The sequence below is a fragment of the Rhizophagus irregularis genome, chromosome 29 (assembly GCF_026210795.1).
Source record: "Rhizophagus irregularis chromosome 29, complete sequence".
NCBI classification, from domain to species: domain Eukaryota; kingdom Fungi; phylum Glomeromycota; class Glomeromycetes; order Glomerales; family Glomeraceae; genus Rhizophagus; species Rhizophagus irregularis.
In genome coordinates, this window is record NC_089457.1 from 1,161,456 (window position 1) to 1,281,605 (window position 120,150).

The following is a 120,150-nucleotide window of genomic DNA, read 5'->3' on the forward strand; positions in this document are numbered from 1 at the left end:
GTGAGACACCCGATACAAGTTGGTGTTCAATCATTAGAAGGGGAGGGTTTTGAAGGAGGAGAAGGAGTCCAATTTTTCCATAATCGAACCAAGTTGGGCAGAAAGATTCTTTTGTGTAGTAGTAACATTAAAAATTTCTGATTGCAAACGGGAAGTGTTAGCGTCGGGGGTAATATTAGTAGGTTGGGAAACAGGTAAGGGGACATGTTGTTTTGATAGGATGGAGCTAGGATCCAAAGCTGAGAAAGAAGCATCAGGAGAAACGTCCATAAGAGAAGAGGAAGTATGGGGAGGAAGATTGAAACCAGAATTCGTGTCATGGGTTGGAGCATCATCCCATCCATTATCATAAGAATAATTTTGATTTTCATGATCATCACGAGGCGGATACAAATCAGAGTCACCAGGGTTATCATAAAACTTCATTGATTCAAGCTCAGATAGCCTATATTCATGGGACGTGATAGTATCATTCATCCAAGAGACAGTTTCCTCGAGAGTATGGAGGGTGTTAGCGATCTCTTTAATCTGCGCCTTTAGTTCATCAATAATATGTTGAGGAAGCGTAGGGGCAGGATTGTCAGATGAAGAAGTAGGTGTCATAGAAATAATAGGATGAGGTTTGTGCGGAGGTTGAGTAGGTCCGGAAGAATTTCCATTGTTCCTGGGATTATTATTACTATTGTTAGTCCAGTTACTACTTCGAGGAGTATTGGGACGAGAAGTGTTAGACTTATTATTGCTGTTGTTAGAGCGGGATGAAGAGGAATTATTATTGCGAGATCGAGAATTGGAACGCGATCTTAAACGGGAATTAGAATTGTCACGTGATTGTCGTGAATCCTGACGGATATTTGGTGATTATTTTACAAGTGTTTTGTAAGTTTAGTGGCCACTACTTTCCGCACCCTCTATTGAAGGCTATGGAGGTAGGTCGTTCGTTTGCATCGATACCGGCTAGCACTGATGTAACCATCCTGCCACCTTTTAACAGGGACAATTCAACACCACAACCAGAACGCAAGGACTTATCCCAGGGACCCGAAGGCCTTCGAATCTGCTGAACACCACCCTACTCGTCCTTTAATCCGTTGCATGATACTGTAATGGCCAGTGTTGGGAATTGTACTAGTACTGTACTAGTACTATACTAGTACAATACTAATACTGCACTGTACTTTTAAAAATTCGGACATTAGTACATAGTAAATATGACATCATATTATTTTTATTGATTTTTATTGGCTGTACTAAGTACTAGTACTTGTACTAAAATTTATTTCGTACAAACTATATAGTATATACAGATTATGTAAATTTAACAATTGAATATATTATATTATTTATATACACCTCTACTAATCTTTAAAATGGACAATGCAAATTATCTTTAAACATTGTATCTAGTCTCCATTTTGCATCTTTATTTTGTGCTGGATGTTCAATATTTTCGACATTTATATCATCTATATCAAGTTCGTCATCATCATCACCACCTATTTGGTTTATTTGATTTTGAAATTGTTCTTCTATATTAGTATCGTCATTATCATCATCATCACTTTCTTCACTTTCTGTATGATTTAATTCATCTCTATTATTAATATTAGAATCATTTTCCTTATTTTGTTCGTCCAAATTATCTAAATTTATATGTTGTTCTAAATTAATATTAGCTGTAGTTGATTTTAATAATACCGATTCTTGTTTGCGCATTTTGTAAGTAATATCAGCCCGCAATTTTGCCATATTTAATACCCGAGAAAACTATAAATAATAAATTATGATTTAATAATATAAAAAAATATAGCATATCGGCAAGGTATTATCAAGTAGATCAGGTGTAACACTATCGCATGTTAATATTATGAAAATCTAAGCCACTCTAATAAAATATAAAATCTTGTATTTGCGTATTAATATTGAACTAAAAATCAATTACAACACGTATTTAGAATAAACTAAACCTGTCATATGGAATTATTTAATTACCTTCAATCGATTTCTAGCTTTTGTATGGAGGAAACCCATACTACTCCATAATCGTTCAACTGATGCGGCATTGACACAGATTCCAAAAATACGTGCCGCAACAGTTCCAATTTCCGGATAAGCACTTCGAACCCAACACCAATATCTATGAATATCATTTTTAAATTGGCTAATAGATGCATCATCAAAAGGATATTTAGTTCCTTGCGAAAAGTCATCAAATTCTTTAAGGATAGATATAGGATCTTTTCCAGTCCAAGCTTTATAATAATAAACTAGCCATTTGCCGATATATATGTAAATAGCTGATTTGTGATCTTGATGGTAATGTAAAATAATTTGATCTATAAGCCAGATGGAGAAGCCAAGAGAGAATGAGAAGGGGCTGTTCCCATAACTCCCATCTTTTCTGTAATCGGATTAGAATTCCGTTTGCCATATTATTATCTGGATATTTTTGCCAAAACTGATAAATATAGGCAAATCCATGCAAAACTTCAAACAATCGTGCCTTATCAGTTTGTAGAATATTAAGAATGGCGCAATAAGGAAGTAGAAGTTGTACTAATTTTATTAGTGACTCCCAAAAATGTCCATTCATAATTATATTATAAATTTCACATGGAATTGTTAATGGATCTGTTGGTCGTCTTTTATTTGTAGAAGTTGAAGGTTCAAATTTCGTAGCTAAAGACTAATAATATAAAAGTAAATTAAATCAATTATAGTAGTGTAATTACAAAAATTAAATAAGAAAATAATTTTACCCGTAAAGCATTTTTGGTAGCAATTATACTTTTACAGCAATTAAAGTAACTATTCCATCTTGTATCACCGGGAACCACAGGTTGGATACATTTTCCATATATTTCTGTTTGAATATCTCGGAGTTTTCCAATAAAATATTTATTATTTGCATTTTTAAAATAAACTGCAAGTTTTAAAGCCTATTGTGATGTAGTTTTAAGTTCAGACGAAACTTTAAAAACTTCACCAACGCACAAATTAATTTGGTGTGCATAGCAAGGTAAAAAAACTGTATTTCGATATTGAACTTGAAGTCTTTTTCTATTAATAAAATATATGAATAACATGATTAATTAAATTATTAAAACAATAATTATTAAAATAAATAGTAATTTATCAATTTATTTACCTTGCTGCATTATAAGCAGGCGCACTATCTGTTACAACAGCTAAAAGAGGTATTTTGAGTTCATCTAATTGTGACATCATTTCCTCTACTTTTAATCTAACTTCAATATTTGTTACTCTCTCGCTACTTATGTCAGAAGCTTTCCATACATATGGTTGTCCATCAGATGATGTGAGTACCGTCCCCATTAATTCTTGTTCACGAACATTTGTCCAACCATCAAAAGAAAGGGTAATTCCTACTCTATCTAATACTAATTTCTCTAACATCTTAATATCAAATTCTTTAACAGCCTCATCTAAAATTTCATTTGATAGGGTTTTTCGATCTGGCAATTTAATTTGTGGATTAAGAAATTTAAATAATTCAATTACCTCTAAATTATTTATCCAAGACAGTGAAAATCCACAAGAAATAGTAACTTGTAATAGATGCATATGAAATTTTATTTTATCTGCACTTGAAAGAGATCGTGTAATAAATGACTCCATGGGGCCATAATTTGACCATTGAGAAGGTAAAGATGTCAATGAAGAGTGTGAAGAAAATGATTCTCTTCGTTAACTATTGAATCTAAAGTTGGATCAAAATCATCTACTATTGAAAAAGATGTGTTAAATGTTAATTTTATAGTAATAATGAAACATATCTTATATCTATTTATATAAGAAACTACTTACATATTCTTTTACCCAAAACTGTACTTTTTTGTTTATTAACTGAAAATACTTCATCTTTTTCCTGTTGATTATATAAAGACTGAAAGTTTTGACAGTTTTTGAAATGGTTTAAAATTCTGTCAGTCTTGTCTACTATTTTTTTTAATTCGGGATGATTTTCACCAAGCTTACTAAAACACGCTCTACAATAGCATATTTTATTAGTAGCATCACTTTTTAAGTTTGTTGAAATAATATATTTCTTTAAGCTTTGTACCATTGTAAAGAGATTGTAAAAAAAACTTTATGTTAAAAAGCTTTATTTTGTAGAAATTATAGCGGAGACTAAATGAAATTTTTTTTTACGCGTTTCGTTATACAAAAAAAAGATTGTACGAAATGTACTAATTTTGTACTAAATTTGATTCGTACAAGTGTACTACCACTTTGAAATGTACGAACATTACTTGTACTAAGTACAGTAGTACTAGTCCGAGTATTGTACCATGTACTAGAATTTTCTTAGTACATATGTACTACCACAACACTGGTAATGGCTACTATTATAAACCCCTCACCACTACTACTGTCACGGAGGACTTTCGCCAGATAACTTTCAAACATCTAGACCCCTTCCATACCACCATATTAGGTACTAGGTCTCACTCCAAGGCCACTACAGCCCGCGATTACCCACCACCGATAGTACAGTTGTAATCCCCAAGTGGTATACTTTGTAGTGACCACCTGAACAGTAAGCTTGTAGGTGTTACCCAAGATCATCCCTTATGGTGGGTATCAACCACCAGGAATCACCAACCAGGGCCCATCAGAGAAGGGAATCGAACCCAATCACCAAGCTATCTGTTTGTGCACGAACACTGTGGTTGGTCTAAGACCTAACAGAAGGTCAAACTACCACTAAGACATTGCACCCTCAGCTTTACCATCTAGGACGACCATCTAGCCATTACTGACCCAAGCGGTATCGTGGAGTGACCACCCGGATAGTAAGTCCCCCCAAGGTATAGTAGTGACCTCATTTGATTACACTGCGCATATACCAAATGGCCTAGGAACGTTGAAGGACACCACGACCCTTAGTTCAAATGTGCGGCCTAACCGTACACACTAATTCACCATGATGCAGTCCAACTACACTAATCCCTGTACCTTCACGCTATTGGTTGTAGCGTCCGCAGTAAAATTCTTTTTATTTCCGTGGTCATGGAAATCGAACCTGCGACCCTCACCATACTCAGGCTTAATGAGGGTCTCAGTGACTAACCACTAAGATAGGGTGACCAACCCATATTTGGTGATTATAAAGAGATGTGACTATATAAAAAATTTCTTATATTTATATATCATAATTCCGGCCAAAAATTAACATAATTTTAGCTAGAATTATACTTAAAATTTATTGTATCGTAACTTCGCCAATATTAATCGTAGAGAGATGATCTTACTGCCATTCGATTCGTCTTGACGAGACGGTTCTAATGGTATAAAATACGTCGAAATCCAATCACTAGATTAATTTCCGAAATTAAAAAAATATTAATGGTTTTTGTGTAATAACTCTGCCAATATTGATCCTAGAAAGACGATCTTACTACCATTCGATTCGTCTTGATGAGACGAATCTAATGGTATAAGATACATCGAAATCCAATCACTAGATCAATTTCCGAAATTAAAAAATATTAAATAGTTTTAAGTAATAACTCCGTCAATATTTATCACAGAGCAGAGAGATGAGCTTACCACCATTCGATTCGTCTCGATGAGGCGATTCCAATGAGCTATAAATCGTCTTTCTACAATCACTAGGTACCGAGAAATCTAGCAAAATGTTAAATGGCGTAGTAAACGTAAATCAAGAAATATTATAATGCCGATGTTTAACATTTTGTTGAATAACTCGTCAGCCAGTGATCAGAAAAGGATAAAACTAAGGGTTGGTCACCCTATCTCGGTGGTTAGTCACTGAGACCCTCATTAAGCCTGAGTATGGTGAGGTCGCAGGTTCGATTCCCATGATAGGCGGGAAATAAAAAGAATTTTACTGCGGACGCTACAACCAATAGCGTGAAGGTACAGGGATTAGTGTAGTTGGACTGCATCATGGTGAATTAGTGTGTACGGTTAGGCCGCACATTTCAATAGGGGTCATGGTGTCCTTCAACGTTCCTGCATGGCCATTGGCATGTGCGCAGTGCTAGTCTGAGGTTCTTACTATACGCCTTAGGGGGACTTCCTGTCGGGTGGTCACTCCACGATACCACTGGGGTCGGTAATGGCTAGATGGTCGTCCTAGATGGTAAAGCTGAGGGTGCAATGTCTTAGTGGTAGTTTGACCTTACTGTTAGGTCTTAGACCAACCAAAGTGTTCGTGCACAGAACAGGTAGCATGGCTATAGGGTTCGGTCCCTACTCTAGGGTCCTGGTTGGTGATCCTGGTGGTTGATACCCACCATAAGGGGTGATCCTGGACAGATGCCTTATGCATACTTCCTGTCTGAGTGGTCACTACAAAGTATACCACTTGGGGTAAACAACTGTACTATCGGTGCTGGGTAATCGCGGGCTGTAGTGGCTTTGAGTGAGGCTTAGTACCTAAAATGGTGGTATGGAAGGGTACTAGATGGTTGATGTTACCTGTCGAAAGTCCTCCATGAAAGTAGATGCTTTCTCTAAAGGTCGTAAAATAAATTGAGTATCAGTATCATGCAATGGGTATAGGATGAGTAGGCGGCGTGTACCTAGCTCCAGATCAGCCTAAAATGGCCCGATGGGGGATGTCTTCTATAGTGGTGCTGTTACCTGAGGAATTAAGTACTCGGTTTAATGGTTGCCCATTGAAGATGATAGGACACAGACCCGAGATTAGTCTCATAAGAGGCAATGGGTGGTCTGGCCGTAAACACTTGCAAAGAAAAGGATAAAACTAGGGTTGGTCACCCTATCTTGGTGGTTAGTCACTGAGCCCTCATTAAGCCTGAGTATGGTGAGGTCGCAGGTTCAATTCCCATGACCACGGAAATAAAAAGAATTTTACTGCGGACGCTACAACCAATAGCGTGAAGGTACAGGGATTAGTGTAGTTGGACTGCATCATGGTGAATTAGTGTGTACGGTTAGGCCGCACATTTCAATCCAAGGGTCATGGTCCTTCTAACGTTCCCTATAAGGCCATTGGCATGTGCGCAGTCCTGTCCTTGAGGTCACTACTATACCTTGGGGGGGACTTCCTGTCTGGGTGGTCACTCTATGATACCGCTTGGGGTCAGTAATGGCTAGATGGTCGTCCTAGATGGTAAAGCTGAGGGTGCAATGTCTTAGTGGTAGTTAGACCTTCTGTTAGGTCTTAGACCAACCAAGGTGTTCGTGCACAGAACAGGTAGCATGGCTATGGGGTTCGATTCCCTACTCCGCCTGGGTCCTGGTTGGTGATCCCTGGTGGTTGATACCCACCATAAGGGGTGATCCTGGACAGATGCCTGCTACTTCCTGTCTGAGTGGTCGCTATAAAGTATACCACTTGGGGTAAACAACTGTACTATCGGTACTAGGTAATCGCGGGCTGTAGTGGCCTTTGAGTGAGACTTAGTACCTAAAATGGTGGTAAGGAAGGGTACTAGATGGTTGATGTTACCTGTCGAAAGTCCTCCAGCGAAAGTAGATGCTTTCTCTAAAGGTCGTTAAATAAATTGAGTATCAGTATCATGCAATGGGTATAGGATGAGTAGGCGGCGTGTACCTAGCTTCCAGGATCACGCAAATGGCCCGATGGGGGGATGTCTTCAGTGGTGCTGTTACCTGAGGAATTAAGTACTCGGTATAATGGTTGCCCATTGAAGATGATAGGACACAGACCCGAGATTAGTCTCATAAGAGGCAATGGGTGGTCTGGCCGTAAACACTTGCAAAAGAAAAGGATAAAACTAGTTCTCCCTTCTACTTTTCGCTATGACTAACAAACGAAATAATAAAGCTTCTGGTACTTCTGCTCCAAAACGTCCTGCCCAGAGTCCTCCTTCTGGCAACGTTCAAGATCAAGGTTCTTCTGCTTCTACTCCTAGTCCTACTTCGCAACCTTCGACTGATAACTCTGCAAAACGTACTCGGGTTTCTTCTGAATCCGTTATAGACCAAGACAATATTTTAACTCCTCCTGCTCCTCAGGATAATACTTCAACTTCTTCTCCCCCTCCTGTTGACACCAACGCGTCCCCTTCGGCTCCTGACTCTGGTACCTCCCTTGATGACTCCCAACACTCTCCTTCTAACTCTGCCGATAAAGGAAAATCTGTAGGAATTTTGCCTCCTGAACCTAAACGTGCCACGTCTCCTGACGCATCTACCGCTGCTATACAATCTTCCCCCCTTCGCTACTATGCTGCAGCTGCGCCCTCAACTATCGAAGATTTTTGGACCCACTTCAAAACCAATCGCGAAGCTTGCGACATGACTGACTGAGAATTCTCCTCTTTTTCCTCTTATGGTAGTAAAGCTACCACTCAAGGATCAGGCAACACTAAAATTATCGTTGTCTATTTTCGTTCTAAACCCGATATGGAAAAGGCTATAGGTGCGCCCATCACCTCCCTGCATAATCTACAGTTCCACGAACATGACCCATCTGCTAAAAAGGTAGATGAACAGCTTCGTACTTTGGTTGTCACCGACATCCCCTTTTCATTACTGATGCGCAATTAAGAGCACTTTCTCCCGTTATGGTATTGTTACCCACTGCCGAACACGCCTTTCAAAACTTTATCGCACTGCGTATATAGTTTTTGACTCCGCCACGTCTATAGATCAATTTGAAAACACGTGGGCTGTTCTTTGTACTGGGCATTGCTTACGCGTCTGCCCTGCTTCTCATTCACCTGATCAACGCGCTGTCAGACGCGCCCATGTTGCACTTCTTGCCGGACTTCCTTGTGGTTCTGTTGCCGCTGACCTTTCCAAAATTGCCGAAGAAGTTTCCGCCAAAAGCGTCAACATTCCCTTCTCTTACAACTCCTATAATCCTAAACCCTACGCTTACGTACACTTTTCCTCTGCTGCTACTAAAGAATCGGCTATGGGGATTACTTTGCTCTTAAATCTATTGGCCTTATCTGGCATGAACCTACTGAAGTCTCTTCTCTATGCCATCGTTGTGGTCGCCCCGGTTGTAACCCAGATAAATGTGCTTCATCACGTGCTCCTCAATGTTCTTCTCACCCATGGTCTAGTAATGATAAATTGCGTGAATTATATAACAAACATTTACCTCCCTCTCATCCTGCCAAACGTCATAATCGTTTCGCACGTCCTGCTAATTTCCAACAAAGATCTTATGCTGATGCTGTTGGTAGAAGAGCTCCTTCCCGTTCACAGTCTTGCCCTAGATCTTCACGCTCATGCTCTCAACATAATAATCATCGTCATCGTTCCCATCATCCTTCTCAATCTGAATTGGACCATGACATAGCTGCAATGGATGTTCCTCCTTTAATGGATTGGCAATATATTACTGAACAAATCACTGCCATACTTGAAGAAATTACTCATCTTACCACAGAATTTGCTCTACTTCAAAATTGAGTTAAATGGCTAGAAGACCAACATTCTTCCCCTCCTGTTCCAAGATCTCAAGCTCCTCTTCCTCCTGAAACAACGACTATTGATTAAGGATGGGATAATAGTGCTGATACTCCTGATTCTAGACGTCTTAGTGACAATCTCATGGATTTTAGCTCCCCTGCTTCACCACCAAATGGTCACAATTTCATAGCTCAATCTCATATTCCCCTCCCTCCCCGTATGAGTTTAATCCCTGGTCCTTCCACATCACCACACGATCGCCTCTCTTCTCTTACTGCCACAATTACCGAACTTTCCAAAACGGTTCAACAAGGCATGGCTCAACAAAAACAATTCTTGGCTGCTCGCGATAATGCGAACTCCCAATAATTATTGATTATTATCATCCTCCTTTGCTACTTACGCTCTTTATCATAGTGTAGTAATGATGGACAACAAGAAACATAATTTTTCTCCTCACCCTTCTCCCTTATTAAATTTGGTCAAATTAATGTTAACGGTTTATGTTCTCCAGTTCGACAACAACATTTACTTAATTTTTTTCTTCACTCTTCTTTTGGTGCTTTATCTGTTAATTATACTCGTTTTTCCCCTTTAAATGCTAAATTTATTTTTAATAATGAACACTTCCAACATCACTTTAGGTCCTATTGGGCCTGTTCATCCTCTTCTCGTCCCCATAATGGTGTTGGCATTTTGTTACGTAATCCTCTTTATAAACATGTTCAAACAATTACTCCTTGGAAAGGTCGTCTGCTTAAATTAGATTTATTTTTTCACCAAACAAAAATTTCTATTATTTCTATATACTATCCTCCTTCTGGTTCTATTCATCAAACCATTTGCAATGATCTTATTGCTAAACTTCTTTCTTGGCTTGATCATGCCCGAACCCATAATTATTTTGTAATTATTCTTGGCGACTTCAATATTGATGAAGTCGCTCATTCCAATTATCCACCTAGTCACTTTAAACTTCTTCGTTTACTTTCTTCTCGATTTTTTACTGATCATCAAGCTCATTCATCTCTTGATGGTCCTGATCCCACTTTTTTCCATCGCATGTTAATGGATCTTCTAGACTGGATTATATCTGGTCTTCACCTGGTTTTCCTGCTCCTGGTCTTTTCTCGCAAGTGGTTACTTGCCCTAATCTTTTTGATCGTCCTTTTACGGATCACAAAGTTCTTACAACTGTTTTTGACTTCAGTTCTTGCTTGGCTATTTTAGCTAAATCTCGTCTCAAACAAAAAAAAGAAATGCGTACTATTTTTTCTTATACCTCCACTTCGGCTGAACAATGGATTAAATTTACCGCTGAAGTGGATGATTCTCTTGGAGTATATTTAGATAGACAATATCACCCTAGTTTTGATTTCTCCTCTCTTTTTCTTGATCGTATGTGGCATGCTTTGAAAGCTGCCATACTTAGTGCTGCAATTGAAACATTACCGTTTCAAAAAGTTTCCAACACACACCGACATTTATATTCTCCTGAATTAACTAAACTTATTGCTATTAACAAGTTTTTAGATCGATTTTTATATCGTCTTACTACTCGTCGTCCTAATCGGCCTACTCAGCTTTCACAAATGATTACCGCTTTACCTTCTTATCTTGAGAATCTTGCATCTTTGCTCCCTGATTATACAGTTCCTACTTATTCTACAACCCCTGTATCTGTATTCAAATCATTTTTACGATCACAGAAGAATTTAGTTTCTGCCTTTTTATCCACTAAATTCGCCTAACATCTTTCGGACTCTGTGGAATACTACACTGCATTACATGACGAACACTTTTCAAACTCGCTCGGCACCTTTATAGATTCTGCCTTATCAGTTGATAAACGCTCGATTGTTCTTGACCGCGTCTTGGTCATCCTGGACTCTACTCCTACTTTATTAACAGATCCTTCGGATATTAAGCAAGCTGCTATTACTCATTTTCAATCTATTGTTTCTCCCCCGTTGGTCCATTATTCTTCCATCGCTTCATTTCCTGTACGTTGGCAACTAGCTTACACCCCCCTTTCTGACGTGTCTACTTCATTATATGATCCTGTTTTGACACCTATTTCCTTGCAAGAATGGTCTGATGTAATTTCCTCCATGCCTAATAACAAAGCTTCCGGTCCTTCAAAAATTTCTTATGAGATGATAAAGCATTTATCCAGTGAAGCTTTGGACTTTTCTCTTTTACTTGCCAATACCTGTCTTTCTCGTGGTGATATTCCTGCTGACTGGCATGAAGCTGTGGTTTATCCTATTCCTAAACCCATGATTTTGATGCTCAACTCAAGAACACTCGACCTATTACTCTTCTGGAAACAGTTCAAAAATGTGTAGTTAAGGTCGTCACGAATCGTCTCTCTAACATCTTTGCTGATAATAAAGTTCTCCAAGGAGGTAACTTTGCTGGTTTACCTGGTGGTTCTACTGATGTCCCTATCAAAATGCTTGATGCGATTATCCATCAACAAAAACATAACTCCACTGATGATCAAGAACTATGGATTGTTTTTCAAGATATCTCTAAAGCCTTTGATTCTATGGACTTGAATATGCTTAAATTAGCTTTAGTTAGATTACATTTCCCTGCACTTTTAGTGCAATTTATTTTGAACCTTTTCACACGATGAAATAATCGAATTATTACTTGTCATGGTGATACTGCTGCTTATCGTGTATGTGTTGGTATCGATCAAGGCGAAATTATTTCCCCCTTATTTTGGGTTATTTACTTGGACCCTCTCCTTACTGTTTTGAATCGAGAAGCACGAAACCCCTTTATTTTAAAATCTTCAGCTCTTTTGAATTATTCTCCACTTGAATTTGAACAACATTCTTTACCAATTTCACATTTAACGTTTATGGATGATTCTACACTTATTGCTTCTTCTAAGATTGGCATTGATGATCGCCTTTCCATCACTGCTAAATTTTATACCTTAAATAATATTCAAGCCAATTCGGCTAAATATGTCCTTCTTTCATCCTCCTCTCCTTCTTCGCAGATTAATTTTGATCTTTCACCCTCTTCTCTGGTTACTACAACTTCCCTTTATCTCTCCTCATTAACTCTTAATACTTCATTTCAATTTTTAGGAGTTTGGTTCTCTTTGTCTGCTTCGCCTCAATTTGTACTTAAACAATCACGCTCCATGGTTAAAGATATGGCTGCTCTTCTGGGACCAAAAAAGTTGTTAACGCAACATATAGCTTACTTGTACAACGCTGTTCTTCTTCCAAGATTGGAATTTCGTCTTCAAACTACGTTTTTTTCCGAAAGTACTATCCATTCAATTATTGCACCCATATTCTCGGTGTTATGGAAAAAAGCCGGACTTGCTGCGACTACTCCGTTGGCTTTGTCATTCCTTAAACTTCCTTTCTCAATTCAGAATGCTTTTTATCAGTTCCTTTCTTCCCATATCGCATCTTGGCAAAAAATTTTCACTCATCCAGATTTCAAAGACTTTGCCCTTTATGCTATCTCCTATCTTCAAGGATATTTGGGTGCTGAAAGCTGCCCAACAGTTATTAACCTGGAACCATGGACACAAGTTGTTTCTTTGCAGACACATACTTTGTTTAATTCATTGTTGTTTTCTTCGCGTTTGAATATCACGTGGTTCCTCCCTTTCCGACCTCCGAGGCAGGATCTGCAACCAGCATTGTCGCTTCAATCCATTTTACCGCATTTGATTTTTCAGACTGCTTGGAAACTCTGGAAACAATTGAATATTTTTGTACTTGCCCAGTTAGCATCTCCTTGTGGACGTTATCTTATGAATTGGTCTGATCTTCGTTACTTTAGTATCATTGGTCGTAAAGGACGGATCTCTACCTGGTTTAATTTTATTAAAAATAATTTTCTTTCTTCTTCTTCTTCTTCTTTATTGTTACCTTCGTATTTTATTAATTCTTCTTTTACTTTAGCTTCACCTTGTTTATTAGATCATACTGTTAAAGATTATCACTTTTATCCTCAATGGGCTATCAATTTTGATTCTGCTACCCAAACTTTATCCATAGGCCGTGTCTGTATCACCTACAAGAAACAAAACTCTGCTATCATGTCTCATTGGCTCCCGGTATCTTCTTCTGCTGATGAACGATCTTACAATCCTTGTTCTGGTTGTTCCTTTAATATCCCAGCTTTATCCAAGAAATCTGCAATCAAATAACGCTGTAATAGTGAGAAATGCTTTTTTAATGTGATCTTATCAGAAACCGTAGGCTACCCTACCAGAAACGCCAAAGTATTTGCGGCTTACCTTCCCATAACTTTGTTTACTTCATGGAGTTATGCTACTTCTTTGGCCCTTGTTCATTTGACAAACCCGTCTTTACCTACTTCTTCCGTCCTTTCTCCTTCCCTTACGGATAAGATCGAAGATGATGTTTTACCACTTTCTGTACAATGTTTGTACACCGATGGTTCCTACCATATTGCCAAAGACTCTTTACCTTCTTTCATGACTTCTGCCTGGCTTGCTCTTGATGACGATGGATTTATCCTTGAATCTTCATCCTTACAACTTCCTTCATGTTTTCCTTCAGCCGTACGCTCTGAGATTTATGCTGTTGTGTTAGGATTAAACGCTCTTTCCCATGGCTCTTCAATCTCTATTTATACCGATTGTAGTCAGTTAATTTCTTTATGGAAACGCTTTGTTGATGTTCCCTTCTCGCCGAAGTTGCTTCGTGAATACAATCACCTTCTCTGGCTTTCTATTCGACAACTTGTCAAGGACCGTAACCTTAAAGTCGATTTGATTAAAGTCCCTGCTCATTGTGATGACTCCTATAATATACAAGTAGATTCCCTGACCAAAGATGCTCATTCGTCTTTACAACCTACTGTTTCACCGTTGGCATTTTGTTATGCTCCTTGCTTATTAACCTTTAATTCTTTGCCCATTGACATGAATATTCGGCACTTCCTCCGCTTTATAGTGGATGCTCGCGCTCTTTTATCTTTCTGTTCAATGGCACGATTCACTGCTCTTGGCTCCCCTTCACTCTTTGACTGGGCTGGTATACATTTTTGCCTTTCACAAATTAAAGGTTTTGCTTCACATAAGAATGGTCGTCCTGAATTTTGGATCTTTCATCTCAAACTTCTTTTGGACATGCTGCCTACTTTAACTACTCTTCAACAACGCAAACCTTATTTATACTCCCTGGATTGGCTTTGTCCACAATGCAACTCTGCTCCTGAAGATTTAAACCATCTTTGGATTTGTCCTTATATCCTTCCGGAACTCAATCCATGTTTAACACATCGCTCTGAAGTTGTTAAATTCAGAGATTCCTGTCTATCCTCGTTCTTATCTTTGAAACCTTTGGATTCTACTTTCCAAACTGGATTCTCTGCTTTAGATTGTTGGGACTATGAAACTCCTTCTCCATCCTGTCTTTGGCTTACTAGAGGATTGATACCCGCGCATTTGACGACGTTTCTGAAACAATATTTCTCTCTCTCTATTATCTACAAGACTATTTCTCCTCTTTTTAATGACTTCCAGGTCGAATTATATGGTGAAATTTGGCTATGTCGGAATGTTCTTTTCCATGCTTGGGAAGAGACACAGGGTATCTCGGCTGCTTCCGAATTACGTGGCCCATCTTCATTACCTCTTTCTATTAATACTTCTTCACAACCTCACAACTTTTCTCTGGCGGCAGTTTCTCAGGATTCCTGGATTTCTTGGATATCCTCTTTTATAATTCGGGGTGGATCATGGATCTCGCACTTGGATTTTCTGCGCCGCTTAACAGTTCAACCTCTTAGGATTTCTTTCTGGTAACGGACTGGATTTTTGGATGTTGGATAGTTGACTCACACTGGCCTTCGGGTAAAGTTGGGGTATGCGATTCTGTAATAGTTTAGTTTTTCTTTGCTTTAAATTATTTTAAATTTAAATTTAGATTTCTTTACTTGTATGAGTCGTGAAGCTACTCTTTTTATTTTTTATTAGTCTATTTTCTTATTTTTGTAATATTGTTCGATTATAATTTCGAAGTTAAAATATAAATAAAAGATAAAGTCATAAAACTGTTTGCACAGGAAAAGGATAAAACTACCACCAATTGATTCGTCTCAGTGAGACGATTCTAACAAGCTATGATACATCTTTGTACGATTATTAGATGCCAAGTTATTTAATATATGCTTTATATAATTGTGATTATAAACGGTTCTTTTTAATATAAGATTTTTGAGGATAGGTGTGATAGTGACTATAGATAGATTGTGACTATATAGGATAGATTTTAATAATAAAGTGTTTTGAACATTCAACTGGTGTGACTATATAGTAGAATGTGACTATAACGGGAGTGACTATAGAGGGAGTTGACTGTATAACACTCTTAAGTCTAAAGAAAATCTTAATAAATTATGTGAGAAGTTGTTATTACGTTATAATAAACTAAATGAAAAATATCTTTTACGTGGCTAGTATTCTATTCATTTCTTCTGTGATTTTTTTGCCTCTCTTATCTTCTTTCTCACAAAATGCTTCTAATTCCTCATTGCTTATATTTAAACTTTTTGAGCTTATTGAAGCTAGTGGTGTTTGAATAATAGGTAATTCAGAGATACGAACGGATTTAGACTTAGTTTTTTTTCCTCCAAACTTTTTTACCTTACTTCCAGAAATAACATTACATTCCACAGGGTCTGCTTGCTGAGGCGAACCAGGTTCTTCCGAAAATCGATTTATGTCTTTAGGATCTATTTGTGGATGGACTCCTCTCCATATTTGATATACCTGTTGTGATGATATTTTGTACTTGTTAGTCATAGCTTCTGATGCTTGCTTCATTGAATTTTTAGCTTTAATAATATCCTGAATATCTTCAGCTGATAGGGGGGTCGCATCTGAACGCAGATACCGAAGCATTTTTTACAGATAGATATAAAAAAAATCTTTCGAAAAATTATCGGTGTATTTTCGATATAATTTTGATATTTAATCGATTTTTATTCGATATTATCAATTTATTTTTAGTAGATTCGGTACATTCGATCTATCTGATATATTCAGTATATTCGGTGTATTCAGTACTATCGATATATTTTTGGTAGATTCAGTCCAGAAATTTTTAGACACATTTTTTTTTTATATTAGCAACTAAGCCGAAAAAAAAGGCTATGACTAATGTATATACCTTGAAAAATATCAATAATAAAGATAATGATTCCTTTAAGGGGATCGGACAACGACTTGGTGGTACATATTAGCAAGAGCTTAAAGAAAAATTATATTCCACTATTAAATCTAAAGCCGAAATTAATGATCTCAGCGAAAAGCTGGTAGATAAGTACAATGAGCGAGAAAAGGAGTTTGAAAATAAAGCTAGCCAGTTAAACGCGTCCACTACTAAAGTTAGATCCCAACTTATTTCTGAACGAAAGTCTCATTGTAAGAACCAACGTGAACTTGAAGCCAAATATACTGCCGAAATCAAATTGCTCAAATCAAATATTAAAACACTAAAGAGAGAGGCAACTTTGGCCTAGAAAGCTTCATTCGATGATAAGGTCCAGATTCTTTCTCTTGAAGTTAAAATACATGAATTGGAAGGTAAGTTGGAGGACTTGAAACCAGATCTGATGTTTCATGATTCTGATGTAATGGGAGGAATGATAGAAGAGCCGGCTCAAATAAACGGTTCCTCTGGGACCAACTCATCCGATCCCAAAGAGATCGATTCTCTCAGGCTTGAATTGAAATGAGCGAATGAGGACCTTAATTCGAAAAATTATACAATAGAATGTATGGAAAAAGGGATAGAAGCGTCAGATAGCATATACAAACGGAAGCTGGATATTCGGTCTTCAGAACGATTAAAATTGATGGAGGAAAATAGTTCTCTCAAGGACCAGTTAGTGTTAAAGAAAGATAATAAAGTGGATACTCCACCCCGCCTATGAATGATTCATCGCAACTTGGTCCTGAAGGGACCCCTTCCACTTTTAATCATCCGTCCCATATAATTTCTGTAGGTGGCGCAGAAGCGGTATCCTTACCAGAAACTGCTCCTATCATCACGAGCCCCTTGAGGTCACCTATGTTAATATATTCTATACTTGCCCTAGTACTTATTACGATTATATGCTTCATGGCCAGGAAATAGTAAAATTCGTGGAAAAAAGATGGCTGGTATTTCTTTCACGAAAAATACGCAGATAGGCTGGGAATGATACCTAATCATCTACCATATAAGAACTGGCACTAGTGGGACTTCTTCGAATCTTTTTTGAATGCAGTCTAATACTTTTTTTGATAAATCTTCGGGGGGAAAGGTTATTAAGACTTTTTCTGCGTCAGCCACCGTACATGCTAGTAACCATCCAATATGAATGAACTCACCTCCCTTACCATTATGCCCATGCTGTAGTAAAAATCGATAGTCATCTATTACAATATCCGTCATTTTCTCCTGATCCACTATTATTTTACGAAACACCTGCTTGTCCTCTTCTATGATCGGGAGACAAATTTCGTTAGGTTCAAAGCCTATGTACTGGGAAACTTGATCGCGTAGTTCAGCCATTATACCAATAAAGCTTATCTTTAAAATATGCAGATTTTTGGCTGATCGTAAACTTTGATATGCAAAATACTAATGATTATCTCTGGGCATATCTGAGGTCAGGCTAAGTCGCATGTGACTGGCTATATGATTGGAGGTCAGAAGTTCGAAGATAGAAATTGAAGTTAGCCGGTATTATTGCACGAGAAAAATATATAAATAATATTATAAGTTTTCTTAGCTGAAATTGCTATACCTCCGCTAGAATACTTAATATAATTTATTTAAGTGCTTTGCTTTACTGCCTCCGGCTCGGTCACATCCTCAAGATGGAAATACCATAAATTACTAATCTCATCTAGTGCCCCAATTTCTGATATGTGAGGTAAGGAAGGTAGGTCAGCAATTATCTCATTTTTTCGCATGGATGAAACTGGTCCGATTTCTTCTGGAATTGACACATGCTCTTTGTAATGCATATGATAGACCAATTTGTGAAAGAATAAATTATACTCTTCAATACACTTTGCAAGCTCGCTAGGATATCGAGCAAAATCAGAGTATATTTTTTCCTTCATTTCGTCATTTACCGAGAGGTTTTTATCTTTTAAAATTTTCCTAGCGCATTTCATAAATTTCTCCCATAATACCTCAATAGGGTTACTTACCATGAAAATCTCGTAGCTAAGCCATTCGCCATGAAATATTTCGTATAAGTACCCTATCTTTTGATACAACATTTCTTGTGCCTTTTTGACCACAGTTCTGTAAGCACGCTTATAAGCAATCCCACGAGATTCCATCATCTTGGAAGTAACACCATTGACTATGATATTTTATTTTATGAATCCCTCAAGCCATGACTTGGCCTTGTTTTGAGCGTAGTCATCAATTTGCTTATATTTCTCATCCGGGTCTTCGATTCACATGATTCGACTTGAGGGTTCTGGCTCATACTTCTTGTCATACATGATAAATCGGGCACAGAGGCCAATAATAATTTTTTCGAAATAATGGTATAAATCTAGTTCCTTTCCCAATTCCTTAGCTACATCGGCGAATTCCATTTTTTCGCCTTTAGTTGGTTTTAACTTTTTACCATGTAAATCGAAGGTAGTATCGGGATGGGTTACTACATAACTAAAGCGTTCACCTGGTATCGGAATTTTACTATCATATTTTTCTCTCATTCTTCCTATAAAACGTTGGACGCTAATATTATTTACATCAGGTTTCCATGCATCAGTCTCTATAAACTGTTCAAAATTCCATTGCTCAGTATTAATTATAGCGTCCCTAAGAACGTCCTCAACAATTTTATGGAGAGAGTGCTCGTTGTTGATATTCCTAACTTCATTCATAATCCGATCCCCTATGGTTTTGAAAAGCTGGGATTTGCCTTGTTTTACAGTATCAATTCCTCTTATGAAAGGATCCTCCAGACTGAAATTTACTGCATCTTCATGCTTGGTGCCGAAATATTTTTTCTTCCCAGTGAAGACTACTGGGAATAGCACTTCTTCATAAGCCATTTCGAGATAACCCGATCTGGTTTTTAGCCTAAGAAAACTGTTTACTTTATTACGCAATTTCTCCATTACGCCCTTAGTAATTGTGACCATTTCGGTCCAGTACTCTAGTTTCAAAATTGTGCCTTTCCCGCCATTGTAGGCCAGATCACATTTCTCATAACAAGAATCTGGGCAAGTGAGATATAGGGAATCAGTATCACCATATTTTATCCCAAAGCCCTTTTTTTTCACGAATTCTGCGACAAGTTTGATATTCTCTCGCCCAGCTGAAGTAACACCACCAGCAAGTGCTAGTGTATAGAACGGGGAATCACTTTGGCCGGTCACACCATAGAACGAATTCATATATAATTTAATCGCCTTCTGCTTCGAATTTAAAGAATTGTATTCAAAACAAATAGAACTATATTCTTTCATAAAATCATCATATGATAAATCAGCTCCATCAGAGCACTCCTCCGGAACAATAAAGGGACTTAGGATCTTGGTCATCTCTGCGTGCCTCTCAGTATTTTTTACAGAGGATAGAACATCTTTGATTGCGTCCACTACCAGGAAAGATCTGCCAGTTGAATCCATTTTACTTTTAACTTTCCCCATATATTCCTTTTTCTTTCTGAGAACTTTAAGTTGGGCCTTTAATTCATTCTGTATATTAAGCAGATTTTTCAATATTTTTGTAAATAAACCTTCCTGATCAGATTTATTTCCATGCCGTATGGTCCAGGCTCGCACAGGTTTACCGCCATACTTGAACTCGATACTGTAAAGCACTTTATTCTCTCTCTTTAACTTATCTACTTCCGAAAGTGTTGAAACTATCTTCTTGGGTGAGAGGTTGTAAGTCATAATTATGCTAGGATACAAGGATCTAAAGTCTAAACCAGTGACAGGGCGCTTATTTTTAAGACCCTTTTCTGGTGGGAACACATACGCTCCTAGAAACTTCTCAGATGCTTTCTAATTGGAAATTTTCGTGATGTATAGAATGTCCTGCGCCCAAGCTTCAGCGCCTAAGAGATTGGATACTTTCATTCCTATAGCATAATAATGTGAGTCGAATAATGATACATCAGGAAATTTTATAGCGCGAAAAATTGCGTAAGTTTACAATTTTGTAAGTTTACGAAAGTTTATGGCATAATATTTCGAAAAATTTCAAAATATTACGTAAGTTTACAATTTCGTAAGATTTATGTGATATTACGGTTAAAATATTACGTAAGTTTTCAATATCGTAAGATTTATGCAATATTACAATCAAAATATTCTGCAAATTTACGAAACTGTAAACCTGCGTAATATTACGGTTGAAATATTTCGAAAATTTACAAAACTGTAAACCTGCGTAATATTACGGTTAAAATATTTCGAAAATTTACGAAACTGTAAACCTGCGTAATATTACGGTTAAATATTTCGAAAATTTACGAAACTGTAAACCTGCGTAATATTACGGTTGAAATATTTCGAAAATTTACGAGATTGTAAACTGCATATGCAGTAGAACGTATACAAGGGGCATGTGATACTATTGAATAATCAAAAATAATATAAACACCTTTTCTTTTATATAAACACCTTTTTTTTTAAGTTTGGAAAAGCAAATTTATTTTTATTTACGAATTTTTTATTATTTACAATTTTTATGTTAAAAATTAAAGTAAATTCTAATTTTTATTATAACTTAATAAAAAAAATACACATTTGATACTTGTTCGCTACTATTTTATAAAATAGTACCCAGGCTGTACGGCGTGGACGTCAGTATCAGTCACAGCCCAAAAAAAAACGTGAGTCTCTAGCCGATATTTGGTACAGACTGGGCCTAGCTACTCACTTAATAAATAATAAAAAAATAAAAATAATTATCTTCTTCTACGATACGTAGGTAAGTTTCTCCTTGCTCTACGATCATCACGCGTAATTAAAATTGATCAAATTTATCAAATTTAAAACATGAACGTAAATATTAATTATAAATTTTATTATAGTATAATTACCCGGCCTCTCCCAAAATCTCGTTCTAAATTCGCGATAATATCTTGCGCCGGTACGCATCCACAGCCGCCGCCCAGGGTTACCATTACGATAAAGGACATAGTTCTAAATATCAAAATCAGTTTGAATATTCGGTAAATACATTTAATTTATATGAATGTAATTTTATTTATTTACTTACATGGTAATCCCTGACAAGGTTCCTCCACTTTTGGCTGCACTGTTGCCCGGAAACCCTCGTTCGAAATATTCTATTTATTCTGATTCAATTAAATGGATTGGTTAATTTGAATTTAAATTCTTTCTTAAAGAAATTATAGATATTAGTCATATGAACCTATTGGCAACAGAGTCCCAAAAATCTTGGCGGCTTCTACCATTAATATTGTGGTAGGCGCGGTTTCTGTCTTAGCGTATGTCAACAAGTTCGTCCATCGCACAGCCCAGTTCCAATGGACGTTATAGTGGGAACGACGACATGTGTGGCGAGGCATTATTAGATTTGATTTGATTTTTATAATTTGATTTTGGGATGAGTAAAAATTTGAAAGAAAGTCGTAAAATGTCACTTTAAATAAAATTTGAACAATACCTCTTTGGTTTGATTTTATTTCTCGTTTCAATTAAAATTTAATTTATTAGACTTTTCATCATTAAACATATTAATTAAATCTCATGCGGATATGGATTATCTAAATATAAATATCATGATTCTAAATATAAATATAAATCACTTAATTTATTTTAATTTTTTTTAAAAAAAAATCTTAGTTTGATTTCAATTAAAAATAATTAAAAATCATGTACATGTTTTGGTTATTTAAATATAAATATCAATATATTATATTTAAAAATAAACCAATTTATTATTAGCACATTCTATTGAATTTTAAAAAAATCAATTTTTTTTTTAAAAAAAAATCATTAATATATCATATTTAAAAATAAAACAATTATATTCTGATTAAATATTTTGCGTACATTTCTTAAAAAAATCATAAAAAAAATCTTGTACGTCGTACATCGTACAATTACTAAATATCATCCTCATCAGCGATAAATAAAAAATTACGCAACACAAATTCAACACAAACTCAACACAAATTTAACAAATTTAACGAAATTTGGCCAAAATTAATAATTTTTTACCAGAATTATCAACACAAATTGAACACAAATTGAACACAAATTTCAGTCACGATTTATTTATGTCACACCCGTGTTGTTAATAATTAAATAAATAAATCTGCATTTTATTTATGATATGGGAAACGTGACCATAAATTCTTTAAGGATATAATTTTATTAAAATAAATCAAAACTCCTATATCAAGTGACTAAAAAATATATTTATTTACGAAATATTCATTTTGTTTATCAAATCGGGGTACTATGTGAACGACACCATGTATAGACTCTATAGCTACAAAGTTATATAATTCTATCAATTTTAAGTGAGGACATCCATATAAATATGGGTTCCTTTTAGATTTAAAATCGTACCATTGAATTAATGCGAGATTTAGCGGTGGGTCTGTTAATACTTCTGCTAACAACATCAGGAAATTATATAGTACAAAAAGTTGCGCAAGTTTACACATCATAATATTTCGTAAGCTTCCAGACCCGCCGCAAGTTTGCGTAAGCGTAATATTTCGTAACTTTTTAAAATATTTCGAAATATTACGATATGCAAAGCTTCGTAATTTTACGATTTGTAATATTCCATAATTTTGCGGTTCGCAATATTTCGTAATTTTACATAATATTTCGTAAGTTTTCAGACCCGCCGCAAGTTTGCGTAAGCGTAATATTTTGTAACTTTTTAAAATATTTCGAAATATTACTGTATGCAAGGCTTCGTAATTTTACGATTCGTAATATTCCGTAATTTTACTGCGTAATACTTCGCAACTTTTTAAAATATTTCGAAATTCTATGATGCGTAATGTTCCATAATTTGACGATTCGTAATATTCTGTGATTTTACACAACTTAATATTTCGTAATATTTCAAAATATTTTGATAAATAATACTTCATTTTCTGTACTATAAGTTTATATAATGTATGTTTTATTAGATATAATCATAAAAAATTACAAGTATTTATTAATATATACAGAATACATAAAAGTAAAAAAGAGAAAGAGTAGAGTAACAATATTATTAGACGTAAAAAGAAGAGAAACAGCTATAGTAACGTTAGTATTAGATATAAAGATAAAAGAAATATTGTTATTATTGTTAGTATTAAGGTAAAAAGAGTTAAAGAAACAGTAAAAGGAGTAAAAGAAACATGGATATTATCGTTAGTATTAAAGTACAAGTAAAAAGAAATAAAGGAAACGTAGATAGTATTGTTAGTATTACGACATAAAGTAACAAAGAGGTAAAAAAAAATGCGTTAATATTAAAATAATTAGTATTAATAAATAAATATTTCTATACCTGCAAAGTAATTGAACAAAAGAATAAAGAAATAAAGAGAAAGGAAAAAATAAACATGTTGTTAGTATTGTTAGTATCGTTAGTATTAAAGTACAAGTAAAAAGGAATAAAGGAAACATGGATATTATTGTTAGTATTACGATACAAAATAACAAAGAGGTAAAAAAAAATGAAAATAATTAGTATTAATAAACAAATATTTCTATACCTGCAAAGCAATAAATTATGAAATATATGTAAATATATTGTATATAATTAAAGAAATAATAGAAAGAAGAGACAAAAAAATTAAAAATATTGAACAAAAGAATAAAGAAATAAGAAACAAAAATAAATAAGACAAAAACGCGTGCATGATTAAATGATTAAATGATTAAATCACATGCAAGGATCAGCCTAATTTGATTGGCCAGAAAATACGATATCATAAAATTACGGAAATCCGCATTTTAAAAAATCACAGAAATTGTATATGCACAATTACTAAATATTATCCCCTCGTGATAAATTAAAAATTATCAACACAAATTCAATACAAATTTAACAAATTTAACGAAATTTGGCCAAAATTAACAAATTTTTACCAGAATTATCAACACAAATTGAACACAAATTGAACACAAATTTCAGCCACGATTTATTTATGTCACACCCGTGTTGTTAAGAATTAATAACCATTTTATTTATTAAAACTATATTAATTATGGTAAAAAAAATGCTATTACGTGTGATATATATAAAAAATAATATTTATTTTTTATGCAACCCATAATTCTCTAATAAACTATTTACATACCGACCTTCCTCCTCCGTGTTATAAGAGTCAATAGAAAGTATATCATCGTCAGCTATGCCATCATTGGCCGCACCATCGTCTGGCCGTACCATCGTTGGCCGCATCATCGTTAGCCGCACCATCGCAGCCTACCATCGTTAGTACATCATCATCAGCCGCACCTGCTCTATCGTCAGCTGCTCTATCACCACCATCGTCTACATCATTACCATCATGAGAATCATCGTCCGAATGTGTAAATTTATCCCTATTTTCCAACTTTTGCTAAAAATCAATAAATAAATAAATAAACTGTAATTCAAATAATTCACATTTTGCAAATTGTAAATTAAAAACTTACTAAGTTGTTGATTATCTTCGACTTCATTATACTTTCGCTCATTTGAATGTTTTGATTATTAGGATTTAAGTACGTTTCACATATGCTAATCGCATACGCTATTTGTGTTTTTGAGGGATTTTTATTTTCTTTTCGCAACTTATCAATTATCAGCGACATATATGTCGTAGGTTGCCCATCTTTAACCTTTTTAAATAGGTTGTTGTAACATCTTTTCACCTCCGCCTTACTCTTCCATTCCTGAATCTTTGACGGACTAGCCTGAGTGTTAATAGACGGTAATTTATGCCCAGTCGCTTCGAAAACAGAATACATAACGTCTTTAACTCTAGACGTGAACGTCCCTCGTATGCTTCTATGTTGTTGTACTAACTATTAAAAAAAAATGTTAGTATGAAATTTAATAAAATTCATAATTGCTTTAACTTACAGTCGGGGCAATTTTTTTTTCGAAAAAAATAATCCATTGATTTTTTTTGAACTGGCGCATAAATTCCGGATTTTCGTCTTTTAAATATTTTTCGGTAGCGAGTTTGTACTCGCCTTGCGAAGGATAAACAAAATTTTCAAATAAAATTTTCGACACCTTCTTAACGAGCTCCTAATCAAACGAGGTTAGCATTTCAGGTTTACATTAAATAATATTCATCTTTATTACCTTTACATACTCCGGATCTATTGTATTATTATTATTTTTGTTATTATTGTTGAGCTTTTTTTCTATGCTCGAGAGACGGGTTTCGAGATTTTTTTGTCCGGTGATAAAAACTTCAAGCTTAGAAATTATCTGCAAATTGGTTCTTAATAGTTTTTCTATTGTTTTTTTATTAACTTTAACAATAAAATATAATTTAACTATATATTATATAATTTCTTTTATAAAGAATATGATACATATTATGTCATATATACCATCAACACTATCATCGGATATTCTCACTCGCTTCTCAGCTTCGCTACCCTCAGTACTACGTTTTGAAAATCTTTCATTATCGTCAATTCTTCGTTTCTCGCCACGCTTTGTAGCCATTATGATAATAAATTTGAAACGAAAATATGAGAAAAAGGAGAAAATATATGAGAAAAAAGAGGAAATATATGAGAAAAAAGAGGAAATATATGAGAAAAAAGAGGAAATATATGAGAAAAAGGTGAACTAGAAAATTCGAAAAGGATGAGGAAAAAAGGGGAAATACATGAATCAGAAATTCAGAAAAAGGAGGCAAGCTGTCATAAGGTAATTTCCGCCATTCTATACTAAAAAAGAAAAAAAACTTGCGAAATATTGCGAAAAATGGATGAACTAATGCGAAATATTACAAAAAATGAATGTACTAATGCAAAAATTTTGCATCGTGATATTACGAAAAAATATTGTAACACTTTCATAAGAGAACTTTAAAAAAAAACTCTCGTAAAAGCACATAGTACAATCGAAATATTAATCAAATCCAATTTATAAAAAAATAACATGTTACACATGTTGGGGCTTTTATGCATGGAAAAAAAAAGTTGCAGCCAGTGAACTCATTTGGCTGATCAGATTGATAGTGATCTTGAGCGCTTATAACCTGATTATCGCATAAATTTGTGGCTGATCATCCGTCCATTATTGTAAAAGTGATTTGCCGTGTTAAGCCAATAAATTTGCGGCTGATTATCAGATGATTAGCCGATTGAATAAGCCATCCGAATTCTTACAGCCCGTTACAGCAAATTCAAAATATGCGAAACACTCAGCACTTTTGCTGTCAGATTCACTTGGCAGGTTGCCGGCAAATTGAAATAGTAAATAAAATAATAAACAATATTTATATGGTACATCATAGACTTGTTACATTTATTTTTAGATTTGCCAACCCACGAACTCGGCAAGTTCCCAACAGCAAAATTGCTGAGTGTTTCGCATATTTTAAATTTTGCTATAATGCGTAAAATTGCGAATGATTCCGCGATATTAGCCACCAGATTCTTACAGCCAGTTCCATTCATTAATGCGTAAATTTGCGTAGTCGTGTCTATTCAAATAACTCAATCAATTGTAATCCATTCAATTAATTCATTAAATTTTTACAATGAATTTGCAATATAATTTTATTAGCACACATAATCTCATATAAATTAAATAGTGAATTGATACTTTTCATCAAATTTGACGCGTTAATTTAGTAACATGAGTTTCAAATGCCCCCTTTGTATGCGAATATTCAGTCAACGCTTTGCATATACTCAACACGCCCAAAAATGCTTAAAAAATGTAGAAGTAGAAGTAGAAGATGATGATGATAATAATGATAGTGAAAAATATAGCAGTGAAATGGATACAAGAAGTAATCTAAGTAGTGAATATGAAAATGATAAAGTTGAGGTAATTATGTTATTCCAGATTATTCTTTTTAAAGAAAAAGCTCAAATTATACTAACTCATTTTGGTTTATAATTTTAGGTGAATGATAATAATAATGTACAAAATATGTCATTTGACAGTATTGGAAGTGCAATATCAGAGATGAGCCTTGAAGATAGTAACTTTGAAAATATATTAGATTCATCTGAAGAGCCTGAAATTTTTGAAGAACCCAAAAATCTCAATACCAAAACTTGCACAGAATTTCCTAATGATGCTTATAAAGATCTAATGTTATTAGTAACGAAATATAAAATAAACAATAAAGGTGGTAATGAAATAATACGTTTTTTTAATAAACATTCAAATCTTACAGAATCACCATTACCAAAAAATATCGAACAGGGACGAGCATTTATGAATATTATATGAAGTTTTCTAATTTAGAATTTAGTAAAGTTCTTATAACAAAACATAAAGATAAAGATTATTTTCTTTATTATCAAAACTTAATACAGTGCATCAAAAATATCTTAACTGTTCCTGACATAACACAAAATTTTGCGCTATCTTACGAAAACTATGAGGTAAATAGTAAATATTAGTTAATTCAATAATTTAAATAATATTTATTTTAATTTATTTATATTATTTTATAGTATAATAGAGAAAGTATTTACAGTGAACAAAACACTGGAAAATGGTGGAAAACTACGCAAGAATCCTTACCTACTGGTTCCAAATTATTATCAATTATTTTATATTCAGATGCGACAACTACAGATACATTAGGAAAAAGTCAATTGCATCCAATATATATTACATTAGGTAATATCCCAATATGGCGTCGTAATAAACAGGATGCAAAGCAACTTTTGGGATATTTACCAATTTTAGAAGCTGCAAATAAAGTTCTGGTTCGTGATACCTTTCATAAATCTTTACGTCATTTACTAGAACCTATTATTTTATTAAAAGATGGTATAGACCTTTTTATAAATAATGAAAATACCTGGTTTTATCCTAGAGTTTCAACTATTATTGCAGATTGGCCAGAGGCCGCAAGTTTTTGTTTAGTTTATAAATCCTCCAATTCAAACCTTCCATGTCACTCCTGTTTAGTTAAAAGGGAAAATCTTGCAAATATAGACTTATCGGTTAACGATGTAATACTAAGAACTCATGATGAAATGCGTAAACATTTTGAAAATGATACACAAAGATCTGTTTGCATAGAATCTGTACATAATTTTTTTTGGGATTTACCGTAAGTATGCAAAAGTAGAAATAATTATAATAACATATATAATTAATTATAAATATTTATATTATCAAGGAATATAAATATCTACTTGGCTACTGTTCCTGACAGAATGCATCATTTAGATTTAGGTTTATTTCGTTATCAAATTATCTTCACGTGCGATATCTTAAAATTGCAACATGTTAATGGTAATAAATTAGTTGAAGAAGTAGATCGCCGTCTAGCAGCAATCCCACGTTTTCTCGCCATTAAAATTTTTTCCAATGGACTGCAGTCAATTGCAAGATTAACTGCTAATGAATATCGAAGTTTGATGAAAGTCATGATATTTGTTATTGATAATTTATATGATGAAAATAACAATGAAGTAGATAATTTTGTAAATAATGATGATCTTACGAAATTGTACGAATATTGGAATGAAATGTATATTTTAAGTAGATATGAAGAATTTAGTGAAAGTGACTTGGAGAAATTTAATGTATGTATTAAAATTTTAGTAAAATTGAAAATTTAAATTAAATAAATTAAATTAACATTTAAGTTTTAGAATGCAATACATAGATGGGCCCGGATGTTTGTCAAGGCTTTTAAATTTGTTTCTCCTTCCAATTTGAAGTTACCTAAATTGCATTCATGGGTTTATCATATTATTGACTCAATACGATCTTATGGCGCAATAAATGGCTATACTACAGAAACTTACGAAAGTCTTCACAAATATTTCGTTAAAATACCCTACCGAATTAGCAATAAAAAAGATGTCGAACCTCAGATTTTACGAACTGTAAGTATTTGAAAATTTTATTTATTGTATATATTTATTATATAACTTAAGATGGAAATTAAATTAATAGATAAAACGTCAAGCAATATCTATTAGAATGTCTCAACATTCAGTGAATCTGGCAAAAACACCTCGCACTTGTAAATTTTCTGCAAGACTCTTTGAATTCTCTTTACAAGATGCAAATACATTTTTTAATGAAAAAAAGATTCCGTAGACAATAAAATGCAGACTGGTTTTGCTAGATTTATAAGTTGTCTGGATTCATATCTAGATTTACTTGATGGTTTCACAATTATTGGTGAAACCCGAATAAACATATACGGATCGGTAACACTGGAAAATGGTGCCATAATGCGTGCCACAAACAGGTATCATAATAAAGTATGGTTTAGCGACATAGCTATTTCAATGGATTCTGAAGAATCAAATGATTATATATCAGACAAAGGACTTTGTTATGGACAGGTATTTTTCCAATTTATGTAATAATTTATTATAAAAGTATTAATAAATATTTATTATTTATAGGCCTTATTGTTAGCAGAAGTATTAACAGACCCACCGCTAAATCTCGCATTAATTCAATGGTACGATTTTAAATCTAAAAGGAACCCATATTTATATGGATGTCCTCACTTAAAATTGATAGAATTATATAACTTTGTAGCTATAGAGTCTATACATGGTGTCGTTCACATAGTACCCCGATTTGATAAACAAAATGAATATTTCGTAAATAAATATATTTTTTAGTCACTTGATATAGGAGTTTTGATTTATTTTAATAAAATTATATCCTTAAAAGAATTTATGGTCACGTTTTCCATATCATAAATAAAATGCAGATTTATTTATTTAATTATTAACAACAATGACGTGACATAAATAAATCGTGACTGAAATTTGTGTTCAATTTGTGTTGATAATTCTGGTAAAAAATTTGTTAATTTTGGCCAAATTTCGTTAAATTTGTTAAATTTGTGTTGAGTTTGTGTTGAATTTGTGTTGCGTAATTTTTTATTTATCACAAGGGGATGATATTTAGTAATTGCATGTACGACGTACAAGATTTTTTTTATGATTTTTTTAAGAAATGTACGCAAAATATTTAATCAGAATATAATTGTTTTATTTTTAAATATGATATATTGATGATTTTTTTTTAAAATTCAATAGAATGTGCTAATAATAAATTGTTTTATTTTTAAATATAATATATTGATATTTATATTTAAATAACCAAAACATGTACATGATTTTTAATTATTTTTAATTGAAATCAAACTAAGATTTTTTTTTAAAAAAAAATTAAAATAAATTAAGTGATTTATATCTATATTTAGAATCATGATATTTATATTTAGATAATCCATATCCGCATGAGATTTAATTAATATGTTTAATGATGAAAAGTCTAATAAATTAAATTTTAATTGAAACGAGAAATAAAATCAAACCAAAGAGGTATTGTTCAAATTTTATTTAAAGTGACATTTTACGACTTTCTTTCAAATTTTTACTCATCCCAAAATCAAATTATAAAAATAAAATCAAATCTAATAATGCCTCGCCAAACACGTCGTCGTTCCTATAACGTCCATTGGAACTGGGCTATGATGGACGAACTTGTCGACATACGCCGCGACAGAAACCGCGTCTACCATAATATTAATGGTAGAAGCCGCCATGATTTTTGGGACTCTGTTGCCAATAGGTTCATATGACTAATATCTATAATTTTCTTTAAGAAAGAATTTAAATTCAAATTAACCAATCCATTTAATTGAATCAGAATAAATAGAATATTTCGAACGAGGGTTTCCGGGCAACAGTGCAGCCAAAAGTGGAGGAACCTCGTCAGGGGATTACCATGTAAGTAAATAAATAAAATTACATTCATTTAAATTAAATGTATTTACCGAATATTCAAACTGATTTTGATATTTAGAACTATGTCCTTTATCGTAATGGTACCCCTGATCGGCCTGGGCGGCGGCTGTGGACGCGTACCGGCCAAAGATATTATCGCGAATTTAGAACGAGATTTTGGGAGAGGCCGGGTAATTATACTATAATAAAATTTTATAATTAATATTACATTCTATTTTACGTTCACATTTTAAATTTGATAAATTTGATCAATTTTAGATACGCGTGATGATCGTAGGAGAAGGAGAAACTTACCTATGTATCGTAGAAGATAATTATTTTTATTTTTTTATTTATTAAGTGAGTAGCTAGGCCCAGTCCGTACCAAATATCGGCTGGAGACTCACGTTTTTTTGGGCTGTGACTGATACTGACGTCCATGCCGTACAGCCTGGGTACTATTTTATAAAATAGTAGCGAACAAGTATCAAATGTATATTTTTTTATTAAGTTATAATAAAAATTAGAATTTACTTTAATTTTTAACATAAAAATTGTAAATAATAAAAAATTCGTAAATAAAAATAAATTTGCTTTCCCAAACTTAAAAAAAAAGGTGTTTATATAAAAGAAAAGGTGTTTATATTATTTTTGATTATTCAATAGTATCACATGCCCCTTGTATACGTTCTACTGCATATGCAGTTTACAATCTCGTAAATTTTCAAAACGGAATATTACGCAGGTTTACAGTCTCGTAAATTTTCGAAATATTTCAACCGTAATATTACGCAGGTTTACAGTTTCGTAAATTTTCGAAATATTTTAACCGTAATATTACGCAGGTTTACAGTCTCGTAAATTTTCGAAATATTTCAACCGTAATATTACGCAGGTTTACAGTCTCGTAAATTTTCGAAATATTTCAACCGTAATATTACGCAGGTTTACAGTTTCGTAAATTTTCAAAATATTTCAACCGTAATATTACGCAGGTTTACAGTTTCGTAAATTTTCAAAATATTTCAACCGTAATATTACGCAGGTTTACAGTTTTGTAAATTTGCAGAATATTTTGACCGTAATATTGCGTAAATCTTACGATATTGTAAACTTACATAATATTTTAACCGTAATATCACATAAATCTTACGAAATTGTAAACTTACGTAATATTTTGAAATTTTTCGAAATATTATGCCATAAACTTTCATAAACTTACAAAATCGTAAACTTACGCAATTTTTCGCGCTATAAAATTTCCTGATGTATACCTTCTTATAGTACAACACCGCTTCCTACTTTTATCAAATTTTTACGTTCACAAAAAGCTTTGGTCTCAGCTTATCTTTCCACACAATTTCATCAGCATCGTGTAGATTCCATTGAATATTATACTGCTCTTAGAGATGAACATTTCTCTACATCCCCGGGCTCTTTTATTTCTTCAGCCCTATCAGTGGAACATCGTTCTATCGTCCTTGATAGAGTTTTGGTTGTTATTGACTCCAAACCCACATTACTTACTGATCCTTCAGATATCAAACAAGCTGCTATTAAACACTTCCAATCGGTTGTTACTCCTCCTTTGGTCCAGTATTCTTCTACGGATTCATTTCCTCCATGATGGCAACGAGCTTATACTCCTCTTCCAGATATTGATTTGTCCTTATATAACTCGGTTATGTCTCCTATTCTGGCCGATGAATGGAAAAACACTCTCAATTCTATGCCTAATAATAAAGCCTCTGGTCCTTCCAAGATCTCTTATGAGATGCTCAAACATTTAACTGGAGAAACTTTCAATTTGTCCCTTATATTAGCCAATGCTTGTCTCATTCATGGAGATATTCCTGCCGATTGGCGTGAAGCGCTTGTTTATTTCATTCCAAAGCCTCATGAATTTGACGCCCAATTGAAGAATACGCGACCTATCACTCTATTGGAAACAGTACGAAAATGTGTGGTTAAGGTCGTTACAACTCGACTATCAAAAATCCTAGCCGACAATCAAGTGCTCCAAGGTGGTAATTTTGCCGGATTACCAGGCGGCTCCACCGACATTCCTATTAAGATGCTTGATGCTATTATTCATCAACGACGCTTTGATAAAAGCGATGACCAAGAACTATGGGTTGTTTCTCAGGACATTTCTAAGGCCTTTGACTCAATTGATTTGAACATGCTTAGACTGGCTTTAATTCATCTGCATATTCCGTCTTTATTGATCAAATTTATCATTAACCTTTTTACAAGGCGTAATAATAAAATTATTACACATCATGGTGATACTTCTGGATATAGAGTTAGAATTGGTATTGACCAAGGTGAAATCATCTCTCCACTTTTATGGGTTATATACTTGGATCCATTACTTACCACACTTAATCGAGAAGCTTGTGATTCCTTTATTTTGAAATCTTCTGCATTATTGGATTATTCTCCAATTGAATATGAACAACATAATCTTCTTGTTTCACATATTACATTTATGGATGACTCTACTTTGATTGCTTCATCTAAACAAGGAATTGAAGATCGCCTTTCCATCACTGCTGAATTTTACACTTTAAATAATATTCAAGCAAATTCAGCAAAATATATCCTTCTTTCTTCTGAACAATTTTTTCAAACTATTGTATTTGATCTATTCCCATCTTCTTTAAATACGATTTATACCCTTACTTTAAAGGCGTTAGCCTTATCTACATCTTTTCAGTTTTTAGGTGTTTGGTTTAACCTTTCGGCTTCTTCTCGTTTCGTTCATAACCAAACTGTTTCCATGGTCAAAGACATGGCTGCTTTACTCAGTCCTAAAAAACTTTTAGCACAACATATAGCTTATCTTTATAACGTTGTCCTACTTCCAAGGCTAGAATTTCGCCTACAAACCACATTATTTGCAGAATCCACCATTAATCACATGGTTTCTCCAATGCTTTCTCTTATTCGTCAGAAGGCTGGTTTGGCCTCAGTCACTCCTCTTTCCACACTCTTCACACTGTTGCCTTTCTCTATTCAACAAGCGTTTGGTCGATTTCTATCATCTCATGTGGCTTCATGGCAGAAAATTTTCTCTCACCCTTCATATAAGCTCTTTGCTAATTATATGATTACTTATCTCCAAGGTTTTTTGGACTGTGATGTCTGCCCTTCTACTATTGACCTGGAACCATGGTCCTACACCCTTTCTTTGCGAACACATTCTTTATTTAATTCTTTATTGTTCTCTTCTCGTTTAAATATCACGTGGTCTTTATTGTTCTGACCTCCGAGGAAAGATTTACGTCCGGCGATTCCACTCCGGTCTATTTTACCAAAAGATTTATTTACTTCCATGAAAAATGTTCGGAAAAATTTCTGCACTCATTTTCTTGCTCAATTGATTACACCGTGTGGCTCTCGACTTCTCTCATGGAAAGATTTACGCTTTCTTAAACGAGTATCGAACAAAGGATCTGTGCCTGCTTGGTTTAATTATTTGTTCAATCTTATTGTTATTCCTAATTCACCTTCTTTTTTTATTTTACAACAATTTAGAATTCCTAGTTCTCATACCGTAGCTTCTATTTCTTTTATAGATATCAGTCGAAATTATTAGTTTAACCCTCAATGGGCTATTTCTTTTAATCGCAATACTAACTCTTTCCTCGTTGGCCGTGTGATTACTACCTATCCTGCTCCACGTAATGAAGCTCTTATTTCACATTGGATTGCGTCATCGGTTGATGATTTACTTTCTGAATTTACTGCATGCCAAGGTTGTGCCTCTGCTATTCTGCGATCCTCTACCTCTAAGACTTTGATTAAACGATGTCCCTCTGAAGGATGTTTCTCTTATGTTCCGTTATCAAGTTTGATCCGTTATCCTACGAAACCTCGTACTTATATACATGCGGATACTCGTTCGGTTTCACTTTCTGCCTCGTTAGGCTATGCCAAATCTCTTTTACTATTTCATCTTTTTGCTCTGGTTCACTTACCTCCTACGAATGAACCAGTGCTTAGGATTTCTGATATCCAACTTCCTTCTTCGGTGTTTACCCTTTATATTGATGGTTCCTTCCTTTCTCCTCCTAGTCATCCGGCATCCTCGATGGCTTATGCATGGACTGCTATAGATCCTGATGGATTTATTTTGGAATCCCATTATAATATCATCTCTTCCATTTTTCCTTCTGCTTTACGTTCAGAAGTTTTTGCTTTATTGCACGGATTGGACTCCCTTCCTCGGAATTCAAAGATTACTGTCGCCACTGATTGTGCTCAATTACTTTCTTTATGGTCTTTATATGTGGACGCTCCTTTTATTTCCGGAATGCTTAAAGAATCTAACCACCTTTTGTGGTCCTCCATACGCACTGTTATGTTGCAAAAGAATCTGGATGTTACCTTGATCAAGGTTTCTGCTCATGCTGATGACCCTTTGAATAATCATGTGGATGCATTAGCCAAAGCCGCTCATACTGACTCACATCTTTTTTCTTGCCCACCATTGGAATTGATGGCTCCTTGCATTTTACAATTTAATTCCTTACCTGTGGATATGAATATCCGGAAATTTATTAGAAATATTTTTGACGCCAAAAGTCTTTTAACTCTTGCTGTATTACCAAGATTTAATTCCTATTCTTCAACTTCTGATACTGATTGGGCTTGCACCAAATTTTGTCTCAATAACAATAAGCATTTTGTCTCTTATCGGAATGGCCGTTCCGAATTTTGTGGTTTCCGTATCAAGTTACTTTTAGATATGCTTCCAACGCTTACAACTCTTCAGAGACGAAAGCCTCATCTTTATAATCCAAGTTGGCTTTGTCCTCAATGTAATTCCTTTCCTGAGACTTTAGACCACTTGTGGACTTGTCCTTATATTTTACCAGAATTTAGCCCTTTACAAACTTTTAAAACATTACTATTGGCTCTTCGGACTACTTATCTTGATAATTTCCTTTCCGCGTCATCTTTAATCTCTTTACCGAACTCTTTTGCTGCTGAATTTATGGCTCTTAATTGTTAGGATTTTGACCCTCCTTCAATTTCCTGCCTGCGACTCACAAGAGGACTTATACCGATATCTTTAACAGAATTTCTTGGAATTTATTTTTCTTCACCTACCATATGGTCTATCTTAGATACACCTTTGCACGACTTTCATTTTGACCTTTATGTTCAAATTTGGTTGTGCCGATCCATTTTCTTTCATCATTGGGAATTAGCTCAAGACATTACAAAAAAAATAAAATCGTCAGCTCTTGGGCCTTCTTCTATTCTTCGACCTTCCTCTAACATTCCTCTTGACTCTTCGACACCTTCCTTGGCGATAGCTTCCTTGGATTCCTGGGTTTCTTGGGTTTCCTCTTCTATAATCCGTGGGGGATCTTGGATTTCGCATTTGGATTTTTGGCGCCGCTTAACAGTTCAGCCTCTACTTAGGATTTCTTTTTGGTAACGGATTGGATCTTAGGACATGCTGGATAGTTGACTCACACTGGCCTTCGGGTAAAGATGGGTATGCGTTTCTGTAATAGTTTAGTTTTTCTTTACTTAATTTTATTTTGTTTAGATTTCTTTACTTGTATGAATCGTGAAGCTAGTTCTTTTTATTTTTTATGTTTAATTCTTATATTTGATATTTATAATATTGTTCGATCTGTTTATTGTACTTTTCGTTTAAATTTAATAATAAAAGATAAAGTCATAAGACTGTTTGCTCATAATCACCAAATATTCCTTTGCTGTGGAATTTGCGGCTATGGATTGTTGGGAATGTGACCCTCCCTCAAATTCTTGTCTGCGACTTGCACGTGGACTTATACCGATGTCTCTTACTAGTTTTCTTGGAACATACTTTTTATCGTCCACTATTTATTCTACTTTTGATACACCTTTACATGATTTTCATTTTGACCTCTACGTACAAATCTGGCTGTGCTGTTCTGTTTTCTTTCATCATTGGAAATCAGCTCAAGGCATTACCAATAAAATGAAATCATCCGCTATTGGACCTTCTTCTACTTCTCATCTTTTCTCGCAAATTTCTTCTGCAATTTCAACATCTTCCTTGGCGACAGCTTTCTTGGATTTCTGGGTTTCTTGGGTTTCCTCTTATATAATCCATGGGGGATCTTGGATTTCGCATTTGGATTTTTGGCGCCGCTTAACAGTTCAGCCTCTACTTAGGATTTCTTTTTGGTAACAGATTGGATCTTCGGATATGCTGGATAGTTGACTCACACTGGCCTTCGGGTAAAGTTGGGATATGCGTTTCTGTAATAGTTTAGTTTTTCTTTACTTAATTTTATTTTGTTTAGATTTCTTTACTTGTATGAATCGTGAAGCTAGTTTTTTTTATTTTTTATGTTTAATTTTCTATATTTTATTTGTAATATTGTTCGATTTGAGTTTTGTACTTTTCGTTTAAAAATTTATAATAAAAGATAAAGTCATAAGACTGTTTGCTCATAATCACCAAATATGGACTGTCCCAAATGTGTGACTATAAAGAGAGTTGACTGTATAACATCCTTTCAAGCTCCTCATAACTCACTTTTTTTTTAATGTCTCATTCGCGCTCAAGTCCACTTGGTCCGGAATTGAGGATTCATCACATTCAGGAGTAGTGGTTACACAATTTACTTCGAGCTTGTTCTTGACTTTGTGCATGGTGACTGGAATAATTAAATCCTTGCCGTTATGAGAAATCTTTAATTCATCTTTGTCCCAGTCAATTGCACATTTATATTTCTTAAGAAGAGGGTTCGAAAATATTAGCATTGGCTTAGAGTATTTTACAACTATAAAATCTTCATATATAGTAAATCCAGAAGCTAAGGTTATCGGTAAATTGTGGACGACTCCAATAGATTCAACTGGCACAGTAGCAATACCACTAAGATCATGTTTTATGGATTTGTCGATTCCATATCCTACGTGCTCAACAATATCAGGTGTTATAATGGGAAGTTCGGCACAAGAGTCCAGTGCCATAGCTGGAATTTTAAGACGCTTAATCTTGCATTTTATAGATGCAATGCTTGTGGTGGGCTCCTTTTTTTTGACGAAATCTATCTCCATGGGTCCATCCAAAACATCCTTTTCATCTGAATCTTGAGCTAAAGCAGGTACACACTTTTTAGCCTGCTGAATTATGTACGGAAGATAATTCTCAAATTCGATCTGAATGATTTTGCGAATAGTTTCTTCTAAAGACACACGCTTACCATGCCTATCTTTATCTGATGAGGTATTATGGGTAGAAGACAAATTATTGTCTTGCTTTACCTTACGAAGCTCGGATTTACTAGAGACCTTAGACTTTGAGGATTTATCAGAATACCCACGTCGCTCAGCGTAATTCACTTTTTTTTCCATTTTCATGACTTATGTAAATATTCATATCACGATTTCTGGAGTCTGAACTAGCTGACGAATTATCAGAGTTATAATCATTGTCCTCAGATTTTGATGTATCATCATCAGAAAAAATGGAATCAGACTGGTCATCTACTGTAGCCATATGAACTCGACCACTTCTGGATTTGGAATCTTTAGCGAGTTTAGCCAATAAGGCTTCGATTTTTCCTAATCTTTTTTCTAATCCTCCAAAAGGTAAGGACTCCGAGCGTTGACGCTGAGGTGTTTTGGCACGTCTGGTATTATTTCTATCAAATTTGGCTAAGTGGGCTTCAATTCGTTCTAATCTTTTTTCAATCCTCCATTATTATAGTCTGAGAATTCTGAACACTGATACTGGGCTGATTTGGTATCTTCTCTTACAAGTTTGGTGAGTTTGGCTAAATTAATTTTGATTACTCCTAATCTTTTTTCCAGTTCTTGATTAATATATCTATCAAAGGTTGAAGCACTATTAGAATTAATTACATTTTCTGGTAGCTGTAAACGTTGGGCAAGATTAGAATGCACCTGCATTGATTCTGCTAACTGTGCTTCCAAAGAAGCTATTTTGGAATTTAACTTTTCAAAATTGGCCGAGACTTCATTATTCTGGGGATGTACTTGAGCCGGTTGTGCTAGTTGTGCCTGTAGAGAGGCTATTTGGGAATTTAACTTTTCAATCTCAGCTGATGAATTATTCTGAGAAGTTTGTATCCCATTTAAATTGGGAGGACGCTCCAACCACAAATTTTTCAATTCAGTAAAAAATGCATCAATACTTGCTGGATTTGCAATTCTCATCCAAGTGTAAAGATCACCTGATAATTGACTTTTAAGAAATCCTAAAACCTGCGCATCATTATCTGCCACTCCTAATAGCAATGGTCAAATTCTGGTTTAATATGTGTCAGGAGTATCATATGACTGAAATCTTTCTTGAGTCAATCTTTGAATAGCTGACTGCTGATTTTCAACTGTCTCTCGCTGGTATTTTGCTCTCATCCAAGCCCGTAATGTATCTGGAGAATTTATAGCTGGATTACCTGCTATAAGACCATTATTAGCCGGTACTGGAATGTATTTTCCTCCCATCATAGATTTTAAAATTTTACACTTGTATGCATTGTCAAAATCTCTTGCATTCGCGTTTTCAAGAAGAGTCATATGCCCTTCAAAATGTGCCCAGGATTGTATAACCTTATCTAGGTATTCATCAGGAGGTTCTTGACCGGTATAAGACTGAAATTTTTCAAGATTAGGATTCAATATTTTTAATAATGGTAAACGTCTAAGGTGAGCATTAGCCATGTTTAGTAATGGATTATTCTGAAGCGCCAAAATTTGTCCCTGCAAATTTAAAATATTCTGGTCACAAGCCTGAACTTGATTCTGCGAATTCCTATATTGTCCCTTCCAATTTTGCGCCTGGCGAATGCAACCTGCATGCCTTCTTCTCCAGTGTTCTGTATCATTATTATAGCGCACCGTTAATAAGAATAAAACTGTGCACCTAAGCCATCCACTAAAGATGTTAGCCGTAACTGTAATATTAAGACACAGTATCGTATGTAATAGGTTGCAACCTATCTACATTAAAAAGCAAAAGTTGTAATGCTGTAATTAGGTTGTAATGCCATAATTAGGTCGTAATACTGTAATTAGATCTTAATGCCGTAACTAATCCGTAATGCCGTAATTCCGAAATTACGTATGTAATTTCGGCCAGAATTATGCACTTAATTTTAGCAGAAATTAACAAATATCCTAAAAAGGAAAGTGTTGTTACACAAAATTCCAGTGACGTTCCCACTAAAATCAATTTTTGTGGAACGGCTATCGCCAAAAAAGGAAAGATCTGCATTCCCGTTTTGGCTGAATTATGATTTTCGGCTGAATTACATGTTTAAGTGAAATTACGTTAATTTCGGCCGGAATTATATTTTGGATTTCGGATTTCGGATTTTAGGAAATATGTGACCGTGTAATTTCAATTTTAAGGGGTAAATAATATCAAAAATAATAATAATAATAATTTTTTTTTTTGTAAAAAAGTTTATATGTAAATTATGTATAAAATCATCTAATTATAATTAAAGATATTATGCTAATTTAATATAAATTTTTTGAAAAAAACTTAATATTTCCCACCCTTAGGGATTTTAGTTCATTATATAATTTTTTTCTTTACACGAACGCGTATACAAAATACAAAAAAAAACGCGACGCGTCTTATGTACCCCCTAAAAATTAAAATTACACGACATATAAACTATTGTAATTTACTTTTATAATTCATTACTTTTATTTTAAATTTTTATGCCATTAAAAATTACGACATTACAGCCTAATTATAGCATTGCGACCTAATTACAGCATTACGACCCAATTACAGCATTACGGTCTAATTACAGTATTACGAAAAGTGTCATAACTGTAATGCTGTATGCTGTAATATTACGGCATCGGCCAATCAATTACGGCTAACATTTTTACCACCCACGTGATTCGAAAAAAAGAAATACATAATTCACTCAATGTGAGTAATTGATTCGCCCAATAATTCTTTTAGGCGGTTACCAGAGAGATGGTGGAACTCATTACTGACTAAGGTACAGGATCATCAAATATCATGGTTCTCGTGAACTTCTATGAGTATTTTATCATGTGTTTAGTGACGTAACATATTTTTCGCCTGATGCTAAATAACCTAAATTGAAGATAAAGTATTTTGGTATATTATCGTCATGGAACAAACCTATTCTGACACTAGTGCTGGTGATAAAATTGAGGTATACGAATTCTTGGAGGCTTTGGGATTATTAGATAATGAAGTCGCGCCCGTCAACATGGATGATGACGACAATAGCGAATCTGACATCGACGAAGAAGATAGTGATGATGATCAGGAGAATTATTGGGACCCTAGGAAAACATATACCGGATGGAATTATAAAAGACGTTTTGGTGAAGATGCTTTGAAAAAACTTTATCAAACCCGGGAAGCTCGTCATCGGAATATTGTACTCATGGAATTTACCAGACGTCTTCCAAATATATCTGAGGAAGAAAAAAATAGATTATTCGATGCATTCTCTAGGTCTAATGCATTTGGGGCGAAAGAACATAATGCACTCTTGGATACGTTAGCCGATCCCGTGAAAGGTTGGGATCTTGATAATTATTGAATGGATAATTCCCGGCAGATTATGACTGTGACGCAATTACTTATACCCGGTCTACATTACGAAGTCTATGCTACAATTGCGAACTTGAATTTATTGCTTGAAGTATTGCAGGTAAGACAATATTCCGTTCCATTCCTATACCATTCACCATGTAATCCATAATTCCCATGTTTTCTATCGCAAATAGGACATGGTGAATTCCACAGCTGAGCAAATGCAAAATTATAATTATCAATCCCTCTAAAATTATTTCGGAATTTAATGCTTTAACACGGATTTGATAATTAACTCTGAATCAGGTTTTGCTTCGAAGGTGATAGGCCCTTTTTCTTCACATTGCTCGGAAAAAGATAAATAGGATACTTTGTTTTCTGGCTTTGAAGTTTCTTCTCCCTATTGCGTTGTCTAATCTCATCACTAATCTTTTTCTTATGCACTTCATCCAAGAAAGCATTTGTTTCTTTATCTTCTAAGGTCGTCTGATCACATTGGTCCATAACAGATATGTTAACAGCTGATACCGATTGCTTTGCAATCACCTCTGGAATTGGTTCTTCAGGTAATGAAGTATCCATTTTCTTATCCACTAACGGTTTCTCATGATGTGTTGCCATGGATAACTGATCTGCAACTGAATTGAAGTTAGGTGAACTGTTATTAGAGGAAGTATCATTTAGCATTTGCCTCTGTTCCACTTTTGTAATTCTATCTTTAAACTCAGCATTCTCAAACTCGAGTTTAGTGGTAACTGTCTTATTTTTCTCTAGTTCCTCGATTCTGGCCTTGAGTTCGGCATTCTCAACATCACGTCTCTTACTCTCTTCCACAGCCTGTCTTGGCGCCAATCGGCAATCCTGGCCTTAAGCTCAACTTTCTCAGACTCAATCTCAGCAAACTTCCTTTTAAGATCAGGGATCTCAGCATTCTTGTCCTTAAGCTCAGCATTTTCCTTCCTAAGCTCGGCAATCTCAGCTAAGAGCTTGGAGTTTAATTCTCTCAATGAATCAATGGATTGCATATTTGATAATAATTTTTTATATGAGATGGAATAATTCAAAAGTTCGTTAGCAAAAACGAGATAATATCCTCATCGGAATTACTGATTTATTAATGTAAAAAATAAACTACAAGATTCGGTAATACATAAACTTGTTTTACAAAGTGAAATAGAGTCTCTATACTAATGCGTGTTTCGTTCATCTAAGCTATCTAAGATATCTATATACTAACACATCCCAACATTAACTCTAATCCGATTTCATTTGTCCCCAACATCGATATTCTGGATAGAATAAAATGGTCGTCAGTTATGCATAGTGCAGAGTCAGAAATAAATTAACAATGTTGACCTCACCGAAAGTTTATGTTCTCTGCCTAATAAGGTCCTTGAAATTTCAGAACAAAAAAATAGGTATCAGCTTCGCAAGCTCTGCAAGCTCTGAGTCGCTTCCTCGCAAAAGCAAAAAAATATATTTCATTCATACCTTAATTGCGAAATGTCTTGTTCGTACTTCAATAATTTTTTCGTCAACACTTCTTTCAAACTATGATAGGCCAGTTTCTTTTAACGAGTTCATAATGTTCATGCTTACAAATCTCGAAATCTTTTTAAAAAAAGCATTCAACCCATAAATATTGTCAAAGGGAAGTGCCAGAAATGACGTCATTTAATTTTCACCCCCTCCCCCTTCTGTCAGTCCTTCTGTCATAATCCATTTTAGGAAATATAAAATTATAAACATAATTTTGGTAGGCATTAAGTTTTTACTAATTTCTAAATAAGGAAATCATCATGGACTGGACCCCCCTTAAGAAATGACGTAATTTCTGGCACTTCCCTAAGTAACATCGGACTGAATTTGTATATAATCAGAAAATAGTAAGTTACCTCCACTCTGATTAGTCAAATACGGTCAATCGTACGACCACTCGTACGACCTAAAAATTACGTAATATTAATTCATCTTTTTTAATAAATACTGTCGGAGAATCAAAAATCTAATGAGTAATGATAAAACCGTATTAATCATTTTTTTTCCGCGTACTGTAAATTTACTTTTTTTTTTGCTATGCTTATTGATTTTTTCGTAGTACAAGCTACTAAATCAGAGTTTATCAAGAGTTTATTTACTATTAGTCACGATGTATTCAGAAAAGTATATACTGTATATATACCCTCTAGTTTTCTCAAACCTCTTTTTCTAGTTCTCTTTCTCTAAAATATTTTATCATATTTTATTATTGTTCATCATTTATTTTTTGCTTAACATAGACCTCATTCTGTTGATAAAATTCTATTTTTCACTTGCTATTGTACGCCTTTATACTATCATTACTATTCAGAAACTCCAAAGTTAAATAACCTTGCGTTAAAAGAATAAGAATATTTTTTTTAGCACCAACGCGTTCCCTATAAATTACTATTTAAATCATGGCCGAAGTCATTAACGCTAATTTTCATAACTCTTTGGAAAACTTAAAGTCAAAAAATAAAAAACATATAGAAGAATTAGATATGAAGTGCAGAATTGAAGAAAAAATTCATAAAGTCCTTTTGGCAGACCTTAATAACCAAGATTGGACACGATGTAGAAGTAGCTTTGAAGAGCTAAGTAATAACTCTAAAGAAATTCACCAAATGATGAGAACTCAGAACAAAATTGCCGAAGATACTTTCTCTCTCACCGAAAAGTTCGAAGAGAAAGTACAAATTTTACAAGGGAGAGTAGCATCATTGGAAAATTCATCGGAAGACTCATCCAAAACTAACCGAATTTTAGTTTATGGTGATTGGGTCGTAATACTTATTGATCAAATAATAGTACCACAATTTATGGGTGGTCAGAATGATTGGGATAAAATAGTCAATATTTTCACGAAAAGTATATGTCAAAATACTGATTATTATTTACTTGAGAATGAAGAAGAGGATAAACTCTTCGAACGGTTAGATGAAATCTTAAAAAAAGTTAAAATGACACTTGGAGAGTTTGAATATTTGATTAGATTGAATAAGAAGCGTAATCTTCAATTTCATAAAAATGATCAATCTCTTGATGAAGCAAAAAGACAACTTGAAATGACGTTTCCTAAGGATCTTGAATGCTACAAGGAACCATTAAAGAAAGCTCTTTGTGCTATCGAAGTTAAGTGGTAAGTTATACTTTGTTTATGGATAAGATTTATTTATATAATTAATTTATTAATTCTAAAACTTTTAATTTCTGTAGGAAAAATAATCGAAATGGAAATGGAAATAGAAGATTTAAAAGGAATCAATAACTATGACTTCTAATTTTATTTTGTACATATATTTTATAATTTACTAAACTAATTATTATGTTAAATAAAACTAAGTCCAAAGCGTGGCTAATTTCTTAATGTCATAATGCTTTATCACATGGTTAAAAAAGCTCGAAACAAACATTATACTCTCGCGCCCCTACTGCTATGCTTCATCGCCTCAAGCCATCACTTATAATTTCTCGAGTAATAAATCTCGCAATAAATTTCACAATAAAGCGAAATTTGCACCACGAAACTTTCAGTAAAAGGCTTTTCACACCTAATTTGCTTTACTACGAGATTCTCACCCCCATAATACAGAAATGAGGAAGCAACAGCATTCTCTTGCCAGAAGATCAGATCAAAATCGGAATACCGAACATAATCTTTTTCTACACAAAATAAATGTTCTCACACACATGTATCATTCCCACCAGTTTTGATTTTAGCTAAGTTCGAATCTATAGTATAAATCGGGAGATTAGTAACGAGTTAAAAAAAAGTAATCCGATTCACGTCTCATTTTTAAGACATTCCACTATGCCTCATATTTTATTTAAACAACTGTAATGTCTTCTGCTTAAATAGCTAAAAGCCATCACCATGAACCTTGAGTTTTATGATGTAGCATATATTTAATGTGTTTCTTGTGACACTGAGGTTAACAAGGAGTTTATAACACAATACATATATTTCGCATGACACTGAGTCCAGGGGGAGCAATATACATATATTCCTTGTGATAAATGCTGTATTACTGCGGAGAAGTGTAGTAATCATTATATAAAATAATTGGAGAACCCCTTGGGTAAAAATGTGTAGGTTCTTCGTTAACCTGTTAACATTGTTAACGGGTTTTTGCCAAGAAATTTTTTATTAATACATGCTAAAAATAAATACAAATGTTCGGGACTGTGCCCGTGATACATGATGATTTTTTTTTCTATGCTAATGTTTATACATACGATTATTTTTTCGAAAAAGATAAGACTATATTTATTTTCTGTTTTTACCCGCTTCAATGATTCCTGCGATTCTATCTGGCGATCAAATACCCACTTGATTTGCCCAAACAAATTCTTGAGTTTTTCAAGCATAAGACTTTTCTCAAACACACTCTCGTTAATAGGAAAAGTAAATGGTGTTCGCGAACTCAATAATACCTCAACATTCCCATTATCATTGTCATTACATTCGCCAGTAGTGACTAACTTAATTATGACCCAGTCGACCCCTGTCGAAACGATACCATACATTACATCTTCACGTAAAGCCTCATTGTATGTGCGTTTCTTTTTATTACGTTGAGAAGAAGCTTGTAACTGAATTGCATTCTGGCCAACACCCTGGTTAATATCCTCCCTTTTAGCCTCGGTAACGACAATAATCGTATCTCCAATCTTGATAACCCAATCCACTGGCCATTTACCATGGCTTCCAGATAACTCATATTCTGGACATACTTTCACATCACCATCATAACAAGAGGCAACGCCGTGAAGAACGGAAGAAATAAATTCGCGTCTCGTTGCTTCGTTTGCACTAGTTACGTGAATGCAGGTCTTATGCTTCATAGCTATATCTTCCAAAACGTGCTCCAATACCTTTTTGTAATCGGAGGCATCAGCGGAGCCTCCATCGAACCTAGGTAGATCAATATAACTATCAGCTGTTAACCCGAACAATGACTTGATTTTAGGAAACGTCCACGACGAGAATGGTTGTTGTGCTGTAGAAACACAAAGATTAAATCTGTTAGAGTCTGTTGCGTAAATTTCATAAAAAATCACCACCACACCTACATGTGTCCACGATAATTGGGAGGTCCACCTTGAATCCTTGAGTCCAGATTATACATGCCAAATCCTCATCATCGACCAAACGAACATGCTCCTTTCCATTCTCACGAATTATGACAATATGCTCGTCTTCAGTTCCATCCGGGAAAGCAAAACGAGTTCGAGGCCTCGTCTTCAAAGCTGACAAGGTTATTTGCCCACGAGTTACAGCCCACAAGAATTTCTCTGACTTACGCCCATACGTTGCGGTGCAGTGAACTTCTTTCGTCTCAACAGGACGCTGTACGATTATATGTATGTGTTCGTCGGCTGGCTGAGAGGGAAAGTGTTTGCTAATCTTCGAAAGAGGTGGAAGTTCCTCACCACCAAGCTCGTCCTTGATATTAACATTTATTTTTGTGTTGACGAGCTCAAGCTTCTTGTTTTCTTCTTCGAAGGAAATGTCGACCTTCCATAACTTGAGTTTATCTGTAGCGAAATTATCGAACTCGGGTGCTTTTTTCTCCTTGATAGCGTCTTTGAGTTTGCTAATAGACTTGTTTATTTCAATATCAACTTCGAAAGCATTTTCATAAGGGTTTTCACCCACAACCAAACAACTGAGTGTGATAGTTGACATAGCGCTTTTATAGGAATATTTCGGTCGGATAAAAAAATAGTGTTACGTTCCGGAGTGAGATTTCTGTTCGGGAATACTGGCGTTAATATAGGTTTTTATGTCGCACAGGGATTACATCATTTCACGTGATCCATTTCTCATATACGTTCGATAAAATAATACTTTATTTATGAAATAAAAAACGTTGCCGGTAGCCGGCCTAACATTACATAAAAATAATTATTAATCTTGAGGGTATATGAGGACATGAATAACACCCCTTTCACCGTTTTCTTGAGGGTAAGGTGGCCTTTCTATGAGAGTATTGATACGCAAGGTAGAGAAATAATTAGAAATTTCTCTTTGTGGAACCATAAACACTCCTTGTCTAATCGCAAAACTGTTTACAGAAGAGACTATGGAAAAATTGGGCTGAAAAAAATTAACTTCATATAGATCGAAGTTTTCTTGACGTAAGTCTTGCCGGACATTTCTGATCTGATCTTTCAGAGCACCAACAGACAAATTATTATCAATTTCCACATCGAAGATGTTATTAACGGTTCCACCACGAAGAAAGCAGTTAAGACGAATGAAAGACATCTTTCCTAAATACAAGACCCATAGTGAGAAAAACTCGCTCCCATACATACATAATTTAGGGCATATACATACCTTATTTTTTTGCGGGAAAGTTGGCTGAACTTCCACATACTCCTACATGCTTTATATCTTGCTGGGAAAAAGTTAAGGAGGTATGTGGCGTAATTAGTATTGTCGTCTGATGCCAAGAGTCCTATGAAAGCGCATGCAAACGGAATTTTCAAACCTTTTCACATGGAGATCTACCGGAGAGACCATTGTTGGTCTTACGCCCGGCGATCTTAAAATTGCGAGTCCCTCAGCCCTTCATAACATATGCTTTTGACGTTAATATCTACTTTTACGGTAGGTCCTGTGTTGCGTGTAGACCTTTTTTACCATTTTTCTCATGATTGTTCGGGAAAAAAAATAAAGAACAAAGGTTAATATGTTTTTCTTTTAGAATATAAATTATGTCGCACAGACCCCGTCCTGTGATCCACATTTTTTGTCGCACAATCTGTGGCTCAGAAAAAAACCTTCCGAGCTGAAGAGGACCAGATCACCGCTCCGGACTATTAAACTTGATTCGATCTATATATCGTGGCATGACATATCAACTTCTCAGATTTTGTAAAGCCTGTCTCATACATGTAAAGAATAAATTCAGATTCAGAATCGCATCTTCTTATCAATACTATCAATACTTTATTTAATGAAATAAACATTGCTGGAAGCGGAATATATCGCTGTTACATGATACGGATATAAAAAATCTTAACTACATACTAAGATACTAAGAATCATAATTTATACCCTCATCAACACCCAAATAATAAGCCGGCTTTGATTTTTCACCCGACAACGTCTTGTGTGTTTCATCAAGAATCCCATGCTTTTTTAAAATCTCGCCATTCTTAAATGGCATGTCGCATACAGCACACCAATTTTCTTTACCTAAAGATTTGACATTGTTAACAAAAATATTATTCTGAATTCATCAGTTGCTGTAAGCTGATGCGCCTACCTTGAACAATAACATGGATGTTGTCTCTAACATTAGTGTTAAAATATTCCCCAACCTCAAACGTTGAATATTGCGCTTCCTTTCCCAAATTATCAACTTCAGATGCACTATAATTTCTAAGTTGCGTAAGCCTCGAATCATTTTGACGGAGTTGCACAGACCATAGCTTGATGCCAATGGGATCAATATTCTGGAATGCATCTGACAATTCTTTTTTGATCTCTTTCTTAAGCTTATAAATGCTTTTTTTCTTATTAATAGAAACCTGGAAAATGGTTCCAGGGGATTCTTTAACGATGCAATTAAGAATAATTTCGTCGTCCATTATTTCGTCATCCATTATTTCTTCATACATAGGAAGGCCCATACTTTCATACGAGTATTTATAAGCCGACAAATTCAATTTCTTCTAGCCCCATTCGGTTAATAAACGTCAAAACCGTCCATCAATTACTACGGTTAATGATAAAGGAAAATTTATATCCCCTTTTGGTATAGCGTTCTCTACGCAAGAATGGAATTGTAAGTCCCCTTTCATAACATATGATTTTGTCGTCAATATTTACTTTTAGAGCTGGTCCTGTGTTGCAACTAGACCCCCTTTCACATTTTCTCACATTCGTTTGGGAAAAAAAATAAAGAATAAAGGTTAATATGTTTTTCGAATATATATGCAAAAATTATTATGTCACACAAGACCTGACTGATGATCAGCCTATTTTTGTCGCACAATCTGTGGCCCAGCAAAAATCTTCCGAGCTGATGATCACTGCTCCGGACTACCTTCGCTCGGGTTAGTTATCCAATATATGCCTCTCAATAAGTATTGTACCCCATTCGGATTAGCAATATCGGACTGACTAATATAATCTTTAAACCCAGTTATAATACCAGTCACTGATTCTTTTTTCGCCTGAATAAGCATTTCTACCAATTCACGATAATAAATATTTTTTGCAATACATCTCATATTTTCTCGTGTTAATCCACTATAGAATTCACTTCTAAAATGACCTTTACAGAGTTTGATGATATCATTACTTTTCTTCGCCTTTAAACAGTAATCCACTATTGATTCTTCACCTTGAATAAACAATCTACATTGGAATTTCTCAATACCTTCCGGCCATATTTCCCATCGAAGTTTATGCGGATAATATGGCAATTCTATCAGACTCAAAATATGTGGAAGATAGAAAGCATCGGAATGTATAAATACATGGAATAATGATGATGGATTTCTTACATTGGGCAGACTATGTACAAATTGCTTAAGCGCTTTCTCTTTCCAATTCCTAACTGCCTTTGTCCCCCAGTAGGTTTTGATTGTGCAAAAAAGGTCGTCCCAGTATTTCCACTCATCGGGATTCCTTTCATTATCCCATTCATATCTCGATCCATATTCTTTGATAAATTCATCGTAGCCTTCTTCTATCTCGGTATCTATCTCGTCATCTGACATTTTGCTAGTAGATTGATTAAATATTTTCAATCGGAAAAATAGGTTAATCATTGCTTGTTTCTGTCGCACAGGAGTACATGCATTGTGGCTCAGCAAAAAAAAAATCTTCTGAACTGGTGATCACTACTCCGGATTAGTTAGATCGGTAGACTACCATCGGCTAGTATTCTATTCTTGGTGATCGTCTGTTAGGTTGCCGGTATATCCAATCTAAAGCCTGCGCCATAAATAATGCTTATTATATGTTATATCTTCAAACAAAAAAAATCTTCCGAGCTGATGATCACTGCCCGGGTTGATGATCAGTATTCCGGATCAAATCACCCTCCATTCTTCTCAGTTCATCGTTAACATAATTATGTACAGACATAATATCTCTTGGTGCGTCAACTGACATTCTCAGTCTCCTTAACAGTTCATACATCCCGGGATATGTATCAAAATAGGCTGGTATTATGGTACAAATTCTCAACATGAATATTTGGATTAAGTGAAATGAGTTGATCTATGGCTTCTTTGCTAACAATATCACACCCTTCCAATTTGAGATACTTTAAATTAAGACATGAACTACCAATTTCTTTAATAATCTCATTAGTAACTCCGCAATAACTAAAGTCAAGATGTTGAAGCCTTGGGCAAGAATGGATAATATTACAAATCGATATCCAAGTAATCTCTGTGCGATAAGAAATATTTAGATATTCTAGTTTGAGACATGACCGTGCAATTGCACATAGACCTTTATCAGTCACTCCCCCACCATTAAAGGTTACGAACCCACTCTTTTGCAAATTGAGATACTTCAGATTGGGATATGTCTCTGCTATTCGATTTAGTGTTTTATCGCCAAACCCTGTGCTAAAATTTAAATCTAAATGAGCTATATTTGGGAATATGCGTGAAAAGCCATTGAATTTTTTATCTGAAAGTGGATAGTAGTTCGAAATTTCTAGATGAGTTAGATTTGAGCTATAAACTGGCTTTTGCCTTTTACATACTATTTTCATAAATTTTTTCAATTGAGAGTGGCATTTATTCTTCCACTTTAGCTCGATGCGTTTCCATAAAATAGGAGCACCGCATCTGTACCACAATCAGGAAACAAATAACGCAGGATAGAGGGATTTACCTACCGCTAGGAAATATAGAATCCGCTCTAATAGTTCTGGTAAATTTATAACACCTAAATGCACCATAAATAATATATGCTGTATCTTTAATCGAAAAATGTGATTCTACACCAATGATCACTGCTCCAGACTATTGGTTGGACCGGATTTGACTTCGATATGGGAGGATCACAAAATTATCGTCTATTGTTAGTGTCAAATTACACATATTTAAGCGTACCCTATTTTCTCGCATCCATGGTGAGCCCAAAAGTATTTTAGAAATTGATCAGCCAATCTTATCAGTAACTATAAATTCACGCATATTATTTTACGTTCTCACAATCATTTAAGATAATACGTAGATTAACCTTTCCTAATGTGGAATAAGACTCATCTGGAAACCCGTATACTCTAGGAATACTATTGTCTTTTGCGTATGCTATTTTCACAATTTTTTCACTAATGAAATTTGCATTGGCGCATATGTCAATCCTAAATCGAAAATCTGCGAGAATTACCCTTTTGGGCCATTCAAGATTCACCTCTCTTTCCCATATATCATTTATACCGCTAGCATGTTTTAGATCTGGAAGATACTTTAAAATAAATGATATCAACTCTGGCGGAAGAAGCTCAAGTAAATTCAATTCATGCATTTTTATATGATAGAAGAATTTTCAATCGGAAAATATGGTTAGTTATAACATGAAGTGATAACTAGTTAAATCAGACTTTTTGGATCAGATACCTTCTTGGCTTCGCCTTATTGTCAGATTTTCTCTTCGCGCATATTATTTTGCCTGGATCCACTTTCTTTTCTGGTGGCGCGTGATCAGAATTGAATTCCTCAGATGAACTGGACTCGAACGAAGTATTTATGGATTCTTTACTACAATTGCAATGTTCCATAGTAAATGGTTCGTCTACATTATCATCCAGCCACTTTACACGTTCTTCTAGTAGTTTAACTCTCTTTTTAAGCTTTCTATGCCAAGAACAATAATGATCCATCCTTTTTGCTAGTGCTCTATTTTCACTGGAAAGCACACTATATACTTCTGCATTTTGCTCATTTAGTCCAAATGCCTGGGCTAATATTTTCGTATATCTAATAACTTCCTGCTCGCTAGCTATACTATCGGATGAATGCTTTTGATCGGCTATCATTTTCGTGATGTATTCTATATGCTAGATCTTGACTTGAACGAAAAAAAATAAAATTACGCACATTGATATCCCAACTCGATCTCTCTGGGATCCCTCTAACCCTTATATGTGAATAATGTGATTAGTTTTCATCGAAGAACATGAATGTGTTTGCTTGATCGTAAGGCATTCCACGAGGTCTGTAATTTACTATAGTATACCTCTGCGATGGCGCAGTGTTATTTTTAGGACTATGTCGAAGTGCTTGACTAGCAATAGTATTAGCTTTCGATAGATTCCTAACCCACTCGCTACAACTGCAAATACAGCTCCTAAATTACGTAAGGAACTAGGAAGTAAAGGCTTACCAGTTTTGGGAAGAAATTCAGCTTTTTTCAGAAACCTACTCAAGATTCCAGTTCCAGGCGTCCCCAGGTCTCCTAACCGTCCAGAAGATATTGCTTCCTGAATCCATGTAAGCAATTGCTTTGCCCGTTCCTCATTCTTTTCAAGTGATCTAAACACTTGAGGAATATCCTGTTGATCTTGGTTTTTTACATATCCTGTTACACCTCCATTAGATATACGCAAATCTTTAATAGAGTTCCGAATGGGTCAGGTCAGGTCAGGTTAATTGATAAACCTGACCTGAAATTTTTTTTCAGGTCAGGTCAGGTCAGGTTATATCAGGTTATCTGTTTGACCTGACCTGAACTGAAACCTGAAAAATTTCAGGATTTTTATTAAAATATCAATAAAATGGTATAAAACATTTTTTTTGAAAATATTGCGATTTACTTTTTCATATTAAAATCATATAAAAAGGTGAATCACAATACTGCAATTCACTTTTTTTATATAGAATTAATATAAAAAAAGTGAGTTGCGATATTGCGATTCACTTTTTTATATTGATTTTATATAATAAAAGTGAGTTGCGGTATTGCGATTCACTTTTTTATATAGTTTCTATATAAAAAAAGTGAGTTGCGGTATTGCGATTCACTTTTTTTTATATAGAATTAATATAAAAAAGTGAATCGCAATATCGCAACTCACTTTTATTATATAAAATCAATATAAAAAAGTGAATCGCAATACCGCAACTCACTTTTTTTATATAGAATCTATATAAAAAAGTGAATCGCAATACCGCAACTCACTTTTATTATATAAAATCAATATAAAAAGTGAATCGCAATACCGCAACTCACTTTTTTTATATAGAATCTATATAAAAAAGTGAATCGCAATACTGCAACTCACTTTTATTATATAAAATCAATATAAAAAAGTGAATCGCAATACTGCAACTCACTTTTATTATATAGTAGAATCAATAATTTCAGGTCAACAGGTCAATCAGGTCAGGTCAATCTTCATACCTGACCTGAATTTTTTTTAAAAATCTCATACCTGACCTGAATTTCAGGTCAGGTCAGGTCAGGTTACCTGAATTTGGCTGACCTGTTCGGAACTCTAATCTTTAATTTCAGCTGGACGAATACAGAGCATAATCATTACATCAGCTAGGGCCTGTTTGTCAGGTATATTAGATACATCATACGAATCCAATCTCTTCTTAACCGATTCTAACGAGAAGTGGTCCGGATAATGAATTCCTTCATCTTTGCATAATAAACTCTTCTCCCTTTGGATTTTATTCGATAAAGTGGTTATCCCTGGAATCTTCGTAGCTTCGATTATTGCCTTTGGGGCATTAAGCTTCCGCAATTCCTTTCGGAGCCTACTGAGACTAGATGTGCAGGCAACTGGATTAGGGGATGTTTCAGCTAATGCTTTAGCTATAAGTTTTACTTCTTTTTCACTAAGGCTATCCCGCATAATACGCTGAGCCATTTCTCTAATGATTTCTCCTTCTGGGATAATATCTGATACTTGGCAGGCGCTTTTAGCACAGCATATATTCACTTCCGCTTCTGCCCCTCCTTCTTTGGGGGTTACTTGACTTTTAGTTTGACCAGTTCTTTGAGAAGATATCAACGCAAATGCTTGTTCTTTACTAAAGTTATATCCTTTTTGAAGATGATCGCGAGCCTGATGCCTTTTCTCTCTATCAGCTGGTAAGAGCTCAAGTATTTCTGGCGCATACTGGCTAAGCTCTTCGAGACTCATTTCATTGGTGAGTTTGTGGTCTGTAACGAACTTGGTTGTAATAGCAGACATGTTGTGGTAAGTAGACTATGGTGGTAGTTAGATTAATCTGTGGTATTCAGATTATATATTGTGGGATAAAGTTCAATTCGAAAAAAAATAAATAATTCTCCCTTGTCCAAGGACTGCGGAAGAGGGTCGGAGGGTTTCAGATGAACAAAAAAAAAAAGAATATTATAACTTCTGCGGGCTCTCTATGATGCCACGAGCTCTGGCCGGAATAGCTTTTATATATATTTGAAAATTGCGGGTAGATAGGATATATGAAAAAAATAATAATAATTTGGGATTTTATATCGCCTAATTGTAAAAAACGAAAGTCCCATCCCTACTAATATTTCATAACCCACTCCTATTCGCTCTTTACCAAAGCATACCATTCTCCTGGAGTATGCTTATATTTTTTTGCCATTTCTCATCATCGTAAACATACTCCCGGGGCTTTCCCACATCTTTGTACTCCCAGAGATATATTTCTTCGCTTATTAACCTTTCCCTTCTAGTCATGTAAAATAAATCGTTCAGGTTCATTTTGTTTTCTTTCGCAAAATCGATCACATCTGCATCTGCCATCATCCTGTCTCGATATTCTCAGGATAGGTCAACATCTTTCTCTGTGATAGTCATGAATATATCTGGGTCTTCACCGTGATCGATAGCCCATTTTCTGAGATGCTCTTCGCGCTGTTGTCTAGCCGGGAATGTGGAAGAAGCTTTTTTATTGCTAGGTTCAGGTTTATCTATTAGTGGCTCAGGTGATTCAGAAGTCTTAGAACTCTCGGATGTCCCAGATGTTGAGGCGATTGGGGGTTCCACTTTCTTATCTGGCTGAGGCGAGATTATTTTTGGAGGAATTATTTCTGGCATATTGAATATGGGTATGTCTGTGGCCTTGTTTGTGGGTAAGTCAGCTTGAGATATATCGGAAAATTCTTTGATATCACCTAGGCCGTGTTCACGAAGCTTGGCTATGATTTTGGAGTGGTCGAGGATATACTGCCACTCTTTTTTTCCGCCTTCCACTTGTACTTGTTTATACTCAGTAATATTTTTCTCTGATAGCTTCTTACCGAAAATGTTATTAGGTAATGCCTTTTAACCATTATCCCCACACCATTCAAGATATTTTTGGTATAAAAATGCTTTGCTACTGGTCCTGATTTCACTACTCTCAGCCCAAGATGCAATATGGTCAATTATAAATCGAATGGGATTAGAAAGCTGATTTCGCATTGTTTCTACCTTCATTTTAGTTGGTGGAATCTTACGTGGCTTCCATCCTGAAAGATTAAGATTAAGCAAATATGTCATAAATGATCCTGGCGTATCAGGGTGCTCAAGAATTCCCCCCAACTGATCGAAATATGTGAAGTTACTTTTACAGCAGGGAGAAACATCTAAATATACAATACGTCCATCCCCCATTTCCACTCGAATTGGGGTATCATGATTACTTAAAACCATAAATCTGGGATAATGACCACACTCTTGAAATTCTAATCCCTTACGCTCAATCGAGACGTAATCTTCTGTAATAAGTGAAGGATGGTCATCGGTCCTACCTGGTCCTACGGTCTGGACCGGTCGGTGAGGACTTGTAGAACTGGACCGCGGTCTTGCATTTTTTTGTGGCGCAGTAGGACCGGTCCTGAGGACCGACCAGTCATCATACCGGTCTTCATATAATAAATAATTTTTATATTGAATAAACCTATTAATCTGACAAAGGTCTTCATAAAATAATATAAAGACCAGCCATTTCCAAACCAATAAATAATGACAATCACTCTTCCCACTTGTAGAGTTGCTTGTCAAAACGCTGAAACTCCGAAACTCCAAAAAAAAACATTTAAGCAGAATATCTCGTCATCCAGTGATCGTAAAAGGATGAAACTACCACCATTCGAATCGTCTTAGCGAGACGCGTCGAATGGTAACTAAATCATGTTTCTAGGATCGATAGATAGTCGGTAATTATTGATTTTATTATCAAATAGTTTTGCCGACGTAATTTTTTTTTTATCGATTCTAAAATCATAATTTTGATACCATTCGACGTGCCGCAGCGAGACGATTCGAATGGTGGTAAAATCATCCTTTTATAATCACTGGATAGCGAGATATTGCGTTTTGAAGTATTTTTTCTCAAAGCTTTAAATTTTGCATGACGTTGTGATGATATCCAGGTGATTTGTAAAAAAAAAATTTTATATTAAAAATCATCCCAATTAGTGTTCATTTATAAAACAAGGCTATTCCTAATAAAGTTAGGGAAGAAAATCTTTTTTTATTTGCAAAAAAAAGAAAAAAGACCGATCGGTCTTAAAAAGACTGCGGTCCTTAAAAAGACCGACGGTCTTATTATATGTGATACAGGACCGAAAGACCGTGGTCCTACACTAAGACGGACCGGTCTGTCTTTTTATGGTGTAGGACCGTAGGACCGCGGTCTTCTAGGACCGATGACCACCTTTAAATAAGGGACTTTAGATGGTCATTCGCTTTATGCCATTCATCACTGGCCATTCCCGCCTCATTCATAATTATAAGCTTGCATCCTTGAATAGCACTGTTGAATTTTCCAAGAATTTTTCTAAGGTCGGAAGTTGAATATACGAGCTCTGGGCCAAATAAGCTTTTTCGAACGAAATCGGTAATAATGTTTTTCCCACAACGTGGTGGGGAACGTAATACAAGAATAGTTTCAGGGATTATGCTAGGATGTTGGACTAGGAATGCGAACCATTTTAGAACATATTCGGAAAGATTTTTGTCCCCATTGCACCAGATATATTCTATATGCCAGATAATTGGATTTATGAGATCGTAATTAATATGGGAAGCTGGCTTTGCTTTGAATTCTAAGAAAAGATTGAAGAATTCGGTTTTCGGCGGAATAGTATTTGGAGGATATGGTAGGAAATCGATATCCGCATAAGCAATCAAACCAGTATTGAATGCATTTTCTATTAAAAATTGTAATTTTATCGCTTCCCCACCTAACTCAACGATATTAATCGTTAATTTACCGATATCTAACTTGAATCCCATATCAAAGTATAGGCCACCATCTGATTTTTTGTGCTTGAGAATCCATGTCTTTGATTTTTTTTGAACGCAGGCGATCGTTGCTTGGATTGTATTATACACTTCATTACGTATAAATCTTTTCTTAGAGGTGCACATGGATATTAAATCCCACCATACGAAATGATCATTAGGGTCAGAAATTCTAGGCCGACTCTGTTTCTCTGGAATTGGAAGCTTTTTTCCCTATCTAAGGCTGTCTCGCCAATAGTAAGCTTTTTTTTGAAGGCTTTCTGGATCTGGGTTGCCTATCTTGGTTTGCTCGGTAGCAGAAAAAGCTGTAGGATTTTTTATTTCAGATAATACCATATATCACAGGCTACAGTACCCCCCTATGCACAGTACCCCTTTAAAAAAATTTATCGGAATTTTAAAGTACCCGGATACTTTACATAGAAATCTTCAATTTAAAATCTTAGAATTTGTAAAATACCCGGGGTATAAATCCCGGATACAACTTTATTTATTAAAACGGAGTATTATTTATTAGTTATTCATTATTGTAATACAAATATATTTATAGTAATATACTCCTTAATCGATTCTTTATTTCTAATTATATGCAAGTTTAATAATTAGCAATTTTATTTGATAAAATGGAATAAAATAATATAAAAAAATTTACCTTATATACTTTTTTTAATTCGCTTAGTCTATAACGCATTTCTCCATGATCATCAGAATCTTGGTAATCATAATTACCATCATCTTCCTCTTTCTCACTTTCACTTTTGTCATTATCTTCTTCCCGACCAACTTCAACAACAACTTTAACGTCCCATTTATTCTCGTAGTTAGTTTCTTCGGGATATTCTTCTTCATAATTTTCATCGGTTGAGTTATCAAAATTTTCTAACACTTCGTTATCTCTATTCAATAAACTATCATGATCAAAAATACAATCATCTTCCGAACCATCAATATTTGTCGAAACTCCACAATTTTTAAAGGATCTTTGAATAAGATTTTCATCAACTTCATTCCATGACTCTTTAACCCATGTTGCGACTGTTGAATAAGAAGGTCTTTTAATCTTTCCCGCTGGAGTAAAAGTATGAATATTTGATATCATCCAATTATTATACCGATCTTTAACCTATAATTTCACTAATATTAGTAACTAATAAGAATAAAATTGAAGTAAAAAGATCGAATAATTACCTTAGATTTAAAACTCTTATTAATTGCAACGTCTAATGGTTGCAATTTGGATGTACAACCGCCAGAAATTACGGCAATGTTTGTATTTTTTTCCACAAATCGATTTTTGACAGAATTTACTATATGCCCACGAAAAGAATCTAATACTAACATAGAACGTGGATTTCCAAAACGGTTCCTTGAAGTCCAAACGTTCTCAACCCACCACAACATTTCCTGTTCGTTAACCCACCCTTTTTCATTAGCTCTTATGTAAATACCGTGTGGAAAATTTTCTTTCAGAATATTTTTCAGTTTGAAAATGCAAACTGCAGGAAGTTTCGTACCGTCAGCCATACATGCAAGTATAACTGTAAATGATGATCGTTCATGACCAGTTGTACGAATACTTACCATTTTTGCTCCTTTTTGGTTTATAGTTGTATTACTCGGCAAATCAAACCACATGGGCATTTCATCCATATTGCCTATATATTTTAGTTCATATTTATTATAAATTCTTAGGTACATAATATAACTCAAAAAAATATTTTGCTTTTCAATTAAATCTGATGGCAGTTGCTGTGCTACTGTTGTTCTACGACGCTCACTAAGGTCATATCTTCCTAGAAATCCTTCAAGCCACTTATTAGAAAATTTGAACCCAGCAATACCCGGATTATTTGCTAATAATTCTGGACTTTTGGATAAGGAAATGGCTTTATTGGTAATTAATTTTCGAGTAACGGCATTTCTATTGGCTCTTTTTTCACTTATCCATGCAAATAAATCATCTTCTAATTTCGGATATCTGGCAGGTTTACCCAGATGAAGTTTAGCCACATGAGGAGCAGTCGTTAACAAAGTTCCTTTTTTATTTTTCCAATCACGCAGTTGTTTGGGCTGAATATCAAATCTTTTGGCAGTTCCACGTATATTTCTATTATTATTTTCATAATAATGCACTATCATTAATTTTTCCCTTACATTCCATTGTCTTCGTTTCTTTTGTGATAAACGATTGCGTGTTTTTTTATTTTTCTTGTTGCCAATAACTACCATTTTACTTTTAGCAGAAAGAAAAAAAAAACGCGTAAAATAAAGACACGTAAATCAAACAAAGACATTTTTATGTATGAATAGGGGTATTTAGATAAGTAATTTTGTGTAAAATATCTTGAAAAAGTATCAAGATATGAGAAATAGGATACATTTAGAAATTCTTAACGAGAAATTACATCATAGTGATTATCCATAATACTCAGATATTATACTTGGCAAGTACCCCAGGTATTTTAAAAATCCTGTACCCCTCCTATGTATAGTACTCACTCATGTAATATACCCCCGGGTACAGGTCCAAATGCCCAAAATTTGCAAGATACCTGGGGTACTGTGGCCCGCGATATACGGTATATGCATTATCACTGTCATGCTCTCGGTCACATATTGGGCAGTGTGATGGAGAGAGGCGAGATAGTGGAAATCTAGCAGGAAAATTTTCAGATGGATATGAAAGACTATACCCTTCGATGTTAGCTTCTTGAAGCAATCCTTCTACCAGTTCGAATTCAGCCTCAGTGATTTCGCTATTTGTATCATCAAATCTTTGGACTTTTGGCTCCGGAATATCTAAAAGAGAACTTTTTACGACTTCTAATTCATCATTGGGTGGGCAGATCATGAAGTCAAAGACAGATCCATCTTTTGGATGAATAGCCTTTTTCACACGAACGTGTTCTCCTGTTTTTTCATTGTATTTGGGTGATCCAGGCATTCTCAATGAAAATGAAGATTTGTTTGCTATGTTATCAATAATACTATTTGCCTGTAGAGCTACCGGAAGTTTTTTACGAACAAGCTCAGTAAATATAGCGACTTGAGCAATATTTGGAAGTCTCATGCCAGTGATAGAGATATGGAGAGACATTTTTTTTGCATCACTACTGCTGGCAATTGTTAAAGTTTTATGATTCCACTCCGGAAATACTTCATAACATGTCTTTATAAAAGCATGATATAGCAAATCACCTATCTCTTTGCGTGTTAGCTTAGGTTCAATAGTATCAAGTACTTCTTGTGGTAAATCGAAATTTACAATAGGCCGGAGTGGCTCATCCCTACTAATAAATTCGTGTAAGGAATGACCTTCGCATTCTAAGAGTATGGCTTCTATTCCATCCTCATGGTCTGCGCCAAGAAAATGTCTTAGTCCGACACTATTGTCCCAAATTTTATAACGGTATTCGCCTACACCAGCGCTTTTAAACTCATACGGGGCGGGCGCGTCGGAGAGAAACTCTAAAAGCTCGGATTGGGTCATTTTTTCTTAAGCAATTTACGATAATTTATAGTTATACCAAAACTCGAGGTATATTATTCGTAAGAAAAATGTTTAAAATGAAAATAATTCCCTGACATTATTAATTGATATATAACAAATGGGAGGCGGAAAAAAGGAGAAACGATTCCAGGCCGAAGGCGCTAAAGCAAAGGATCCATCCTGGAATTTTTATTATTGTCCATATATACTTAGGACTGGAGAAGAGTGCAATTGAAGATGCTATTCTCCAAAGGGATGTAAAGTCCATCGGGATTCTAGGCAAGTTGCTTGCAAAGAAAGCGGATGTGATGAGATGACAAGATCCAGATATGACTATTGCGATACACATGCAAAAAAACATAGATCGAGGGAACATTATCATCGGAAAAAGCAGGCTAAGATGGCTTCAGCAGAGATACCGATAGGTAATTTAGAGGTAAATGAAAATATTATAACTTGTCACTAGTGGATCCCAAAGGGATCGTATCACTAGAAAAAAAAAGCTAGTGACAGAACTAGTGACGTAGATAATAGGCTCTTTAGGAATTCTAGGCCGAAAGAAACCTTTCTTGATAGATGTCACTAGTGTCACTAGTGTCACTGGAAAAAATCTGAGTTCCTTAACTTTTTTTATTTTTTTATAGCATACATTTATTATAATATATCTTGTGTAAAGTAGGTAGTTATGAAAAAATTTGATTTTTTTTTCTAATTTATTACTCTTTTACTAGTGACACTAGTGATACTAATCAAGAAAGAAATAAAATGGCCTAATAATCTCAAGAAAGATAACAAAGCTGTCACTAGTTCTGTCACCAGTTAGTATTCAGAACTAGTGACACTAGTGACAGCCGATGACAACAAAAAATCATCCCAATTTATATCCTAATATGCCTGAAAATGTGGTAAAATATAATATAAATGCGTTCTAATGATTCAAATCTCAGGACACGAAATCGGCATACATATACCGGCGCAATAGTTAGACCACAAGATGGTGTACTTCTTAGCAAACAAATGGGCCGGCCAAGCTAATACAAATTGCACGTCCAATAGAATACCCAAAATCAATATTAAAGTTAGACAAATTTTATTATTATTTTTGGCGCAATAAATTTTTGTTCAATTTTGATGACGTAATATTCCATAAATTCAGCCACAACTTTACTTTTACTAGGGACACGAAGTTGGCATACATAAACCGGCAACAAATAGGATTACAAAATCGGCGCACTTCTGGCAACGACCATAGTATACGGAATTAGTGACAACCGGTTAACTAAATTTGCTATATTATGGCGCAGAGGGTGTTCAGTACCGTAACAGGATCACGCGACCGGAGCAGTAGGCGCAGTAAGGCGCAGTCAAGATTCGCTCCATAATTTCGGCCAGTACTATTCCATAAAATCGGCCTTTGGACATAATAATTCAGCATCCAAGCTGGCAAACTACCAGTTCCATAACATTTCTATCGTAATCCCCTCGCCAGTGCTCTGCCAGTTCCATGACAGTTCCAGAATACTATCAGGTCACTACCATGGTGCCAAGCTGAATCCCGAATTATATGCTCTAAAGACTGACCAGAATTATGTCATAATGTCAGCCAAAATTAATCACGAATTTACTGCACCACCCGACATCATATTTTTTTACCACATTTCAGCATCTAGAAAGGCAACCAAATAGGCACAAAGGGTAAGTACTTCAATATATATAGAATTTGACATTCAATCAGACGTGAAAGGTCAGTATCAACAATATATAACTTAAATTACAAATAGAGTAGAAACAAGGAAATAAAGCAGAGGTACTCTAGGCAAAGTATGCATTTGAGATTATAACGTGGTAATAAAATCATACATAAGAGAAAAATACAGATATCAAGAAAGGTATAAAAATATAGCTAGAATGTGAATAGAGATAGTATCAAAATAAAAGAGGTAGATTATAGTGTGGTAGCCAGATTATGTATTCAGATTAAAGCGTGGTAATTAGGTCATAGTAATTAGATTATAGCATGATATTTAGGTTATAGTATGATATTTAGATTTTAGTGTAGTATTTAGATTATAGTGTGGTATTTGGATTATAGTGTGATATCTAGAATATAACGTGATATTCAGATTATAGTATGGTATTTAGATTATAGTGTGGTACTATAACCTAGTCCAAGTGGGATACCACACTATAATATAATTATATTATAGTCATATAGTGTGGTATCCCACTGGATATGTATATGATATGTATACGATATGCAACAATTACACACATATCGGGTACCTGATATCTGTAATGTTTATGCAGAAGTTCAGTGATATATATTATAGATATCGTGCACATATTACACATATATCAGGTAGTATAATATCGGGCACATATCTTATACATGTCATATAAATATCATATAGATATTGGTCAGTATAATATCGGACACATGTTATATAGATATCAGGTAAATATAGGATACATATCGTACATTTATCTGACAATACGATAGATAATTTTTTCATATAATATTATAATTTAATCTGGGCAAAATTATAATTTCAGATTAATTTTTAATTTTAATTCGGGCTAAAGTAAAATTTTATTACACAAATTTTATTATTATTTTCAATTAAACTAAAAGTTTTATTGTTTTTTAATTAATAATAAAAAAAATTACAAAAAAATATATTATTCTATATAGCTATATAAATAATTAGATATCTGTTATCTACAAATGGCGCTTATTTTTATCTGTTTAATATTTAAAAGAAAGAAATAGTATTTTAGTAATAAAGATATTAGTATGAATAATGTATTCGTAAAAGAAAAAGAATAGTATTAAAAAAATGTTAGTAAAAAATGGTTAGTAATAGAAAATGTTATTAGTATGTTTAGTAGTAAAATATATTAGTAAAAACAAACGTTAGTAAGTTAGAAAAAGAAAAAAAGAAAAGTGTATAATATAAATAAAAATTAGTAAAAAATATACCTCTGTATTTATTTCACCTCTTTTTGAAGTTTGCTGTTTAAAGAGAAAATAGATCTTGTTAATTATTTTTCTTTAATAAATAAAAAAAAATAAATATTTAAATTACCTTCGATGTGCGTTACTCTCATATTCTTCTGATTAGATCTTCTTTTTCTTGAGTTTACTATATATAAACCAAATTAATTTTTGATTAAATTTTTTTAAAAAGAATGCTTAGATTACCTTGATATGTGTTGCTTCCAAATTCTTTTGATTTAGAGTTTTTTTTCTTGAATTCGCAGATATAGGATTACCACCTTGACGCACAGTATCAAAAAATGTCCACCCTTGATGTGAAAGGTACTTAGGAACCACCTCGTCTCCTGATTAATGAGACCCTAAGTCAGAGGAGGCTAGCCTATCGGGTACAAGTACCCTACAACTTCATCCCTAGGTAGTCAAAAATCTTGGGTGGTTCCAGACCACAGCGTACTACATGATTCTTTGGACATGTTGGGATTATTTGATAAGTGAGAGAAAAATAACTCCAGCGCCAGCGTTTTGTAAAGAATAATAAAATAATATTTTTAAGTTAGTTCTTTCTTTATTAAATTTTTGAAAGAGTTTTGTTTCTTAAAATCGTAAAAAAATGCTGGTTGCTATAACTGACGGACAACGACAAATTGTCAGGCTATCTCCGGATAAAGTAATTGGAAAACAGAAAATGTCATAAAATATCCAGCCCTATTTCATAACATTTTCCTCTAGGCTAAAGCAAATATTACAAAAGAAATTGCAAATATATTTAACAAGCAATAGATACATGGCCGTTGAAAAATATATTCACACTTCATATTGTATTAATACCACAGTCTAACAAAGAAAGACAAGAAATTGCAAATATATTTAACAAGCAATAGATACATGGCCGTTGAAAAATATATTCACACTTATACCACAAAGAAAGACTCAAACCACTATTGTAAAGAAAAATATGAAAAATACGCGTATATCCTATTTTCATACCTTGCTTAACAGTTCCACTATTTATTTAAAAGCAAACTTTTCTCTTTTTTCATATGGGTAGGTGGGCATATTATTTCCTTTCTTTTATTCTTTTCTTTTGAATGAGTTGGTGGGTACATTTTTTTTATTACTTTGTAAGTTTTAATAAGAAAAGAATTGAAAATAAACAAAAAACAATCACACGATTTTATCTATTTTTAGATATCACATGCATGTAATCATAATGATCCCAATTGGTTAATATATATCAATAACAATGATGATTATTGGGTATTAATTGATTAATAAGCTTATAATAGATCACGGACAATGGCTCGCAATTATAATTTATTTAACGTTTTAATTATATAGATTCTAGATGGCCATAATAATGAAAATTAAGGATTATCATTTTTGTTTGCCCGCATAGCTTTTATGTTTATCAGTTGTTTTTTATAAGCCAAAAATCAAAAACCAATTAACAATATTATATTAAAAAATAAAGAAAATTTGATATAAGAATATTGTTTATTATTATAATAAAAAATATAATAAAAATAATAAACTAAAATAAAAGATTAAAAATGACGATTCCAGTAAGGGAAAGGGTAAGAGGAAGGGGAAGGGAGAACGAAAGGTAAAGGGAAAAACGAAAGAGAAGGGGAAGGGGAAGGGAGAACGAAAGGTAAAGGGGAAAACGAAAAAGAAGGGGAAGGGGAAGGGAGAAAGAAAGGTAAAGGGGAGAACGAAAGGTAAAAAGGAAAATGAAAGGGAAGGGGAAAGGGAAGAAGAAGGGAAGGGAAGAGAAGGGAAAACGAAAAAAAAGGGAGGGTCTATTTTTCGTAAAATTTATGGAATAAGATTATAGTTTTACGCATTAGTGATATATATCCATCTAATTATAAATTCATGATTAATTAGTATTTACCTTAATTCCTATTTCTTCTTCTTCTATTTCTTCTTCTCCTCCTCCGATCGCTGCTACTGCTGCTACTGCTGCTACGGCTTCAGGAATAACGCCGGTGTCATTCCCTATACCTATAGGTCTGTCGATCCACTCTCTGCTGCAGGTACGCCCTGCGTAACCTGTCTAAAATAAAAAGAAAAAAATGTAAATATAAATTTAATGAATCAGTAATATATACAAAGTATCATAATTAAGATCGAATTAATTACTAGTTTGCAGCCAGAATTCATCACTTAATTCATTAAAAAAGCGAATATCGTAATTGTTGGAAGAGTGGATCGGGTGACCATCAGGATTCCCTAAAATTAATAAAATTGGTTTTATGTGAATTGGTTAAGAAATTTAACGTTAACCTCAAATATACAAACCATTATTAATCCTAGTCAAATTTTCGAAACCTATTATTAATTAAATATATTAATAAAGTATTTACTAATATTCACAAATTAATTACAAATGGTAAAAGATTCACCTCTCTTCAATGCCCGCCACTTATTGCGGCCGATTGATTTTGGGTTAACGATAAAATTATAATTATTACTTGATTACCAATGCAACGAATTTCTTCGCCCATATAATTGAATGATCACGGATTGATCGATCCTCAAAGACATTGTGATATACACTGGTAAAAAAATGGTCTATCCTACATATCCTACACATACTTACATATATCTTGGTACATCAAAATGTAGAAAATCATACACAAATAATACACATATCATACACATATCGGGTACTTATATATATAGTATACCTATCAGGTACCTGATATATGTATGATATATATATTAGTACCCAATATGTGTATGATATGTGTATTATTTGTGTATGATTTTCTACATTTTGAGTGCCCTATATGTGTAAGATATGTGTAGGATAAATCATTTTTTTACTAGTGATAGGCGGCGGTATCTAATTAGTATAAATAAAGTTATCATTTTAACTTTCCATTTTTTTTTTGTAAGATTTATACAAATTTACCTAATTAATGCCCTGGTGGCATTAAATGGCCAGTTTAAAAGTACATTATTTATGTTGACGTTTAAAATATTAGGATTGGCCATTAAAATAAAATTAATAAAAATAAAATAAAATTAACAAAAAAAAATAAAATTAACAAAAAAAAATAAAATTAACAAAAAAATAAAATTAACAAAAAAAAATAAAATTAACAAAAAAAATAAAATTAACAAAAAAAAATAAAATTAAATTAACAAAAAAAATAAAATCAATAAAAAAATAAAATTAAATAAAAAAATAAAAAAATGATTATTTATTATAAATGAAGAATTGATTTATTATGATGAAAAATTGGGTTAAAAAATTGATTTATTATAATGAAAACTTGGGTTAAAAGATAAATAAAAAAAATTCGATAATTGCCTTATTTATATAAAAAAATATATCACTTTTTTGCGCATAATTATAATATGATTTGATCTTAATTGTGATTATTTCTATTATTTCTGTATTACGAATCAGAGAAATAATTTTGTATATTCTTAAAAAAATCAGTTTTAAAGTAATCAATAAATTGATATGTTTGATTGATACAGGTATTACACAATTAAATGATACAAGTATTATATCATTAAATTCATTATACAGAAAACAATTTTAAGAACTATAATATATCTAGCGTAAATAAATTAAATATTCTCCTTGCAAGTTGAGTGAACGTCATGAGAAAAAAATTTATAAATTTATTAAATCAGTCTTTGTTTAAATTTTATTTTTTTACAAATACAATTATGACCGACACTGACCGATTATTGGTGCGGTATGATACCAATGATTGTTATTTAATAATGTTAATGTATTTCGTACATGATTTGTATACAATCAATTTTAATTGTAAAGTAATTGTAAAAATTTGTGTTTACATAATTAAATAGTAATCGCGAATTAATTATCGGTAGATCTTTATTCTATATAAGGTTAATTTTGACTTTGTCTACGAGCAAAATTTAACATTGTCTTTTAACAAATTTAGCAATTTATGATTTTGGTGTGATGATCAATTTTAATTATTATAAAAGGTAATTTTATTGTTGTATTCTGTATGACCGTATTACCTTTATTTATCGAATGTAATACAATGAAATGTTAATTTTTAAAGAAATCTATAAATTAAATTTTCTATTTAATGGTATTATTGACAAATATTTTCTTTTTCCTATGCACACACTTTTGAATTTTGTAGCTCTACATAGTATTCTATGAACAGCTATTATTGAGTCACAACCTTCCTAAAAGTATTCAGCTTGCCATAGTTCGGTATTTGAGATCTCTGGTTCAATAAATCCATGTTTAAACCAAATATCAGAGGAAGGTGCACTTTTATACCACTTAACATATGCTAGAAGATGTTTTCTTGGTCCTTCAGGTAATCTAAGTGTATGTTCAAAATAATATTGGACATTTCCCAGGTATATATCAATTGACTCATCATTAGACGCTTTCCATTTTGCAAGAATAGTTACATTTTTTTCTTAATGACTCGAAATCATAGATCCAAATATTTCAGCACCAATTTGGATATTAAATTGATATTATAAAAAAATCTCTCTCTTTTTAAATAAAAATTACTTACTTTAATAATTATATTTAAGAATTCTTAGGTATTAAACAGTAATAATATAGTTTGTTTTTTTTAGTAAAAAAACATAAAAAACCTCTTTTAGCGTCTTTTCCCTTTATTTAAGGGGGATTCGAAAAAAGGTTTAATCTTGCTTCTTATTATAATCTAAGATTACAGGAAAGTATAGCCCGTTCAAACATATATTTCGATATAGACAAGTTATCAAGTTATATATCCTGATCCCTGTTTAGAAGGGCAGAAGAATGTACGTATTCCATATAACCTTTCAACGTACTGAAAAGTTTTTTATGGACTGGGCAGAGTAACTTTGTCAGAGTACAAGCTTAGTGTTATCACTATTATGGCACTTTAATCCATACTTGTTACAATGACTTAGAAATATGCCTTATCAACATAAATTTATTTTATAATAACGATTTAGAAGAAGGAAGACTCCAAGTCTCGTTTAGACTTCTTCATTTTGCCGAGGATGACGTTTTCCCGTATAAATATTAATATAAATACATTGGAGTTTGAAAAGTTGTAACTAACAAAAAAGTTAATTATTAAAGTTACTCTGAAAAAAAAAATTAAATTATTATTAGTTTCTGAATTTTGTAAATAAATGAAATTAATTAAAAAATATATAAATTACTTAGCTTTTGTTTGTTAAAGTTAGAGATGGAAAAAGTTGAAGCTAAAAAAATAATAGTAATGAAAGCTTACTATCAGTAAAATAAAATTTTCACAATCATCAAATATCAGTAAGTTAAATTAATACTTAACTTTATAAATTTTAAAATGAGTGAAATTGAAAGGTTCAAAATCCAAGAAAACTAAAAGAAAGTTAAAAGAAAGTTTAGTGATATCAAAAATAATAAAATAAATAGAGAGAGAGACTTTTTTTTACATTGCAGTAAGTTAAACCAGAATAAATTAAAGATGTTAGCCATAATTGATTGGCCGATGTCATAATACAGCCACAGGTCAACCGGCATGATTGTTGGTTAGTCACGAGACATACTATCTTCTTGCTTATATTATACATGATTATCACTAAGCTTGAAATGGAAATCAAATGTGTCATCATTTTCTTTATTTGGTGTGGCATACTACAAGTTAAATCTTCTATTCAAAGGTATAATTGACAAATATTTTTGTTTTCCTATCGTAATATTTCTAAATTTTGTAGCTCGACATAATATCCTATGAACCGCTAACAGGGAATCACAACCTTCTTGAAAGTATTCGGCTTTCCATAATTTGGTATTTGATATTTTTGGCTCCATAAAACTATGTTTAAACCGAATACTAGAAGAAGGTGCAGGTTTATACCACTTGACATATGCTAGGAGGTGAGTTTTCGTTCCTTCTGAAAATCTAAGGGCATGCTCGAAATAATATTGGACTTTACTCGGATAAGTGTCAACTGAATCATCATTAGCTGCTTTCCATTTTGCAAATATATTTGCATTTTTTTTATGGCGACCAGAAATCATAGATCCAAATATTTTGGCGCCAATTTGTAGTCTTGCATGCTAATTCATATGCAAATCCATAAATCCTAACCCATCTTCTTTTTCCCTTTTATATAACATTGCATACCATTCACATAGAAATCCTTGCAACTCTAAAGGCATAACGACATTGATATATGATGGGTTAAGCATTTGGCCAGGTAATGGTTCAGTGCCATATATTTTGGAAATCATAGACGTATTATGTCTCATTAATAGAAAATGCTGCAGTTCCTCCCTTTCTGCTGTGATTGCTAAACTTCCTACAGCTTTTTTTGGTATAAGAAGATGGAGAGATTCATCTAGAAGGCCAGATGTCCATTTACATGATAAGTGATAATCCACCAAAGTGTTTTTAAGAACAATTTTCATTAATTCGGGTTCTATTTGTCGGTTACTATTAGGATATGATTCTAAATAACAGGAATTTTTTTAATAAAGGTACTAAAGACAATTGAAAGACACTGAAGTAAATTTACCTATATATCCATTAAGTCTTTCAAACGGGAAAAGCCAAAAACTATATATAGGACTAGGGATGTGGACGGTTCGTTCGGTTCTATTTCGGTTCGCCGTCGGTTCCACGTCGGTTCCCATTAAGAAAAATATGAGCTACATGTGTCAAATTAAAGACACAAGTCGAACATATATTGATTATGAATTAAAAAAATTTTGATTGGTTAACAATCAATAGTTGGTTCATGATCATCATAATTTTGATGTTAATCATATTTTGAACCAGTTTTTAGAACCGGTTCAGAACCGGTTCGGTTCAATTTTTAAAAGCTATTAAAAATTGTTTTGACTTATAAATTTTCTTTTTTTTTATTTATTGTAAAAATATTAGTATTTCTCTATTTCCAATAAGATTTTTGGCTCATATAAGTTCGAAACTCACGAGATTTTGATCAGTTCCAAAAACCGCTCAAAATTATGTAATCGAACTGACCCCATCCCTATATAGGACCATAATCACGACAGCAATCAGGAATATGAAGTGCGAGATGTATATTGCTTGTTATAAATTCTGGTCCATATGTATATTCTATAAGGTAGGCCATATCTTTTAATCTCTCTTGCGCCTCCTTCAAATCATCATCTGTAATAAATCTTGCTACTAAAAGATTACAAGCTCGAACAAAATGCCCTAAGATCTTTCTATCATTATCATCTAGCATATCCCATAATATAGATGTGAATAAATCATAATAAAGGTCTTCCATGATCAGCAGTTAAGTTAGAAAACCCATCATTTCCGATTGCAATCTTTGGAGGAATTCTACCAATGTCAGAAGGTAAATCAATATTATCCATTCTGTTTTGTGCTACATGAAGTTGTTCCATAGTTAATTTTTTTTGGTTTACAAAAATGGATTTGATTATCCATTTTGCAACACCGAGGAAAAGACAATGCATAGGATCCACTACAGCAAATCGTATAGGATCCATGTATGATAGGCGAAGCACTTCAGTCCATCTTATACCATGTACTTTAAAATGTGCTTCTCTGGAGGACTTTGAGTTACATTGCAACCATTCATGAGCATATTGCCTATGTAATAAAAGATCTGCAGGCTTTGTTACCCATTCATTATAGTCTTGCATTCCTCCGTAATGAGTTTTTCTAAATTCCTCGCTATAAGTGGTACATTTATCACACCTATAGCATTTCATTACTGCAGATCCATGACCAAATAACTTTCGTGTAGCTGGAGTATCAGATGATCCAACAATTAACGCAACTTTTATTTCTAAACCATTGGAAAATTGGTGAGTTTTTGGTACTTTCTACCCCTTCCAAAGTTCTAATAACTCATCTACAATAAGAGCTAGATAATGATTAATGCGTTCCAACCCTGCCTCTTTTGGTCCTGGTAAGAAACCCAAATATATAATATTTTCGGGCTTATTCCTTTCTGACCTTGGAAGATTGCAAATAAACACATAAATAGCGCCAGTACTATGCTGCGTGTAGGAGAATGGATGAACTAATCAAGATAAGTATAAGACCATAGATGTAGCAATCGAATCGTTGTAAAAAAGGTACTACCATCAAATGGAAAATTTTTCCATACCTTACCATCGTAAATATCTGAATAGATATTATTTTCATTTCTTTGAGTCCCTGATAATTTTAACATGTTCTCAAAATCTGGTCATTGATATAAAATGCTCAATTGCTGACGAATGTTTGGCTTAGGATAAAGCATGCGAGGTACCGCAATTGTTGCATCTTTATTTTTTTTGAGAATGGAAAGTGGATTATTGCATTGGTGATTACGACTTGATATTGGATTATTTGGATACTTTTTATACGGGCAATTCATTATAGCAACTTTCCTTCTTCCTTATATGCAATAATATCTTGAACATTATGCAATTTATGGCAATCGGTACATGCAGCTAATTGCATTTTCGGTTAAAAAATGTTTAACCATATTTTTGCCATATATAATGAGGTAGGAAAATTTTCAAATTGCAACTTATCAAAGCGCATAAGAATTATATGAAAAAATTTTATTAAGGATTCAAGTGCAATATCAGGCAATCGAAATCTTTGTTAAAATTTAAATAGCCATATTATAATCTCAGTATTAATAGAATCACTTAAGCTTTCCACTATAAATGCTTTTTCATTGTCATTGTCAATCTTAGGAGATGCGAAAAAATCTTCTACATCATTATTCTCCTCTCCTTCATCCACATCATCATTCTCTTCCTCATCCATATTATTTACATCATCATTCTCCTCTCCTTCATTCACATCATCATTCTCTTCCTCATCCATATTATTTACATCATCATTCTCCTCTCTCTCATCCACATCATCATTCTCTTCCTCATCCATATTATTTACATCATCATTCTCTTCCCCCTCATTTATATTATCTACATTATAATTCTCACCAAAATAATTGATTTCATCATTATTTTCATCAATTGTAGGTGCTAGAATACGAAAACATGAAGGTTTTGATAAAAATAATGTTATATTTTCTTCAATATATTGGAAAGAGGGACCAGGATGTAAGATCCTGATCCGACTAGATGTACCGGAGTAATTATTTCTTTTTCGCTTTTTTGATATATTCAATTTTATTTCTGTATTTATATATGTATTATTAACAGATGATGTTTTTTTCTTTCTTATCATAATGGTATTTTCCTGATTTTTTCTAGAATCTTTTGATCTCGATTCCCATAAACTATCATCATACGTATGTTTCTCTTGAGTGCGAGAATCAACTTCTGCACTTTTGCAATGAGCACAATTGCAAATATACAAATACTTTTTTTTGGGCTTTATTAAATTAGCCACAAAGGTTTCAGAGGTTTCAACTTTACATTTTTTATTACTCTTTATTAATCCAGATACAGAGTTACATTTTTTATTACTCATTTTTATTAAAATGTATAAAATATATTTTTTATTCTATTACTTTTAATAGTTAGTAATCAAGACGTTCAAAAATGAGCTTTTAATAATTCTTATCATACATAAGAATTGCACAAGAATTTTATGAGCACGTTACTTTTACCTGGTGAGAATTGCGCAAACGCGTTGCTACCTCTGAGCTCTTGATCTGCATCCTGAAATCTCCGAAATCATTATAAATTTGCATACAAACAACTTTTCTCGTGTTCTGAAATCTCTACTTTATACGGGATTTTTTTATTTTACAAAATAACAAAAAGATTTTATACTTCGTAATAATGAATAGTGATAATGTATTATCTAGTGATGAATCATCATCATCATCATCCTCTTCCTTCTCCTCCTCCTCCTCTTCTTCTTCTTCCTTTTCTAAAAGTTCTAGTTATAACACGATAAAAGCAAGTATTTGATTATTTTATATATTATTTCTGCTTTTATCCTATTTACATTTATCTATTATTTTACAGAAAGAAGTGTTTATTTGGAGCGACTCCAAGCTAAAAGACGTATACAGTATTAACTATGAGCTCACATGGGCTAAAGCAAAAGATAACATAGTCACAAGTTCGCCATAGCACAAAGCTCATAAATAAAAAATATAAAGTCTCAAATAGTGATTTATTAAAGATGTTATATGGATGTTGGCGATCTCACCATCACGTTAGTAATATTAGAAAGTAAGGGGAAACTCAAATAAAACGTAACAAAAGAAGAGCAATGAAGAATTCAAGGATGCAGGATGTAAATTATTTAATTAACAGAAGCTATTAAATTTAGTTTTTTTTTTAAATTAATTATATTGTGCTTTATAATTAACATTGTTAGAAAAAAAAAAGAACAACAAACGCGGCCAATTACCTAATACAAAACAAAGATAAGTACATTTGCCGATATCCTGAAAAGGATCTAGTTCAAATCTTAAAAGATTCAGGCTACCATTCTGAAGAATGGGAGGAAACTGACGAAGATGATGAAGATGATGAAAATGATGAAGAAGAAGTAGTCACAAAAAAAAATTCGATATATATTTATGAAAGATGGTGGAGATCTCCTGCTGTATGTATATTTTATTATTTTTTATCAAAGTATAAACACTAATTTATAGTTTAATTTCTTTATTTAAGCTTAAACATTTATTACATAATTGTATTGATCTAACGGTAGAGTTATTAAGAAAAAAACCACCAAACTTAAAATGTAAAAGAGTTCTAGACAAAACAGAAACAGCTAGTGTGCCACCTGCCAGCGCACCAAGCTGGTGTTTGAATAGAGAAGCACTTGAAAAATTTAACCGTTTAACCAAAAATATCCTGGTTTATGATTATGATACTGATGAAAGCATCATTCAAGACAACAATAGTGCTGATGATGATGTTGATAATAACGTCGTAAATAACAAAAATAACAAGAAAAGGAAAAAAAAGAAAAATAAATCTAAATCAAAAAATAAAAAATCAAAAAAATAAATTTTACAATTATTACACTTTTGCCTAAATAGGTTTATCGTCAAAAATACTAATCAGACTTTAATAAAAATCAGAATTCAAACATTTTCATTTAATTTTTTTAAAAATTGATTGATTAAATTAAAAATATCATGGTTTGATAAAGCTATAGATTACAGTTTATTTTTATTAATAAACAAGTTACAGTATTGATTACTTTATTACAGTAACAATTTAATTACAGATAAGGTATTTAATAAGATATCAAAAACTGATTAATAAAATTTTCTATATTAACATACGATAAATTAGATTAATGAGCTAAATACGATAATATTATTTTTTCAAAAAAATTAAAATGAAAATATACACAAATTTTTGTTTTTGGTATGTAAGTCAAATTAAATTACTATATGCTTAAATTATAACTCATAACCCAAAGTTGAGGATTAACCAGGTACCTTGCTTTAGATTCAGCGACACTTCCCAAGTCAGATGAAGTGCCACAGGTACGCTTTAAGAAACTTGCTATGATAATAAGGATAAGTATATTTGAAAATACCAGATATGAATGAACATAGGATACGATGAATAATCTCAAATAGAAAAATAAAAAATAAAAAAATAAAATAAAATAAAAATAAAAATATAAAAAATAAAATAAAATAAAAAAAATATTTTCAATTAGACAAAGCATCCTCGTTCTTTCCTGGAATTTTCATTTGACTAAATTATTATTGTTTGTAATTTGATCCATTTGAATCCACCATAAATTGCCAGACAGGGCGAACCCTTATTAGACAATTATAGCTTCATCACCAAATGGCTGCGATGTGTTTAATGATATGGCAACCTGTTTAATTCATTTTTAAATGAGCAAACGTGGCCATAAAACTCATTAAAAAGGTAGGCTACAGAGTGCAATGCAACCTACTTAACCTAACAAGTAGCTGGGCGTAGGGTTAGGGAATAAAATATACCCTAAACCCACGCAGTTGGTATGGAAATAAAAGTTTACAAACAGAAGTTTCAGACTGTGCCTGACAACAAAATGGGTGAGGTGCAATCAGGACTTTTTCCTCTAATCCAGCCCGGAATTATAGAGGCAACATTGTTATCGTACAAAGCACATTGACGAAAACGTCTCTCAAAGAAATTAATCAATAAAAAGTATACTTGGACAATAGCCGATCTTCATTGTCACCCTATAAACTCCAAAAGGACAGGGATCAGCGCAGGCATTTTGGCTTACGTATCTCTTTAAAGATTAATTAAATTGAAAGATAGGATTCAAATTCAATATGACTGAATCGATCGCCTCCGGTTATCAAACTTCCATCAGAAGTGATCGCTAGAATCAAAGATACCAATAATCACCCTTATCAGTAACGATCGAACTAAAGATGTTGGAGAAATAAAATCCGTCATTTATATAGAATTAGTTTGTATTACAATTTTATTACGATTTGGATAAAAAAAATATCTCCTTAAAATTTATTTTTTTCAGGTATCCTGGCTATATGGAAAGATTCCTAATATGGTAATAGTACAATACACCTTATACGTCATTTTGCAAATTCAGTGTAATAGTTTACAAAGAAAAAAAGGGGAACGTATTTATTTTTTTACCATGAGAAATTTAATCACAATAAGTGGATTTCAGAAAATCGCGGTAATTTGAATAATTTGTATATGCTTTTGATAACGGGTTTGAAGTTTAGGTATTCTCTGGTCACACTCTTGTATTATTACTATGATCACTGAGAGTTGGCTTATATAATAATCTTATCATTCAATATTTCCTAAAAAAGTAAATAAACATCATCTATTTATAAGTATTCATGATTTGGAAAAACTCCGTATGAAGTTGTGAAGATAAATGATACTTGAATCAAGCACTCCATAGCAATTATTTTTTTTCGTACACTGTATTACATTTTTACAAAGTACAAAACGTACAAAGTCAATACCAAATAGGCAGAAATCAGTAGCTGTTTTCTATACTACGATAATATTAAATAAACACACAAATTTTTTTAAAGATCGTACAAATATCAGTGACCGATATATATTAGATAACAGATCGGTGACTAATAGTTTGGATATCGGACACTTGGTAATTTACATTTTTTTAACCATATTTGAAATTTGCGCATTATGTAACAAATCGGGTACCTGATATGTTGTTAATATGTAAAAATGCCCGATATGTACCTAATTAGTCACCGATATATAGGTACCCGATATGTGTGAGATAGATCGTTTTTTGACCTGTGAATAGTTCTGGCGTTTTTTTTGCATTTTACAAGTAAAAATGCTGAAACTATCAGTTTTGGTATTTTTTTGCATTTTTACTAGTAAAAACGTCAGAACCATCAGTTTCAGTGTTTTTTTTTCATTTTTACTAGTAAAACTACCAGAACTATTAGTTTTGGCATTTTTTTACATTTCTACTAGTAAAAACGCTGGAACCATAAGTTCCAGCATTTTTTTTGCATTTCTACTAGTAAAAACGCCAGAACTGATGGTTCTGGCATTTTTTTGCATTTTACAAGCAAAAATGCTGGAACTATCAGTTTCAGCATTTTTATGCATTTTTACTAGTAAAAACACTGGAACTATCAGTTTCAGCATTTTTTTTGCATTTCTACTAGTAAAAAATGCCAGAACTATCAGTTTTGGCGTTTTTTTTGCATTTCTACTAGTAAAACGCTGAAACTATCAATTTCGGTGATTTTTTTTATTTCTACAAGAAGAATGCCAGAACTATCAGTTTCGGCGATTTTCTGTTTATTATTACATGTAAAACGCCAAAACTATCAGTTTTGGTGATTTTCTTTTCACTTTTACATGTAAACCTGCCAGAACGATCAGTTTTGGCAATTTTCTTTTCATTTTTACATGTAAAACTGCCGAACTATCAATTTCAGCATTTTTTTGCATTTTTACTAGTAAAAACACCAGAACTATCAGTTTCAGCATTTTTTTTGCATTTTTACTAGTAAAAAATGCCAGAACTATCAGTTTCGGTGTTTTTTTTGCATTTCTACTAGTAAAACGCTAAAACTATCAGTTTTGGTGATTTTTTTTATTTCTACAAGAAGAATGCCAGAACTATCAGTTTCGGCGATTTTCTTTTTAGATTATAACTAATTTTCATCTGGGGTGATTTAGCAATTTTTCACCTAGGGTGATTTAACCTGATAATTTTATATATTTTTATATAATTTACCCGGTGATATCACCTCATTTAAATTTTATTGGCTAATTAATATGCTGATCATTTCTTATGTTTGTTTGTTTTTTTTTTAACGTACTCGGATAATCTTTTTTTTCTTTTTTAGGCCTTTCGCTCCTTTGCACGGCACTCAAGGTACGTTTTTTTTCTTTTTTTTTTATTTGCTTCTTGCATTTTGTTTCCTACTAACTTTATTTCATTTTTTTAGGTCCTTTAGCTCTTTCGGCTTTGCAATTAAGGTATATATGTCCAGCACTAGGCCGTTTCTTATTTTTTATTTCATTCTTATATTTCGTTTCTTACATTTTGTATTTCACTCTTTTTAGATCTTTCGGTTTTTCTCTGCAACTACTAAGGTATGTTTTTATTTTTTTGTTTTCATTTATTTATTACATATAATTTCTGTTCCCTACTAACTTTATTTCTTCTTTTATTTTATGGGTTTGGTTTTTACTTGGTCCCCTGTTTATCTCATTTTCGTTCCTTTTCCATTTTTTGTTCTTTTTCGTCTCTTCATTTTTTTTGCTTTTTTATTTTTCCCTTCCTTTGTTTTTTCCGTTGTTCTTTATTTTCTCTGCGTTCTTTTCATTTTTTTTGTTCCACTTTGTCTCTTTCGTTCCTTTACACTACCCTTCATTCCTTTTGTTTTATTCCATTCCCGCTTCATCTTTTTTATTCCTTTACACTACCCTTTATTCTTTTTATTCCCCCTTTCGCTCCATCTCGTCTCTCCTTCATTTTTTCATTTTTTTTCATTCCCACTTGATCTTTTTCGCCCTTTCATTTTTTTCACTCCCCCTTTGCTCCATTTCGTTCCTCCTTCAATCCCCCTTTGTTTCTTTCATTCCCATTCACCCTCATTTTTTTTCCTTTTTTTATTCACATATTCTCTTTTCTTTATCGTTGTGACTCATTTTTTTTGTTATTCCTATCAAAAAATCTAGTATTTTGGATAGTATGAGTTTGTTTTTTTCAATCAATGATTCATGTAATCTATTAAAAATTAATAAATTGCTATAAACTTTTAGTGCGAAAATATTTTAAGCATTGTTTATTATATATTTAAAAATTTAGCAATCAAAAAATTTCTTTTGCAGAGGATTTATATGCAAATTACGAAGTGAGAAATATTAATTTATACCAATCAAATTTAATAAATTTAATAAATTAATCGTGAGTGAAATCACCTAGGTGAAATCACTCTAGGTGATCTTCACCCGGAGAGAAAGTTAGCAACAGTCTTCTTTTTATTATTACATGTAAAACGCCGAAACTATCAGTTTTGGTGATTTTCTTTTCGTTTTTACATGTAAAACTGCCAGAACGATCAGTTTCGGCAATTTTCTTTTCATTTTTACATGTAAAACTGCCGAACTATCAGTTTCAGCATTTTTTCTTGCATTTTCACATATAATGTGATTAATTACCAATAGTATTTATGGTAATTACGTTAAATGTAATTATTTACAGGTACTTTTGACTAATTACGAAGACATTAATAATTACGATTAACGTAATTATTTACGTTATACATAATTAATTACGAATTACGTAATTATTTACATATTTCAAATTACGAATTACATTTTTGGCTGATAATTTACCAGGCCATGTATATTTAGTTACAGTTTCCCATTATGAAAAACTTTGCAGTATTTAAGAACTTCAAAGGTAAATGCTTTAAAGTTCTATTTTTTAATGATTGTTATACTAATGATCGTTTCTTTTATGTTTAGATTCTGGATTGCTAGATTATATATTTTGAAGCTACTTGCTTTGAAATTTTTTTTCATTTGTAAGTTTTCGTTGTTTGTTGAAATCGAATCAACTGGAATAATATTCTAAACCATTAACAACAGTAAAGAGATAATGAATAGCAATGACTAGTAATAGATTTCAATTGTATTTGTAAACATGTTAATATATAATAAAAAAGTAATTTTGATTATATAAATAAATTAGTAATTAATGCAATAAATTAATTTGTATTATTGTGACGCAGATTTTTACTGAAAAAAATTGCTGAGGTATTTCAAAGGTCTTTTATTTAAAAATCTGCGCAGAACTTTGTTATTTATAAAATCTGTGCAGTTTTTTATTGGATTTTTCCTCTAATGTTTTGCGCCAGGGTATAAGATCTGCACAGAAATAATTTCTAAAAATCTGCGCAGATCTGCACCCCAAAAAATTTTCTGATGTACAGTAAAATAACACTAGTTTAATAACGTATATATAATGTATAAAAATGTGTACATTGATATTAAAAATGCGTATAGCAATGGTATTTTTTAGTTTTAATTTAGTAATTATTGACATATTTAAAATTTCATTAATTGTATTAATTGTTTTTTTTTCAATTTAAAGTTTATTAATTTTAACACTTATTACCAATACACCATACAATATAGGAGTCATATCTCACAAGAATACAGCAAATAGGTCAACCACTCTCACAGTGCAATAAAGATGCATTAATAAACTATATCACGATATAAAATTTAATACTGCAGACAATTAACTCATGATCAGTTAAACTAAGGTTTGGCTGCCTCAGAAAGCCTGAGGCCAGGCGAGATGGCGTTTCGCCGAAAAGTGAAATTCTGCCGAAACTATATTAAAGTTATATTAAAAAACTGGCGAAACTTTGGAGAAATGCGAAACTGCTGAAACTTATTATAAATGCTGAAACTGCTGAAACTCTGCCGAAACTATAATAAATCTATAGTAAAATTTTGACGAAACTAATCATAGGATTTTGAAGAGGTTTAGACAAGCAACCTTAAGTTAAACAAATTTATTCAAATTTTTGCATACAAAAGAAATATTAACTATAATATATTTTTAATATTTTTATAAGAAAGTGTAATTACAACTTGAATTAATTAAAGTGTAGCTTTAAAAATCACTTTTAGTGGGTCCTGTAAATAGGGATGTTAAAGTCCGTTTAGGTTCAGTTTAAGTTCAGTTCCTTAAAGTTCCGGTAGGTAAAACTCATGAACTTAGTTTATATAATAGGGTTTGAACCTGTTCAAAACTGGGTCTAAATTAGGTTTGAACTTTTCATTTGAAAAAAATAAAATTCTAATTTAGGAAAAATGTGAAGTAGGAAACTTAAAGTATTTTATTATATTTTAAAGTTTATTTAGTTTATTTTAATTGGTTTTAATTAAAATTATCATTTTTTTTTTTGATAAACGCATTTCCTTATTAAATTAAAATATCATGTGATAGTGCGTGAAACAATTTTGTAAAATAAATTGACTGATAATTTATTAATCCCTTAAACTCATTTAAATAAAAAAAAATACTCTTCATTGCACATATTTTATATACTCAAAATTTTCGCCTAAAATTATCTTTATTATTTGTATTTATATTTTATACTTACATTTCATGTAAAACATTTGTATATATTAATCGTAATTACAGCTTAGTGTTGATTAATTATTGTTGCTTATATCAATTTTTTCCAACCAAGATTTAGTACATAAAGTGGCTCTGACTGTTTGTGAGTCAAGTCTATTTCAGGTTTTAGTAATAATATTGGTAGCAACAGAAAAAGTTGCTTACATGCAACGCTAGTTGCTTGAATACAAAGGTAATCTCTCGCGATTAATGATAGTTTTGGAAACTCTTGTTGGTGCGCTTGCCACCACAATAATGGATCTGCTTTTTCATCATAAGGTAAAGCTAAATACCGGTCTAATTCTGGAAAAGTTTCCTCTGATGATGTTGAACTTGTAACGAAAAAATAGATGATCGATGTGAATATGTTGAATCACTTTCAAATGAACGACGCCATTTTTGTACAAAATATTCTCATGTACTGCTATAATTATTTTTATCTAATGCTTTTTAGTTGCAACTTCCACTTGTCATCACATGATAACTACGTAATAAAGCTGTAATAGTGGATATTGCATTAGAAGTTGGTATTCCTGATGCAAATAAAGTAAGTTTTGTTTGAGGATCCAAAATAGCAGTTACTAAAGTTTGTTCATCAATATATCCCCAATAGTCATCAATTTTCTGATTTATAGATGATGCTAATTCACTTTGACTACTTTACTAAAAATGGCCAATTTTTTGAAATGATTTTGTAATAATTTTAAAATACTACAAAAATACATTTAATACATCAAAATGTTTTTATTATATTTTTGTTATTATTTTGTAATTATATTGTATCTAGGTCTATAAAAACAACTCAAAATAATATCATAATAATTTTTTAATATTTTTGTTATTATTTTATTATTATAATATGATTAACTTTGATATTATTTTAATATTTTAATCTCAAAAATACCTTAAATATATCTTGATATATTTTAAAAATTTTACAAAATAATTGCACAATTGTTTTGAAAGCCATTGTATCTAGGTCTATAAAAATATTTCAAAAAATTGGCCAAGTAAATTCTTCTAATCTGATCAAATCATTTAGATAATCTAAAATTCCTAAAAAAACAAACTGAACATCTGCAATTGTTAGATACCGAACAGCAGAAAGATAAACTGTAGCTTTTTCCAAAGGATCCAAAACAGTAAGTGTATCCTTATAATAAAAAAAATTAAAAAAATATATTAATTATATTAATGAATAATAAATTAATAAATACTTATTTAATACTTACTTTAATTATTTTCCACTCATTTTCAGTTGGCATTAAATTTTGAATTTCCCGATTTTTAACAACCAATAATTGCAAATCACGCCACATTTTTTCCAACTTTCTTAACATATTGTAAGTCGAATTCCATCTTGTCTTACAATCTAATTCTGGTCTCAAGTATGTAATTTTTGCGTACAAGCATAAATTTTTTAACTGATCGCTAATTACTATTGAATGTTTAATTTTACTCATTAATTCTTGCACTTTAATAACTTCATCCGATATTAATTCAAGTCCTTGTTGTGCAGCAAGATTAAGGATGTGGGCTGAATATCGATAATGTTTAAAATTTTGAGAATTAAGTTGTAAAATTAATTGTTGTCCAAGCGTTCTTCCACACACAAGCATGGCTAACTCATTATCTGTTGTAAGGGCCAAAGTTTTTTCTTGAAGATTAAAATTATTTAAAACGTTATTAATTGATATTGCAATATTAACTCCTATATGGCGTTTAGTAAAGGATATAATATCTAATAAAAAATTCTGCAACTTCTAATTTTGATTGATATAATGAACTGTAAGGCCAAAAAATGCATCATTTGTAAATTTACTTGTCTACATGTTAGCTGTAAGTGCTATTTTTCCTGGGATTTGAACCATATATGTACCAATATTTTTTCTAACTGAATTGTATCAAATTCGTTTACAACCATACTTTTTAAATTTTGTCTATTAGGAACCTGATATCTTGGATCAAATACTTTAAACATATTAACAAAATAAGGATTTTCAACAATTTGGAACGGTTGTAAGTCAGAAATTATCCAGTCTACAAAAGCCTTGTCTCTCACTTGCTGTTCAGTAATTGGCCATGGATCAACTCTAGGAAAATTCAAAATCATTTGAGTATTTTTAATATTATCTATAATAATATTATGTTTGTAAAAAAGGTGTTTCTTTAAAGTTAATATTCCAGTTTTTGCTCCATATTCTTTAGAACAGCTTTTACATGTTTTTTTACCAGAAAGTTGTGATTTAAAATAGTTCCAAATAGAACTCTTTTTATTATTTAAATTTTCGTCATTATTTTCTTTTTCTTCCTCTTTATTATCTAAAATATTTTCATCTTCATCAAGTTCGCATGGTATTTCAGCTCTTAATTGTTGTAATTGACTAGTTTCTGCAACAGAAAATTCCATTTTTGATAGTTGTAATAGTTGTAGTAACGTGTAAACGCGTTAGAGATAATCAGATGATCTTTATTTAATATATATATATCATATCACATGATAATCAGCATTTATGATTGGTTGAATATTTTGAACTAATTATGAACTTAGTTTATATAAAGTTCCAAAAATGAAACTGAGTTTCTATTAAACTAGATTCAAGAACTTTCAGTTTAAGTTCCTGAACCCAGAACTTTTAACATCCCTACCTGTGAATGCCTTGTGAAGAAAGAGAGGCATTTATGCTAAGAATGGCCATTTTTAAATGAATCATACCCTCTGAGCAAAAATTTCACTCGATAGTACACATGTGAGATGTTTTATAGTATGATGAGTGGTTTGCACAGGTTGAAAAGTGAAAAATCAGGCACCAATCAGTCACCAATCAGGTAGCTGATTGGTGACATGATGGTGCCGATTGGTGCCTGATTGGCATTTTCGCCAAATCTGTCACCAATCAGGCAGTTTGCTAACTTTTGATCCAGTGATCGAAAAGGATGAAATATAGCTCATTGGAATCGTCTCAACAAGACGAATCTAATGGTAGTAAAATCGCATTTCTAGGATTAATACTTGATGAGAAATTAAGTAAAATATAAAAATGAAAATGTATCATTTATATTTTATTTAATTTTATATTAACTATTAATCCTAGAGATGCGATTTTACTACCATTAGATTCGTCATGTTGAGACGATTCCAATGAGCTATATTTCATCCTTTTCTGATCACTGGATCAAAAGTTAGCAAACTGCCTGATTGGTGATTAGATTTAATGCCAATCAGGCACCAATCGGTCACCAATCAGGTACCTGATTGGTGACTGATTGGTGCCTGATTGATGCCTGATTTTTCACTTTTCGACCTGTGTTGGTAGTTAATAATATTAGATAGTGTAGGTTAGTTTTTATTTACTTCATATAATGTACGAGTCTTTTTGGCTGTTTAATAAACTATCAAATGCATTGCGGAAAAAAAAAAAAAAAAAAAGAATCACTTATAAAGATATATAAATTGTCAATGTTTCCATCAAATTAGTGAAACCTTAACATTTGAAATTGGTGTAATGTTTGAAATAAGATATCTAGAATGCAAAATAAATAGTGTAGATTTGCAAATATATTTTTCTTATATTATCTTGTATGATAAATTTTTCAGTTTTTGCGGAAAAAAATAAGACTATTATTTATTTATTTATTTTATTTATTTATCTTTATTTAATATGTTCTTTTTACTAAACATATGCAGTAGTAATATAGGGTTGATCACCCTTGGTTCATTGTATACATACCACCCAAATTATTTTGGACTGCCGTAATTATAAGTAAAATCCCAAATTCAATTATGGCATCCCAAATTATTTTGGCACTTTACATAGTAAATTATATATAAACCGAATGAATTATGGCATCCCAAATTATAATTATGGCATCCTAAAATAATTTGGGCAGCATGTATAGTTCATTGGTTAGTCTGTGAGTCCCTTCGTGAAGCTTGAGTATGGTAAGGTGATTCCGCTGATCATGAAAATTAAAAGAATTTTACTGCAGATACTACTACCAATAGTGTAATATAAAGGTACAGGAATTAGTGTAGGCTGGACTGCATCATAGTGAATTAGTATGTACCGGTCAGTACCATATTTCAACAAAGGATTATGGTGTCCTCCTAGCGTTTCCTATGAGGCTATTGGGAAGCCTATTGTCCTGTCTGGATGGTCACTACTTGCATACCATCTGGGTGAGCTATTGTTTTGGTGGAATTATTTCTACATACGTTAGGGTGTGGTAAAACTTTACTGTGGGGTTCTTACGCTAGATGGTCCACATAGATGGTAAAGTCTCAAGTGCAATGTCTTAGCAGTAGTTTACCTTTTAATAGGTTTAGGCTGATTGGAGACGTTCGTAGGCTTACAAGTATATAAGGTTAGGTGAGGTTCGGTCCTCGGCAGTGAATTTGATGTACTGGTGGGTGATCAGAGGTAACTGGATTAGTTCTTTATAATAGGGGTGATCCCGTACCGTTAGTAGTTTACTGTCCCTGGTAGTCGCTACTATTACTACTGGGGAATTTACAACTATGGTGAGCTGGTATGGTAATCGCGGCCTGTAGTGGGCTTTGAGTGAGGCCATATTTGTAGTCTTAGTATTACAGTACCTCTAAGCTAACCATTATGGAAGGACTTCTAGATGTCTGCTCCGTTATATCTGCTATACGTGAGTAGTTGCTCACTTCTGACAGGCGCTAGTGGGTAGCATAACTGTGTCAGTAACCCTGCTACATTACGACCCATCCTTGTGTGGGTATAAACTTGGGTCGTCTTCCCAGTGTGGTATATAGGAGATAGGGGGGATGAACATCCGGTTACTTCTAAATAATTAAAGTAGGTTGCTTGGTTATTTATTTGTTGCTTAACGGTAGGAGTATATTACTGCAACTGGTGTTGTAATGCTCCTTTCACATAGCTTTGGTGAGCCGGCTATGCTGATGTCTTCTAAAACGTAAAAAAAAAAAAAAAATATGCAGTAGTAATATGCTATATATACGAAAACTTTTTATTAACGTAAACAAATTATATACTTTATTAAAATCCCAAATCCTACAAATCAAAATTTCTTTAAAAATTTCATCCAAATTTACATTTTCCATTTGACTATTAATTATTATCAATTTTTATAGATAATGTTGAAATTTACCAATTATATTTTGATATACTTGTTCTAAATGTTCACATTTTTATAAATATATTAGTAAAAAACTTCTTTATTACTTTTATTTATATTTTCTTTTTATATTGATTATTATTTTTAAGAAATAAATATGATAATAGGTATGTATTATTTTTATATGTAAAATATATAATTTAAATTTCAAATTTTTGTATTATAAGTACCATTTATTCTATATTTATTAATAATAATTCCAAATTTATTTATTTGATCAATACTGATTTTATTTTAATTGCGTCTATCAGAAATAGATTTATTTTTACTTAATAAATAATAGTAAATCTATATTTTTACTATTAATAAGATATATATAAATCTTTGTATTATTTACTATAAATTTTTTATATTTTATAGTATGATGTATTAATGAACTTGGTTAATATATATTTTAGTTATATGTGTAATTTTATTAACTGAAATTTTTTAAAATATCATCATACTCAAATTCTTTATTAATGAAATATTTTATTATTTTAATAGATTAAAATTATAAAATTATACTTTTGAAGTGTGAATAGTTTTTTTATTTTTTTTGTACTTCTTTTCTCTAAAGAGACAAATAAGATTTCATTATAAGAATTTGGCTAATTTTTTGCTTAAAGAATTTGAACAAATAATGGCAATACATTTTATTTTTAGTATTATATACATCACTTATTACTAGCATTTACATTAATTGTAATATTTTTCTTCTTATGCTTTTATTTATTTATTATATTCTGGCTGTAAAAAAATGTAAAGTAATCATATAATATTATAAATTAAGCCAAAATTAACTATTTTAGATATTGCAAAATATGGAATTTTTCAATTCCTCAACAATTATTTTGCTACATTATTTTATTTTACCTTATAATTCTAGGCATACTAATATCATTTTGTAAAGTATCTTTTGTTTTTTTTATAATTAAATCAATATCATTTTACTGATTGAAAATATTAAATATGAAATGTGTTTGTACATTTATTGAGTTTTGAAACTTTAAACTCTATTCAAATATTGTTAAAACAATGACCATTAAAAACATTAACTACAAAAAATTAAGCTCTAATGACTTCTAATAAGGTTAATAAAAACAATATTAGATTATATAGATAAGTAAAAAATATATATGAGATATATAAAAAGATACATACTTTCTAAATCACCGATTGATTGATTTAAAATCTCTTGTTGCTAAAATATATAAATATGTTACATATGTTACATATAATTATGACACTAAACAATTAATTAAAAAATTAAATTAAAGCAACGAACCGTTTTAGGATCTTCTAATTGTTTTTTTACACGCTCAATGACATAATCTGAAAGGGCCTTTTGTTCTCGTTCACGTAAAGAAGACTCATAACGAACCCATGAATCTAAAACAGCCTTAACCTCGGTAGCTGCTGCGACTTTTTGTTTCAATTCGAAGGCTTCAGCTTCCAACGAAGCAATTTCCTTTCAAAATATAATTTTAATCAAGAACAGAGAATAAAACTTAAAAATAAGTTCGACATCTAATAAAAATACCTTAGACATAGAAAATAATGCCTTCGTAGTATCAACAATGTCTCCTAACTGTCCAACTGTTTCAATTCTTTCCTGAACAGCATTTTTATGATCATCTCGAGCTTTACGGAGAATATTATTCACCCGCTTAATTTAATGTAGAATATTATTAAATCACAATGTTTATTTAATATTTGTCAAGGAAGTTTAGAGGTTGCCCTACTACATACTCCTTTTTGCTCTTCAGCCCATTCATTAACCGGTTTTTTAAGTGCACGATATAAGACAGCCGCAATGGAAGCAAAGCTAACCACCAATAAAGTTTCCTCATTGAACACATATAATTCTTTAGAGATAGCCAAAGTTACTAATCCTGTTCCCACAGTGATGTAGCCAGTCTTTGTGATTAAAGAATTTCCAGGTAGAGAATCGATGATACTTAATGCTTTCTGTTTAGGTTCAACCTTTTGTTTATCTGATTAATGCAAAAATTCATATTGGTTTAAATCTTCACTGACAATTATTTATTCTTTTGTTATAAACACATACCATCTTTAGAAGAAGCGGTATATCTTCGAATTCTATTTGTTGCAGATAGATAATTGGTAATATATTGAAGTTTATTATTAAAACAAATTCATTTATCATCGAATTTTCCTTTAATCTTTAATATTCAAAAGAATTCTTAAATCCTTAATACAATTTTTAAAAAAAAGAATAAAAAACAATACCCAGAAAACGCAACATTGCGTTGTGAAATCTGCAATGGCCTTAAGGTGGCAGCTATTTCACGAAAAAAAAATAAATATAACCTTTTTTTAAGTGTGAAGTTGATACAAAAAGGTTAAAACAGGGACTCAATAATAATTATTAACTACCTGACAAACCTCGCGGATTTCTAATAAGCCTGAAAGCCATTACTTAGAAAAGAAGAATATAATTAATTAAACCCGAAAAAATTCTCGAGATCGATAAATTACGAATTTTTGATCTTGGCAGAATTAACAAGGAAATTTATAATGCTGGCCACTGAAAAACAGCTGATCCTGCTATTGTGTAGCCAAGCCAAAATATTTTTTTAAAAAAGTGCGTCATTCAAAAAGCTTCGCAGTAAAATATAGAATAGTCTCGGTCAAAAACTATTTGCAATATGACCAGTCAAGACTCGCAATATCAGAATAATGATTATTGGCAGAATGGCGAATATTCGTCTCAAGCTTACATTAAAAAAGAGCCACAAGACCAGACTCAAGATTTGCCTGAAGGTCAGGATTTTTTCTTTCTTTTTATTTTAATATAAGCAGTTTTTTAATTTTTGTTCTATTTTTCAGGCGAATCTTCAAATCGAGCTTCAGAGCTGGCTAATAATTTTCTAACCAATCTTACATTTACAGAAGCTTTTTCAAAACTGGAAACTTCAGAAACAACAGGTGATTCAAAGGGTAAGAGCGAATTAAACAAAAAGGTTTCACGACCTTTAGTTTATTCTTTTTATAATAGAGCTGAAAGGGGAAGGAAGTTCATTAGAAGAATGAGATACACTTTAATTAGCTGTGATATTATTACACCCAAATACTTTTTCATTTATTTTTAAAAGGCAAAACTTTATTGTCTACCCCTTTGTTCTTTTTTTTGGAAAAATAGTCACTAATGTCATGTCGTTATTGCTCTTTTTCCTTTTTTTTTCTTTTTTATTGTTGTGGTTAATTATCACGCATAGTGGGTTCTCTTTCCTTTGATAGTTCCAACAAGAGAAAAATCTGGCAAAACAATGATTTTGCTACTTTCTAATCATTATATATATATTGAGAATACAATTGTTTTATATTTTATCCTTGTCTTTATTTAAGCAGCACAGCTTAGCATCGATCCTGTTGCATATTTTTGCATGAAATCTTACCGGGCATTCGAGTCATTGGGACTTTCTCACTCTCTTTTTTAGGTCATACTAATGAAACTTAAATCATAAACATATTTTTTTTTTCTTTTATTGTTATGTATAAATCTGTTCCCGCCAATTTACAGCCAATCGCTCACATGACGACCATGATCGCTCTCATGATAGAAGTGAAAGACATCGATCCAGAGAAGATGATGATCGTGAACGGCGAGAAAGAAAACGTGAAAGAGATAGAGACAGAGAAAGAGATAGAGGAGATAGATCAGATAGGGATAAAGAAAGAGATCGGGATAGAGATAGAGAAAGAGACCGAGACAAGGACAAGGACAAGGACAAGGACAAGGACAAGGACAAGGACAAAGACAAGGACAAGGACAAGGACAAGGACAAGGACAGGGACAGGGACCGAGATAGAGAAAGAGATAGAGATAGAGATAGAGAGAAAGATAGGGAGAGAGAACGAGACAGAGAAAGAGATCGTGATAGAGATAGAGATCGTGATAGGGATAGGGATCGTGATAGTGAAAGCAGCCGACGGCGCAGAGAGCGAGAGCGAGAGCGAGAACGAGAACGAGAACGTAGTCGGGAAAGACTTCGGCGCGAACGTGAGGAAAGGGAGGAAAGAGAAACAAGAAGAACCCGACGTTCAAGAAGGCGAAGTCGAAGTTATAGTCCCAGACGTCGCAGTCACAGTCCAAGACATCGTTCGCGTTCTCGATCGATAACACCTATTAATAGAAGAAGAAAAAAATTAAATAATTGGGATGTTCCACCTCCAGGTTATGAAGGAATGACAGCTGAACAAGTTAAAGCAACAGGTTTGTTATAATCCTTTAATTATTATATTTGAGTATGAAATTGTTTTTTTTTTTTATTTAAATCTAAGATTGAATAATTTCATAGGGCATTTTCCACTTCCTGGACAACCTGCTACCACTAGACCAGCTGCAGTACCAACTTCTCCAGTAATACCAGGAATGGATCCTTCACGTGCTGCAATGATGATGGGTATGACTCATGAACTTCCCCCTCGCCCTAAAGTTAGTCAAGGAGCTGCGGGTCCAGTTGCACAGACCGCTTCGCTTGCGAGACAAGCAAGACGTCTTTATGTTGGGAATATTCCGTACGGCATTGATGAGGTGAGTTCTTTATTAAATAAATTAATAATATTTATTGATTTAATTAATTGCAATTTTGTTTAAAAAAAATTCAAATAGAACGGTTTATCGGATTTTTTCAATTCGACAATGGTTCAATTAAATATTACTACTGCACCGGGTAATCCTGTTATTGCTGTTCAAATAAATCACGACAAAAATTATGCATTTGTTGAGGTATGTTTTTAAATCGTATTTTAACAAAATTTTTTGTTTTAATATTTTTATTTTATTTACTAATTGTTTTTTGTAATTAATTTACAGTTTCGAGCTCCTGAAGAAGCAACAGCAGCGATGGCCTTTGATGGAATCACATTTCAAGGCCAATCATTAAAAATACGACGTCCAAAGGATTACCAACCGCCCCCAGGACAAAATCTTGAACCGCCACCGATTCATGTTCCTGGTGTCGTTTCTACTAATGTTCCCGATAGTCCCAACAAAATCTTTATTGGGGGATTACCTACTTATTTAAATGATGAACAAGTTATGGAATTATTAAAATCCTTTGGTGAACTTCGAGCGTTTAATTTAGTTAAAGATAGTTTAACGGGTGTATCTAAGGTATAATATATTTAAAGTTTGTTTCGAAAATTTATAGTATTTATAAGTGTAATTTGTTTTGAAATAGGGCTTTGCATTTTGCGAATACGTTGATCCAACTGTTACTGATTTGGCTTGTCAAGGTTTGAATAACATGGAATTGGGTGATCGTAAACTTGTAGTGCAACGTGCAAGTGTAGGTTCCGCCAAAAATGCGGGGGTTACGAATGTATTATCGACTTCAGTACTTATTCCAACTGGCAACGGTGAAATGCTACCGACAGCAGTTCTTCAATTACTTAACATGGTCACTCCCGAAGAATTAGTAGACGATGAAGAATATGAAGGTCTTTATTATAATTTTTTTTTTTTCATTTTTATTCATGTTTGTTTAATTAATGTTTTTCTTACTTTTAAATTTTGTTAGACATATTTGACGATGTTCGAGAGGAATGTTCTAAATTTGGAAATGTATTAGATATGAAGATACCACGACCGGGACATGGTGGAACAGAAAGCGGTATTGGCAAGGTAAATTTAAAGATTATCTTTTATGCAAGCATTTTTTTATTTTTAATTGTTAATTTTTTTTTTTTTAGATTTTCGTGCGTTATGAAACAATAGATCAAGCGGGTATTGCACTTCGTGCATTAGCCGGTAGGAAATTTGCTGAGCGCACTGTTCTAACATCATATGTTAGCGAAGACACTTATTTTTCCGATGACTTTTAATCATAATATTTTACGATGCTTCTTTGTTATAATATATTGTTATCTAAATAGTTTCATGGTTAGTACCGATGCTAACAAATTATTGGTTTAATGAACAAAGTTTACATTTGAATGATTTAATCTAGTAATTTTATAATAAACTAAATGACGATTCAAACATTTTAAAAAAAAAATATTTACAATACATTCAACCGCAGGAATTAGTTGTAAAATCAATAAAAATTAGCCAAAAAATTACAATAAACAATAAAAGTTGAAACTCCGGACAAATTAGGGTTTATTGGTATATTGTTATGACGTATGCTACAACACATATACAAATATCTAAATTAACGACGCTACATTTATAGTCAACGATATCAATCTATAAAAAAAAAGCAGACTTCCTCTTTTATCCTCTTCTCGAGCTATTCATAAATTAAAACAATCATGAGTATAAACGCAGGTGCAAATGTATTTAGCATTGAAAGCAAAGGTTTGAAATTAAACACCGCGGAAGATGTTCAAGAATTCGTGAATTCTATATCGGAAATAAAAAATTTGGAACAAGTGATACTGAGCGGAAACACTTTTGGTGTTGAAGCAGCACAAGCTATTGCTGGAGTGCTTAAAGGAAAGAAGACAATGAGGGTTAGGAGTATATTTAAACCTTTTGGAGTGTTACTTAATATATATATATAAATACTAATTATTTAACTTATAATTCTTTAACGCGTCAATATTATTGATATGATAATTCAATATATTTAATCAGATCGTTAATGCATCAGATATATTTACAGGTAGACTTAGAGAAGAGATTCCATATGCTGTTAAAGCATTTTGCGACGCGCTCGAAGAAAATGAACAGCTCATCGAGCTTAATTTTAGCGATAATGCGTTTGGTCCTGCAGGTGCTGAGCCAATGGTAGAATTTCTTAGTAATAACAAATGGTTCCAAGTTCTTAAACTTAATAATAATGGTCTTGGGACACGAGGTGGCACTCTAATTGGTAAGGCTTTACTCGCTTTGGCTAACAAAAATGTTTCTGAAGGACGTAGTTCGTCTTTTAGAACTATTATAGCCGGTCGTAACCGATTAGAAGATGGCTCTAGTCAAGCTCTTGCTGATGCAATTGCTGCTCATGGAACTTTGACCGAAATTCGTATGCCACAAAATGGTATTCGACCAGATGGTATCATTACCTTATTAAAAGGGTTTGCGGCATGTAAGAATTTAGAAGTTCTTGACCTTCAAGATAATACATTTACGGAGAAAGGTTCTGTGGCATTTGCGAAAGCACTTGTTGAATGGCCGAATTTGAGAGTTTTAAATGTTGGTGATTGCTTATTATCAGAAAAAGGTGGAGTAGCTATTGCGGAAGCTCTGTTATTAGGACATAACAAAAAACTCGAGACTCTTAATCTTCAATACAATGAAATAGATAGTAAAGGTGTGAACATATTAGCAACTGCCATTTCTACACATCTTAAAAGTTTATCTTCATTGGAATTAAATGGCAACAAAGTTGATCCGGAAGATATTTCTATTAAAAATGTAAGAAATGCTTTAGAAGAAAACGGGTATGCAGATGCATTAGGCGAATTAGATGATATGGAAGTGGAAGAAGAAGAAGAAGAAGAAGAAGAAGAAGAAGAAGAAGAAGAAGAAGAAGAAGAACAAGAAGAAGAAGAAGAAGAAGAAGAAGAACAAGAAGAAGAAGAACAAGAAGAAGAAGAACAAGAAGAAGAACAAGAAGATGATGTTGAAAAGGTGGAAAAAATTTCTGTAGTAAAAAATGAGGTGAAACTTGACGAAAAAAATACAACGGAATTGATAACGTCTAGTAAAGTTGTTGTCAAAGAAACAAAAGAACTTGATATAGAAAACAAAAAGGAACCAACAGTATCGAAAAAGCTGGAAAAACTCTCCATCAAAGAATTAGAAGACAAAGAAGATTTAGTGGATCCACAAAAATCTGAAAAACGTACCATCGAAGCGAAAGCTGTAGAAGATAAAACACGTGAAATTAATAAAGATCATGAAAACCAGCTAATAAATAGCGAAGACCAAGTAGAATCAATTAGAGAGCGTATTACGAAGGTTCAAATTCTTCATTAACTTTTTTCTTAGTTTTTTTATTGTCATTTTTTGTTTTGGATAGACCGGGGAGAAGATAAATAAGTTTCAAACAACTTAATCTCTAATCAATTTTATCTTTCTTAGTGTAATTTTCTCTAACAAAAGAATTCGAATAGATCTCTGGTCATTATAAACAATGGATCATATGAACGTTCAGAGTAAGCGTTCATCGGGATCATCATGTTTTTTAATTTACTGTCATATTTCTTCCTAACGCAAGTTTATTATTTATTAATCATAGTACAATAAAATAAATTAACAAGAGTACAAACCTAGATTAGAAAACAGCTTTGTAAAGATTGTTATTAAAAATTAATAAAGTGACTAAATTTAAAAATAAAATCAGGTGATATAATTTATTTATCGCCTGTGTTTCATTCGAAATTTTTTTTCTTATCTGTATAATGTATATCACGGGTGGAAAATCTAAAATTTTGGCGATTGATAAAAAAAATTTCATTCAAGATTAGTGATGTCAGAATTTTCAGAGGATAAAGAAAAGAATATAATAGAAATAACTACCAACAAAGAGCAGGAAGCTGTCAAACCTTTGACACCTGCTAAATTAGAAAAGTTTAAAAAAGCACAAGATAATACAGGAATAATTTATTTATCTAGTATACCACCGTTTATGAAACCTTCAAAAGTAAAGCATTTATTAGGACAATTTGGAAATATTGGAAGAGTTTATCTTGCACCTGAAGGTAAAAAAAACTCTTTGAAATAAATTTGGGAATATATTTTAATATTTTACTACAAGTATATTGAGTAAACATTCATATTTTAGATCCTAAAACGAGAATAAGAAGAAAAAAATATGGTGGTAATAAAAAGAAAAAATATACCGAAGGTTGGATTGAATTTTTAGATAAACGAATCGCTAAAACAGTTGCGAATACTTTGAATGCTCGACCAATTGGTTTGAATTTATTTTTTACTTTTTTTGAAAAACGGGTGATTCTAATGAATTTATATATAATCAATAATATATCATTTTAATTCATACATTAAATTATCCCTTTTAATATTTCTTTTATATATATATATATATATATATATATTAGGAGGAAATAAACGGAATTATTATCATGATGATTTATGGAACATTAAATATCTTCCAAAATTTAAATGGACCAATTTAACAGATCAAATAGGTAAAAAGTATTAAAACTTTTTTATATAATGATCTATTTTAATTAATTAAATTTTTTTTTTTGTAAAGTTCATGAGAAGGCTACAAGAATACAAAGATTACAAGCCGAAATATCACAAGCTCGAAGAGAAAATAAAGAATATTTAAAGAAAGTAGAAAAAGCAAAAATGATTAAAAGTATGGAAGAAAAGAAAGAAAAGAAACGTAAAGTTGCAGAAGTTGAAGAAAGTAATTTGGAAACTTTTACGGAAGCAGATGTACGTTGACAAAACCTTTTGAATATATATGATATTGAAGAATAAATTTAAATTAACCTTTTTTTTTTTTACAATTTCATTTAGACTAGAGAAAAGAAAAAGAAGAAAGTTAAAGAATTTCAATCAGATAACAAAGTAAGTCATATAGCTGATAGCTGATATATGTTTTTTTTTTAATAATAACTTAATAACTTAATAACTTAATAACTTTTTTTTAAACCAATCAAGTCTTTTGAGGATGATGATAATGTAAGTAATTTCATTTTTTTATTTACAATTTAACAAATTGATCACATGATTAACATCAAATATATTAAATATATTATAATGAATAAATTTAGTCACAAAAATATAGTAAATTTAAGCAAAGGAAGTTGGTTATAAGTGAAGTTATTGAAGGGAGAAAGAATGATGAACCAACCAATACCAGCGAAGGAGTTAAAAAGATTTTGAGTAAAATATTTATGAAATAATTTATATATTAGAATTCTATAGAATCATTTTATGTGAATGATATGCATTTTTTTTTTAAGATTTAATTAACAGAAATCATGACATGCATTAGATAATGATCTCGTGCAGATTATAATAAATTGATAACTTCCCGAAAGCCACGTGACTTAGCAATCAAAATTTTACATGATTGGTGATACTTAATAATTTTGATAACCTGATATCCGCACAATATATGTGCGATTAGATTAAATTCATTTAATTTCATAAAAAAATTAAAAAAATAAATTTTTATCAAATCACAAACAATATTAATCCCTAGTCTTTACCTTTTTTATTAATAAAAATAAAATTGTTTTTTAATTTTGCATTAGGTTTTAGTGAAAAACATATTCGTGTTTGATTTAATACAGGAAAAAAAAATTACAGATTACTTTAAAACGTAATGATTGGATTCTTGTTTGACTAAAATTTTCTAGGGAAATAACACGTTTGTTACATGAGAATAAAAGATTACTCTGTAATATATGATAGGTTCAAACATGCAATTTCGAGTTTAAAAAAAATTATCTTTGTTTAAAAAAAATGATGAACGAATTTATGTAACCATATGTATAATAAATAATTGTAAAAACGCGCAATTACTGTTAATCTAAACAAACATAATAATTTGTAAACCGAATTTGATGATTAGAGTAAATTAGAGTAATAAACAAAAAGAAAATCCTTGTTATGACTGTCACCTGTCACAAATGTCACAAAATTTGATGATTGTTACTCAACAATATTTAAAATCATCATGATATACAGTTAGTTCGCGGAGCAACAGGAAAAAAAGTGGATATTTTCTTTTTTAAAAAAATGTTGATTCTTACCAAATTATTATTTCATTTATTTCATTTAAAATACTATTAATAGAAAACAAAAAAATCTAAATTTAATTTCAGGATATGACAATTGTCCCTATTATAATTATGATAATGACGACAGTGACAGATATTATGTAATATCTTTAGGGGTAAGGAAAATCTTAAGTAATACAAATTTTTTTTGTGGGGAAATAAAAATAAGAAATATATTATGATTTTATATTGTCATTTTAAAGTATACTTGGCAGTTTAATTTATTATAGTTATAGAGATAACCTTTTTCGAAATACATAATAACTTTAATTTCTTTTAATAGAATTTATTATCTTTTTAATCTTTAATAGAATTATATTACCTTTAATAGAATTATATAATCTTTGATAAAATTATAATCTATAATAGAATTCAATCTTTAATAGAATTCATAAAAAAAAAAAAAGTTTTTTATTAAAAATTTGGTTTTACATCGTGTATTTTGATAAGCGATGTATTACGCACTTAAGGGGTTTATTATCAGGATCCTCCCATCATATGGCGTATTATAATCAAAAAAAAATGTGAATATTAATTACTTATTAAAAGATACTCGATTTATACGATAAGTTAATAATAATATCCGAAGAGTTCACTAACCCCTTTAATGATCGCTTTCTCGCACTGTTGAAAATCAAGCTTTTGGATAGCAAAATTAGAAAAGGTTTGGTAGATCCTTGATTAGACTTACTTTAAATAGGTGAGCTCCGATTTGGTCTGTGCTAAAGATTGATTGGCGCAGTTGAAATCAAAAAAATTTTTTTTTCACATTACAGTTTAGATAGAAAAGATGCAAAGAATTTTCGTTTCGATAACATCATCTAGCAAAATCTTTTTCAATGTTGTTATCATGCGTAACATTTTTTCTTAATAAAGGGTTATAAAAGGATAAATAAATAAACAGAAGGTATTACAATCTATTTGTTTTTAATATAACCAATTTTCGAGTTCATTTCTTATAAGTAAGATAAAGTTGTCATACGAAAAAAAAAAAGCTTAAAAAAATGATTATTAGTTACACCTGTAAAATTACTTTTTGAAATACAAAAGTGATTAATATTTATTTTTAATTATTAATTCATTTTAGTGTACAATAAATAAATTATGTAAAATATTATAAATTCTTTGTAAGTTTATAAACAATCTTTTTGTATATCAAAAATGTTAAGAATAATGAATTAATAAAAAAAGTAAATGAAAAGATGAAATAATTTAATTATTATTTATATTTTTTTTTCTCATGAGAAAAAAAAAATTTCTTTCTTTTAGAATTCGGGCAAAAAAAAAAAAAAAAAAAAGAAACAAAGTTTAATCATCACATAATAACACAACATTAATTAACACTTATTAAATTAAGATCAATTCCTTATAAGGAGTATTCATAGTATGCATCGGGTGCGATAAGTAATTTCTATGCCAAATGATATAATAAATGACACATTTTCGGCGATAATTCTTTTTTAGGTTAATATTAATTTAACGTAAGTAAATTAAGTTTATTTATGCAAGTAATCAAATTTACAATATTTCCTAATTTATCATTTCTAATTTAATTTAAGAAAATTTTATTGGTGGTTAAAAAATATACCGAAACAAAAATCATGCGGACAAAAAAATTGTCCATATATAAATATTTTAATTAATGGATAAATGAAAGATTGGATGTTTGATGTTAATCAATTTTTTTTAAAAATAACTTCTTCTAATTATAAACAAAAATAATGATTTTCAATTTTTTTTTTTTTGAAATAATAGAATTTTCTTTTTTCTCTTTCTAAAATTAAAATTGAAAGAAATGAAACGATTAGAAAATGTAATGTTCTTTTAGTTTTAAATGTTTCACAAAATCATTCATGTAAAAGATCGAATTTTAAAATGTACGTAATTTATAATGAAGATTTTATACGTGCATTCTTTTTTGTTGTTTATTCCGCAGTAAATTTTGAATTTTTTTTTACGGCAGACTATTTGTATTTTACAATATGCAAAATACTATATATAGAATATAAACAAAAAATTTATATCTATAATTAGATAACTTTTGATAATTATTATTATTATTATTATATTATTTATTATTATTATTATTTATTTTTTCTTTGGCTCGGAAAAAGTATATTAATTTAATAAAAAGAATAATCTTTCCTTTTCTCTCTCTCTATTTTTTTTTTCTTCAAAAAAAAATTCTCTCTCTTATTTATTTAATTTATTTTTCTAAAAAAAAAAATTAAATTTTTTTTTTTGAAACTTTTTGAAAAATTGGGTAAAAAAAATTTTTTTTTTTATTTTTAATTTATTTATATATATATATATGTTTATATATATTTTTTAATTGTTTGCTACTTGTCAGACCCGCAACGCCAATTTTCCATTCATTTAATCATCTCAATTTTTTTTTTCTTTACATTTTTTCTACCCAATTTTCTTAAAATAACTTCTTACTTTCAACTTACTTTAATCTAAACTTTTTTTTTACTTTCTTTTTGTTTATTATTCTCCATCTTATACATTCATTTGCATTATTAATAATTATTACATCTCGTATTTTCCCCACAAAAAAAACAAATTCAATCCCAAAATTTATATAAATATATAATATAAACATATAAATGACAAGATTAGAACTTACGTAATAACTGGAAATCAGGGATTAACATAAATAAAAATATAAAATATACCAGGAAGTTGAAATCAGGTTATTTTACTCTTACGATTTTTTTTTTTAGTTGATCGTTATAAAAAAAAAAAATCTCTATTATATATTACTATATATTAAATATCACATCATAAAAAGAAATTCAGCCCCCCCGCATTATAATCATTTTTATTGTATTCACGCACACGGGCAATACTCTTTTCAATCCTTTTATATATAAAGCACTTTTACCTTCACACAAAAAAAAAAAGAAAAAAATTTATATATACAAATATAAATAATATAAAACACTTAACAAAGAAAGTCAAAACTTTGTTAAGAAATATTACTTTTTTTTTTTATTTTTTAAAAATTTTTCTTTCTTCTAAAATATTAGATATATATTCTATAAAATTTCACTCCCCCTTGAAATTTTTAAAATTTTTATAAATCACATAAATCAAAACCATTAATTTATTTTATTTAAAAAAAGTTTCTTTTTATAAAAGTTTTTTTATTTTTTTCCCATTCTTTTTACTTTAAAAATAATTAATAATGAGTGTTGACGCGATATCAGAAGATGCTGGAATAATTTCAAGGCTACAACTTGCTAAAGCTTTGAAAGAGGATCCCGAAAATATTTATGCAGAATCTCCTGAAAATAGTGCTATTTTTCTCAGACAACGTAACCGAAATACAAGATTTGGTACTCAAACACCTCCAAGAGGTGCTTTTCGTTTACCACGTCCAACTTGTTTATTAGTTCCTCCAGTTTTAGGTAATGTTGAAGAATATAATTCTCAACATAATACCTCACAAATATTACCTTCTCAACTATATCAACAAGCTCAACAAACTCAACAGACTCAACAGACTCAACAGACTCAACAACAAGCTCAACAAGAAGTTAGACGTCCAAGTATTCCTCAAATTTCTACTTCAAGTCCAAGGAATAGTATTATAATCCCTGAAGATAGAGAAAGACGTGGTAGTGGTAGTAAACCTGCTACTTTATTGGATGTAAGAGAATCCATGTTGGAAGTTAGACAAAATTTACAAAATACTTTGCCTTTTTCTGCTTCTTCAAGTCATAGAACTTCTATGATACTTCAACAAAATAAGTCTCTTCCCGGTAAGTTTGTTTTTATTACTATTCTTACTAAATTCGGTAATTGGATCAAAGTTACACGAATGGTTTTCGCGCTCATTGTTTTAATAAATTAGCCCAATTTCCATAAATGGTAAAAATTCAAAAAAACCTAACATTATATACGTAATATATATACATATATTACTATATTTATATTATTATTATTATTATTATTATTATTATTATTATTATTATTATTATTATTATTATTATTATTATTATTTTATTTTTATTTTATTTTTATTTTATTTTATTTATTTTATTATTTTATTATTTTATTTAATTTAATTTTTATTAATTATTTTATTTTATCTTATTTTTTTCGTATCACATCAATTTAATAGATGCAAATGGAAAACCTCATGGTTCATCAAAACTTAGCAATGTTACGGCTTCGCGTCCAAATTCAGTTATATCCCCATCTCGCCCGATTTCATCGTATTCTAATAATGCTAGTTCCCGTCCTACTTCATTTTATAAATCAAATAAATCATCTAATCCTCAAGATTTTGAAGAAGAAGAAGATGATGAAAATGAAAAAGAATCTTCTTCTGCTAATTCTAAAAATTCTAAAAATTCTAAAAGTTCTAAATCTAAATCACAAAAATCTGGAGTAATTAAAAAGAATGGATCTTCATCATCTGATGATTCTGATTCAGCTCCAAAACAACCTCCAATGTTACCTCCAATTAAAAGTGTTGCTAATCAAGCTATAAGTCTTGAAAAAGTTGAGGAAGAAGATGATTCTTCAGAAGAATCAGAAGATGATGATGATGACGATGACGATGAATCAAGTGAAGATGATACTCCACTTGCTTTAAAATCTACTCCTAAAATTAAAATAGCTTCTCCCAGAATTACTACAAAGAAAAGTAATGGTGGAAGAATTGAAGCATGGCTTGAACATGGTATGGTATTTAATTCTTTTCATATTACTTAATGTTATTATATATTGTGATTCTAACTTTTTTTTTAAAAAAATAGTTTCAGGATCACCTGAAGGAATTCCCTCACGTCCTTCAACACCCGGTCATTCTTCAACACCACCACATTCTCCACATTCTCCACATTCCCCACATTCTCCACATTCTCCACGTGTAAGAAAAATTTCGGAACATAGTCAATATAGTTCAAGTCCACTTGGAATGGGGCATAGAATGTCATATGTGGGTGAACCTATTCATGATGCACGCAATATTCGTCCCAAATCAGTCTATATTCCAGAAGATTTACAACCACCTAAGCCAGAATTTCATCAACCAAGAAAGAGAAGTAATAGTGAATTTGCACCTAAAAAAAGACCAATTTCATTTATGCATGATGTACCTCTCCCAGTTGGACGTGTTTCTCCAAGTCCTCGTCAAGATTCTGGTTACTGGGCAAAAGATACTTTACTTGCTTTATCAGATGATTTACGTCATATGAGTATAATGAATGATTCCAATGCTCTATATTCGAGAACTAGAAGTGCTAGTTTTAGTAATCCTAGTGGTAGTGGTAATATCGCTAAGCTTTCTCCTGCAAATAACATTTCAAAAGTAATGAATCGTCATAGTCATAGACGTGAAGGAAGTTCAAGCAGTGCTCATAATAGTAGACCTAGTACACCACAATTGCAGATCCCTCCAATTGTAAAACCTTCAAGATCAAAAGATTCATTACAAACTCCTCCAATGTCACCTTATTCATCTTCTACAATGAACGGAAATAGAAATAGTTTTTATGCAAATAATCAAAGAATTTCATCTGAACAATCAAAAGTTTCAAATAGAAATTCTTTTTATTTACATCAACACCAACAAAAAAATCGTATTAGATCTTAATGTCATAGAATATTTAATTATTAATTAACATACAAAGAACATTTAAAGAGATTAGATATAATTATTTAAGTAATTTCGGAATTTTAGGTTGATGAATGATACAAAGACTATGAAATTGCCGTTTTTATTAGTTGTATTAATATTATTTTTCCTTTCTTGTATTATTTTTTTCTTGTGAATAATTTTCTTTTTTTTTGGCATTCCTAAAAATTTAATTAATTCAAGTAATATATAAAATAATCATAATTCAAAAAACAAATAAATACTAATGATATAACAATGTTGAGATTTATTACAATGGATCTAAAGTTCTAAGTTTATTTTCATTTGATTAAACATAAGTTGGGTTCACGTGACATTAGCTGTTAAGGTAAAACTCCGTAAGCGCGGTAAAAACGGCGTTAGCGGTATTTTAGCGGTTTCATATTTCCAATGAAATTTGTATTGTTAGTAATCAGTAAGTACTTTTTTTAATACAATGATCAATATAGACTACCAATCAAAAAAAGAATGGAGGCTAAATTAGTAAATCGATGTTACCTGCAAATCATTCTAGAATTTTAGTAATTACCCGGATTGTATTCTAGATCAATGTAGATCACTGAATTTGTCATCGCGTATTTAAAAATTATAAAAGAGTGAGGTATTAAAAACCTTTTTTTTTTTGTTGTTAACATTGATACTTAATAAAAAATATAAAAAAATGGCAGAACAAGTAAAAAAAGCTTTTTTTTTAAATTACTTTATTATTATTTTAAATTATAAATTAATTTTCTTAATTGATTTGATTTGATTTTTTTTTTTAAAAAAAAGGATTCATCACTTTTTAATTCCGAATTTGTTGAACAAGAAGAAATTTATGAAGAACAAATTTTAAATGATAATAATGAAGTTGAAAGTTCTATGGATGAAGATGAAGGTATATTTTTTTAAAAAAATTAGATTTAATTTTTTTGAATTTGAAAAGAATTATTTAATCAAAAAAAAATTTTTTTTTTAAAAAAAAAAATTTTTTATTTCTTTTTTGAATTTTTGATTAAAAATTTTTCAGATGAAAGAAATGATGAACAACAGAATGAAATTGAAAATGAAATGATTGAATTGAAAGATGATTCTATACAAGGATTTTTTGATCATAAAGGTTTAATATTTCATCTTGGAAATAAATTGGATTTTCTTTAAATTAAAATTAAATCATTTAAATCATTTAAATTATTTAAATCATTTGAATCATTTGAATATAATTTTATAGATTCTGTTTATACTATTGATATAAATCCAATTAATGAAAATCTTATTGTATCTGGTGGTGGAGATGATAAAAGTTTTTTATGGAATAGTGATACTGGAGAAAAATTATTTGAATTATTAGGTAAACAAATATATATATATATGTTTATATTTATATTTATATTTAATAACTTGAATCAATTCAATATCTAAATTATGATGGATTATTAGGTCATACTGATTCAGTTACAAGTGCATTATTTAGTAAAGATGGTCAATATGTAGCAAGTGGTGGTATGGATGGTAAAGTTAAAGTATGGAAAGTTGAAAATAGAGAATTTATCTTATCATTAGAAGGTCCTGATGAAATTGTGGTATGTGAATCAAAGAAAAAAAAATAATTTTGAAATAATAAATTATTCTAAAATATTTATTTATATATATATATAATATATAAGTGGTTAGATTGGCATCCAAAGGGAAATATATTATTAGCAGGAGCAAATGATTCTACAATATGGATGTGGCAAGGTAAATTAAATACCAATTATTATTATTATTTTTTAAAAAAAAAAGTACTTTAATTAATTAAATATTTTTTAGTACCTTCTGGTAATTGTATGAATGTATTTTCGGGACATTCATCATCAGTCACAACAGGACAGTTTACACCTGATGGTAAAAAAATTGTGTCTGGTTCGGAAGATAATTCATTAATAGTTTGGGATCCGAAATCTGCCAATTCAATCTATAAAATATCAGGTATAATTATTATAAGCTCGATTGTACGATTGTTTTATAATTCCTTTTTTTTTTAACATTCAAACTGTTTTAGGCGAAGACGCAAGATTTCATAAAGAAGGTATAACTTGCTTAGCAGTAAATAAAGAAAGTACATTAGTATTATCTGGATCTTCTGATGCTTCTGCTAGACTTGTCAATTTAACAAATGGAAATGTAAGTTACAAGTCATTCATTGTTTTTTTTTTAAAAAAAAAATGAAATTTTTTTTCGAAATACAAAACTAAATTCGTAACTTCATATTATAAATTTCATTTTATTAGATTCTCGGATCATTTGAAGATCATACTGAATCTGTTGAAACAGCTGGGTTCTCAAATATGTAAATTATTTATTTTAATTAATTAATATTTAATATTTGAAATTTATTCTTTATAAACTTACAAAATTTTTTATTAGTTTACCATTAGCAGCAACGGGTTCTTTAGATGGTAAATTAAATATTTGGGATGTTACAACAATGCGATTACGTCAAACATGTAATCATGATGTATGTAAATTTATTATTATTTTTCCACTTTTTACATTTTTTTTCGAATGAGTATGTTAACTTTTTTTTTCCCTTTTAGGATGCTATAATACAACTTCAATGGCATCATGATTCTCCTTTATTAACCACCTGTTCTGCTGATAGAACTGTACGTGTATGGGATGGTAGAACCGGTAATTGTGAAAAAACTTTCTATGGTCATCAAGATACTATTCTTGGATTTGCTATTTCAAAGTATGTATCGTTAAACTTTCTCTTTTTATATATTCCACAAATATTATATTAATATTTTCTTTCATTAAACTTTAGGGATGGTAAAAAAATTGTCACTGCTGGTGATGATCATGTTTGTCTTGTATTCAAATATTAAATTTAGTTATTATGTTATTTAGATTTTACTTATTTAAATTTCGTAATTAATAAAATAAATCAATCAATAATACTTTAAGATATAAAAAGTCCAATCTACCAAATAACCAAAAAATTTATTAAAAAACATAATCTAAATAAATTAAATACAAATGCTATGATATATATATATAATAAGAAATGAAAAATATTTATTAGGAATTGTACTTCTGGCAAAAGAAAGCAAACAAAAATAAAAGTATGTGTAATAATAAACAAAGAAGTCCCTAAAAGATTTATTTTATCTGTTTCAATAATATGGTCGACGGGGATTGTTCTAGGAAGGGCAAAAGGTTAGTAGTGCACAAAAACGATATGCAAATAATACTACACAAAAAGCGAATTTTATAAGTCGAGCACAAATATTTATAGAAAGCCTATCGGATATCCGAAAGGGAAGGACAAAATTGCACAATAATACATTCTTCTTCACATGTAATTGAAATAAAAGTTGTTCACGTACCAGAGGATTTGGTCTAAATCTGTATGCCAACATCATTCTCTTGCGATAAATTTCAAACTCATCATCTTCTTCTTCAACGCCTTCAGGTTTCGTTTGTCCTAATCCTGCATTTGCTGGTCGATTATCAGCTCTAAAAACGAAATTATGTATCATTGTCAAAAAAAAAAAATAAAAAAATAAAATTCAAATAATAATTTATAAATAACATACTTGTTTATAGGAACAGCAATACCTTCCCCAGATTTTCCTAATCCGGACCCAGCCTGCCAACCTTGTTTCATTAGCATTTTAAATCCAATGTTTGACGGATCCAACTTATTGCCAGCATAATCTTCATATGTTGGAGATGAACCACCAGTTTTGACAGCTTTAACTTTTTGTTCAAACCTCTCAAGTTCTTCCTTGGGTAAAAAGTCAGCGATATGGTGTGCACGTTTAGCCTCAGCTTGAGAAGTTAACAAAGCCGCTTGTTCTTTTTTTGCGAAGTTATTAATATTTTGTTTTAAATGTTAATTCTTCCCTCAATTGTTATCTTTATCTTACCCGCTGTCTTTTTCATTTCTTCTGCTCTCTTTTTATGCTCCCATGTACCACCATCTGTAATTTCATCTTCAGGATAAACCCATTTGGATCCGATACGAACCATACCAGATTTATAAGTATCCGAATATTTTACAAATTTTCTTTTATCTGAAAAGGTATAACTTTGCTGTGGGGGAGTAGGATTCGCTGAAGTTGCTGTTGTTGTAGTGCTAGTGCTGGTGCTGGTGCTGGTGCTGGGTCTTACTAGAGTAAATGAGGAGGAGGAGGCATAACTGGCAGTTTCATCACTTACACTTTGAGTTGAATTTGAGTCAATTGAAGGTGTTGGAGCTTCTTTTACTGTTGTTGAACCAGCCTGATCCCAGCGACTTCTTTTTCGCTTTTTTTTATTTTCCCCTGTACCTCCATTATTTTCCGATAAATTAGATTCTGTTGATTCGTTTTTTAATGTAACATTCTGTTCAATACTCTGTGTTGCAGTTTCTTGTGGGTTGTCCACATCTTCGTTCCCCAAATTTACGTGCTCTGGTGGTTTCGATATGGAAAAACTGATTTTAGTGTGATTATTGTTTTCAATTGAACTAGATCCGGACTCGATCTTCGCTTTTGGCTCAAGTTCGGTTGCTGCACCTTGCTCAGTTGGACCAGCTATAGTACTGACATCGTCACTATTACTTAATGTACTCATCTTGTCCTTCACAAAGGCCTTTCAAGCCCTGTTCGAACAAGACTATTAAAAATAAATTTCGTTGTCTTAGTCGCCGATCGAAAATTTTAATGAATTATTCAATTTTCAGAAAATCTTTATTTATACCATTATTGATTTGTACATTTCACGTGATTCCCAAATGTTCATATAACTAGGAATTCTAGGAATTCCGGGGGGTTTACGTGACAGTAGCGCGATAACTTCACTGATTTGTTTATTTTTATACAAAAGCACTTCGCTCACTCATTTCTTTTCTTTCTTTTCTTTTCTAGCCTTTTATTTTAAAAGATTTTGCCCTTTTTCTTTTAATTTTTAAAACGCAAAAAATTACGTTCTTGACCCTGTACGACTTACTTTCTTGAGGTCAAAATATGCATGATTATGTATGACGAAAATAATTATTTCTTGTGATCTTTTTTACAGTATAGACGAAAAAAAAATTTACTATTATATCTCTTTTAAGTGCATCCTCTATGATGTCTACACGTGCATACAAATGCATTCTCGTGACAATTATACAGTCTATACTGACTGGCGATTAAAATTATACATTCACTATACTGAGGATCTTGTACTTTCATTATAGCAAGTTATTCACTATATAAAAATTCGCTATAGAGATGATAATGTTGGCCAATCATTAATAACCGGTTGATCCCGACTTATTTTTAAAAATAAACAAATTAATAATAATTTAATTTAAATTAATTAATTTGCACAATCTTATATTACTGAGGAAAAATTTATAAATTTACTAAGGTGAAATTACAAATTTACTATTTATATATTACGTGTAATATATTACGTGTAAAAAATTAGTAATACTGATAAATTATAATTCAAACCTTTCTGTCATCTGAAATTTTCTTCATTCAATTCACTTTAATGAGATAAATTCCAATTACTAGATAGTAAGATTGTAAGAAACCGTTTTTTTTTTAATTTATAATACACCTATTATCGAATACCTTGATTTTTACTTAATCCAGAAAGGTTAAACTGTTGTGCATGAAGAATTATGCCACTGCAAGAACAATAATTAGAAACAATAATTAAAGCAGAATAGCAGGAATATGCAGGATACATTTTTGAATGTTACCCAAAATTCCACTGTAAATGCAACTTTATAGAGAGATACTGGAGCTTTATAAAACAAAAGACCAGATAAATATGCAGTTATTAGTTTTGCAGATTTAATGAAAAGTTCTAGAAGTTTTTATTGGCATTTTCTGTAACAACTATTTATAAGTTTGTATGCAAGTTATAGAAGTATATGGATGCATACAATAAAGAATTAGAGAGTAAAACTGCCAAGTAAGCTGTTAATAAATATAAATCATATTGTCAGCTACCTGAAAATATTAAAAGGTTAATGGATTAATGGACTAATAAATATAATTTCATTTATCCACAGATTTACAACTTTCTTAATTAATTTGATTCAAATAAATAAAAGTTTATTTTTACATGAAATATTATATGTAAAATAATGTAATATATGTTTTATTATCCAAAAATTCTTATTTTTTATTGGAAACTTGTATAGTTATATAATTGTTAAGTATAGATTTTTTGCATTATATAATAAATATTTTAGTGATTTTAAGAATTTAGTTAAATACAATTATCCTTTATACATATCATATTTGCAAAGTTATTTCAAGCCATTAATAAGCTTATGAATCTTCTTAAATGAAAGCTTCTTAGTAGGTTTAAAAATAGTAAACAAATATCACTAATTTAATAATTCAAAATTTAATATATTAATATTACTACTACAATTTCAATTGATTTCAAAATTTATTTCATTATATATATATGGTTACTTTTCTTATTGTATTAAAAATAAAGAACAATTAATTACTATTTATTCTTTTAAACTTTTACTGTCATTAAAAGTAATATTTAAATTTATATCTATTTTAATATTCTTATTTATATTAAATGATTTTAATACTTTTTGTCCGGAGAAAAGCAAAGGACTATATATGTCTACGCACTATGATGATCTATGGAAATAACGTGTAAATTTTCAATCACGTGAGTTTCTCTGTCCAGGAATTCCAAGGCGTTATGCTGCTAATCAGCAGAAAATTACCAGAATTCCAAGGCGTTATGCTGCTAATTAGTAGAATATATCGCTACATTTTTATTTATTATACCTCGCTCTGGACTTACAACGGTTCCCGTTTTCTAGTACTTAAAAAGGTTTTGTAGAAATCAAATCTTAAAAAGAGTTTAATAGTTGAATTATTTTTATTTTTATAGTTTATAAATTGAGATTATAAAAAGCAGAAAATAATATTAAAGAATTTCCTAATGAACTTTATAATTATGCTTTTCTGCTTTTCTTCTAAAATTAAAAATTTTTTCACAAAAATCTTTTGAAAGGAAAAGTAATATTATATAATTTTAATGCAATTGACTATAAATCTGCAAAGAAAAATTTAAAGCAATTTTATATGAGAAGATATACTTTTATTATGAAATAAAATCTCCAAAAAATAATAAATATAGCATTATTATTATTTTTTTTATTATTTTTTTATATAACCACTGCACATTTATTGAGAAAAAGTCGAAGTATTTACAAATATACAAAAGTACATAAGAGGACTAACTACTAAGACTAAAAAATACCCTATAAACCACTTGTCATTTCTTTACGAAAACCCCATGTGTACACAGTCAGGCGGTTATATCGCTATACGAGTATAGTTCAAATTACTAAGAATCTTTTCTTAGCCCTCCGGGTCTCATAGTCTAAGCGAAATAAACCACAAAACTAATGCCGATATGGACTGTATTATCATTATAAAAAAACCAAAAACAAAAAAGTAATATATAAGATCAAACCCCTCTGTAATCCCTACAGAGTTCCTCCACCCATCAGCAAAATGGCATGTGAATGGCCAGATAGCATTATTATTTCAAATTAAAGATATTAATAATACAAGTATAAGAGCTAATAAAAACTATTACATTTTAGTTAGATTATAGTTTATATTGGCAATTTCAGTTAGTTATTGTAATCTTTTCAGAAATATCCTTATTATATAAAAATGTATTTAAATTATTATCTACTTTTTGCAAATTAAGATTAAGGTTAGAGTTATATATATATATCAATTAAAAACGAAAAGGAAAAAAAAAAAGTTTTTTATTAATTTTAAAATAAATGAAAATATTACCAAAATTTTTAAAGATCTTTTGATTTTTTATATTTGTCATTTAATATTAAATGGCAAGTTAACAATGAAAATAAAGGAAATATATGGAGGAGAAAGAATGAAATAAACTATGCATTCTCTTGGATATAATTATGGAAATTATAATTAAAATTGAATTTATTCTTATTATTAATTAATTGAATATTAAAAAATAATTATAATAATAATGAAAATATATAGTATTAGAATAAGAAAAATCAAAATCTTTTACTGTATATATATATATATATATATAATTTTTTTCTGATATTTCAAAAATAGCTCTAATTGTAATTGTATAAAAAATAAAATTTCAGGAAAAAAGGTTGTAAAAATGACAAAAGCTTTATAGTTTTATTTACTTTTCATATTTAGCACACCACCCCTAATGCCAGCTGATATGTTTAATGCCAGCCATTTCGTGAAGGTTACATTGAGTGGTCTTTTAATTATCATAATATCAACTCGTTCTACAAATAAATAGACACAGTTTTCACAGATGAATTCTCCTTATAACCACGTAATTTCTAACCAAGTTCTCTCTTATACATCAGTTTTGAATCCATCATAACTTTTACAGTCTCTTTTGTTCAATAATGATTATATCTTTGTTACACATAACTGGATGGTGATTTTGCTAAACCTTTGTGATGTGGTCGATTTGGAACAATAGTAATAGTCTTATGAGAAAACAAAGTGGTTCACGGCAATATTGGGTGCGTAAAGTGACAATTTGGAAATCTTTTTGAAGGCAAACCGTAGAATCTTGCCTTTTCTTTCTCGGCTTCTTGCAATGACCTCTAGTAGCAAGGAGAAAAATTTTCTGATTATTGATCACTAATCAGTAATAACCAATTGATCGTTAAAACATTAATTAAGTCGATTTAAAATATAAATTGAGGTGATTATATAATAGAAGGGACTCAATATTACAATTATTATTTAATTACAATTATTATATTATCAAAATAATTAATATTATTAATACTTTATATGGTAATAGACCTTTATTGAAATAAAAATATATTTAATCTAGTCCTCCTCTCCAAGATGAAATGTTCCCTTTCTAATAATATCTCTTTGTTTCCTCAACCATCTACGATAATCTGTCACAGATTTAATTTTTTCACCGTAATAATCAGGTGCTGGGTTTCGAAGTGAGTGTAAAGATGGATCCGCTCTATTCTTTTTAATGTGAGCATAGAAATCTCGATCGCTCTAATGTAATTTGAAATTTCAAATATGAGTAATAATAAAAATGTTACATAAATCACATAAAATATCTCTTTACGAGATCTATTTAGTAAGTGAATATGAGGCGAGTCCCCATAATAAAAACTAAGTCACGTACCTGTTCCATTAATTCAACTTCCCTCCTATGAAACAATTTCCAAATTGAACTTCCAATGACAGGTCCAATCATTAATCCAGTAAAACCACATAAAATAGTCCCAAATCCATAAATCACAAGAGGATCATGTCCCCATATTAGAGTAGGATCAAATTCCTTAGAAGCAAAATAAGCAAAACTAATCCCGAAACCTCCAAGTGCCGTTGGAATTGTAACTAACCGTTCAGTTATTCGTCTTTTACGCCTTAATACAAAATATTCGTTCCAAGTCAACTTCCTTTGTTGGGGAGATGAATTGTTTGTTGATATTGAATAATGCTGTATGTATATCGAAGGTTTTTGTAGAACTTCAGCTTTTGGTATAAATGGGGTTTTAAACCTTGATAATGCAAGTTTAAACGCCATTATTAAATAAAGAGGATTTCATACACTGTATGCTTTTTATCTTTTATATATTTAAATTTTTGTAATAAAGTTTACGAAAAGGTAAACGTCAATTTGAGTGAAAGTTAGTATTTCAAAATTACTGTCAAAAAAGAAAATCTAGAAAATCTAAAATCTACGATTTTGTCAACCAATCAAGATTCGCATAATTTTGTAACATCAAAATTTTCTCGAGCTGTTTGATTTTTTTTTTTTCTTTTGCGAGACAACTCGTGTTCTAATTCAATATGGCATTATATAACTTTAAACGAATTCAACCGGTTCCACCGGCTAATGACTTTTTGGATATTGTGCTTTCAAAAACTCAAAGAAAAACTCCAACCGTAATTCACAAGAATTACAAAATTGGAAGGATAAGACAGTTTTATATGCGTAAGGTTAAATTTACTCAAGATAGTTTTGAGGAAAAATTGAAAGCAATGCTCGAAGAATTTCCCAAACTCGATGTAAGATATTATAAGAGGTTGTTTGATAATTTTTATTTCCTCATTTATGACAATTTTTTTTTTCTAGGATATTCATCCATTTTATTCGGATTTGATGAACGTATTATACGACAAAGATCATTATAAAATAGCATTGGGTCAAATAAATACTGCACGTCATTTAATCGATCAAGTTGCTAAGGAATATGTTCGCTTATTAAAGTTTGGTGATTCGCTATACCGATGCAAACAATTAAAAAAGGCTGCACTTGGAAGGTATTATTTATCCATGTAGAATTAATTATTTATATGCAAAGGTCGTTTAAAGTTTTTTAAAATTTCAGGATGGCCACTATCATGAAACGCCAGAAGGATAGTTTAGTTTATCTAGAGCAGGTTCGTCAGCACTTGGCTCGTCTACCCTCAATAGATCCAAACACTAGAACGCTCTTGATTTGCGGTTATCCAAATGTTGGAAAATCGAGTTTCATGAATAAAATCACTAGGGCAGATGTTGATGTGCAGCCTTATGCCTTTACAACAAAGTCATTATTTGTTGGACATATGGATTATAGATACCTTCGGTGGCAGGTAAGTAATTCATATTACAGATTAGGATGGATCCCGAAATTGAAAATTATTTATAAACAAATCCATAATATATGTTAGCATAGCCTGGAACTAAATATAAATTCAAAATAACTTATAATGCTGGTAAAGACAATGAGGGAATGATCACAAAGAATTTCGGGATCATGTCCGACCTAATTTTATATTATAAAAGATATAATAATTTTCTTTTTCATTAGGTAATTGACACACCTGGCATATTAGATCATCCACTTGAACAAATGAATACAATTGAAATGCAATCAGTTACAGCATTAGCCCATCTTCGTGCTTGTATTATGTTTTTTATGGATCTCTCAGAACAATGTGGATATAGTGTTAAAGATCAAGTTGGTCATATGTTTTTTTTTTATGATTCTCTTTCCGGAATATTTTCTTACAATCGCTTTTTTATAGATAACACTGTATCAAAACGTCAAACCCTTGTTTGTCAATAAACCGACGTTTATTGTCATCAATAAAATTGACGTTACGCGTCCGGAAGACTTGCCTGAAGATGAGCAAATTATGTTGAAAGAAATTGCCGAAAGAGATGGTGCCCAGATAGTTCAATTAAGTTGCCATACAGATGAAGGTGTCATAGACGTGAGAAACACTGTAAGGATTTAGTTATATGAGATCACTCACTATTAGCCTGCATTTCGCTTATTTTTTTTTTGTTTGTTAGGCATGCGATAAATTGTTGGCGGCTCGTGTTGATTTTAAACTTAAAGGAAATAAGATCAACGAGGTCATCAACAAGATTCATCTTGCAGAACCAATAGCACGTGACGATATACCACGAACACCCTTTATTCCCGAACAAGTGAAGGGTAGACCATTATATGATATGAAAGATCCTAAAAGACGTAAATTAGAAAGAGATTTGGAAGCAGAAGGTGGTGGTCCAGGTGTTTTTAGTGTCGATTTAAAGAGTGAGTTTGAGATATACTATATTAACGGAAACTGCAAAAGGTTTTACATTTCTTAACATAAAATTACATATTGTTTAGAAAAATACTTATTAAAGAACGATGAATGGAAATATGATGCGATTCCAGAAATTATAGATGGAAAGAATATAATAGATTTCGTTGATCCTGATATTGCAGAAAAATTGGATGCATTGGAACGTGAGGAACAGAAACTCGAGGCTGAGGGATATTATGATTCTGCAGAGGAAATGGTACGTGGCACACACTTTAAAAACACATATCATTTCATGATTTATTTATGTGTTCATGAAAATTATTTTGTTTAGGTTGATTCGGAAGAAGAAGAAACAAAGAGACTAGCAGAAATTATTAAAGAGAAAAAGAAATTAATCATACAAGCTCATAGGGCTAAGAAGATGATGAAAAACCGTCCTGTTATGCCTAGAACTGTAATCACAAAGGTATAATTATCAAATTAATGTTTTTAGATTTTATTAGGTTTCTCGCTAGCAATATTTTTTTTTTTACTTAGTCCGTTGAAGAGATGGAAGAACAACTAGGTCAGTTAGGATTGGATGCAAGTGCAATTCGTGGTCGTAGTCTAACTCGGAAGCGTAAACGGACAGAGACAGATGATATGGATGTTGATTATCCACCATCATCACCACAAGCTTCGCGTTCTATAAGTGTGGCTCGTTCAAAAAGTGCTGTACGTGACCGCAGTATTGCCGGGTTAGCAGATACTAAAGTACATAATTTTATTATTATTTTTACTTAAATATAGACAATTTAATGCATTTTATTAATTTTACTTGTTATCTTTTGTTATCTTTTACAGCAACAAAAGGAAACTGAAAAACAAAAGAAACTCTCCCAGAGAAAATCTAATTTGCTTGCTAAAGTTGGGGAGTCTGATAGAAGTATTAAAGTTAAAAGACCCAAACATTTGTTTAGTTCTAAAATGACTAACGGAAAAAAAGATTGGCGTTAAAGTTTTGTTATTGCTATTCTTATTACAGTCAAACCCAGCTCTTAGGACTTAGCTTGTTTTGTCTACAATACATGGTCCTATCGCATACACTAAAATTCCTTATGTAAACACACATAGTTGAGATTTAAATCTATTTTTATGTATTTAATAAGTTAATAAGGATGAATTAATTCAAAAAATTTCACAAAAAAGTATACAAGTATATGGATCGGCGCATACGTGTTGTTTTGACTTTATCGATTTCCTTTTTTGAAAATATCTAGGAATGTTAATTCCGTTTAAAAACAAAATATAAACAATGAATTTCCGGATTTTTTTTTTTTTTAAAAAAAAGTTATTTTACAATAAATAATAATACATATGAGCAACAGTACAGAATCACCATCACAGTCTTCTAATGGTTCTTCTAGAAACCCTAGACTTAAAGAAGCTAAAGAAACTTTAGCAGACACTTCTAAATTTGCTTTAGAAGCTGTGAGCAATGTAGGAGAGGCTGTTGGACCTTATCTTCCTTTGATAACAGCAGTAGCTTCACTTACACAACAAATTGTAAAAGCATATGAAAGTGCTCAATATAATAAGAAATCATGCGCAGCATTAATTGAAAGAGTACAAGCAGCTGAAGTAGCTGTTCAAGCATTAAATCGGCGTAAACAAGAAAATGAAAAAAAATTTCGCAATCAATCATATTATTATAACTTTGAAAGATTTGTTGCTATTCTGAGAGAAATTAAAGGATTTATTCAAGATGTAACTCATTTATCTGGTTACAGAAAATTTATTTCAAGCGTTCATATTAAAGAGAGATTTCAACAATTAATTACAGATTTTGATAGTGTTGTAGCGGATTTACAACTGGCAATGGTAATTGCTAATGAGGAGGAAAGACAGTCGGATATCGCTATGTTACAAGAAGATATTGACGAAATGACCAAATTTTTAGAAAAAATTGAAGGTGGCGTAACAACTATTGATAAAAAGATTAGTAATGTTCTCGAACACATCTTAACTTTAAAAGGCAAATCATCCGAAAAAGATTTCAACCCTATTATCAATAGAATTGATTCAAATGAGTTAAAAGAACCTGTTGGTGGTAGTCAAGTTCTATCATCACGTAACAAGCATAAGATACATAAAAAACTTTATAGAGGCCAGGATGTAGCATGTAAACTTATTGCCGAGGAACAAAATAAATCTGATAAATCTGAAAAATTAACGGAAACAGTTCCACCAATTTCAAATAGGGTTCATGCTGAATTGGCAATTTTGAGTAATTTAGGGAAATGCGATTACATTATTAATTTTCATGGATTATGTGAAAAGGATGGAAGTGTTTTGGGTGTTTTTGGATGGGCAGAGAATGGAAATTTGAGAGAACTATATGGGAGATATGAAATTGAATGGCCTCGAAAATTAAAAATTGCATTAAACATTTGTCGTGGGATTACTTTTCTTCATGGATGGTTAGTAAAAAAATGCAATTTGATTGATATTCTGAATCTAGATTACTAACTATATTATATTATATTTCTCACAATTACCTGAAAACTCGATGTAGTCAAATTTTACATCATGATATTAGGTAAATATTTACTTTATACTTGAATTCATGAGAATTTGAATAATGATAATTAAAGTAAATTCTCAACATTAGATGTGAAAATATATTGATAACCGAAAATCTGGAACCAAAAATTTCGAATTTCAAGTATAGTCGTGCTTTACAAGCAAATACTACCAACATTGGGAATATTACACAAATCGTTCGTTGGTTAGCACCTGAGAAAATGAATTCAAAGAAAATACAGACAGAAATTGCAGCCGCTGTTTCAGCAGCACAACAGGCACCGAAGAAAGATGAAGGTAAGAAAGATAGGAAAGATGATGATTATGTTCCATACACCATACAATGTGAGATATTTAGGTAAATATATAGCACTGAAAACTGACTTATTTTTATTTGAAATATTTTAAATTAATATGTGTTCTGCTGTCTTAGTTTTGGAATGTTACTTTGGGAATTAGCTTTTCAAAGATTTCCATACAAAGATATGGAAATTTCTGAAATTCAAAAACATGTATTAAATGGTAAAAGAGAACATTTAAATTTTCCTTTAAGTTCATTTGGAGTTGAGAAAGAATATGGCAACATTATTAAAGCTGGTATGGTTTATCTTTTTTAAAATAACAATTCAGTAAATTATTTACTATAAGTGAAATTAATAATTAAATATTAAATTTGCATTCTTAGCCTGGCAATCGGATCCATCTCTTCGTCCAGAATTAAGTTATTTATTCAATGATCTCGAAAATTTGAGTTCTCCTTTACTTTCAGATCGTTCACCTAGAGGATTAAATCCGAGAAGAAGCGAAATGGAAGTAACACCTATTGAATTGCCACCAGGAGATACAGATGATTTCGATTTAGACCAAATAGATTTTATTTTGCCAATGATGAAACTTGAAGATGGAATATCAGCTCATAAGATTGGAGACAGAAAAAAAGCTTTTGATTGTTTTGAAAAACATGCTGAAATAAATAATAAAGTTGCAAAATATTGGCTTGGTTATTATTATTGGGAAGGTTATGTAGTTGATAAAAATTTAGGTAAAGCAGTTGAGTTATTTAGAGAAGCTGCTGATAAAGGGGTTCCTGATGCCCAATTAAGATATGCGTTTGCTTTATCAGATAAAAATAGTCCACTTAAATTTAATTTAGAAGATTTTGTGAAATACTTAACTATGGCGGCTGATAATGGAAATACTGCAGCTCAATTTAATTTGGGTGATTTATATTTCAATGGAAAATTGGGTATTTCAAAGGATGAAGAGAAAGGTTTAAGTTATTTAAAATTGGCAGCTATTAAGGGTCAACCAAAAGCTCGTGCTATGTTAGATAAGTTAAAAATCAATTACTTCGTTTAAGATTTGATTTTAATTTAAGCAATAAGTTTTCTATAATTTATTTACACATAAATAAAATATCATGTTTTTTTTAAAAAAAAATAATACCACACAAGAAACATAACATTAATTAATACATTATCTTAGAAAACATTTTCGCGAAAATTAACAATATTTATTTCAATCAAAAAAAAAATTTTTATCTGCATTAATATAAGTCAAAAGTACACAAAGTACACGAAATATTATATCTGATATATCACGAATATCACAAAAATAATTTGTTACTAATAATATATTCCAAACTTCTAAATTCTATTGGAAAAAAAATAAAAGTAAATAAATGAAATAGCATTTAATATTAACTACAATATAATAATAAAGACATTTTTTAAAAGATATACATGCTTATAATATTGCAAAGAAATTTAAATAGTAAAGAGTTATACTGTACGCAGTAAATTTACAAATCATATAAACAGTAGTAATTTAAGAAAAAGAAATAATCATCATAATTTTAGAAAGTTTAAATAACAGTCAGTAAAAACAAATCTAATGTATAATAATTAATAATATTCTTTAAATAAAATTGTTAAATTGGTACTATTTATTTTTTTTAAAATAGTAATAATGTTGTAAATATATAAATAGAAGTCTTAATTAGTAATACTAACTAATTTTACTAAATCATATATATTATTAGTACTTAAGATTATAGTATGCATTTTCTCTATAGTTTAATTAAACAAGTTATACTAATTAAAATTGCTTAGCATCCTTAAAAATGATGATCAGAAAAAAAGATTTAATCAGTACTATTTTTTTTTATATTGCAAATATTATAAAATAAAAAATTTCAAAAAACTTATATAAATATATAAAGTATATATTGCAGAATTAAATAAAATATACTAATTATTATATTAAT

General features: G+C 31.7%; 32 protein-coding genes across 35 annotated transcripts; 9 read left to right on the forward strand and 23 right to left on the reverse strand.

Moving 5' to 3' along the window:
* Window positions 1-1,365: 1,365 nt before the first annotated feature.
* OCT59_019600 (uncharacterized protein) lies at window positions 1,366-1,716 on the reverse strand (the record flags this gene model as incomplete). The annotated part of the gene is made up of 1 exon (XM_025310134.2): window positions 1,366-1,716. One exon carries the CDS (start codon window positions 1,714-1,716, stop codon window positions 1,366-1,368), a length of 351 nt encoding a protein of 116 aa, XP_025185567.2.
* A 538-nt stretch (window positions 1,717-2,254) lies between these two features.
* OCT59_019601 (uncharacterized protein) lies at window positions 2,255-3,417 on the reverse strand (the record flags this gene model as incomplete). The annotated part of the gene is made up of 3 exons (XM_066143648.1): window positions 2,255-2,686; window positions 2,760-2,787; window positions 3,149-3,417. The coding sequence occupies 3 exons, from the start codon at window positions 3,415-3,417 to the stop codon at window positions 2,255-2,257; spliced, it is 729 nt and encodes a 242-aa protein (XP_066005379.1).
* Window positions 3,418-3,674: 257 nt separating this feature from the next.
* On the reverse strand, window positions 3,675-4,087 carry OCT59_019602 (uncharacterized protein; the record flags this gene model as incomplete). Its single annotated transcript, XM_066143650.1, has 2 exons — window positions 3,675-3,745; window positions 3,829-4,087. The coding sequence occupies 2 exons, from the start codon at window positions 4,085-4,087 to the stop codon at window positions 3,675-3,677; spliced, it is 330 nt and encodes a 109-aa protein (XP_066005380.1).
* An 11,775-nt stretch (window positions 4,088-15,862) lies between these two features.
* On the reverse strand, window positions 15,863-16,318 carry OCT59_019603 (uncharacterized protein; the record flags this gene model as incomplete). The annotated part of the gene is made up of 1 exon (XM_066143651.1): window positions 15,863-16,318. One exon carries the CDS (start codon window positions 16,316-16,318, stop codon window positions 15,863-15,865), a length of 456 nt encoding a protein of 151 aa, XP_066005381.1.
* Window positions 16,319-18,238: 1,920 nt separating this feature from the next.
* OCT59_019604 (uncharacterized protein) lies at window positions 18,239-20,335 on the reverse strand (the record flags this gene model as incomplete). Its single annotated transcript, XM_066143652.1, has 2 exons — window positions 18,239-18,780; window positions 19,054-20,335. The coding sequence occupies 2 exons, from the start codon at window positions 20,333-20,335 to the stop codon at window positions 18,239-18,241; spliced, it is 1,824 nt and encodes a 607-aa protein (XP_066005382.1).
* Window positions 20,336-24,792: 4,457 nt separating this feature from the next.
* OCT59_019605 (uncharacterized protein) lies at window positions 24,793-26,102 on the reverse strand (the record flags this gene model as incomplete). The annotated part of the gene is made up of 5 exons (XM_066143653.1): window positions 24,793-24,996; window positions 25,073-25,444; window positions 25,503-25,673; window positions 25,731-25,903; window positions 25,985-26,102. The coding sequence occupies 5 exons, from the start codon at window positions 26,100-26,102 to the stop codon at window positions 24,793-24,795; spliced, it is 1,038 nt and encodes a 345-aa protein (XP_066005383.1).
* An 11,786-nt stretch (window positions 26,103-37,888) lies between these two features.
* On the reverse strand, window positions 37,889-38,722 carry OCT59_019606 (uncharacterized protein; the record flags this gene model as incomplete). Its single annotated transcript, XM_066143654.1, has 1 exon — window positions 37,889-38,722. One exon carries the CDS (start codon window positions 38,720-38,722, stop codon window positions 37,889-37,891), a length of 834 nt encoding a protein of 277 aa, XP_066005384.1.
* Window positions 38,723-39,040: 318 nt separating this feature from the next.
* On the reverse strand, window positions 39,041-39,541 carry OCT59_019607 (uncharacterized protein; the record flags this gene model as incomplete). Its single annotated transcript, XM_066143655.1, has 1 exon — window positions 39,041-39,541. The coding sequence occupies one exon, from the start codon at window positions 39,539-39,541 to the stop codon at window positions 39,041-39,043; it is 501 nt and encodes a 166-aa protein (XP_066005385.1).
* Window positions 39,542-39,637: 96 nt separating this feature from the next.
* OCT59_019608 (uncharacterized protein) lies at window positions 39,638-40,048 on the reverse strand (the record flags this gene model as incomplete). Its single annotated transcript, XM_025326593.2, has 1 exon — window positions 39,638-40,048. The coding sequence occupies one exon, from the start codon at window positions 40,046-40,048 to the stop codon at window positions 39,638-39,640; it is 411 nt and encodes a 136-aa protein (XP_025175434.2).
* A 1,436-nt stretch (window positions 40,049-41,484) lies between these two features.
* OCT59_019609 (uncharacterized protein) lies at window positions 41,485-41,925 on the forward strand (the record flags this gene model as incomplete). The annotated part of the gene is made up of 1 exon (XM_025326592.1): window positions 41,485-41,925. One exon carries the CDS (start codon window positions 41,485-41,487, stop codon window positions 41,923-41,925), a length of 441 nt encoding a protein of 146 aa, XP_025175433.1.
* A 65-nt stretch (window positions 41,926-41,990) lies between these two features.
* On the reverse strand, window positions 41,991-42,605 carry OCT59_019610 (uncharacterized protein; the record flags this gene model as incomplete). The annotated part of the gene is made up of 2 exons (XM_025326591.2): window positions 41,991-42,165; window positions 42,289-42,605. The coding sequence occupies 2 exons, from the start codon at window positions 42,603-42,605 to the stop codon at window positions 41,991-41,993; spliced, it is 492 nt and encodes a 163-aa protein (XP_025175432.2).
* Window positions 42,606-43,928: 1,323 nt separating this feature from the next.
* Window positions 43,929-45,207, forward strand: OCT59_019611 (uncharacterized protein; the record flags this gene model as incomplete). Its single annotated transcript, XM_025318777.2, has 2 exons — window positions 43,929-45,078; window positions 45,156-45,207. Exons 1-2 carry the CDS (start codon window positions 44,357-44,359, stop codon window positions 45,205-45,207), a joined length of 774 nt encoding a protein of 257 aa, XP_025175431.1. The 5' UTR covers window positions 43,929-44,356.
* An 822-nt stretch (window positions 45,208-46,029) lies between these two features.
* On the reverse strand, window positions 46,030-47,679 carry OCT59_019612 (uncharacterized protein). The gene is made up of 2 exons (XM_025318775.2): window positions 47,013-47,679; window positions 46,030-46,939 (listed from the first exon to the last, which is right to left on the reverse strand). Exons 1-2 carry the CDS (start codon window positions 47,626-47,628, stop codon window positions 46,041-46,043), a joined length of 1,515 nt encoding a protein of 504 aa, XP_025175429.2. The 5' UTR covers window positions 47,629-47,679; the 3' UTR covers window positions 46,030-46,040.
* Window positions 47,680-47,771: 92 nt separating this feature from the next.
* OCT59_019613 (uncharacterized protein) lies at window positions 47,772-48,210 on the reverse strand (the record flags this gene model as incomplete). The annotated part of the gene is made up of 1 exon (XM_025326590.2): window positions 47,772-48,210. One exon carries the CDS (start codon window positions 48,208-48,210, stop codon window positions 47,851-47,853), a length of 360 nt encoding a protein of 119 aa, XP_025175428.1. The 3' UTR covers window positions 47,772-47,850.
* A 123-nt stretch (window positions 48,211-48,333) lies between these two features.
* OCT59_019614 (uncharacterized protein) lies at window positions 48,334-49,583 on the reverse strand (the record flags this gene model as incomplete). The annotated part of the gene is made up of 5 exons (XM_066143656.1): window positions 48,334-48,343; window positions 48,437-48,514; window positions 48,841-48,919; window positions 49,006-49,146; window positions 49,217-49,583. The coding sequence occupies 5 exons, from the start codon at window positions 49,581-49,583 to the stop codon at window positions 48,334-48,336; spliced, it is 675 nt and encodes a 224-aa protein (XP_066005386.1).
* Window positions 49,584-49,982: 399 nt separating this feature from the next.
* Window positions 49,983-50,678, reverse strand: OCT59_019615 (uncharacterized protein; the record flags this gene model as incomplete). 2 transcript variants are annotated; one of them, XM_066143657.1, is made up of 1 exon in its annotated part: window positions 49,983-50,678. In XM_066143657.1, the coding sequence occupies one exon, from the start codon at window positions 50,676-50,678 to the stop codon at window positions 49,983-49,985; it is 696 nt and encodes a 231-aa protein (XP_066005387.1). The 2 variants fall into 2 exon arrangements, with proteins under 2 accessions (XP_066005387.1, XP_066005388.1); XM_066143658.1 differs by having other exon boundaries at window positions 49,983-50,186.
* A 437-nt stretch (window positions 50,679-51,115) lies between these two features.
* Window positions 51,116-52,449, reverse strand: OCT59_019616 (uncharacterized protein; the record flags this gene model as incomplete). Its single annotated transcript, XM_066143659.1, has 3 exons — window positions 51,116-51,764; window positions 52,032-52,099; window positions 52,162-52,449. 3 exons carry the CDS (start codon window positions 52,447-52,449, stop codon window positions 51,116-51,118), a joined length of 1,005 nt encoding a protein of 334 aa, XP_066005389.1.
* Window positions 52,450-52,519: 70 nt separating this feature from the next.
* On the reverse strand, window positions 52,520-52,960 carry OCT59_019617 (uncharacterized protein; the record flags this gene model as incomplete). The annotated part of the gene is made up of 1 exon (XM_066143660.1): window positions 52,520-52,960. The coding sequence occupies one exon, from the start codon at window positions 52,958-52,960 to the stop codon at window positions 52,520-52,522; it is 441 nt and encodes a 146-aa protein (XP_066005390.1).
* Window positions 52,961-53,081: 121 nt separating this feature from the next.
* On the reverse strand, window positions 53,082-53,414 carry OCT59_019618 (uncharacterized protein; the record flags this gene model as incomplete). The annotated part of the gene is made up of 2 exons (XM_066143661.1): window positions 53,082-53,271; window positions 53,347-53,414. The coding sequence occupies 2 exons, from the start codon at window positions 53,412-53,414 to the stop codon at window positions 53,082-53,084; spliced, it is 258 nt and encodes an 85-aa protein (XP_066005391.1).
* A 1,004-nt stretch (window positions 53,415-54,418) lies between these two features.
* On the reverse strand, window positions 54,419-55,126 carry OCT59_019619 (uncharacterized protein; the record flags this gene model as incomplete). Its single annotated transcript, XM_025311069.1, has 1 exon — window positions 54,419-55,126. The coding sequence occupies one exon, from the start codon at window positions 55,124-55,126 to the stop codon at window positions 54,419-54,421; it is 708 nt and encodes a 235-aa protein (XP_025175426.1).
* Window positions 55,127-55,705: 579 nt separating this feature from the next.
* On the reverse strand, window positions 55,706-56,539 carry OCT59_019620 (uncharacterized protein; the record flags this gene model as incomplete). Its single annotated transcript, XM_066143662.1, has 2 exons — window positions 55,706-56,136; window positions 56,215-56,539. 2 exons carry the CDS (start codon window positions 56,537-56,539, stop codon window positions 55,706-55,708), a joined length of 756 nt encoding a protein of 251 aa, XP_066005392.1.
* Window positions 56,540-84,364: 27,825 nt separating this feature from the next.
* On the reverse strand, window positions 84,365-84,630 carry OCT59_019621 (uncharacterized protein; the record flags this gene model as incomplete). The annotated part of the gene is made up of 2 exons (XM_066143663.1): window positions 84,365-84,387; window positions 84,453-84,630. 2 exons carry the CDS (start codon window positions 84,628-84,630, stop codon window positions 84,365-84,367), a joined length of 201 nt encoding a protein of 66 aa, XP_066005393.1.
* Window positions 84,631-88,172: 3,542 nt separating this feature from the next.
* On the reverse strand, window positions 88,173-89,839 carry OCT59_019622 (uncharacterized protein). The gene is made up of 8 exons (XM_066143664.1): window positions 89,763-89,839; window positions 89,616-89,667; window positions 89,434-89,465; window positions 89,115-89,359; window positions 88,906-89,031; window positions 88,651-88,833; window positions 88,527-88,566; window positions 88,173-88,447 (listed from the first exon to the last, which is right to left on the reverse strand). The coding sequence occupies exons 1-8, from the start codon at window positions 89,800-89,802 to the stop codon at window positions 88,431-88,433; spliced, it is 735 nt and encodes a 244-aa protein (XP_066005394.1). The 5' UTR covers window positions 89,803-89,839; the 3' UTR covers window positions 88,173-88,430.
* A 133-nt stretch (window positions 89,840-89,972) lies between these two features.
* Window positions 89,973-93,395, forward strand: OCT59_019623 (uncharacterized protein; the record flags this gene model as incomplete). Of its 2 annotated transcripts, XM_066143665.1 has the most annotated exons (10): window positions 89,973-90,149; window positions 90,216-90,314; window positions 90,910-91,602; window positions 91,688-91,923; window positions 92,002-92,118; window positions 92,206-92,505; window positions 92,573-92,831; window positions 92,912-93,015; window positions 93,084-93,141; window positions 93,267-93,340. In XM_066143665.1, exons 1-10 carry the CDS (start codon window positions 90,035-90,037, stop codon window positions 93,338-93,340), a joined length of 2,055 nt encoding a protein of 684 aa, XP_066005395.1. In that variant the 5' UTR covers window positions 89,973-90,034. The 2 variants fall into 2 exon arrangements, with proteins under 2 accessions (XP_066005395.1, XP_025175419.2); XM_025318771.2 differs by having other exon boundaries at window positions 89,992-90,149; window positions 90,279-90,326; window positions 93,084-93,395.
* Window positions 93,396-93,561: 166 nt separating this feature from the next.
* On the forward strand, window positions 93,562-95,436 carry OCT59_019624 (uncharacterized protein; the record flags this gene model as incomplete). Its single annotated transcript, XM_025311068.2, has 3 exons — window positions 93,562-93,845; window positions 93,970-95,298; window positions 95,422-95,436. Exons 1-3 carry the CDS (start codon window positions 93,645-93,647, stop codon window positions 95,434-95,436), a joined length of 1,545 nt encoding a protein of 514 aa, XP_025175418.2. The 5' UTR covers window positions 93,562-93,644.
* A 281-nt stretch (window positions 95,437-95,717) lies between these two features.
* On the forward strand, window positions 95,718-97,360 carry OCT59_019625 (uncharacterized protein). The gene is made up of 7 exons (XM_025318770.2): window positions 95,718-96,041; window positions 96,125-96,256; window positions 96,402-96,491; window positions 96,560-96,747; window positions 96,832-96,882; window positions 96,976-96,996; window positions 97,089-97,360. Exons 1-7 carry the CDS (start codon window positions 95,810-95,812, stop codon window positions 97,218-97,220), a joined length of 846 nt encoding a protein of 281 aa, XP_025175417.2. The 5' UTR covers window positions 95,718-95,809; the 3' UTR covers window positions 97,221-97,360.
* Window positions 97,361-101,259: 3,899 nt separating this feature from the next.
* OCT59_019626 (uncharacterized protein) lies at window positions 101,260-104,011 on the forward strand. Its single transcript, XM_025318768.2, has 3 exons — window positions 101,260-101,869; window positions 102,232-102,795; window positions 102,872-104,011. The coding sequence occupies exons 1-3, from the start codon at window positions 101,293-101,295 to the stop codon at window positions 103,708-103,710; spliced, it is 1,980 nt and encodes a 659-aa protein (XP_025175415.2). The 5' UTR covers window positions 101,260-101,292; the 3' UTR covers window positions 103,711-104,011.
* Window positions 104,012-104,376: 365 nt separating this feature from the next.
* On the forward strand, window positions 104,377-106,678 carry OCT59_019627 (uncharacterized protein). The gene is made up of 12 exons (XM_025318767.2): window positions 104,377-104,425; window positions 104,524-104,629; window positions 104,762-104,851; window positions 104,963-105,082; window positions 105,172-105,314; window positions 105,399-105,471; window positions 105,544-105,702; window positions 105,776-105,897; window positions 106,005-106,063; window positions 106,141-106,231; window positions 106,311-106,465; window positions 106,541-106,678. Exons 1-12 carry the CDS (start codon window positions 104,414-104,416, stop codon window positions 106,599-106,601), a joined length of 1,191 nt encoding a protein of 396 aa, XP_025175414.2. The 5' UTR covers window positions 104,377-104,413; the 3' UTR covers window positions 106,602-106,678.
* Window positions 106,679-106,684: 6 nt separating this feature from the next.
* On the reverse strand, window positions 106,685-108,433 carry OCT59_019628 (uncharacterized protein). Of its 2 annotated transcripts, XM_025318766.2 has the most exons (4): window positions 107,646-108,433; window positions 107,313-107,574; window positions 107,103-107,232; window positions 106,685-106,916 (listed from the first exon to the last, which is right to left on the reverse strand). In XM_025318766.2, the coding sequence occupies exons 1-4, from the start codon at window positions 108,331-108,333 to the stop codon at window positions 106,890-106,892; spliced, it is 1,107 nt and encodes a 368-aa protein (XP_025175413.2). In that variant the 5' UTR covers window positions 108,334-108,433; the 3' UTR covers window positions 106,685-106,889. The 2 variants fall into 2 exon arrangements, with proteins under 2 accessions (XP_025175413.2, XP_066005396.1); XM_066143666.1 differs by having other exon boundaries at window positions 106,685-107,232; window positions 107,646-108,424.
* A 3,470-nt stretch (window positions 108,434-111,903) lies between these two features.
* Window positions 111,904-113,444, reverse strand: OCT59_019629 (uncharacterized protein). The gene is made up of 2 exons (XM_025318765.2): window positions 112,915-113,444; window positions 111,904-112,781 (listed from the first exon to the last, which is right to left on the reverse strand). Exons 1-2 carry the CDS (start codon window positions 113,317-113,319, stop codon window positions 112,596-112,598), a joined length of 591 nt encoding a protein of 196 aa, XP_025175412.1. The 5' UTR covers window positions 113,320-113,444; the 3' UTR covers window positions 111,904-112,595.
* A 141-nt stretch (window positions 113,445-113,585) lies between these two features.
* Window positions 113,586-116,318, forward strand: OCT59_019630 (uncharacterized protein; the record flags this gene model as incomplete). Its single annotated transcript, XM_025318764.2, has 10 exons — window positions 113,586-113,804; window positions 113,872-114,059; window positions 114,128-114,374; window positions 114,593-114,742; window positions 114,810-115,010; window positions 115,081-115,327; window positions 115,406-115,578; window positions 115,654-115,788; window positions 115,860-116,075; window positions 116,166-116,318. 10 exons carry the CDS (start codon window positions 113,586-113,588, stop codon window positions 116,316-116,318), a joined length of 1,929 nt encoding a protein of 642 aa, XP_025175411.1.
* Window positions 116,319-116,643: 325 nt separating this feature from the next.
* Window positions 116,644-119,335, forward strand: OCT59_019631 (uncharacterized protein). Its single transcript, XM_025318762.2, has 5 exons — window positions 116,644-117,781; window positions 117,877-117,900; window positions 117,973-118,242; window positions 118,318-118,481; window positions 118,570-119,335. The coding sequence occupies exons 1-5, from the start codon at window positions 116,679-116,681 to the stop codon at window positions 119,241-119,243; spliced, it is 2,235 nt and encodes a 744-aa protein (XP_025175409.2). The 5' UTR covers window positions 116,644-116,678; the 3' UTR covers window positions 119,244-119,335.
* The last annotated feature ends 815 nt before the right edge of the window (window positions 119,336-120,150 follow it).

Coding starts and splice junctions, on each gene's coding strand:
- OCT59_019612 (XM_025318775.2), bottom strand. CDS start 47,628: ATGTCAACTATCACACTCAGTTGTTTGGTTGTGGGTGAAAACCCTTAT. Junction 46,940..47,012: donor CCCAATTATCGTGGACACAT/GTAGGTGTGGTG, acceptor GTGTTTCTACAG/CACAACAACCATTCTCGTCG.
- OCT59_019622 (XM_066143664.1), bottom strand. CDS start 89,802: ATGGCTTTCAGGCTTATTAGAAATCCGCGAGGTTTGTCAG. Junction 89,466..89,615: donor CGCAATGTTGCGTTTTCTGG/GTATTGTTTTTT, acceptor TGCAACAAATAG/AATTCGAAGATATACCGCTT. Junction 89,032..89,114: donor GGGCTGAAGAGCAAAAAGGA/GTATGTAGTAGG, acceptor CATTAAATTAAG/CGGGTGAATAATATTCTCCG.
- OCT59_019625 (XM_025318770.2), top strand. CDS start 95,810: ATGTCAGAATTTTCAGAGGATAAAGAAAAGAATATAATAGAAATAACT. Junction 96,748..96,831: donor AAACTTTTACGGAAGCAGAT/GTACGTTGACAA, acceptor AATTTCATTTAG/ACTAGAGAAAAGAAAAAGAA. Junction 96,883..96,975: donor AATTTCAATCAGATAACAAA/GTAAGTCATATA, acceptor AAACCAATCAAG/TCTTTTGAGGATGATGATAA.
- OCT59_019626 (XM_025318768.2), top strand. CDS start 101,293: ATGAGTGTTGACGCGATATCAGAAGATGCTGGAATAATTTCAAGGCTA. Junction 101,870..102,231: donor ACAAAATAAGTCTCTTCCCG/GTAAGTTTGTTT, acceptor TCAATTTAATAG/ATGCAAATGGAAAACCTCAT. Junction 102,796..102,871: donor TGAAGCATGGCTTGAACATG/GTATGGTATTTA, acceptor TTAAAAAAATAG/TTTCAGGATCACCTGAAGGA.
- OCT59_019627 (XM_025318767.2), top strand. Junction 104,852..104,962: donor AGGATTTTTTGATCATAAAG/GTTTAATATTTC, acceptor ATAATTTTATAG/ATTCTGTTTATACTATTGAT. Junction 106,466..106,540: donor CTTGGATTTGCTATTTCAAA/GTATGTATCGTT, acceptor ATTAAACTTTAG/GGATGGTAAAAAAATTGTCA.
- OCT59_019628 (XM_066143666.1), bottom strand. CDS start 108,333: ATGAGTACATTAAGTAATAGTGACGATGTCAGTACTATAGCTGGTCCA. Junction 107,575..107,645: donor AGAAATGAAAAAGACAGCGG/GTAAGATAAAGA, acceptor TCGCAAAAAAAG/AACAAGCGGCTTTGTTAACT. Junction 107,233..107,312: donor ATTGCTGTTCCTATAAACAA/GTATGTTATTTA, acceptor TTTCGTTTTTAG/AGCTGATAATCGACCAGCAA.
- OCT59_019629 (XM_025318765.2), bottom strand. CDS start 113,319: ATGGCGTTTAAACTTGCATTATCAAGGTTTAAAACCCCATTTATACCA. Junction 112,782..112,914: donor AAGTTGAATTAATGGAACAG/GTACGTGACTTA, acceptor AAATTACATTAG/AGCGATCGAGATTTCTATGC.
- OCT59_019631 (XM_025318762.2), top strand. CDS start 116,679: ATGAGCAACAGTACAGAATCACCATCACAGTCTTCTAATGGTTCTTCT. Junction 117,901..117,972: donor ATTTTACATCATGATATTAG/GTAAATATTTAC, acceptor TCTCAACATTAG/ATGTGAAAATATATTGATAA. Junction 118,482..118,569: donor TGGCAACATTATTAAAGCTG/GTATGGTTTATC, acceptor TTGCATTCTTAG/CCTGGCAATCGGATCCATCT.